Source organism: Trichosurus vulpecula, chromosome 5, assembly GCF_011100635.1.
Source record: "Trichosurus vulpecula isolate mTriVul1 chromosome 5, mTriVul1.pri, whole genome shotgun sequence".
Classification (NCBI taxonomy): Eukaryota; Metazoa; Chordata; class Mammalia; order Diprotodontia; family Phalangeridae; genus Trichosurus; species Trichosurus vulpecula.
Window position 1 is genome coordinate 7,234,421 of NC_050577.1, and position 144,179 is coordinate 7,378,599.

The 144,179-nt window shown below is 44.7% G+C and overlaps 1 protein-coding gene across 4 annotated transcripts; it reads right to left on the reverse strand.

Annotated features, from left to right (window-relative positions):
• Positions 1-27,349: 27,349 nt before the first annotated feature.
• On the reverse strand, positions 27,350-117,715 carry ETV1 (ETS variant transcription factor 1). Of its 4 annotated transcripts, none has more exons than XM_036762115.1 (13): positions 117,635-117,715; positions 117,005-117,181; positions 115,952-116,039; positions 114,169-114,216; positions 104,124-104,177; positions 71,235-71,364; positions 70,568-70,756; positions 65,999-66,246; positions 44,806-44,874; positions 42,913-42,981; positions 38,629-38,798; positions 29,090-29,191; positions 27,350-27,699 (listed from the first exon to the last, which is right to left on the reverse strand). In XM_036762115.1, the coding sequence occupies exons 2-13, from the start codon at positions 117,047-117,049 to the stop codon at positions 27,478-27,480; spliced, it is 1,434 nt and encodes a 477-aa protein (XP_036618010.1). In that variant the 5' UTR covers positions 117,050-117,181; positions 117,635-117,715; the 3' UTR covers positions 27,350-27,477. The 4 variants fall into 4 exon arrangements, with proteins under 4 accessions (XP_036618010.1, XP_036618011.1, XP_036618012.1 ...); XM_036762116.1 differs by lacking the exon at positions 117,635-117,715 and adding an exon at positions 117,380-117,479; XM_036762117.1 differs by lacking the exons at positions 114,169-114,216; positions 115,952-116,039; positions 117,005-117,181; positions 117,635-117,715 and adding an exon at positions 113,626-113,686.
• Positions 117,716-144,179: the final 26,464 nt, after the last annotated feature.

The following is a 144,179-nucleotide window of genomic DNA, read 5'->3' on the forward strand; positions in this document are numbered from 1 at the left end:
TCCTGGAGCCCAATGTCTTACATATGTTCTCAGTACCATGTGTTGCACTGTGGCTGGCTTCCAATGCCAAGGCAAACAGAACATTATGTAACTGACATGCTTGTGAGATTCTCACCCTGTTTCAGTAAATGATGAATCCAAGACCCTAAAAAATCCCAATGTGGCTTTTAAATCCTCCTGGGTTAAGTTGAAGATATGTGCCTAGAAAAAGAGGGCTGGACCAATAATTGAGTAAAGATGAGAGACACAAGCTAGACAGCCTGGAGACTTATTGGCAACCAGATTTGTCAGGAAACACAGGAGAGGGAGTCCTGTACTTGGTGTGTGTTCTATATGGAGTATTTACAGAAGGTCATAGCCAAGAGTGGTGCAGGATGACCCAGGAGGCACTGGGGTGCATCCCAAAAAGCAATAAATTTAGAATTGGAGGACTCAGTTTCCTCATTTATAAAATAAAGGGGTTGGGGGAGATGATCTCTAAGGTGCTTTTCAACTTTAAAGGCCAGGATCCTGGGACTTGGATTAAATCCTGACTCTGTTTATTTACTATCTATGAGCTCTTGAATCTTAAAGCCTGTGAAATCAGATCTATTGAGAAAAAGTGTGACAAGAGCTTTGTAAATGAGGAATTTGATGCACATGCTTTTTGAGTTATCCATGCCTCAGTTTCCTTGATTACAAAAGGAGGGATGTGAGATGATGTATATATGCTCTAGGTATGCTCTATATATGATTCTCAGTTGTGGAGGGGTTAAGCGCTCTAGCAGTGAATGGAGTCCATGCCCTGGGAAGATCAGGGATTCATCATGGTATCTTTGGAGGGGGGAAAGAGGACAACTTGACTTGGATTGCTGAAAGCATGAGCCTTGCCTTCAGACAGTACTATAGCAAATGCCCTCATGCATTCAGTGTGCCAGGAAAGAATGAGATGCTGGAAATCCAAAGAGTCAAACATTCCTTCCCCTCAAAGAGCTTACTTTGTATTGAGGGAGAACATGTAGGTAGAAAATTCACTGCACAACATATCCAATGTGATTTCTTGGGGGTAGTCATTATGTGTTAGGGAAATGAGGTAGGGGTATCTGAGCTGAGTTGGGAAGAAAACTAGGTATCCATTGAGACAATGGTGAGGATGACCTGCATTCCAGACATGGGCCAATTTGGGCAAAGGAATGAAGAGACCAAATGGAAAATCATTCTCAATTGGGCGGGGGGGGGGTGGTGGAGATAGGGCCCTTGACTGGGGGTAGGAAAATCCAAATTGGAATATTGTCTCCTACAGATATTTATCAACTATATGACCTTGGGCAAGTCAATTAACCTATCTCAGCCTTAGTTATCCCATCTGAAAAAAATAGGTATATGAGTAACCCCTACTGCATAAGGCTGTTGTTTGGCTCAAAAGAGTTTGCCTAAGTAGCGCTTTGGAAACCTGAAAGCACCATACATATCCATATAAATGTTGGCTATTTTATTATTACCAAGAGATAAAATTATCACAAGAGGAAAAACATTCACTGAAACAAAATTCAAAAACTTTTTAACAAGCAAAATCAATGAAATTAGAATTAAAAGGAAAGCCATTAATGAGGGGGAAAAAAAACATCTTTACAGAAAGTGTGTGTGATAAATCTCTGATATCCAAGATCAATTGAGAATTTATGCAAATAGAGTCTTAGTATTAATAATGAGCTTTAAAGCTTAAAACTAAGACTTTCAGGGCACCCTGTATGAGACTTAGAGCCATTCCCCAAGAGTGGTCTTTGTTATTATTGTTCAGCCATTTCACTTGTATCTATTCTCAGTGACCCCATTTGGGGTTTTCTGGGAAAAGATACTGCAGTAGTTTGCCATTTCCTTCTCCACCTCATTCTACGGATGAGGAAACTAAGGCAAACAAGGTGACTCTAAGCCTGGTGATATGTCCACTGTACCATCTAGTTGCTCTATTCCGCAAGTGATAAATGATCAAAGATAGGAATAGTCCATTCTTAAGGGAAGAAATTTGAGGTACTAACAATCAGATTGAAAAGAAACATGTTCCAATTCAGTGAAAAAAGAAATGCAAATTGGGGATGGAGCCAAGATGGGGGCTGGAAAACAGGGACTAGGCTAAAGCTCTTCCCTAGGACCCTCCAAACACCTATAAAAATGGCTCTGAGGGGCAGCTAGGAGGCACAGTGAGTAGAGCACCGGCCCTGGAGTCAGGAGGACTTGAGTTCAAATCCAGCCTCAGACACTTGACACACTTACTACCTGCGTGACCTTGGGCAAGTCACTTAACCCCAATTGCCCTAACTGCCACCCTTCAAAAATAAAAAAAATGTCTCTGAACAAATTCTAGAACTGCAGAACCCATGAAATAGCAGAGGGAAGCAGGGCTCCAGCCAAGGACGACCTGGATGGTCACTGGGTAAAGTCTATCCCACGGAACTGGGAGCAGAGAAAAGCAGAACCCAACATGGGCCATGCCAGGACCAACCAGAATGGGAGCCGGGCTGAACAGGCCCTAGCACCCTGAATCAGTGAGCTGTGGCAGTTACCAGACTTCTCAACCCACAAACACAAAAGACAACAGAGAAGGTTAGTGGGAAAAAACTGCAGGGACAGAGTGAAAGGAATTCGGGGTTCAGCCACCACCCCAGGGGCAGCAGAGGTTGTGCAGCTACAGAACAACAGCTGCAGTTGCTTCTGGCCCCATTCCCACCTGGTAGGAGGAATTAAGTGGCAGATCCCAGCAGGAGTGCAGAGCCTGCTCAGATCTGTGTCACGGTCCAGGTTGGCAGTTCTTGGGGGAGGGGGAGCGATGGTGTGGCAGAACTTGCTGTGTAGAAAAAGTTCTGAAAACAACAGCTCATCCCCTCAAGCTTGGGACAAAGTACTCTCTACTCTATGAGCAGTCATACCCCGACAAAAGACTCAAGGGTCAAGTAGTTTGCTATGAACATGGCCAGGCAGCGAAAACGGACTCAGATCCAGTCTCCGACTTTGGAATCTTTCTTTGGTGACAAAGAAGACCAAAACATACAGCCTGAAGAAGTCAACAAAGTCAAAGAGCCTACATCAAAAGCCTCCAAGAAAAACATGAACTGGTCTCAGGCCATGGAAGAGCTCAAAAAGGATTTGGAAAAGCAAGTTAGAGAAGTAGAGGAAAAATTGAGTAGAGAAATGAGAGTGATGGAAGAAAACCATGAAAAACAAGTCAATGACTTGCTAGAGGAGACCCAAAAAAATACTGAAGAATATAACACCTTAAAAAATAGACTAACTCAAATGGCAAAAGAGCTCCAAAAATCTAATGAGGAGAAGAATGCCTTGAAAGGCAGAATTAGACAAATGGAAAAGGAGGTCCAAAAGACCACTGAAGAAAATATTACTTTAAAAATTAGATTGGAGCAAGTGGAAGCTAGTAACTTTAAGAAAAATCAAGACATTATAAAACAGAACCAAAGGAATGAAAAAATGGAAGACAATGTGAAATATCTCATTGGAAAAACCAATGACCTGGAAAATAGATCCAGGAGAGATAATTTAAAAATTATTGGACTACCTGAAAACCATGATCAAAAAAAGAGCCTAGATATCATCTTTCAAGAAATTATCAAGGAGAACTGCCCCCATATTCCAGAGACAGAGGGTAAAATAGAAATTGAGAGAATCCACCAATTGCCTCCTGAAAAAGATCCCAAAAAGAAAACTCCTAGGAACATTGTTGCCAAATTCCAGAGCTCCCAGATCAAGGAGAAAATATTGCAAGCAGCCAGAAAGAAACAATTTGAATATTGTGGAAACACAATCATGATAATACAAGATCTAGAAGCTTCTACATTAAGGGATCGAAGGGCTTGGAATATGATATTCCACAGATCAATGGAGCTAGGATTAAAACAAAGAATTCCCTACCCAACAAAATTGAGTATTATGCTCCAAGGCAAAATATGGATTTTCAATAAAATAGAGGACTTTCAAGCTTTCTCAGTGAAAAGACCAGAGCTGAATAGAAAATCTGACTTTCAAACATAAGAATCAAGAGAAGCATGAGAAGTTGAACAAGAAAGAGAAATCATAAGGGACTTACTAAAGTTGAACTGTTTTGTTTACATTCCTACATGGAAAGATGATGTGTACAATTCATGAGACCTCAGTATTAGGCTCGCCAAAGGGAATATACATACATATACATATACATATACATATACATATACATATACATATACATATACATATACATATACATATACATATATATGTATGTATAAATATAGACTGAGGGCACAGGGTGAGTTGAATATGAAGGGATGATATCTAAATTAAAATCAAATTAAGGGATGAGAGAGGAATATATTGAGAGACAGAGAAAGGGAGAGATAGAACAGGGTAAATTATCTCACATAAAAGTGGCAAGAAAAATCAGTTCTGTTGGGAGGGAAGAGGGGGCAGGTGAGGGGGAATGAGTGAATCTTGTTCTCATTGGATTTGACCTGAGGAGGGAATAACATGCACACTCAATTGGGTATCTTACCCCACAGGAAAGAAGGAGAAAGGAGATAAAAAGGGGGCACAATAGAAGGGAGGGCAGATGGGAGAGGAGGTAATCAAAAGCAAACACTTTTGAAAAGGGACAGTGTCAAGGGAGAAAATTGAACTAAGGGGGATAGGATAGGAAGGAGCAAAATATAATTAGTCTTTCACAACATGAATATTGTGGAAGGGTTTTATATAATGATACACATGTGGCCTATGTGGAATTGCTTGCGTTCTTAGGGAGGGTGGTTGGGGAGGAAAGAGGGGAGAGAATTTGGAACTCAAAGGTTTAAAAGCAGATATTCAAAAAATAGTTTTTCATGCAACTAGGAAATAAGATATACAGGCAACGGGGCATAGAAATCTGTCTTGCCTACAAGAATGTAAGGGAAAAGGGGATGGGGGGGAGTGACAGAAGGGAGGGCTGACTTGGGAATAGGGCAACTAGAATATATGCCATCTTGGCATAGGGGGGAGGGTAGAAATGGGAAGAAAATTTGTAACTCAAATTCTTGTGAAAATCGATGCTGAAAACCAAAAATATTAAATAAATAAATAAAGAAATGCAAATTTAAATAACTTCAAGGTTCCCACTCATACCCATCAAATTGGCAAAGATGACAAAAGTGGAAAAAAAAGATCTTGGGTGGGCTGTGGGAAGACAGGCACAGCTATTCCCTGTTGGTGGAGCTGTGGAGCAGTGGAGCTGTGAGTTGACTGAACCATTCTGGAAAGTCATTTGGAACCCAAGAGGTCCCTATGCTTCACATACCTTTGTGTACATATGTCCCAAAGAGGGGAAAGAAAGAAGGAAAAGACCCACATGTAGAAATATTTTAATTAATATATTTTTAGTTTACAACATTCAGTTCCACAAGCTTTTGAGTTCCAAATTTTCTCCCCCTTTCCCCCTCCCCCTTCCCCAATTAGAGATAGACTCTACAAATACATTTACATATTTTCACATTAGTCATGTTGCAAAGAATTATAACCAATGGAATGATTCAGGAGAAAGAAGAAACAAAAATGATAGAGTAAATAGTTTGCTTCAATCTGCATGCAGATTCTGTAATTCTTCGTATGTGGAAGGCATTTTCCATTATGAGTCTTTTGGAGTTGGCTTAGAACCCTGCGGAGAAGAGCCAAATCTATCAAAGTCAGTTATCACATAATGTGTCTGTAACTGTATACAGTGTTGTCCTGGTTCTGCTCCCCTCACTCAACATCAATTCATAGAAATATTTCGAGGTTTTTCTGAAGCCCATCTGCTCATCATTCCTTATAGCACAATAGTATTTGATTACATTCATATACCACAACTTGTTCAGCCATTCCCTAATTGATGCTCATCCCATCAATTTCCAATTTTTTGCCACCACAAAAAGATGCAATAAATATTTTTGTCAGTTTGGGTCCTTTTCCCATTTTTATGATCTCTTTGGGATATAGCCCTAGAAGTGGTATTGCTGGATCAAAGGGTACGCATATTTTTATAGCCCTTTGGCCATAGTTACAAATTGCTCTCCAGAATGGCTGGATTAGTTCACAACTCCACCAACAATGCATTAGTGTTCCAGTTTTCCTACATCTTCTCTAGCATTTATAATTTTCTTGATTTGTCATATTAGCCAATCTGACAGGTGTGATGTGGTACCTAAGGATTGTTTTGATTTGCATTTCCTTAATTTATAGTGATTCAGAGCACTTTTTTCATATGACTGTAGATATCTTTAATTTCTTCCTATGAAAGCTACCTGTTCACATCCTTTGACCATTTATCAATTAGGGAATGACTTGTATGTGTATAAATTTGACTCACTTCTCTACATATTTTAGTTATGAAGCCTTTATCAGAGACACAGGTTGTAAAATTTTTTCCCAGTTTTCTGCCTCCCTTCTAATCTTGTTTGCATTGGCATTGTTTGTACAAAAACTTTTCAATTTAATGTAATCAAAATGACACATTTTGCATTTCATAACGTTCTCTATCTTTTGTTGGTCATAAATTCTTTTGTTCTCCATAAATCTGACAGGCAAATTATTCCTTGCTCTCCCAGATTGCTTATTGTATCAGCCTTTATATCTAAATTATAAACTCATTTTGACTTTATTTTGTTATGCAGTGTAAGATATTGGTCTATGCCCAATTTCTGCCATACTATTTTTCAGTTTTCCCAGAAGTTTTTGTCAAATAGCATGTTCTTATCCCAGAAGCTAGAGTCTTTGGGTTTATCAAACAGTAGATTACTATAGTCATTGACTACTGTGTCTTATGTACCTAACCTATACCACTGATCTACCACTCTATTTCTTAGCCGGTATGAACTGGTTTTGATGATTGCTGCTTTATAATACAGTGTAAGATCTGGTATGGCTAGGCCACCTTCCCTAGTATTTCTTTTCATTAATTCCCTTGATGTTCTGGAACTTTTGTTATTCCAGATGAATTGTTATTATTTTTTCTAGTTCTATAAAATAATTTTTGGTCGTTTGATTGTAATCAAGTAAATAAGTAAATTAGTTAAGGTAAAATTGTCATTTTCATTATATTAGCTCGGCCTACCCACAAACAACTGATGTTTTTCCAATTATTTAGATCTGACTTTATTTGTGTGAAAAATGTTTTGTAATTGTGTTTATATACTTCCTGGGTTTGTTTTGGCAGGTAGACTCCCAAATATTTTATAATGTCTAAAGTAACTTTAAATTGAATTTCTCCATCTCTTGCTTTTTGTCTTTCTTAGTAATACATAGGAATGCCAAGGATTTGTCTGGGTTTATTTTATATCCTGCAACTTTGCTAAAGTTATTTACTATTTCAAGTAGTTTTCTTTTACTTCATTCTCTAGAATTCTCTTAAGTATATTTTCATGTCATCTACAAAGAGTAATAACTTAGTTTCTTCTTCACCTATTCTAATTGCTTCAATTTTTTTTCTTCTCTTCTTGCTAATGGTAACATTTTTAATACCAATTGAACAACACGGGTGATAATGGACATCCTTGTTTCACCCCCAATCATATGGAAAATGCATCTAGCTTATCTGCATTACATATATAATTGCTGGTGGTTTTAGGAAGATGCTGCTTATCATTTTAAGAAAGACTCCATTTATTCCTATGCTCACTAGCTTTTTTAATAGGAATGGGTATTGTATGTTGTCGAAGTCTTTTTCTGCATCTATTGAGATAATCATTAGGTATTTGCTGGTTTTGTTGTTGACATGATCAATTATGCTGATAGTTTTTCTAATATTGAACCAGCCTTGCATTTATGAAATAAATCCTACCTGGTCATAGTGAATTACTCTCCTGATAAGTTACTGTAATCTTTTTGCTAATATTGTATTTAAAATTTTTGCATCTATATTCATTAGGGAAATTGGTCTATAATATTCTTTCTTTGTTTTTAGTCTTCCTGGTTTAGGTATCAGGACCATATTTGTGTCATAAAAATAATTTGCTAGGACTCCTTCTTCACCTATTTTCCCAATGTCTATATAGAATTAGAATTAGTTGTTCTTTAATTGTTTGATAGAATTCATTTGTAAATCCCTCCCCCCTGGAGATTTTTTTCCTAGGGAGTTCATTGATGGCTGTTCAATTTCTTTTTCTGAGATGGAATTATTTAGGTATTTTACTTCCTTTCCTATTAATCTGGGAAATTTATACTTTTGTAAGTATTCATCCATTTCACTACAATTGTCAAATTTGTGGACATGGAATTGGGCAAAATAGTTCCTAATTATTGTTTTAATTTCTTCTTCATTAGTTGTGAATTTCTCCTTTTCATTTTCGATACTGGTAATGTGGTTTTCTTCTTTCTTTTTTTAAGCAAATTAACCAAAGTTTTATCTCTTTTATAGGCTTTTTTTCATAAAACCAGCTCTCTATTTTCTACATTAGTTCAATAGTTTTCTTAATTTCGATTTTATTAATCTCTCCTTTGGTTTTCAAAATTTCTAATTTGGTATTTAATTGGAGATTTTTAATTTGTTCATTTTCTAGCTTTTTATTTGCATGCCCAATTAATTGATTTCTTTTTTCTCTATTTTATTCATGTAAGCATTTAGAGATATAAAACTTCCCCTAAGAACGGCTTTTGCTGCATCCTATAAATTTTGGTATGTTGTCTCATTGTTGTCATTCTCTTGGATGAAGTTATTGATTGTTTCTATGTTTTGTTGTTTGACCCACTCATTCTATAGGATTATATCATTTAGTTTCCAATTGATTTTTAGTCTCTCTTTCCATGGCCCTTTATTACATATAATTTTTTTGCATCATAATCCAAAAAGAATGTATTTAATATTTCTGCCTTTCTGCATTGGATTATGAGGTTTTTATGCCCTAATATATGGTCCATTTTTGTATGTACCATCTTTTTTTCTTAAAAGGTATATTCTTTTCTATCCCCATTCAGTTTTCTCCTGATATCTACCATATCTAACTTTTCTAAAATTCTATTCACCTCCTTAACTTCTTTCTTGTTTGTTTTGTGTTTAGGTTTATTTATTTCAGAGAGGGGGAGGGGGAGGTCCCCCACTAGTATAATTTTGCTGTCAATCTCTTCCTGTAACTCCCTTAACTTTTCTTCTAAGAAACTGGATGTTGTACTACTTGGTGCATATATGTTTAGTAATAGCATTGCTTCATTGTTTATGGTGCCTTTTAGCAGGATATAGTTTCCTTCCTTATCACTTTTATTTAGATCTAGTTCTGCTTTTGCTTTGTCTGAGATCAGGATTGCTACCCCTGTTTTTTTTAAACTTCAGCTGAAACATAAAATATTCTACTCCAGCCTTTTACCTTTACCCTCTGTTTCAAATGTATTTCTTATAAACAACATATTGTAGGATTATGATTTTGAATCCATTCTGCTATCCACTTCCATTTTATGGGAGAGTTCATCCCATTCACATTCACAATTATGATTACTATTTGTGTCTTTCCCTCCATCCTATCCCTCCACCCATTTATGCTTTTCTTTCTCCTTTCTTTCTTCCCATCCTCTCTAGAGATTTGCTTTTGACTGCCTCCTCCCTCAATCTTCCCTCCCTTCTATCAGTTGCCCTCCCTTTTCTTTCCCTTTTCTCTTACTATTTCTTCTCTTCCTTCTTTCCCTCCTGTATTGACAATCAAAATGGGCTATTAGCACTTAATTCAACCAAGTGCCCCTAAAGAGTTTGACCTTTATTTCCTTGGTTAAATTAGGAGTCCTTGATCACCTCCTTGCCTCAAGGTAAAGCCTAGTTTACATGGGTTTAAGTGACATGTTTGTGATATCAGAGGCTTTTAGATCACGTGGGTTTAAGTCACATTTTTGTGATGATTTTAGGTCACGTGGGTGAGTCGCATGTGTGACTCACCCCTGACCCTGAAAAAGACATAAAACCAGAGGTTGGCTTTCTTTTTTCAGAGCTCTGACCCACAGCAGGGGTATTGCATGACTCTGGGCCAGCCCTTCTCGAGCTCTCGGCTGAACTCAGATGTTGGTAACTATGAATTGTATTTGGTCTGTCTGTTGATGTTTGTAATTTGTCTGTATTTGGGCTGAAGTTTAGGATGCTCCCTCTTTCCCTTGAGCTAAGTGAATGATATTTGTATGCTGGATTAAAGTAAGATTGTTAACCCCTTAATGCTGCTTTCCTTAGTAAAGCAGGTCAAAAGAACCAGGTCTTGCAGCATTCTGTGAGCTGATTGTTGTTGGTTTTTCACCCCCAAAGTAGCTGCTAGCTGCATCGTTGAAACAATTCCCTCCCTTTTCTTTCCCCTTTCCCTTCCAACTGCCTATAGGGCAATTTAGATTTCTATATCTAACTGAGTATGTGATTCCCTTCAAGAGCCAAACACAGTAAGAGTTAAGTTCAAGTAATGCTCATCACCCTTTATTCTTTCCCTCTATTGTAATATGTCTTTGTGCCTCTTCATGTGATGTATTTTTTCCTTTTATTGCCACCTCCTTTTCTCTTCTCCCATTATGATCTTTTTTTCAGCACTTAATTAGGTTTTGTTTTTATCAACACATCATCAACTTAAATCCACCACCTCCGTCTATATATTTCCCTTCTATATGGTATAATAAAGATACAGTTCTCAGTTGTATAATCGTCCAATATAGAGATGTAAACAGTTTGTCCTTATTGACTAACATGTTGTTGCTTCCCACCCCACCCCCATTTCCTGTTTACCTTTTTATGCCTCTCTTGAGACTTGTATTTGAAGACAGTCTTTACCGTTAAATTCTGGTATTTTAATCAGGAAAGTCTGGAAGTTCCCTATTTCATTGAATGTCCATCTCCTCCCCTGAAAGATTATGCCCAATTTCACTGGGTTGTAATTGGTTGTAATCCAAGCTCCTTTGCCTCACAGAATATCATATTCTAAGCATTCTGATCATTTTCTTAATGGAGAAGCTGCAAGGTCCTGTGTATTCCTGACTGTAGTTCCACAATATTTGAATTGTTTATTTCTGATTGCTTGCAGTATTTTCTCCTTAATCTGATAAGTCTGGAATTTGGCTACAATATTCCTTGGAGTTTTCAATTTGGGATCTCTTTCAGGAGGTGATCAGTGGATTCTTTTGATGACTATTTTACCCTCTGGTTCTAGCAACTCAGGGTTGTTTTTCTTGATGATTTCTTGACAGATGCCATCCAGGCTCTTTTTTTCATCATGGCTCTCAGGTAGAGCAAAAATTCTTAAATTGTCTCCATGGATCTATTTTCCAGGTTAGTTGTTTTTCCAATGAGGAATTTTATATTTTCTTCTATTTTTTTCATTCTTTGGATTTTGTTTGATTGATTCTTTTTTTGTTTTGTTTTGTTTTTGAATGTCTGTTTTTAAAACTTTGAGTTCCAAATTCTCTCCCCTCTTCCCTCCCCACCCAGACTCCCTAAGAAGGCAATCAATTCAACATAGGCCACATGCTTATCATCATGTAAAACCTTTCCACAATACTCATGTTGTGAAAGAATAACTATGTTTTGCTCCTTACAAACCTATCCCACTTTATTGAATTTTCTCTCTTGACCCTGTCCCTTTTTAAAAGTGTTTGTTTTAGATTACCTCCTTCCCCTGTCTGCCCTCCCTTCTATTGTCCCCCCTTTTTATCTTCTTCCTCCTTCTTTCCTGTGGGGTAAGATACCCAATTGAGTGTCTATGGTATTCCCTCCTCAGGTCAAATCTGATAAGAGCAAGATTTACTCATTCTTCCTCACCTGCCCCCTCTTCCATTCCTAGAGAACTGCTTTTTCTTGCCACTTTTATGCAAGATAATTTACCCCATTCAATCTCTCCCTTTCTCTCTCTCTCAATATATTCCTCTCTTATCCAGGTGCCCTCTGTGTGTGTGTGTGTGTGTGTGTGTGTGTATATATATATATACATGTGTGTGTGTGTGTGTACACATATATACATATACATATATATACCTACACATATACATACATAGACACACACATATGCATATATATATATATATACATACACACACACACATATATATTATATATATACATACACACATATATATACAGGCATATTCCTTTCAGCTACTATGATACTGAGGTCTCATGAATCATATACATCATCTTTCCATGTAGGAATGTAAAAAAAAAAGTTCAACTTTAGTAAGTCCCTTATGATTTCTCTTTCTTGTTTACCTTTTCATGCTTCTCTTGATTCTTGTGTTTGAAAGTCAAATTTTCTATTCAGCTCTGGTCTTTCCACTGAGAAAGCTTGAAAATCCTCTATTTTGTTGAAAATCCATGTTTTGCCTTGGAGCATGATACTCAGTTTTGCTGGGTAGGTGATTCTTGGTTTTAATTCTAGCTCCATTGACCTCTGGAATATCGTATTCCAAGCCCTTCGGTCCCTTAATGTGGAAGCTGCTAGATCCTCTATTATCCTGATTGTTTTTCCACAATACTCAAATTGTTTCTTTTTGGCTGCTTGCAGTATTTTCTCCTTGACCTGCGAGCTCTGGAATTTGGTGACAATATTCCTAGGAGTTTTCTTTTTGGGATCTTTTTGAGGAGGTGATCTGTAGATTCTTCCAATTTCTATTTTGCCCTGTGACTCTAGAATATCAGGGCAGTTCTCCTTGATAATTTCTTGAAAGATGATATCTAGGTTCTTTTTTTGATCATGGCTTTCAGGTAGTCCAATAATTTTTAAATTATCTCTCCTGGATCTATTTTCCAGGTCATTGGTTTTTCCAATGAGATATTTCACATTGTCTTCCATTTTTTCATTCCTTTGGTTCTGTTTTATAATGTCTTGATTTATCAAAAAGTCACTAGCTTCCACTTGCTCCAATCTAATTTTTAAAGTAGTATTTTCTTCAGTGGTCTTTTGGACCTCCTTTTCCATTTGGCTAATTCTGCCTTTCAAGGCATTCTTCTCTTCATTGGCTTTTTGGAGTTAGTTTATTTGAGTTTGCCATTTGAGTTAGTTTATTTTTTAAGGTGTTGTTTTCTTCAATATTTTTTTCAGTATTTTTTGGGTCTCCTTTAGCAATTCATTGACTTGCTTTTAATGGTTTTCTCACATCATTCTCATTTCTCGTCCCAATTTTTCCTCTACTTCTCTAACTTGCTTTTCCAAATCCTTTTTGAGCTCTTCCATGGCCTGAGACCAGTTCATGTTTTTCTTGGAGGCTTCTAATGTAGGCTCTTTGACTTTGTTGACTTCTTCAGGCTGTATGTTTTGGTCTTCTTTGTCACCAAAGAAAGATTTCAAAGTCTAAGACTGAATCTGAGTCCATTTTCGCTGCCTGGCCATGTTCCCAGCAAACTTACTTGACCCTTGAGTTTTTCAGTAGGGTATGACTGCTTGTAGAGTAAAGAGTACTTTGTCCCAAGCTTGAGGGGATGCGCTGTTGATTTCAGAGCTATTTCTATACAGCCAGCTCTGCCACACCAGCACTCCTCCTTCCCCAAAATCACCAACCCGGACCTGAAGCAAATCTTAAGTAGGCTCTGCACTCCTGCTGGGATCTGCCACTTAATTCCTCCCACCAGGTGGGCCTGGGGCTGGAAGCAACTGCAGCTGTAGTTCTGTAGCTGCACCACCCCCACTGGCCCCAGGGCAGGTGGCAGAACTGTGAACTTTCACTCTGTCCCCCGCAGTTTTTCCCACTAACCTTCTCTGTTGTCTTTGGTGTTTGTGGGTTGAGAAGTCTGGTAACTGCCACAGCTCAGTGATTCAGGGTGCTAGGGCCTGTGCCGCCCAGCTTCTGGTCTGGTTGGTCCTGCAGCTCACACAAGTCCCTGCTTTCTAGCTGCCATCTTGACTCTGCCCATGTTTGATTGATTCTTGATGCCTCACAGAGTAATTAGCTTCCAGTTGTCCAGTTCTAATTTTTAACAAATTGTTTTCTCCAGTGTACTTTTTTCCATTTTGTCAATTGTATTTTTAAATTTTTCTTCTACCTCTCTTATTTGACTTTTAAAGTTCTTCTTGAGCTCTTCCAAGAAGGCTTTTTGGGCTTGAGACCAGTTCATATTCCTCTTCGAGGTTTTGGATGAGGGTATATTGACCTCTCCTGAATTTGTGTTTTAATCTTCCCTGTCACCAAGACATTTCTCTATGGCCATTGATTTTTTTTTATTCTTCTTGGTTATGTTGTTTTCCTTTTTTTTTGCTTTTAAATTTGATCTATGCTGCTGGGGGACTGTCCCAGACTTCTTATGCTGGGTGCTAGGGGCCTGGTTACTGTTTTTCTGTGCTGGTACCTTAGGTGCTTGCAGTTGTATATTGTAGTAGTCTGGAATTTTATGTGATACTGAGGTGGAGGTGGTGTGTGCCCGGTGTTGGCACTTGCCTGCTCCTCCACCTTGGGGCTCAGGATCTCCTGCTGGTCTGCTGAGGTGGGGCTTGCTTGTCCCTTGCTGGGACACCTCCAGTCCTGAACTGGTACCATTCAGCTACAGCAAGGAGAGCTATAATCCCCTATAATCCCCACCCCCAGCTAAAGCTAAAAGACTCTTTCTTCTGGCTCCACTATTCCAGGATTTTTCCCTGGGGCAATATTCTCTGGGTTTTTCAAGGTTAACAAAGGAGGGTGAAAGCAACTCACTGTTTACTCCACCTTCTTGGCTCCCAGAAGTTTAAGTAGGTGCTGGGCAAATATTTTTATAGAATGCATTTTGTTCTAGCAAAGAATTGAACCAAAGTGAGTCCCTATCCTTGGGAATGATTGAACAAATTGGGGTTCATGAACCTATTGGAATGAGGATAATAACAACTCCAAGTGTTGTTGTGAGGATCAAATGAAAGAATACATGCAAAAGGCTTTGGCCAATTTTCTTGCACTATGTAAATGCCGCCAGTGTTGTTGCAAGAAATGACATGAAGGATGGATTCAGAGAAACCTGAGAGGATATGTATGAATGGATTTAGAGGTAAATTGAAAGGACCAGGAAAGCAATTACAGAGATTACAGTAAAGCTAGGAAAACCATTTCAAAAGACTCTGGTTCTTGCAAAGACCAGTCCTTATTCCATGGGCCTAAGAGGAAAGAACATCTTCCCACACTTGGCAGAAAGCTGGTGGGCAAGTGAAGAAGGATTGATGCACCCATTTTTAGGCAAAGTCAACATGTAGATTTGCTTTGTTTGAATACTTATTTATTATAAACAAGAAGGAGATATTGAAATGCACAGCATTTTTGTTATTGTGTTAGTACTACATTCACTTTAAACACACACACACACACCACTAAAATAATACAAATTCAGTTTCTTATACAAGCCTTTTTGTTCTTTGTAGTTTCTAATGTTCATGACTGTTGTTATTTGTTAAATTCATAATTAAAAGGAACATTACAAAAACAGAATGGAATGCTGTTTATGTAGAATAGAAGGCAGGCCAGTTTTGCTGGAGCATCATGAACTAGCATTAGAGAAGCAGAGAAGAAAAAGAAGGCTTGGAGAAGATGGAGGGAGACAATCTTTTAAAAAAAAAAGCAAAAACAAGACAAAACATCCAGGTCATTTTGCTGGACAGGTTTTTTTGGTGTTTTCATTTTCCCCTCATTTGAATTGTTTCCAGTTGACTGGCCGTCATGGAATTCTCAGCCCTTCAGTAAACTTCCCTTTAGCTATGCTGAGATGGCCTATGAAGCCAGAGTTAAAACAGACAATGAAGGCACCATCTTCCAGCATCTTATTTTCACTATAAGCTTCCCAAGATGTCTCATCTCCACTGAGCCTCTCTCTTTTCTTTCCAATCTCTATCCTCATTTCCATTCCCTGATCTGAACTATTTGCATTCATTTCAGAGCTAAGATGCTGTATCAAATGTTTTACTAAAATCCAAATGCATCTCATCCACTGCCTCCCATTCACCACCAATCTCATAATTCAATAATAAAAAAAGCAGTCGGATCTGCTTGGCATGATTGGAGCTCACTCAAGAGGTCCCGGCTGCTTGTCTTGTCACTCAATGATGCTTCAAGGGTAAGTAGTGCTCCACATACACTGCCTTATCCACCTTCTCATTTGTGCTTTGAAAGCCAACTGCACATAATCTCCTATAGTTCTTCCTTTCCTCTTGCTTTGGAGGCATGAACTTAGTGCACAGCTGGCCTCCAATGCCTGGGATGGACTCACTTCTCACCTACACTTTTGGAATCCCTAGATTCCTTCAAAGCTCAGCTCAGACAACAACTTCTACATGAACACTTCAGTGTTTCCAGCTGTTAGTAGCTCCCCCAAATCATTTTATATTTACTTAAGATATACGTACATATATGACAACAAAATTTAATTGTAGCACCCCTCTGGGCTACAGTCCAGCCTACTCACAGGTTAGCCAGTGTGAGCACCCAGTGGAGGAAAAGGACGACTATTCCAAGACTCAAAGTAATCTATGGGATGGCATGCCTTAAAATATATGTAGTTCATGAGCCCCCGTCAGAGTGTTTACCTTTAGTAGTTAGCCATTAGAAACATTTACTTAAAAGCAATGACATTTACTAAGATGATATAGTAAAAACAGTAACTACAAGGCATTTTTCTATGAATCTAGGGTGTGCACTCTCCCAAATACACACAGAATTGGGGGAGAGGGGAAACTGGGCACAAACTTATAGTACACTTGAATTAAGTCACACACATAAGGAAAATGTGATCAAAGCAACTCATACCTTCTGTAATACAGGACTCTGATGATCTTTCTCTTCTCACATGTTGCTCTGCTCCTGCTTAAGGCACAACATCTCTGTCAGGTAGGTCTCCCTGGATCTGCATCTTCCAAGAGCTCAAAAACCAGGGATAATTCTCTCTTTAAAACAGTTCAGTCTCTTTTCTACCACCTGTAGTCATGTTCCTTCAAGCTGCTTCATACCCCAACTCTTTTGTCTATCTCTTTATTCCCTGATGGATGTGATGGGAGTAATTCTGTTTCAAAAAGTCATAACCCTGTGGGAAGTTGAGAGTAAAGAAAAAACAAAACAAAACAGAAAGATGCCTTTCACTCCTTGCTGTCCTCTAGTGAATCTCCTCTCTAATCTTGAATTTTTCCTCTACAATTGACTAACCTCTAGACTGCCAGAAATTATTCTACACAAAACTTTCTTACCTCAACTATGTCTAGTCACAGGAGTCAAGGCTGGAAAGTTTAGCTTTTCAAAGACCACTTGGGATGTGGCCAACCTCCAGCCAGTCAACATGCCCTTCCAATTATTTCAGGGAAATTTCTTCAATCTTTATAAAGGGTATAAACTAGTCTTTATACTAGATTGTACACATTAACACCCTGGTTCTTTTACTAATCTGCCCCTGACTTTTTATAATTGTATCACCTGGGCTTCTGGAAGTATCACCCACACACCCCCATAAAAATCTGGTACATGTTGCCTTATCCTTAATAGAATGTATGCTTATTAAGGACAGAGATCCTTCCTCTTCCCTTTCATTCTTTTCTTCCTTTACTACCTTCCTGTTTCCCTCCTTTCTGCTCTCTGATTTCTTCTTCTTCTCCTTCTCCTTCTCCTTCTCCTCCTCCTCCTCCTCCTCCTCCTCCTCCTTTTTCTTTTTCTTCTTCTTCTTCTTCTTCTTCTTCTTCTTCTTCTTCTTCTTCTTCTTCTTCTTCTTCTTCTTCTTCTTCTTCTTCTTCTTCTCTCTGTCTCTCTATCTCTGTCTGTCTCTCTGACTCTCGCTATCTCTCTCTCTGTCTCTCTCCCTCTCTGCATGTCTCTCTCTCTCTCTGTCTCTGTCTCTCTCTCTGTCTCGCTGTCTCTCTCTCTCTCTCTCTCTCTCTCTCTCTCTCTCTCTCTCTCTCTCTCTCTCTCTCCTGTGTGAGCCTGGGTGCAAATCACTTAACTTACCTCTCTCAGCCTCAGTTACCTCCTCTGCAGAACGGAAATAACAGTAGCACAATGTTTAACCACTCCATAAATGCCAGATCTTATCATTATGGCAGCTGGGAGTGCAATGCATGGCGCACTTACTGTGCCAAAGACTCAGAAGTCTCAAATCCTGCCTCATAAACCTGTGACTCAGGGAAAAATCACTTTCTCTCTGCTTCACTTTCCTTATCTTTGAAAGGGGAATAACAACATAATAATATGAAATAAAACGTTCATGATGATAGCGCTTCCCTCCCCAGGTTGTTGTCGGGATCCAGCAAGGTTTCGTAAAGTGCTAAATAAATGCAAGCTGTTAGTGACTTGGACCACAACTCACTTGGCCATTTCTCAAATGATGAGCTACTGGCCTGATGGCAGCTCTCTGCTACCACGGAAGTTGCTGATTATTTTGGTGTACCTGAGATCTTTCTTTTGGTCATTTCTTGCTATGGGTTCTTTGCCTAGTCTATCTTGATCAGATGGTGGGGATCATCTCAAAAGGGCTGGACCACTTCAAAGCTCCCCCTAAGATTCTTTACTTTGCCCATCTCTCCAAAGCCACTGTAGCACCCCAACATTAACTCTTCTGTCTTTGGCTACCTTTGCCAATCATTCGTAGTGAAGTTAAACCTGAGTTGCTTTGAGTTTCATTTCTCTTCTTTAAAATATGAAACAATCTTTCATAATGCTGTTAATAATTCTTTAAGGAACATATATATTTTTCCATATCTTATGAACTTACCTATTACGGAATGGGTCCTCTTATATATTTGTGTTAGTTCCTTGCGCATGCTTGATCTATTTTGCAAAGGGAGTTATAACACAACAATTTCAATTTTTCTTCAAATATGTTTTTTTATTTAATTCATGAAGTTCCTAATATTTGAATCTAAAAGTGAAAAACTAAACTTTTATTTTCTAACTAGTTGGTCTAATTTTAAATTTATATAATTACAAAACATAACATTTGCCTGTCTCTGAATATTTTGTTATCTCAGATTTTAGAGTTTATTCAAAAAAGTAAAAAAAAAAATTGATGCATGGTGTATGCCTCCTTTCCCACCCCTCACCTCCATGTTCTAGGTGGGAGAAGGGTGAGGGGAGGCTGTCTTATGTCTTATTCTTTGTAAAATGTCCCCTCCCTGGGAAGCAGAAAATTGGGAAAAAATCTTTATAACTAGTTACTCTGATAAAGGCCTCATATCTAAAATACACAGGGAGGGGCAGCTAGGTGGCTCTGTGGGTAGAGCAGCAGTCCTGGAGTCGAGAGGACCTGAGTACAAATCCAGCCTCAGACGCTTGACATATGTACTAGCTGTGTGACCTTGGGCAAGTCACTTAACCCCAATTGCCCTGCCAAAACTATATATATATATATATTTGTATATATATATATACACACATATATATATATATTTGTATATATATATATATATGTATGTGTATATATATATGTGTATGTGTATATATATATATATGTATATATATATACAGGGAACTGAACCAAATTTATAGGAATAAAAGTCATTCCCCAATTGAGATATGGTCAAATGATATGAACAGGTAGTTTTCAGAAGAAGAAATTAAAGATATCTGTAGGTATATGAGAAAATGCTCGAAATCACTATTGATTAGAAAAATGCAAACCAAATCAACTCTCAGGTACCACATCTCTCCTGTCAGATTGGCTAAAATGACAAAACAGGAAAATGATAAATGCTGGAGAGGATGTGGGAAAATTGGAACATTAATATATTGTTGGTGGAGTTGTGAACCGATCCAGCCATTCTGGAGAGCAATTTGGAACTATACCCAAAGGGCTATAAAAAAGTACATACCCTTTGACCCAGCAATACCACTTCTAGGGTTGTATCCCAAAGAGATCATAAGAGTGAGAAATGGACCAATATGTACAAAAATATTTATAGCAGCTCTTTTTGTGGTGGCAAAGAATTGGAAATCAAGGGGATGCCCATCAATCGGGGAGTGGCTAAACGAAATGTGGTATATGAACATGATGGAATACTATTGCGATATAAGAAATGAGGAGCAAACAGACTTCATTAAAACCTGGAAAGACTTATACGAACTGATGCTGAGTGAGGGGAGCAGAACCAGGAGATAATTATACACCATTATAGACACACGGTATCTGTAAGGACTAACTTTGATAGACTTGATCCCTCTCATTAATACAAGGTTCAAAGACAGCTTGAAAAGACTCATGATGGAAAGAGCTCGGCAGATCCAGAGAAAGAATTACAGAGTCTGAATATAGATTGAGAAAAAGTATTTGCTCTCTTTTTTTCTTTCCTTCTTTTTTGGTTTCATTTCTCCTTTCCCATGATTCATTATATTCATTTTAATTCTTCTTTACAACTGGACTGTCATGTAAATAAGCTCAATGCGAAGATAAATTTACAGCCTACATTGAATTGCATGCCATCTTGGCGGGGGGAGGAGAGCAGGGGAGAGAAAATTTGGAACCCAAAAAACTTGTGGAACTGAATGTTGTAAACTAAAAATTTTATATGCATATATATATACACACACATTAAAATATCCCCTCCCTGCTTCAGTCTCAATCAGGGGGTCAGTTCTGTCTTTTGACCCTCAAAAACCAAACAGCCCAAACAATTGGTTTTATCAGTTTTGTGATTTTTTTATAACTCCTTAATTTGGCAGAGGAGGCTAATATGATCTCCACATTCAGACAAATAAGCAGTTACTATAAAAGCAAACAGCACCATTAAAATGGAGATTTAGTTGAATTGATTTTTCTCCAGTCCAAACTATATTTGATTGTGTAGACAAGGACCATGCAAAGGAAACAGCCCTGAGAGCAGAGTCAGGAGGTCAGAATTTAAATGTTGGCTCTGCCACTTACTATCATAGCCCCGGGCAAGTTAAGAAACCTTTTGGCATTCATTTCCCCATCTGTAAAATAAGGGCAGCTAGGTGGTGCCACAGTGCCCAGAGCACTGGACCTGGAGTCAGGAAAACCAGAGTTCAAATTTGGCCTCAGGCACTTACTAACTCTGACCCTGGGCAAGTCACTTCACCCTGTTTGCTTCAGTTTCCTAATCTATAAAGTGAGCCAGAGAAGGAAATGGCCAACCAGTCCAGTATCTCTGCCAAGAAAACCTCAAATGGAGTCATGAAGAGTGAGACATGACTGAAAATGACTGAACAACAAGATGGGGTCATGGAACTAGATTCCTTCAGACTCCAAAGCTGGCATAGCATCAGATTGTCCATCATAATTTTACTTATGAATGTGTGCTTGGCACCTTGGGCTTTAGGAAGCATTCAGGAGCCTCACCAGACTGGGAAGAAAGTGGTTCCTTCATTCGACAGACATGAAAGCAGAAGTTCAGAGAAGAGCCCCAGGTCACCAAGGCAGAGATGAGATAAAAAACACAAGTGTTTTGGCCACGTTTAGTCTTCTTTCATTGGGCTACTGGCATCAGGGAAGAACCAAAGCCTCTGTAAAGGAAACATAATCCTAATTCTGATGGAATGGAAGTTCTTCGCATGCAGGCCCTACAGCTTCAGGGGATGGGATGGTGTCATTTAGGTTAGAAGTTCTGAATAAAAAAAAAGTAAGCCACTGTAAGTAATAGCTGAATCCAGTGGTAGGATGGAAAGACAGCTTCTGTCGAATTCTGAAAGAAATTCTTAAACAGCTGCCCCATATTAGACACTGTGCTGCGCAGTAAAAATACAATGAGGAACAGAAAAGAAAGAGGCCTATCCTCAAGGAACCTGTACTCTACTAGGGGATTGTACAATGCAAACAGATAAACACATAAAATAAATACAAAGTAATTTCAAAGGATGGGGACACTCACACCTGGGAGAATCAGGAAAGGTATCTGAGATACTTTATACTAGGACAATGCAGTAATAGCAATAATTAATAATAACCGGCAATTATATGGCATTTAAAGATCAACAGTGTTTAACATATTATCTCATTTCTTCCTTACAACAACCAAATAAGGTAGGTCCATTTCACAGATGAGGAAACCGAGGCTAAGGAGAAAGACTTGCCCAAGGTTACAAAGCGAACAAGTGTCTGAGGCAGGATTTGAATTCTAGTCCTCCCTACTCCAATTGGCAAATGGTATCCACTCACCACTGGGTCACCTAACTGCCCATACAGAGAATGGAAGGGAGCATTGTATTTAAGCAACCTGGAAGTGGAGGTTGGAAGGACCAAAGGGCTTGGAATGCCAGCAGCAGAGCTTTGGGTCCTGCCATCAAGGCAGTGAGGCACTTCTTGAGCAGGGCAGGGATGTGATGGGGCATGTACGAAAGCAGTATTAATTTGCCAGCTATGGGAGGAAGGAATTGAAAAGGGGAGAGACCGTCCCAAGGAAATCATCGCTGGGAGAAAAAGGTCCAAATTCTCTCCTTGTTTTAATTTTACATTCATCCACTGAAGTTATCAAATCTAACATTTGTTTCTGAAGGCTTGCTTCTAAAACCAGATGCTCTCCCTGACTTTCAAAAGCTTTTGTAATAGCCCAGGCAGGAGCTGATGAGGGACTGAATTAAGATACTTCTAATGAGAGAGAACTGGGCAGATTGACACACGATGTAAATGTCAACTCTCCAAAAGACTTGACAACAGCATGGCTAGGAGAGTGAAGGAGAGCAGGACGGGAGGTGGTGAGACTCACTGACGCTGGGGTGGGGCTGCTGCTGACTCCTCCCTTGACTCCTGCCCAGCAGCCTGGCCAGCCTTCTCTGAGATCAGAGTGCAAAGGGCTGCCCATTACTTCCTTCCAATTCAAATATGGGCTGGATTAAACCCAAAGGATAGTTATCAGGTCTCCTTAAGACCAAAGATGCTGGAACCTGGAATGTTAAGAGGAGTCATCATTTAATTACCCTGACAGCAAATTAGGATGGTTAAGGTAGCAGTTAGGAGTATAAACTTACTGAGCCAAGAGAGCATGAAGGCTTGCTTCCCAACTCACTGCTGCTCCGATTGGGCTGAGATGTAGTCAGAGTAAATAAGAAGAAGAATGAGCATTTCTGTAGCATTTTAAGGGTTGCAAAGTGTTTTACATATTATCTCATCTGTTCCTCACAACAACCGTACTTTCTGTTATTTTGAATTCCCTCATTTGATTTTTCCAATTTTGAGTATTATGAATATTTTATTAGGATTATTTTTGTTATGCCAATTTGTAAAAAAAAACCCTAAATCATAATTTCATTACATCTTGGAGTGACTCCCCCCCAAAAAAATCATGTAACATACAATTTTTGAATGGACATAATTTGGGAACTGAATTCCATAGATTTTCTTTTAAATCACTTTCTATGTCTTTGTCCGTAGATTTGTTTCATACATAGTGCAGAGTAATGTATAAATTTCACAATCATAATCATCCATGTGAAGTGACCCACAACTTTGTTTGCTATCAAAAGACCTCCTTCTCAGAACTCGACTTGCATTTTTGTGGTTGTTTTCATCCTTTTCCACAAAATTGGGGAAAAAATGACTTAGTACAACTTTGGTCAAAATGAAATGCATCAAAATATTCAGTTCTTCCACCTTGCCATGCTTCCTTGATCATGCTAGGTAGCCATGATCCACTAATAAGATGGTACTCTGTAAAGAACCAACCAAACATTCCCATCCAGTGTCCAATTCGATATATACGAGATATGTGTTCTAATAGCCTTGTTATAACCCCTGTTATCACTGCTTTACATTGGTGTCTCAAACGTTCCTCTAATCAATAACACCGACTTTAATTCCCTGCTTTTTCACATCAAGCTGCATCTGAAAGCAGTTTTGTTCTGTATTATCCCAGATAAATTGTTTTTATGGCCTAAGCCATGTTTGAATACCTATTGTCACCTTTAGCATTTCTCTGCTAAAAGCTTGTGAAAACGTCTCAGCGTGGACAATCAAATTCAAATCAATCCAACAACCATTTATTAAATTCTGCTTTGTGCAAAGCACTGGGCTCCAAAGGCTCATTTCTAGATGTCTTCTATCACTGGCTGGACAAAATGCCTCGTCTTACTAGAAAAACACCCAGAAAATCAGGTCCTGTCTGTCTCATCGGAGCAAACTAAAGATGAAGGCATTCAATTTTAGAAGTGTCTCTGTTGTCACTGGCATTTTGTCTAGGCAGATCTTACCCAATAACTAATTGCATAAACACCCCATTTCATACAATACTGTAATTCAATCAGCTAAGTTTTACACTTTAAGAAAAGAACCAAGCAACCATCATATGTCTTAGGGGAAAAAAAAGTGCCTGGGCTGATGCGCTGAGAAGGGCCAGGATCATTCCCTGTGGTAACCTAGTACTTCGTAAGGGGATGGATATTTAAAAATATCCCAAAACGATGCTGTAACCAAATGCTTCTACAGAGTGTAAGCACTGCAGAAGGGAGAAAAAGTGTTGCCTGGCACCTTTGTAGGAAGCGCAAGTGACATTGTAAGCAGCAATGTACAGAAGGAAGAATTAAAATGGAGAATTCAATGGACTATGCATGCCTCACTTGTAGTCCTGCAGTTTCCTGGAAGAAGGAAGAAGCCCTGCACTGGAAATCTGTGGAATGAGATCCAACATAATGTTTCTTCACTCACCGGCCAGTGACATCACACACATCACTAACCTGCCTGGCTGTTAGTCTTCTCATGCATAAAATAAAAGTATAATTTCCACACTTCAAATTCCAGGGTTGTCTTTTTGTTTCAGGAACAAGTTTGTGGCTCTTTAAGAACGTCTTTTTCACGCATTGGCAATAATTCAGTCCTCACAATTCTTTGAGAGTTAACCTTGCTTCGTGTGCCCCACCCTGCCTTTGAGTCATGTATGAGGGGGCAACAAAGCACCCACTGAAAACATATGGAGGCTTCCTTTCTCTAGGATGGCTCGGCAGCACTACCCATCATGACTTTCCATTTGTTAGGACCCAAAGTCAGTAAGAAATTCCAAACACCACAACCTTGCAGAAATCAGCTGCCAGGTTTATTAATCTACCCGAAAACAAAACCAAACCAAAGTGGAATAAAAACAAAACTTTAAATAAATCTTTAGGTACATTTTTCAAAAGAATTGAAAGTTCAATGAAGTATATATATATATCTATATATATATATATTTTTTTCCTTCTTTTGCTGGGAAATGACTTAACATTTGACTGGTGTCTCGTTTCATTCAGTGAGTCACTACCTTATACAGCATAACATATATTTTTTATCCTTAAATATTAATTACATAATGGATGCAGATACTTTGTTTGATCCCCTTATGCTCCAGATTAGAGATGCTCTCTACACTGACACATAGAACCCAAACTCGCCAAGAATTCTCGAGGCACACTTCTTTGGATGGACTTTTCAATGAAGCCCTTCCAAGTGTAATCCCTTTGTGGACCCAAATTTCCATCCCAACAAAATGCATGATGAGTCTTCTTTATTTATTTTATTTTAAGTTAATGGCCACAAAAGCTCAGGGTAGGAGGGACAAAAAATATACATATATATATATATATATAACTAATTTTCAAGATATCCCCATTAGCCCAGTATTCCAATTCACGTGCACATAAGAACACATGCCTATAATATGTTACTTATAGGATTGAACGTCCATTGTACAGAGTATGGGTCTCATTTATCGTATCTGGGGTCCTCCATCACTGCTATATTTGGAGTTAAATGGCCACCCAGAGTGGAGATGTGTGGGAGAAAATTCATGTCCCTCTGCTCTTCAGGGAGACTCCTTGGCATCACTCTGGTGGTGCAATCAGGAACATTCTTCTAAGAGCAAGTTACCAAGTACCAACTGGCTTCCTCAGAAGTACCCTGCTTTCCAATTTGCCCAAATTCCCCAAATCTCATGTTCTTTCTTTGAATTGAGAAAGGGAGCTTGGAGAAAGGTGATCATAAATAGCAACATATCTGATATCTCTTTTTTTTTCCCAATCCAAGTGGATAAAACATCCAGCTTTCATGATTCACCCAAAAGGAAAAAAAAAGGAAAAAGAAAGGGAAAAGAAAAAAGAACACCCTAAAAACTTTAAATCTTCTTCCAAACCCATTTCCATCGAGCATCCAAGACAAGTTGATTGATAACATCAGTGCCAGCACCACCACGTCTTACAGCGACTTCATCGTATTCTTGGACAGTCTGTGAATAAGTCCCCATTCCACCAAAAGTTACCAAAGTCCCCACAGAGTGTCCCTCAGCAAGCTGAAGCTCAGGATTCATGTGTTGATGCACAGAAAGCTGCCGAGAGTCCAGCTAGTGCGTAAGCTATTTTCTAAGCAATAAATGTTTCAAGTCATCTATTTTGTCCTGAAATGCTACCTGTAGTTAATGGCATTGCTTATCAATGGTCATTGTCAATTCAGCCTCAAAGAGAACATGACAGAAAAGGCAGCAGCAGAAGCGTTAGCATTATCTAGTGTTTATATATGTCATCAATGTAACACAGCAGAAAAAGGCTTAAATGCATATTCATGGGTACCGTGTCTAAAAATTACTAAAGTACCTAGTTCGTGTATTGGATAGTCTCTTCTCAAGGAGTGCACGCCGTGTCTATAACAGCAGAAGTAGATATGTGACTGAGTACAGGTAATTCCTATTGGCTAAATAACTTTTCTCTGTACTGTAGGAAAAAGACAACAGACAAACCTTCTCTCCCCTACCCCACCAAAATCCCAGACTTGACAGTGTTTTGAGCATCAAGGAGCTCCACGTCCTTTTTTCACTGTGATGGGCTTCCCCACACCTAATAGATATCCGATTGGCTGTGTCCAAACACACACATTTTGTTATTAATTAGTCTGTAGCTCCACTGGGGAGCCAGAGTCAGGAAGGAGCTGTGGTGGACATAATCAGCTTCAGAGAAAATTTCCCACTTTATAGATTTTCTGGGAGCCAGGTACAAAAACAAAGCCACAAAAAGAGAGAGAAGATGCTCATGACATCATTTAAATACATCTTGAAAAAGAGTAGGTGCAAAACCAGCCACGCCCAATAACCAAAGCCAGCCATGTACACAGGGAGCTTCTCCCTGACACCTGCAGATTCTTAGACGTGACAAGACAAATGCTCAAGGCATTTTCATTCCTCTGCCAAGATTCTCCCAGTGGTTATTTATACAATGAGAATTAACTGTACTGTGGATACTCAGAGAAAATGTACATTATCTTATGTTGATATGAAACAAAACAGACATGATATAGCTTCATTGTACTTCAAACCTGTATGACCCCTTCCCAAGCCTATGTAAAAAGTAATCCCCACCCTCCCACCCCTACCTTCTTCCTGTTACACCAAATCAATGCTTAGATTTCTCCCCTCCCCCCTCTAGTAAAGTGCTCTGTCCATGGCAGACCATAGGATGATGCAACAGGAAAAACCCCTGTGTGGTGTCTGTGTGTGTGTATGTGTGTGTGTGTCTGCGTGTGTGTGTGTGTGTGTGTGTGTGTGTGTGTGTGTGTGACTATTCTTTAAAAAAAACAAAATGAAGTGTTTTCCTCTTTTCTTCTCCATGTTTGGCAAAAGAGGAAAAGGCCTGGGAGGGGCCCATCTCCCAGCCACGCTGTCCCAGTAGCTAGTATACATAGCCTTCATTGTAGGGGTGGGGATCACAGCAGCCGCCTTCTTGCATGTAGGCCATGCTCTCATCAAAGTGGGAGAGAGGCACAGTGTCCTCTTCATTGATGTGACGCTCCATGTCTGTCTTCAGCAGTGGGCGCTGGTTATCTGGGAAGGCCATGGAGAAAAGTGCCTCGGGATCACAAACAAATTTGTAGACATATCTCTCTCCAGCCACCTGAAGAGAACATAGGAGAGAAATGCTCACCCCAACAACCCAGAGAAGAAGAGTTAGTTCACCAGAATGGAGAACCTGGCTCACCTCTGATTCAGCAGGTCAGTCTGCCTGAAGTTCAGAGTGCCCTGGTTCCCACAGTTCTCAATGTCAGAGGTGAAATGTGAACACAGATTTACCTGAGAGGCTCACGGTTCTAGGTTCTCTACCTTGCTGCCTTACAAGTTTGTACCAGTAGAAAAAAAAATTCTGGACAAGGGAATGATCAGTTAAGCCATTTTCCATGGATAGGTGTTGTCATAGATTGCCACATGTCTAGAGGGAGACTGAAATCCTGGGAAAATGGAAGGCCATGAAGAACCCCAGCCATCCATGTGGACATGAGCGCCAAAGGGTTTCCCATTGATAAAGCAGGAGCACTGTTTTCTCTGGCAATAGAGAATGCAGGTCTGAAAATTTAAATAATAGACAAACATCTTGGGAGCTGTGTGTAGAAATCGAGTGTGTGTGTGTGTGTGTGTGTGTGTGTGTGTGTGTGTGTAACACAGGCACTGATGCTACAATGGGGCAGGCCTTTAGGCCTTTACCAAATGCCTGTTGACTTGACGTGACTGTTATGAGTAAATGTTGTGTGCACCCATCCCCCTAACCCCTCCAAACCCCACACCCCAAACAGCCTTCTACAGCAATGGCACACTTTGGCCCTTGATTGCCTGGTACATACTAGCTCAGTGGACTAAGTGCTTGCTGGCTGACTGGGACTCACTCAGGGTCATCTAGCTGCTCTAGGTAAAGGAAAGGTCTTTTGGACTGCAGGTCTCAGCCTCTAGCCACCAAACCAAGATGCCTCTCAGCCTACCAGGACCCAGTTTAAAAAGGAACGTTCAAAGATCGTTTTAATAGCAATCTGATACCACTAATCCATGTGAAATGCTTCCTGAAAGTGGCCATTCCCACAGTACCCTCCAGTTAAGCTCATGAAAACAACAGGCAAGAATCCAAAGTGCACAGGAGGGCTTTTCAAAAATCTTCGTCAATACCAGGAAGAAGAGAGCACCAGTGATGCCCCAGCAGCCCTGACTCCCCCTTCTCTTCCACAGTTGCTCCCCAGAGTATTTCAGAGGCCCATGGTGACCAACTCACTGAAAACTCAATGCCACCTATCGATGGAGAAAGCAGCCTCTTGGGACTGCAGAAAGCCTGCATCTTGGATGTGAACATACACTGGGCTGCAGCAGACTTAAGACTATAAATAGACAGGCTTGAGCTAAGCATTTGTCCAAATTTGCCAAAGCCTCGCTTCAGCTAGGGTGTGACATGATGTGTTTCAGTCCTGACTCACATATTAAGGGACCACCTTTGGGGGCTCTTGTGGACAAATGGCATCACTGACCTTCTGCATGATACCCTTCTCGTAGTAATAGCGGAGGGAGCGGCTCAGCTTGTCGTAGTTCATGGCCGGTCTGTTTTTCTGAATGCCCCAGCGCCGGGCCACCTGCCATGGGAAGAAGAGAATCCTGAGAGACGCATGTTTCTCATAAGCTGCCTCCAAAGAGCTTTGCTTGCGCTCAGAGGCCACTTTGCAAAACACTTTGTGAAATAATAAAAATTGACATGGATGTGTTTGTTTTCTATCATTTATTGGCTTTGTCACCAATGTCACTTTTTTATTTTTTACTTTTATCATATAGTTAGCTTTACAGTTTGCAAGGTTCCTGCATAGAAATAAAAACACACTAGGAAGTATGCAAGGTGTTTCACCTGCACGATCATAGCACAGCCCTGGAAGAGCCGCCTGAGGCTGGGATCAGAGAGGAACTGACACGTCAGGAGCAGAATTTGAACCCATCTCCTTGCTTTAAGGTCTCAGTTGATCCTTATAACAGCGTTGTGCTCATTCGGATGAGGAGGAACTTCTGATCAGAGACTTAAGCCAGCTTCCCCAAGGTCACACAACTAACAAGGTAGAAACCCCCTAGGAACGCACTAATGGGACCCCCAGGACTCCAAAGGCTTGTGCTGTCACTTACCTCCCCACTTACCTCCCCACTTACCACCCCCCCAGCGGCTACCACTGCTAGGGAGGAAAGAGGTTCCAAAAAAAGAGCTATGTGACCTGGATTTCCTGGGTCTGGTACGTTCTTTAAACCAGGCATGCAGCCACCTCTCTGGGACTTTTCAATAGAGCCCTTTGTCAAGATGTTTTGGGTGCAAAATTTAATGGAAATAAGAGAAGGTTTTTTACAAAAGGAACAAAGTCTGTGATTCAGGAGGAGCACACATGCTTTTCCCTTGCTCCTTGGGGAGATGTTTGCTTTCCCTCCAATTCAATTACAGAAAGCATTTATTAAGGCCCTGTGCTGGGGCCTAAGAATATGAGATAACCATGAAACAATAACGTCTGACCTCTAGGAGCTTCTATTTTGCCAGGAGATGGTACAACCTGTACCTAATTAAAGACAAATTAAAGACAAAACATACCCCAGAGAAATGCATGTGTTAATTACTGATGAGATTAGGACAGTCTTCAGGCAGAAGGTGGCACCCGAGTGGGGCTCCCAAGGAATCTAGGAAAACTACAATCCAGGGGCATCAAAGAGGGTAGGACCCCATGTGCATAAGTACAGAGCCAGGAGATGGAAGAGCTAATGGGTCACTTTCAGTATATGGAGAGAGAGCACACAGAGGAGGGACAAGCCTGGGAAAGAGGGTAGATGGGAGATCCTGGGGGGATGTCTTTCTTTTGTTGGTGTCAAAGGCCTAACCTTTGCCATGCCCCCTAAGGATGTCTCCCATATTCATCCAAATTGTCTCATTCTTTGACCTATAAGTTCCTGGAGGGCAGGGCCTCAGAGCACCAGACCTAGAGTCAGGGAGATCTGAGTTCAAATCCTGTCTCAGATACTTACTAGCTGTGTGATCCTGAGCATATCACTTAAACTGTCTGCCTCAGTTTCCTCACCTATAAAACAGAGTTAATAATAGCACCTACCTCCCAGGGTTGCTATGAGGACCAAATGAGATAATATGTGTAAAGTACTCTGAAAACGATAAATTATTATAAAATGTTATTATTATTATTATTTTTTATATAAATACAAGATAGTCAAGAGAGATGTAAGGCAGGGGTTCTTAACCTTTTGAGTGTCGTGGGTCGCTTTGTAAATCTTGTGACACCTACAAACCCCTCCTTTTATGCATAAAATTAAATGCATGGGATTACAAAGGAAACCAATTCTATTGGCATGTGGTTATCAGACTGTATTTTTAAGGAGTTCAGGAAACCCCGATTCAGATGTGTTAATTACTGATGAGATTAGGACAGGGGCTAAGGCTCCCTACTAGAGGTGGCACCCACATTCTTCCATTCCTTCACATTCAACAAGAAGTTGTTGAGGCTTCACTGGAAACAGTATCTGTTTGTTTGCTTTCCAGATCAGAGGAAATAGTCTGTTTCTCTCCCTGTCACTGCTTGCACACTTACCAATGTTTTGTTAGATACTTTGTCTCTTACCAATGTGTCTTCCCCCACTAAAGAAACAATGGGGTTTGGGATCTACAAAATTGTAATTTTCCTCCACAGAGGCCTTATGATGTAGCAAAGAGGAGATTCTATTTCCAGGTGGAATGTCCCAGGAGGAAGCCCACCATAATATCATGGAAAAAAGTCAATTAAAAAGATCTTCTGTTTCAGGCTGACTTTCTCAACAACAGAAAAAGAGGGATCACGATGGCCAGGCAGCAACTTCCCCCTTAAATAAAATGCTATTCAACCATCCCCAATCACAGGACCCCAGTACATGGCTAGCGCCACCAGCAGCGAACACATGGGCAAGTTGCGTGTGGAAGCAAAAAGGAAATCCTAATAGCTCTTTAAATCACAATTTGGAATAATATATTCCTCCTAAATGTTTCTTTTTGGGGCTGCCAATGGGAAGCTTCTGGAATAGGAAATGCCTGCAAGAAAAGCCCCCCCCCCCAGACTGGGGAAAACCCTGAGGAAGACAAGGAGAGCCCATTGCCAAAGAGCAGAGACCCAAAATGGGTGGGCTGGGATGTCAGGCAATGTAGAGTCCTGCAGGCCCTAAAATTTGGTGTCTTAGAGAGACGTAACTCTCCTGAGATTAAGCAGCTACAGCAGTCACCATGGTTGCACCGATCAGACTAAGGAAAATAAGGGAGTATGCATGTGTGTGTGAGTGTGTGTGTGTGTGTGTTTGGGGGGTGGCTTGGGAGACAAGAAGAGGTGTGGGCAAGAGAGAACGTTCAAGATGGGGAGAGCTCAGAGGCTTCTCTTCCACCAGTAAGCTGAATGAGGATCCCCTCTGTAGAATGCCCAATAAATTGCCATCTGGCCTCTCCTGAAAGTGTCCCTCCAAAGAAAGACATCCACTATCTCCTGGAGCAGTCTGCTACACCCTGAGACAGATCTCACTGACAGATCTCACTGTTTTTACATTCTCCATACCTTAAACCTAAACATATGTCTGTGAAATGTCTATCCTTCCTTCCAGGGTCAAACGGAGCAAGGGTAATACTTTCATCATCTCATTTTATACTTACAAGACCCCTTTAAGGTAGGCAGGGCAGGCATTACTGCCCCATTTCATAGATGAGAAAGTTGAGGAACAGGGAGTTCAAATAGCCTGTCCAACATCACAGGGCCAGTAAATGGCAGAGCTGTGATGGAAGTGGAGTCTGTCTGATTGCACATGTTGTGTGGTTTCTGTTCCACAAAAAAAATCTGTCCACTGTAGACACCCATTGGGAAGGACTGGCTTGCGTTGCTAACTGGACAGAGCTGATGGTCATCAGCCACATCATACATCACCAAAATATGCCCTAAAGCCTGCACCAATATCTGGTGCAGTGGGGCACCAATATGGACCCATGCCTGCCTCAAGCCAAAGGGTGACAGAATGGATGGGTTGTGACCATATGCCTTGTATTGACAAAGCTAACTTGGAGTTCCACTGAAGTGCTGTGCTCTAATCCCTTGCCTCCAGATTGCCAGAATTCCTCAAACAATCATGAAGCCCACTGTAAACAAGAACCTTGGAGAAGTGGGGAGCAGCAGGAAGTCTATGGCATGGCCTCTGACCTCATGCAGTTTTGAACTGTGGTGGGCACTGTGTGCCCAAGGAATGATTCAGTGCACCCTAAGAGCTGGCCATATGCTGAGGGCCATGAGTGAAGAGGGCAGATAGCATCATGCAAAGGGTGGGATCCAAAGGGTGGGGTTGGACCCAAAGAACAGGCAGGTTTTTAGGAGTGAAAACGGTTGGAATGAGCACAGAAGACAGAGGGATTCATCTGGCTGCAGAAGAGGATAAAGGAGCTCAGGCTGGCTGAGATGGCAGGAGAAGCAAGCTGTCCCATCTGTGGGGCTGACTGATCTCCTGTGTACTTCTGCAGCAGCAGGACCACCGAAGGAGAGCTGGAAGCACCCAGAATGAGCAGCTAGTCCCAGCCTTCACTTTACAGATAAGGAAACAGGCTGCTGGCAGCAAGGATTCTCTTCAGACATAGGCTTCTTCTTAGCTGAGCTAGAAAAAACATCCCACAAATCTAACCCAAACTACACTGCCCTCTGCCATCCCTGACCAGGGTTATCTAGGCTGGGCTTGGCAACCTCCAATGAGAGCAAGCCACCTCCTGTCCAATCCTGGTGGAGTTCAACAACAAAGCCAACAGGCAAAGTCCAAGGGCCACTGGGATGCTCTGGGGGCTGGTGAGCACCTAGACCTTTTCCTCCTGTGGAATGGGAGGTAATGGGGCTACAGAGATGTCACCTTTGAGGCCTTGGTAGCCCATAAGAGCTGTTGGGAAGAGCTAAGGCAATGGGAACAAACAATTATTAATTACCTACTATGTGCTAGTAGTGAGCTAGGTGGCTCAATGGATAAAGTGCTAGACCTGGAATCAGAAGACCTGAATTCAAATCTGGCCTGAGACATGGACCAGCTGTGTGACCCTGGGCAAGTCATTTAACCTCAGTTTGCCTTAATCCACTAAAGAAGGAAATGGCAAACCACTCCACTATCTTTGTCAAGAAAACCCCAAACGGGATCACAAAGAGTCAGATACAACTGAACAATTAATATGGCAGAACACTGTACTAAACACTTTACTAACAACAACTCTGGGAGGTCAATACTATCAGTACCCCCATCTTACAGTTTAAGAAATTGAAGTAGACAGAGGCTAAGTCATTGACCTAAGACCATATACATACGAAGTGTCTGAGCTGCATTTCAATTGAGATCTTCCTGACTCCAGTGCTCTCTCCACTTCCCAACTCGCTGCCTCCTGCTGCTGGGGTCAGAACCCTCATCACTGCAGCCAAACAGGCCATTCTAATCTTTGGACAGCAGACACATATCACTGGCCCATGCTCACAGAATCTCACAGGGGCACCTCAGAGGTCATTTCCCCCAAGCCACGCCCTTAAAACAACATATTTGTACAATGCCACCTCTGCTTGGAGACCTGGACCACGAGTCATCAGAAGGGGGCAGCAGCAGCAGGGGATGTTGTGGGTGGTGCTGTTGGAAATAAAATGCTATTTGTAAAGTGCCTAGCACAGGGCCCAGCACATAGTAGGTACTTAATAAATGGTCATTTCCATCTCCCATGGGGAAGTCATTCCGGCTCTCTGCTATGGCTTTCTCACTTGTTGAGGATGAATTCTAACAACCCTCTGGCTGTAAGTAAATGATTATCCCAGTGATGATGATGATACTGATGCTGATATCACCCATCAAGAGATACCATCGAGGAGCAGATAGGACAGGGCTAGCAAAAAGAAGATCTGGATTGAAGCCTGGTCTGCTGCTCTCTAGCCATATGACTCAAACAAGACCCAAACTTTGTTAATTTTCTCACATGTAAACTGAAGGTGTGGTCCAGATCTAGAAAGGATGTCAGGGGCTGCCCAAACTCCTGGACCGACACAGAAGGAAACTGATGCTCAGAAAGGCCACAGGATCCTGTACCTAGAGCTGGATAGGACCGACCATTTCGCAGATAAGGTCATGGATGTCCAGGGAGGGAAATCACTTGTCCAGCATCCTATCAGATGAATGTAATGCCAAGGATTTTCTACTCTACGACACTTCCTGTCGGGATATTTGGGGTTCAGGCAGCATCATCTGTGAAAGGGAACACTCTGTCCTACGAAGCCCTGCTGTGACCTCTCAGAGTCACAATCACCTGTCACTAATCCATGCTGGCTGCTCCCAATTGGAAGCCATTGTGGTTACCCATCCTAAGGATGGCATTCCTCTCAACACTAGAGGTTGGTAGACACCATCCATGAATATGGACAGCCCAACTCAGCCCAGGAATCCTGCCTGATGCCTTCACAGCCGTTAACCACCTGAGTTCTCTTGCTGACCAATATGGCATTCAAGGCCACGGGACTCACCGGGCTGATACTGGGATTGCCTCTCTGTGGAGCAATTTAATAAGGAGAGGAGGACTGGATGCTCACAGAACTCTGAATCCCATGTCTGCCACTGGCTACTGCTCGGCCCCTGGAAAGCCCCTGGCCCTGATACCCCAGATTATAGAGGCTGGAGCAAGGAAGGACTGCATTTTCCAGCCTTCTGCTGCCTCGGACCCTGCCAGGAGTGCTGAGTTACGTGCCTGGGAGGCAACTCATGGATCTCCCTCTGCATCCTTGGGTAATCTAAAGTGAAGTCTTCTGAATCAGCCTGAAGAAAGTGCCAACTCTGCTAAGACTGTACAAAGTTCACATGACATCTGCTCAACTCATCAGGGCCGGGCTTTGCTGCCCCTGGAAACCAACAGATCCTGAAAAGCCGACAACTGCTTCTAGCAAGACTCAAAATAGAAATGGTCCTTCTTTATGGGAGTTCCAGACGTCATTACAAAATGTTATCCCGTGGCCCATCTCAAAGAGTTCACCCAAATCACCTGTCCTTCCCGGTCTCTACTGATTCCTTTTCAGCACCCAATACCTTCGCTTCTCAAGGAACATGGAACCACCACCAACAAGAACCACAAGAAACACAGTCCATTTCCACTAACTGCTTTGGCAAGACTCGGGTCATATCTTCACTTGCCAAATGAGAGACAAGACCACATGCTCACGTCCCGTTTGTCAGACACTAGTACGGAAATTGCTGCTCTACATGTGACTTTCCTAGATAACTGGACAGCAGAATGTGTATTCTAATAATAAAGGCTCTAATACAGAGAACAAGAATGGGCGTTAGCATTTGTTCTTTTATTATATTTAGCAAGTAGAGACATGGGCAACTAGGGGGCACAGTGCATATAGAGCACCTTGCCTGGAGTCAGGAAAACCCTAGTTCAAATTCGGCCTCAGACCTTTAATAGTTTTGTGACCATGGGCAATTCATTTAACTGTTTGCCTCAGTTTCCTCATCTGTAAAATGAGTTGGAGAAGGAAATGGCAAACCACTCCAGCATCTTTGCCAAGAAAACTCCAAATGGGGTCACAAAGAGTTGGACATGCCTGACATTTCTGAACAGCAACAATACATGCATATTTATGGACAATATAGTTATAAATATGTGTTTATCATTGCTGTTCAGAAATACATACTATAACCTTTTCCCTAAGGCAAATGATGACATCCTTAAAGAAAGCAGATGAGCCACGATGGACCATTTTTTAAAACAATGTAGGGTCAAAGAAATGAAGCTACAACATAATACGTGCTGTACAAATATATCCGCGTGTGCCCAGGTGCCCATCCACACGCACATCGCCTATCACACTCCTTCCTCAGAGCTTCAGTGTCTCAGGGCTCGTTCTTTCTACTTACTTGTTTTTTTTTCTGAATTCTTTCTCACAGTCATGCCAAATTCTATTTCCTGCTTTTTCTGAAGTGTCTGCCTCTGGCTACCTCTGCCCCTCCCCACAGCCTTGGGCCATCTGCTTGAAACAGCATTTGGCACACAGTGGGTGATTAATAAATGCTTACTTAGTGTTCTGTAACCTTAAAATGAGTCAGTACGTTGCCATGGCAGCCCAAACAGTGACTACATTAAGTGAGGCCCACAGGGCTTCCAGGCACAGAGAGATCATGGTTCCACTGCCCTCTGCCCTGGGCAGGCCACAGCTAGAGCTCTGTCCTCAGTTCCCGACCCCTTATTTTGAGAAGGACATAGAAGAAGTGCGGAGCATCAAAGTGGTGAAGGGGCTGAAGTCCACGACTTAGCAGGACCTGGTTGAAGAAACTGGTGGGTGTGTTGGAGAAAAAGGACTTAGGGATCATGAGCACTGTCTCTGGTGATGGACAGCCTGTCACACGCAGGAAGGACTGAACCTGATCTTGGGCAGAAGTGGCAGAAAGCAAACTTAGGCTTGATGGCAAAAGACACCTTCCCAAGAGAGTTAGTGCTGGCTCAAGGCAGAGGTGGCTACAAGGAGAGGGGATGGGCTCCCAGTCACATGGCTTTAGGGTGAGTGCTTGTCATCAGACATATCACATTGGGGATGCCTTTGTGTAAGGTGAAGACTAGATGGTCCCTAAGGTCTGTCCTCCCTTCTTCTCTCCCTTCCTTCCTTCCGTCCTTCCTTCCTTCCTTCCGTCCTTCCTTCCTTCCTCCCTCTCTCCCTCCCTTCCTTCCTCCTTTCTTTCCTCCTTTCCTTCCTTCCTTCTTTCCTTCCTTTCTTTTCCTTCCTTCCTTCCTTCCTGCCAGCTCTCTCTGCTTTTTATTTCTCACTCCTGTGAGCCAACCTGTAGTTCACTAACCTTTTCTGAACCACACCAAAGGCAAATCTAAGGGACTGATGTATCAGTGCAGATCCCAGAAAACAGATAACAAAGCAAAATTCCCCACTTTCAGATATTCACCTAGTCCTAAAAGAATCCCCTGAAATGTTTATGTAAAGAAGGAGAAATCTAGTCATCTGCAGTATACTTAGTAACCTTTGTCCTACCCCTAGCAGAAAGCTTTAGTTTTAGACTTTTCAAGCCACTGGCTGCCCCAATAAGCCTGTGCCCAATCTCAGCTGTGTCCCTCTTTACAAAGAGAGCAAAATTGTGAAGCACCCTAGAGGAAACCCACTTTGAGAAGTCTGCTGGTACCTGTTACTTTAGATGGAAATGTTTATTTCTAGCCTGGCCATGCAGACTTGGAATTGATTTGTGTGATTTGGTTTCTACGTGATTTGTTAAGCAAAAAGCTTTAGTTAAAAATGGGTGGCCTCACAAAAGGGTGAGCTGATAGCCTGCCCCCTGCCTCATCTGATTTTCATGCTTTCCCCAGGCATAGAACAGCATGCTAAGGCCCACCAGGGGGCCAAGGCCCAGCCAGTCAGGCCGCAAGCACTAAGAGCCCAGCTGAGAAGCCAGGGAAGTCTGCTATTGACACGAAGCTTGAAAGGAAGCTTCTGAGGCCCATTCTTGTGGCTCGGGGGTCTGCTGCCACCTGTTCTGTAGCCAGGCACCAACACCCTGTCAACATCTGCCTCTGGATGTGATGGAGCATATGGACCATGTGCTTCTACCTCTGGGCTTGTCTCCCCTTCCCCCGCCCTTCCCCTATTTAACCTCTTCCTCTGGGCACAGAGCAACCCAAATCCATTGTTGCAAGAAAGAAAATGGTGACTGAACATGCTAGGGATCAACTCAGTACCCCTGGGACTCCTCTACTTATCCTCTCTTCTATGTCATCTCCGCCCCACCCCCCACCCCTGAGTATCTAAACCTGGAGGAAAGTGGCTGTCTTACTCTTTGTGGCTCACAGTGACCAGCCATCGTGTGCGCCTAAGAAATTCTATGACGTTCATTTGTGTCTTTGCCACTTTAGGACAAGGTTTCCCCACAAGCATTGGGAAAAAAAACAACAAAAAGCCTTTCTCGCTGCCTTCAACAAAGCCTATTGACACCTTCTCCCTCCAACCCTCATTAATTAGGGTTTTCCAAAACTCACCTCTTCAGGCTCAATCAGTTTAAACTCCATGCCACGGCCAGTCCAAGCAATGAAATGGGAATTTGAGGGGTCGTCAAGGAGGGCCACCAAGAACTGCCACAGCTGCAGCGAACCCCGCCGTTGATATGTGGGTCCCTCACGGTACATCCCCGGCTCTTGCTTGATATCTCCTGATATGGGGCAAAAACAAGCCTCATTAAGCAAAAATCAGGAAGGAGGAAAATGGCCCCACCATTGCTTGTGGGCATCTGACTAGACCAGGATTGGCCGGCGGGAATGAGTGGGGGCTCTTAGCAATGGGAGGAGCATTGGTGGGGATGTTCTGCTCAGAACTATCATCATCCAGGCATCTGTACGGATGCCCTCACCAGAGTGGGCTCTGGGATGTTGCCTGGGACACTAGGGGAAGAAAGGAACATCCATTTTTGTTTTTGTTTTTTGCTTTTTGGCAGGGCATTGGGGTTAAGTGACTTGCCCAAGGTCACATAGCTAGTACATGTGTCAAGTGTCTGAGGCTGGATTTGAACTCAGGTCCTCCTGACTCCAGGGCCGGTGCTCTACTCACTGCACCACCTAGTTGCCCCGAGAAACACCCTTTCAGCATCATACTTCACTACTCCAGGGATTCATGATCTCACCAGTGTGGTTTCCCTCTACCAGAACAGATCAATCATTTGGTCAATTAGTCAGTAAGCATTTATTAATTGCCTACTATGTACATGCCAAGCACTATGCAAAGTGCTGGCTTAAAAGATTACAAAATCTTCTATGGCTGAGTTGACAGTTTGGCCGTTTGCTGTGACTCTAAATTTTATCTCCCCCCCTCCCCAGGCCACAATGTGGTAATTAGCCACTCCAATCTTAGCCAGCCAGGTCTATAGACACAATCCTTTGTGCAGCCTACACTAATAGCTTTCTTAGCCTACTAACACTGGCACACCTTTGCCTTTGAGGATCCCTCCCCATGCATCCAATCAGCACCACTTCCTCCTGCCAGGGTCAACCAGTCACTCAAAAAACCAATAAGCATTCATTAAATGCTTGTGTCTGGCACTATTCTGGGCACTTATGGTATATTGGACAAATGTCTGAATCAGGGGTTCTAAACTGTGTGTGTCTGCGTGCGTGTGCGTGTGCGTGTGCGTGTGCGTGTGCGTGTGTGTGTGTGTGTGTGTGTGTGTTATAGCCCCTTCAGCAGTAGGATCAAGGGTATGGACCTTTCTAGAAAAATGGTTTTAAATACATAAGATAAAATGCATAGGATTGAAAAGGAAATCAATTATATTAAATATAGCCATATATGTAAATATTCATACATATATATGCATATATGCATAGGGAATATATACATATGTGTGTACATTTGTTTGTTTTTCCAAGTAGCCAGCCTCTAGGTTAAGAAACTCTGGTCTAGAGAGTCAATGTACCCGGGACTTCGGGCCCTATGAATCAAGAGGACAATGTAGAAAGGCAAAAGAGGAGCATAAAGAGGCCAAAAATTCAAGACTAGGGAACTGGCCAATCCTGCCAATGTCTTCCATGTCCAGAGCCCCACCAGCCCACCCCCAGAGAGTCCCCTTCAGGTTGGGAAGCACATTTCAGAAAGCCACTGATCAACTGGAGACCTTCCAGAGGAAGGCAAGCAGTGCTTAGGAAGGGCCTCCAGGCTGTGCCTCACAGAGACCGGTGCCAAGGAACGGAGAATTTTTAGCCAAAAGGAGAGAAGATGAAGGAAGCCTGACTGTGATCCTCCATCCTCTAAGGAGCTGAAATACAGGAGATAAACCGGACTTGTTCTTCCTGGCCTCTGATGCCAGACATAGGAGCACTGATGGAAGGTGCACAGAAGCAAATTTAGGCTTCATTTAAGGGAGTCAACCTCCCTCTACCTAACAACACCAAGAGCCATCAAAAAGCAGGCTGCACTGGCTCAGGAGGGCACAGGATCCCCCTCCTGGCAAGAGAGATGACCACTTACAGAGCACATCACAGAGGGGCTTGTTTTTGAGTTATGTGGCCTTGTGCTACTCTGAGGGACCCTGATTCTGATTTGGAATGATATATATATATATATATATATATATATATATATATGTGTGTGTGTGTATGTGTGTGTGTGTGTGTGTGTGTGTGTACACATACACACACGCATATGCACACACACATATACCACCTCCTGGCTCTGTGTCTCATGCTGGTATCTCAGTTGATTGTGTGCCAAGTGCTGCCCCCAACCTACACCTGTCTTACAGCCTCACTGGGGAGAGAGAGAAGAGAGGCAGAGAGAAGACAGAGAGAAGAGAGAGAGAGAGAGAGAGAGACTGAGACAGAGAGAGACAGAGAGAGACAGAGACAGAGAGACAGGAGGGAAGGAAAGGAGAGGAGAGGAGACGAGAGGAGAGGAGAGGAGAGAAGAGGAGAGGAGACGAGAGGAGAGGAGAGGAGAGGAGAGGAGAGGAGAGGAGAGGAGACATAAAGACAGAGAGAGATAGATATGCTACAATGCTACAAGCTTGGCTATGGTATTTACCCCAAAGCTTCACCCCAGATGCCATCTGGGCATTTTTCACTGACTAACAGAAGACAAGACACATCGTAGGGACTTTTTTTTGCAGATGGTCAGGAGGCAAATTTGACCAAGAGCATGATTTGAGTCAAGTCACATGGGTTAATGCACAGGACACAAATCCTGTGGGCAGGAAAGTCCCTTGAGGGCCTCATGAATTATACACAGGAGATTCTTTTCCATTTCTACCCTTCTGTTTCAGTGGCAATGTTATCAATAGGCAGCAAATGACATTTCTCTGTATGTTCATCACCAAATTTGTTACGATTCTTTTTCAAAGTATACGGTCGCCAAATCTTCATGCTAATCACAATATGTGTTCAGTTGTGTTTATGGGCTCCCCACAAAGGAAGTACTGAAAGATGGGAATAAGGATGGCAGGATGAGGTTTGGGTGAATTAAGACCTGAACTAGGAGAGAAAGGACAGAGCAGGCATCAGCAAGCTCCCAGGACATACATCGGGCTATTTATAAAAACAAATTAATAGTAATAAAAAGCACTTGCTGCCCCCAACTCATCACAGCCCTGCCTCCTGAAGCCACTGCAATCAGCTAATCAGAGGGCTCCTGCTTGCCTCCTGTTGTTTGCCAATCAAGGGAAAATAGAGAGGCTGCTCCAGAGAAATGTGCTGTCCCTTGACTGGAACTCCTGTTCTCAGCTCACTCAGAGATTCTGACTGCTGCCCGGGCCATCGTGGCCCTGCCAGGATGGACCTGGGGCTCATCTGCCTGGAAGCCAGGGATCCTTGGGAGAGAATACCCACCCATCAGCACTCAGAGTCATGCTAACAGATCACATTTCCCCAGGCCCCCCAAGCCCTGGAAAAGTGAGTCTCCCCTGCTGTTGTGTGCTTCATAACTCATCTTTTCAGGGACAAGCAAGAACCTAGGAGAATTCTTCAGTCCCCATTAACACCAGAGGAACATGCCTTCAGCCTGGCCTTGTTAATTATGGGATCAGCTTCCAATAAATCTCAAATAACAAGCTGGATACAACCATCAGGTCCTCAGAAACTCTCCTTTCCACTGCTCCCCCTCTCAACAGGCCAGAAAGACCTTTCCTCTGCATGTCCCATGGACCTACAGGCAATGATAGAGACCAGACCTTCTGACTGGGGGCTTGTGGGACAGGATCCTGTTGGAAGACTTAGCGGTGAGCAATGGATGGGTACAGGTCAAAGATTATATTTGGAATCTGCCTGCCCTTATTCCACTAGCTGCTGATGCCTTCCTCCCCAAATAACTTAGCCTTTCTTTGGTATTTTTTTACAAATGCTCATATGATCACAACTAGCATTCATATCTGCCTTTAAGGCTAGCAAAATGTTTCACAACAACCCTATGAAGCAGGGTATATCATTATTCCCATTTCATAGTTCAGGAAACTGAGGCAAATAGAGTGAAGAGTCTTGCCAGGGTCATACAGCTAATCAGTATCCAAGACCAGATTTGAATGCAGGTCTTTGTGACCCCAGGGCCAAGGCCCTATCCACTGTGCCCTGCCCCAGCTGCCCTTATACCTGCATGCTGTTTCCCCCATTCAAATGGAAACTCATCGTGGGTAGGGGGTCTTGCTTTTTTGTTTCTGCATCCCTAGCACCTGGCAACAGCATCAGACATGCAACAGGCCTTGAATAATTCTTGTTGACTGACTATAGATTGCTATTGTCCCCATGCCCCGGGTTCTTGGGATGCCAATAAGGTAAAAAAGAACATACCATCAAACTTCTCTGGGACCACACAGGTGTCATCGTAAAATTGCCTGGGGCCCTTTTCAAACATGCAACCTGCAGGAGAAAAAGGAGATCAGTGAAGGACTCAGGAAGGAAAGGCTTTCATGAATAGCTTTCAAAAGCAAGGCAAGGCCCGCCATGTTGTCTGTGCATCCCCTCCAAAATGGCCTTGACTGAAGAGCATCAAACCCATCACAGTTCTGGCACTTCAGACCTGTAAGGCCAAGCCAGGGCCTCTTTCCTCACCTGTAACATGACCAGGTTGGGTAGGGGCAGCCTCCAAGGTGTTTTCTATGACTGCCTTGAAACAACCATCCCATCACTGTGATATCATCAACTCATTGAATCAATCAGCAAGCACTTATTAAGCCCCTAGGCATGGGACATAACAACAGTATGATTACTGATAACGATAATAACAACTAGGTAGCTATGGCTTTAAGGACTACAGAGTCCTTTACATAGATCATCTCACTTGATGCATACGATTAATGCAAAGCCTATAATCTACCTGAGAAACCTGTGTCCAGGTTTAGAAGCAAGTACATCTCTCCAGGGGTGGCCTGATGCCTAAAAGAAAGGTCCCTAGAAAACCCAGCCCTGAGAGAGCCTGATCCAAGGGCCTAATCCATCTGGGATCAGAGACTCAGAGCTAAACAAGACCTTGAAGGTCATGGAATCTACTCCCTCATCTGTCAAATGCAGAGACTGAGGCTCAAGGTCATTCAGTAACTAGCCCAGGGTGACCTCATCACTAAGTGGCAAAGCCTGGATGAGAACTTGGGGGCTAAGTCCCTGGCCGGTGCCCAGCCCTTCTTCCTAGCTTGGATAGAAAATAAAGCACATTTCTCACTTGGTAAGTGAGATCCCTATGGGAGTTTCAGACACCCGGTGGGAACACCTTCCCCAGTAGAGTCAGAAGGAGAATCAATAAGGACCCAGGCACACAGAGATCATTCTAATTAACTCCCTCTTGTTTTACAGATGAAGATGTGGGCAACCTGCCCAAGGTCACAAAGGCAGTGAGGGTTGGGAGCACAATTCTAACTCAGGGCTTCTGGCTTCAAGTTTAGTGATCTTTTTACCATATCAGATAGAAAATCCAAGAGAGAGAGAGAAGTGAGAGAAACAGAGGGGAGAGAGAGAAGAGAAAGAGAGAGGGAGGGAAGGAGAGAGATTGAGAGAGAGAGAGAGAGAGAGAGAGAGAGAGAGAGAGAGAGAATGAGGAGAGGAGAGGAGAGGAGAGGAGAGGAGAGGAGAGGAGAGGAGAGGAGAGGAGAGGAGAGGAGAGGAGAGGATGGGGAGGGGAGGGGAGGGGATAGGGAGGGGTGGGAAGAGCAGGGGAGGGGAGGGCAGGGGAGGGGAGAGGAGGGGATGGGGAGAGGAGGGGATAGGGAGGGGAGGGAAGGGCAGGGGAGGGGAGGGCAGGGGAGGGGAGAGGAGGGGAGGGGAGGGGAGAGGGGAGGGGTGAGGAGGAAAGGAGGAAACTTGTATACGTCAATCCAATGGCTATCTTGGGGGAAAGCAAAGGCTGGGAGTTGCCAGGTAAGATTCCTTAAAAATAGATCCTGATGGACAGAGGGTCAGGTGTGCCCACCATTCACTCACCACGCCATCAAAGGATGTGGATGCTGGCACGGCAAAAAGCCAAACATGCTGGTGGCCTCATACAAGCCCTGTGATACCACCAGCAATACCAGAGTCATAACTGAAAATGCCCATTTAACTTTCCCAGCTGAGAACTCTTTTTTTTTTTTTTTTGGTAAAACGGGCCCATGGGTGAGGTCCCATAATCCTGGAGCCATTCCTTGAAAATGGAGAAAATGCTCTATGTTCTCCTGGGGGCTAGAGGTTGGGTCAGAGAATGAGCAGACTCACCCTCTGTTCTGTTGGGGTGCACCAGGAAGCCCTCTTGCCGCATATAAATGGAGTGGCAGCTAGGCACTTCTGTAAGGGAACACAACATTAGTCAGAGGGCATCTGGAAGGGCAACGGGCACTAGTTTAGTGTCATAACCATAGCTAGAGAAGCAAAAGTGAACATGATGGATTCTCCATCCATGTACCATGATCATCACAGACACACTCAAAGCATGGAGGGCACCTTGGGTGGGAGGGATGCCAAGCTTCTAGAAGACATGTGGAATGTCAAACATTCATCAAAAAGCAACCATGCTACTGGCCAGCTCCCACGACCACTCAGCTATGATAATGGTGGCTGGGAAGTCATCACTGTATGGCACAATAGTGGTCTGTATCGTACAAGAGTAAAGTGAAACATCAGCACCCGACCATCTGGGCAAACCCCCATCCCAAAGATATCGCAGAGCTGGATGCAGTAGTCAACTAATAAATGCTTACTGATTGTAGTACAGTGTCTTCATTTTACAGTTCTCATAGGAAGGACAGCTAGAAAGGACTTTGGTCATAATCTAATCTGAGTCCTTCACTTTATAGGTGAGGAAAGAGAAGCCTAAGGAGGTCATAAGTAGTAGAGCCAAGATGAGAGCCCAGCTCTCCCAAGTCCTTGCACCATATTCTCTCCCAGACACCATTATCATCTTCTCTTGGAATGTCCAACCCAAACAAGATGATAGGAAGGATAACCAAGTAACAAGGCAGCAGTTAACCTTTTGAAGCCAATTTAATCACTAGGAGCCCCTTTAATTAATTAGTTTTCTCTATATGAATATATTGCACTGTCTTTTACATGTGGAAGCCTTCCTATGGCCCATGAACTGAGTTACCACACGTCCACCATCATGGCAGGTGTCTGCCGTGCTCATGATGAAATTGCTCCACGTTTTTACTCGTTCACAAAGCATTTATTAGTTACCTGTGTTAAAGAATTTTTAGAGAGGAAAATTCTACATCAATATATTAAATCATCGCCTTTCTTTTCAACATAGTTTATGGAAAGAACATTGGATTAGAAGCTGGGAATGTCTGGTCCCTGCTTTGACAGTCACTCTGTGTGACTTTGGACAAGTCACTAAACTTTCTGAATTTCATATTCCTCATCTGTAACACAGAGCTTGAATTCGATGGTCTTAGAGATACCACCCCCCCACCGGCATCAAATCCATAATTCCACGTAAAAATGTTTACTCACTTATCATATGGACTCCTCAGTTATATACAAGGAAATATCATTGAGATAATTCTAGCCTCTGCCTGACAACTCTTTAAGTAAGCAAAGAAAGGAAAACATAAATATTGCTATTAAAACATGAACATTTATCCATTTCCAAAAGAGCTGCCCTGCCCCACTCTCAATGAGCCACGTGGCTTCTCTCCAGGTCAATAGATGAATTTATACTTGTTAATGGGAGCTAAACTTCCATTAGCAATCAGACTCTTGCTAAGAGAATGTATTCCAATAGACCAGTTGGTTCCCAAATAACTCTATCTGGTTTTAAAAATCCTCTGTTCAGAAGTCTGCTCTGAATTTTTACTCCATTGATGTGGGTTCATAATAAAAGAAAAAATTAAAAAAAAACATGGACTACACCTACAGTTTCATAGGGAAATGGGACTCCCAGTGAATAAAGTCTCTCTACCAATGCAGGATGGCATCCACTATGTAAATGACCAACTGAGGGATCTGGGTAAGTTGCTTCCTCAAGGTCAAAAAGCAAGTCTATATGGAAGGTAGGATTTGAACCCTTGTCTTCCAGGCTCTGATGTCAGGTCTCCCTACACTCACTGTCCACTCTTCTTCAAGAATATGACCCATTTAATAGAACTTATGCCCATTTCAGGACAGGATTCTAATATTTTTTCCATGCAATCTGAAGCCTTTGTCTCCCTACTTTCAGTTTCATAAATTGATAACACGGATTCTTCACAGAGAGACAAAAAACAAGCAAAAGAAAATCCTCAAAATCAACTTATTGGCCACAAAAAGGCATCAGCCATTCTAATGAAAATCTGAGCCCCACCCTTCTCATGTGAGGTGATCAGTAAATAAATGGAATCTTCAGAAGAAGCTGCTTGTGCCCAGGTCTAGCGACCTTGTGGCTGCATCTCTCCTGGCATGAGAGTGACGACATCCCTTCTGGGCACAGTCTCTGCTCGCTGGCATTCCTGGCAAAACAGAATTCCTGGGGATTTGATTCTCTTTTGAGTCCCCAAAGAGCTGAGGTCAGTGATCTCCCAAAGACTGGATGGTGATGATCTCAGCGAGTTCCTCTGGCAAGCCCCTCTCGTGCCTAGCAGCATGAATGACTGTCATCTCTGCTGGCTTGCAAAGGTTTCATTTTACTCATTCTAACCCAATACCACAAAAATAATTATACCAACTGCCACCCAGCTGGAGTGAGGCTGGCTAAAACAGCTGCCCAGTTCTCTTGTCCAGTGCAAGAAGGATGCAGAATGTGTCTCTCACCGCCTGGGAGGACAAAGACCTCACCCTCCCATAGGAGAAAGCAGAAATCTTTTCACTCCACCCAGTCTAACAGATTTTTGAATTATTAAGACAAAACAAGGGAGCGCCTGCTCTCAGGACTCTAAAGGCTATTTACTGGGGTGGGGGGGAAGAATTCCTATAGATAAGATCTGATGAGGGTAACTTGTGCTAACAACACGGCATTTCAGTAAAGGCTGCCAGGATCAGGTGGCACCTAAGCTCAGCCTTCAAGGAAACCAGGGATTCTTAGAGAAGGAGATCAGAAACGAGTAGGCTCCAAGCATGGGGAGGAACCCTCTGAAAAGACACGGAGGTGGGGAAGAAATGCTGTGTCTGAGAAACAGTGAATGAGTCATCTTCCCTAGAATGTACAGAGTGATGGGGAGTCATAGGTAATAAGCCTGGAAAGGTAGGCTGAAGATCTATTGTGAAGGACTTTAAATGCCAGGGTGAGGATTTTTATTTGATCCCAGAGGAACTAGGGAACCACTGAAAATCCTTGAGCAAAGGTGTGACATGGCCAGACCTATATTTTAGAAAGATGATTCTGGCAGCCAGGCGGCAAGTGGGTGAACAAGGAAGAGTATGATATGGGGAGTCCAAAAAGACGGCTATGGCGAGAGTCTAGATGAGAGGTGACCAAATGGGGGGACGAGGGGTGGGGTTAGAATGAGGGATGTGTCAACACTGCCATCATTATTGTGTATGGGGTTGTCCCGGGGATGTTCAGGGGACCTACAGAGTACAAGCTGGCATGTGCGTCAGAGGGGGATGAAGGTGACATTAGCTTCAGAACATCTCTGAGATACCAAACCTCATCGAGAAGATTCATTTGAGAACCAGCCTTATTTGAAAAGAAATGGGCAGATGTCAAGAAGGCCAGAGATCTGAGATCTATGGCACAAAAGGATGTGTGTGTGTATATATTTTTTAACCTGAACAGATGCCATTTGGCTCAGTGAGACAGGGGAAACAGCTCCTCCCAGTGCCTGGCATAGAGGGCAGCCTTACTAAATGCCCCTCACATGTTTAGGGCGCTAGTTAGAGTACATCTTGTCTTTTCTATTTCCTTGGAGATTCTTCAGTGATGCATTCCGAGTGTTCCACAATGAAGAGAGCCCTGGTTACTGATATGCCAACGAATCTCAAAGGGCAAGGGGTCTGGAATCTCCTCCATTAGGCGCTCTCCCCCCCATTCCAGGTCACCCAGACCTTGGAGATGTGTGCTTGCCAAAGGGATGGGTCATAGATCAGGGGGAAAAGCAGCATCCTTGATACCAGGCTCTCAGTCAACAAGCATCTTAATCAATCAACAAACTCTTAATAGGACTTACTATGTCTTGGGCACTATGCTAAGAAGTAGGGATACAAAAAGAGCCACAAGATGGTCCCTGCTCTGCAGCTGGTGACCTGATGGGTCATCCCAATAACCTTCCCCTCTAAAGTCTACGTTCCTTCCCGTGGCGTGTATGGAGATTTGTCTTTGGAACTGGAGGTTCATCTGTGCTAACTATCATTTCTCTCCCTAACTTGGACCTTTGAACCAGCCCAGAGAGGACTGAAAAATAGACTGAAGGAGAGTTTATCTGTCACGAAGTAACTAGTCTTGTTATTCTAAAGTGCGATCAGTTAATTTATGACTCTCAGAGTGGGTCAGACTCTAATCAGATTGTAGAAACATTTCCAAAGTGATTATTCAATCAAATGACTAACATGGTTAATTAGGAGCCATAAACATTGCTCTGAAATTCATCAAAGTAATGACTTGCCCAGAAGAATTACGGCTAATTAAATTGCCTGCTGCTTTCAAGTCCACCTTATCGAATAAAAAATCCAGCCAATGAAATTTGGCCTGGCCGCTTGACGTTGGACTAAATGCTCGGCTATAACTCCCAAGTATTTTAACTGGTTCAGCAGCTGCTTCAAAAGCAAACCTTTGGTCGCACACGCTGAGGACAGGTATTTTCTTTTGATTAAGTCATAACAACACAGGAGAGGGGACTTGGATAGCCAGGTTGCCAAGGCGTTGCTTGAAACATGAATTTCACTGTCTCTTAGACACACACACACACACACACACACACACACACACACACACACACACACCATGTAACAAGAGTTTTTAAGAAGAATGGTTTCTAATTTTTAAAAAATGACAAAAATGACAAGGGCAAAGGCAACCTCAAAGTAAGATTAATTAAATCCGTAATTAATTCCTTGTTTTTTTCTTATTGATGCTGTCCTCAAATGACAAATATCCCCAATTTGCGTTGTCTCCCTTATTAGAATGTAAGCTTCTTGATATGGGGAATGGACTGTCTTTGGTTCTGTATTTGTATGCCAGATGGTATTCCTTAACAAAGGTTTTTTTTCTCATTCATTTATTCATCCATTCATTCACTGTCTTGATCCACATGTCCGATAGCTATACATCCTGATATCCGATTCAATTCACCAAACATCTCTTCATCTATCACCCTATCCAGCCATCTATCCAAATTAGATAATGGATGTGAAACATTTTTCAAGCCCTCAAGGTACCATGTAAATACCAGCAATCATCATAATTATTATTTGTCTATCCATCCATCCCCCCACTTCATCTAGTTACCTAAACTATGCATAATTTGATGTCTGGCCTGCAAAATGTGAAAAGCATTTGCACTGAATTTTAATTTTAAAGAAATATGAAAAATGTACGCCTGGGTCATGCCACCTGTTACATCAGAGACATCAAACATGTGGCCAGCAGCCCCCAACACTTCCAAGTGTGGCTGAACCAGAACAAAATGTAATTGGGAAATATTTAATTAAAGAAATGCAAATATAGTTGAACATAGACAATGTTAATGTGTGATTTTCTAAGTCAACATGAGGCCTACAGAGATCTTTATCCCCATTTCTATTTGAGTTGTACACCACTCTCACAGCAATAGGCCCTGACACAGGGTTGGGAAGGGGGCATCACTGTTCTAAAGTGAACGTGTGAGTAAGTGGTTCCATGTGTGGCTGTCACTTCCCTACCCACTGACCCGACCCTGGCTTCTTCCAGCCCCAACCCACAGAGGCTGTGTTGGGTTTCACAGAGCTATCACTGGTCACAGATGAGTTGGTCAGGAATGCACAGCTCTCTTACGTTACACAGAAATTCAAAGCAGTATGCTCTTCGGGCCCCCATTGGTGACGTCTTTCCAGTGTACTGAACATGCAAGGGAAGCTCCCACTGTCACTAGCCTGCTTTTCTGCCCTCCCAAACATGCTATTTTTACCAAACTTCATGCGTAAATGTGGAGAGGGAAAGGAGCACCAATAGATGAAGGCATAATGGTGTCTCCTCTTTCCTTGGCCTGTATTTTGTAGCTTTACAAGACAAAGCATGGAGGCTCTGGGATCTTCCTTTGGGGTTCATGTCTTTACTGGAGGCTCAGGTTTGTTCCCAAGGGCTTAGCAAGGAGAGAACAGATACTTTGCTTCATCAATGGAGGAACCCTTGAGCCCCCACTGGCCTGAAGTTTCTCAAAGGCCTGGTTTGGCTCAAGATTAACAAAAGCATCTTAACCTAAGAGTTAAGTCAACTACAGGCAGAGCTGAAAAAGCCCCTTCACTCTCCAGATGCAGTCATTGAGGGTTCAGCCCAGGGACGGTTCCCATGGCCTGACATCTCGAGCCCCAAACTCTCTGCTATGCTCATATCAGAGCTAAAATAGTTAGTCCATTAGGCCTGCCCCTTCTCTCCGAGGCGCTTTCATATGAACCACTGCCTAGCCTCATCATCCTCAGTTTCTCCTTGGACGTGGGATTTCTTTTTAAATGCAAGGGAAGGGCTTTGCAAATATTGATGCCTACAAGCCTCAGCTTCCCAATCTGTAAAATGATCTGGGAAAATGCACTCAGCTCACAGCATTGAGGGTATTGTTTTTTCTCTGTGCCTGAACAATAAGTCAGCCCAGCAAATGGTTCTGTCTAGAAATGAGGCAGTGATAGTTAAAGCACTTAACCTCAAATCAAGACCTGAGTTCAAACCCAGCTTCGGGCTCCAGCTAATGGAGTGACTGCAAATTAGCCACTTAATTTCTCTAGGCCTCAATTTCTTCATCAGTAAAATGGGGTAATCATACCCACTCTGTCTAGCTCACTGGGTTTGCTGTGAGGCTTAAAGGGGTGAATACAGAGCCCTGTCTAAATGCCAGGGACTAGCAGCACATCCCTTCAGCCTCTCCCACCTCCCTCCCATGGCTGCCCGGACTGACACAAATATTTATAAGAAAGGTACTGGTGCTGCTTCGGCTTTCCAAATGGACAGAGCATTCAGGAGCAGGATGACATCTCAGGATTGTCTCTGGCCCAGCCCGGATATCTACCACCCTGACGTCAACAGCCTTGTTGGCATCAGGCTGGTAAAGCCCATGGGGCACTTCTCTGAATCATGTATGTAAATGGATAACACAAATACACAGGACTATCAATGAAGCCAAGTGTACTCAAATAGATTATTAAGATATATTTTTAGGAGGCGGCTGGGTGGCGCAGTGGATAGAGCGTGAGACCTGGAGCCAAGAATACCGGATTTCAAATCTGGCCTCAGACATTCACTAGCTGTGTGACTCTGGGCAAGTCACTTAACCCTGCTTGCCTCAGTTTCCTCATCTGTAAAATGAGCTGGAGAAGGAAATGTCCAAAGTATCTTTGCCAAAATACAACAAAACAAATGGGGTCATGAAGAGTTGGACGTGACTGAACAAAATGACTGAATCACATTTTTTTCAAAAGTTTATAGACGCCAGGTTAGAAATCTATGCTATAGGAAGACCTGCCCTGTAGCTCAGCTCCCACTTGGGATGCCTGGCACAAGTCAAGAGGAAGGAGAGAGCTTTAAAGTCTAAAAAGCATTTCTCTGCATTCTCTCAGTGGAGTCAAGAATTGGTTTTACTGGTGATTATTCTAGCTTCCTAGATAAGGTAACCAGGGATCAGAGAGGTTAACTGAGTTGTCACAGCTGTTAATCAACAAAGGTGTGACTGGAACTCAAATCTCCCTGTGTCTTTCACTGCTGCACCCAAAACACCCTGTCTTCTACCTCGTACATCCCACGTGCCCCTTATCGGGAGCCTCTGGCTAGTGCTGGACAGCACTTGATGACCAGGAGCCGCAAAGTTGGTCTGGACCATCTCCCAGGTGCACGGGGTCATAAACCTCTGATGAGTCCAAAGTTAATCCAGTTGGAAGGATACAAACTGTATCCTGAAAAGGGAAACTCACTTTGTACATCTCACAAGGATTTGGATACAAGAAATGATTAACAGTCTGGACACTTTAACCAACAAAAGTCAGTTTATGAAAAACGGGGCCTGAGGAGTTGGTGCTTGTTTGTTTAGGGCCTGTTTTTTGCCCTTGCTGCTCCCAGGCTGCACTGGAGCCAGGATGGAGCCGGTCTGCAGCCGCCAGAGGTTTTGTTTGTTCAGTCACACCAAAAGCCTCAGGCCCTGTCTTCTCCTGCTTGCCTCCCTCCTTCCTTCAATCCCAACCACATTCATCTCCACCATACTATCTGCTTTCAACATTAATAACCCTAATAAACAGCTTCCCATAACTTTGTTATCTGTTGCAACAACATAATGCTTTCTCTGTGGAGAACGCCTCCTCCTATGCTAACCTAACAGCAGGATTATGGGGAGCCAGGACTCAGTAGGCCTGTTTTTTCTCCTTCGACCCTGTTGCCCCGCCCCACGTAGTGAGCAAAAGAGCTCGCGTCTGAGTGGTGCTTTACAAACCCTGACGTGTTATGTAAATCTGAACTATTTTGATTATCGGAGATTTTTACTATTGCCCACAGTGAGTTTTATCGAATTCATACCTCATGTGGACAAAGTGGTCGATAAACTAAGGGAAATAGACTCCCATGATCTCTTCACAAAGGGACAGAGAGCAGAATGGCCACTCGTCCCCTCTGAAACATTCTAGGGGAACAGAAATTGACCAGTGCAGGCCGGGGGACATCCCCCTGAGAGGGCAGCATGCTTGAGTAGCCCGGCTACCCAGCCTGGCCACCTGCTGCCCAGTCCAGGGGGGAAGGGGCTTCCCCAACAGAGCTCTCTCGCTCTTGGAGGGAAAGGGAAAGAGGAAAGGAGAGGAGTGTTTGTGTGCGTGTGTGTGTGTGGGTGCGTATGTAAGCACACACACGCACACATGTGAGGGTTTTGTGCTTGTTTGAGGCTTACCTTTCACCTTCATGAATATATGTGTGTATTTATGTATATATACATGCAAATGTTTTTCCTGATCTATATTACATGTAGTAACTGGTGTATATATGATCTGTATTACCCAGTGTATATATAATATATAATGTGTGTATATGTGTGTGTATAATCAAATATAAAAGGTATACGTACACACAGGAATTATGGGTGTATATATGTATATACTATCTTATATTACATATGCATTGCTGCTAACGTATGTATGATACATATTACAGACACTGTGTGCGTATACACATACACGTATATTATACATGGTACACAGGTGTACACATGTGTGTGAGTTTCTGGATGCTCAGTTTGATGTCTCTCCGCAATGAAATCCACACTGTAAGCTAGACACAATTAAGGTCACAGACATTCACCGTCCGGCTAGGATTCACACTCCGGTAAAAATTGATAATTAGCAATAATTATCCTCAACCTTGCTGGGCAAAAGCAGGCTCTTGGAAAATACCGCCATGAAGTCATTCTCACTTTCAGTGATGGTATTTTGAGATTTGCTCCAAAATTTGGTGAATCACCATAACCAAATGGTCTAGAGCTGGACAGGGTCTCGGAGCCACCTCATGCTACGTATAAGGACACTGAGGACACCGGCTGAGGCTGAGCCTGCCTCTCGGGCAGCTCTCCAGGACCAGAAGGCCCAGTAGAACCGTGCTGACAACTCAGCGGGGGGTCTGCCCCCCAAGGGGTGCTCCGCTCTGATGAGATGGCAGGCTGGCATCCAAAACCAAACCAAACCAAAACCCTCCAACACACATCACACTGGAAACTGAGGCTTGAGAGATAACCTTGCCTGGAGGTGCACAGCTAACCAGGACTGGGGACAGGATTGGAACCCAGTACCCTGACTCCCAGAGCTCCAGCCTCCATCCACTACACCAAGTCACTGGATACTCCCAAGAATCCTTTAAGGTTTGGGGAACCATCGCTGTTTTCTCCAACAGCCTATGATGAAGGGGTTTTCTGCTCAGTCGCAAGGCGCACAGGCAGACACGCAGCCTCTGGCCTCCTCTGCTGCCTCTCCCTGCTCCCCACCCCCTCTCCTGGCCCTAAGACCCATGTTGGCCCAACTCCTCGCTGAGGCTGGAGGGACATATTTGAATGGAATTCAGACCAACCAGTTCCTGTGGATGTTTCTCATCAGAGGAGGATTGCTCATTCACTATACACTGGGAGGCCAGCGAGGCGAGGCAAAGGCTCAGGTTACAGGCAGGCCTAGCCAATAAGAGCAGGCGACAGCTGAAGAAACAGGACACCCTCCAGCAGCTCCGGACAAATGGGCATTCCAGCTCCCTGGTGGCTTGGGTGTTGTTTTTCCCTTCCCTCTCAGACTCCATTTTATGAATGAACCTTCAGGCAGAGCTGCTCCCATTCATGGACAGCTGCGTTTCCAGGGCCGGGGGGAAGGAGGGGAGGGGGCTGAGATCAATCAGCCTTGGGAAAAGCGGCCGGGATTGGTTTAAGGCAGCCTTCAGCTGCCCATTACAGACTTAAAATGCAGCCGCTGTCCATCGGACCCGGGTTAATGCACCGAGAGTAAATCCAGACGGGCCTCCCAATCCTCAAATCGAATCACCAGGCTCAGCCACTTACTGTAACTGGAGATTTAGATGGTATTTAAGCATTTCTTAGAAAAACGGGAGATGGCCCATCCTAGCTCCATGGATCTTCTCTAGGGCAAACAGGGGGTGCACATGTGGCCCAGGAGACTGATAAAGCAGGCAGAGCACCTTTCAGAAAGGGATCTCAGCCAGGAAGCTGGTGCCTTCTCCTTTCCCAGCTGACCAGCAGAGGGGTACCCCTGATCTTGAGCTCCCTGTGCATGGCAGAGGGAGTGAGCCAGGAAGAGGGGGCTGAGCTGCTCTGGATGACCAGGGCTTTCTCCCCCAGTTGTCCTTACGCTACAGGGTTCCGATGGGGAGAGAAATGAGATGCCTGCCATGATCCTGGAAATGGGTGCCATCTGTACAAAGTGTTGCTGGGCCACGGAGAAGAGGAGCCAAGGCTGGACCTTGGAGAGGAATGGGTTAAATATAAGCTAGAGGGAGCTCAGGCAGGGTCAGGAAGAAGAGTCAACCTGCCTAGGGAAACCTTCACAGATAACCCACAAACAAAACATCCCTCTGGTTCTTTCTCCACAGACAAAATTGCTGTGTGTGGGCAGTGGCGGAATCAGGGCAAGAGACAGATCCAAGATGGCAAGATCTTGGGACAGAGCGATGTTGCCCTTGGGGACAGGCTCCAAGGATAGAAGTGCATTTCCTGACTTTCTGAGAAACAAAATCCTTGTTTTCCAGCCTCTCTCTTTAGACCTTCTTCCACACAGCTGCCCACAATCAACAGCCCTAAAGACCAGGGCTGTTCCTGAAGCTGCCACCCCCCCCCATACCTCCATTTGCCATTTAGAGCCTTTAATAGCCCAGCCCCAATGGCTCTTCCTAGCCCTGTGGCCCACTTCCATCCCTCATGCACTCCATATATTCCAGAAGGACTGGACCACTCACTGTTTCCTGCATACACCATCCCATCACCTTCCTGTGTCTTTGCATAGGCTGCCCTGCCTTGGGTACCATGCCCTCCCTCTTCATTGCCTCCCTGTGGAAGCCCCAGCTCCCCTGAAGACTCAGCTCAAGGGCCACACCCCACATGTGGCATTTCCTGGGTCCCTCCCCCATCCCTAGTAGTTAGAACCCCTCCCACCTGGACATTTACTTTTATTTACTTACCTGGGCACATGCTGCTCCACAAGGGCACAGCCATCATCATCTGAACATCTAGCCAGCATTAACAGAGCACTTTAAAGTTTTTATACCCTTTATAAACATTGTCTTTAAATGATCATCACAACCATCCTCCGAGGGAGGTGCTATTATGATCCTACTTTACAGATGCAGAATCTGAGGCAGAGAGACCTGTTAAATGATGTGCTCAAGGTAACACAGCTAGGAAGTATGTGAGGCAGCACTTGAACCCAGGCCTTCCTGCCTCTGGGGCTAGCGCTCTATGCACTGGGACACTGAGCTACCCGAGGGTTTAAGCTCCTTGAAGCAAAGAACTGTTTTGTTTTTCTTTTTGTATGCTTAGCCCCTAGAGCAAGACCTGTATATGGGTGGCACTTAATAAATGCTCATTAAATGGACTGGATTCAGTTTCCCTGTCTCTTCATTCCCCTTCTTCATTCCAACCACCCACAGCCTCCTGTAGCCTGGAGCTCTCAAGATACAACAACTACTGGCCGGTCTACATCTTTAAGTGTTTCTAACAAGGCCAGTCAGGTCAGTCAGTCAACAAACATTTATTAAGCTACTACTATGTGCCAAACACTGGGCTAAGTGCTGAGAAGATAAAGGAAGGCACAGACATGATTCTTGTCCTGAACGAGCTCACATTTGAAGAGGAAGTGTCCAACAGAAGACAGTCTGGGTGGGGCTGGGGGGATTGGTGGAGGTGGAGGTGAGGGCACACACAAAAGCAGGTTTGAGGAAAATGGTGGTTGTTTACTCAGTCCTATTCCATGCCCTTGCTCCTCCTCTTCTACCCCAGCCCCAACATGTGGAAAGTCAGGCAGGTTGAGAAAACAGAGGGAAATCAGCAGGGAAGGCCAGGAGACAGGGAGAAGTTTGCCAGAGAAGATAAGGAAGGTGGGAAATCCCATCCCCTCCCTGGCTCTTCATGATCTAAGCCAAGAAACCTTAAGGAAGGGAGTTTTTTTTTAAAAAATAATTTCAATAGAATTGGTTTCCTTTGTGATCCTCCACATTTTATTTTTAATCATAAGGGGGCCAGAGGCTTCCCCAGGCTGCCCCAGCAGTCTTTCCTGCAAACGAGGCTAAGGGCCCCTGTCCTAGAGGCTTAGAAGAGGGGACTAGGTCATTGTGGTGGGAGAAGGTGGGCAATCTGATGTTTGATAGCCATCAAAGTCCTAGGCTCAGAACTCCTACTTCCTCTCCAGTAAATCCATGAATCTCTCAGACTTCTCAGCTTAGTTGCAGGAATATCTGTAATTTTTTATGAAGGTTCAAGGAAGTCTGCATGGAAATGATGGAACCCAACTAAGCAAAGAGAATCCACCAAATATTCCTATGTGAAGTATTTCCTAATGGAAATCCAGAACAGCCTCTCCAAGGAGAATCCAGGACGGGAAGGAGAAAAACCTACTGACCCAAAAGACCCATTGGGCTTCCATCGCCCCAGCCAAAGGGGGTATCATCAAAATCTAGGAGATTTAGAAGAATGTCATGGTGAAAAACTCAGCCTTTAGAAGTACCCAGCAGCCCAGACAGGGCTCCATGGGGCCCAAGAGATCAGTCAATCAAATGTATAAAGTGCTTAATCTGTACCAGACGCATGCCAAGAACTGATGTGAGTCCGATGCGAGAGGAGGGCATTTCAGGAGCTCTGGCTGCCAGTTACAGGCAGGTAACGAGTAGAAACAGGTGTTTCCCTTGGCCAGAGAAGGGGATGGCAAAAGGGCACTGTCAGTGACCTAACCCTGACTGCTGCCCCCCTCTACCTGCTGCTGCAGTGAGCAGAGAAGTGAGGTGCTGCCCCAATTCTACAGGCACCCATAGGGTATTCAACTGCTCTGGGGGAGAGGAGAAGGCAACATGAGTATTCATCGTGCTGTGACCCAATTTAGAAGGGGCAGCCTCTTCTCTTCTTATTGCCTGGCCCCCACCTCTTGCCCCATGGAGTCAGTGAAGAATTGACTGGCCCCAGAAGAACAGTCACGATAAGAACCAGGGCGCAGTAAAGACCCCACTGAGGCACAGACTCTGTGACCACACTCTCTTCAACCCTAAATCCCATCTCTAATCAAGGCTCTTCCGGCAGGCCTAGGTTCATTCATCTCACTCTTGGGCTTCAGCATAAAGAAAGCCAGCTGAAGGTTGGCCAGAGGATCAAGGTCCACCTACCTTTGCCACTCACTGTCTGAGTGACCTTGGGCAGATCACTCCCTAGTTTGGGCCTCAATTTACCCATCTGTAAAATAAGGAGGCCAGACCAGAAGGCCCCTGAGGCACCTTCCTTAGTGGAAAGAACATAGCTTTGGGTGTCAGAGGACCGGGTTCAAATTACAAATCTTCCATTTACTACCTGTATGACTTTTACCTGAACCTCTCTCAGACTCAGTTTCTTCATCTGTAAAAAGAAGGGGCTGGACCATGTGGCCTATAAGGTGCCTCACAACTCTAAATCTACAGCCCTATAATGAAGAGCCAAGAGATTCCACAGAACTCTGCCAACTTGGGAATGAATTAGGTGGAGGATGCACCAGGTAAGGAGCCCAATACAGGAATGATGGATGAAGGGTGGAGGGCTCTCACGACTAGAATTTCTGGTGCAGAAAAAATAAATCTGTTTTGATTCAACAAAAAGTTCTCAGTGAAACCTCAGATTCCCATTACCATTGTCACTCATTTGCCACTGGGAAGTCCCTTCCGTGTGCAGATCTGCCTTCAAAGAGCTTATCCTTAAACTTCCAGAGGTGAATCTGGACTGGACCCAATGGTTCAGAATAGCATTTAAATGAAAATATGAACCCTATCAACCAAACAAGCAAGGGAAGATGTTTTTTAAAAATAACCACACATACAAAAAAAAAACACAACAAATTTTCTCACCAGACATAATGATGACAACCCACCCCCCCCCCTTCTGATGGCCAAGGATAACCTCCTAGCAGGGTTGCCATACTGCAGAGGAATAAGGAGGCTGAGGTAGAGGCTCACAGGGAAGCAGCAGCGTGAGCGCCTCTGATTGAGTCAGGACTGATGTGCAAACAAGGAAGGCATGTAGCTCTGCCATCCCTCCCCTCCGCTGACTCCCTTCGTCCATGGCATCTATTGGCAGTTTGCCAATGAAATCTCCAAGCTTCAACATATACCCATCATTGCTACTGAGAGGGATCATCTTCTCTTGGAACCAAGGAGCAAGCACAAGATTCCAAGGAGCCCAGGTGACATGGTGTAGAATGTTCTCATCAAAGATAACTGGGGATGGATTTGAGGACAGAGGCCTGGGTTTGAATCTTAGTCCTGCCACTCACAACTTGTGTGATTTAGGGAAGCCATGTCAGCACTGTGGGTCTCAGTAAAATAAGTCACCTGGACTCACAGAGTCCTTCCAGCTCTACCTCTCACCATTCTATGCCCTGATTATTTACCTAGGGCAGCTAGGGGGCACAGTGGACAGAGAGCTGGATCTGGAGTCAGGAAGACCCGAGTTCAAATTCGATCTCAGACTACTAGCTGCATGACCCTGGAAACATTAGTTAACCCTACTTGCCTCAATTGGAAAGTAAGCTGGAGAAAGAAATAGCAAACTACTCCAGCAGCTCTGACAAGAAAATCACAAAAGGGGTCACCAAAAGTCGCATATGGCTGAAAACAACTAAACAATGATTATTTACCTGATCGAAGCTGGCTTCAAGCTTCTAGATGTAGTGAGGGTTTTTTTTAACAATTTATGCAAACTCTAGAGATAATTTTAGTTGCCTGTTAGTCTGACTCATTGTCTATAAACACATAAATCACTCTCGTGTGCTATTCCATGGAAGGGCGGAAATAAATCTTGTTCTGGTCTCCACCCGTTATGTTCCAAGTGACAGGACGTGTTCTTACAGCTCCAAGGTTTGCAAAGCTCTTTCACGCTCATCAACCAGTCAATAAACTCACATTTGCTAAGCTCCTACTGTATGCCAGGCACCTAATACAGTGTCTTGTGGTCAGCTGATTAATGCAAATAGACCTGATGCTAGGCAAACAGGTTAAGGAAAATTTCCATCAGCACCCTCTGACCTGCTTCCCAACACCTGCCTCTCCTCTCATCGCCTCTCTCCATCTCACTCTCAGTCTACCTGGGGCCCCTGCTCTGATGACCCCCTCACCCCAGACCGTACGTCTTGGGCAGAGGGCTGGACCCTCCCCCCAACATAGAACCAATGCTCCCCCCTGCTACCCAGATGAGCCCGAGGCCACACGGCCTCAAACCAGGGAAGAGCACAGGGGGAGAAGAGGTATGGCTCCAGGAAAAGGCAGTAACACTGCAGAATAATGGCAGGTAAGGCTGGGCAGGTGCCACTGGGATGGGAGGGGCAGGCTGAGGAAAAGCAGAATGTGAGCTAAGCTGAGAGGCCACTGTGCATTGTGGGCAAGAGGGGCAAAGACTGGAGAGAAAATACTGTATGTGGGAAAAGCCCCAGAACACAAAGCCTGGCAAGGTAGGAGGGAGCCAGGTCACGAAGGGCATTGGAGGGAGACATGGGCATCTGACCCTAGAGGCAGCAGGGAGCAGTAGGTGTTTATGGGGCAGAGTATGTGCTAGGTCCACCCTCCAGAGACATTCTTTGACAGTAAAGCGGAAAAGGGAGTGGAGTTGGGTAGATATCTGAGGCAGGGAGACAATATCGCAGGCTGATACAGTGATCTAGGAGAAAGGTTATGCAGGTCAGTGCTTCTGTGAGAGACAGGGCCAGCCATTCGAGATGTTGGGGAGGAGGGAGGTAGATCCCAGAGAATATAACTGATTGGACGGACAGAGAGGTGGTATGGAGGTGGTCCACCTAGGGGACTGGGAGGACAGCAGTGCCCTCCATGGAGAGAGAGAAGTTTGCAAGAGGGGAAAAGATCCCGAATTCTGTTCTGGACATGCCAGTTTGACATCCCTATGGGACACCCAGTTGGAAATACTGAACAAGCATCTGATGATGGGACCGGAGCTCAGGAGACAGTCAAGGAATGGAGAGATGAAGAGCCCAGACTCATCAGCCCAGATGTGATCATTCGATCCATGGGAGCTGGTGGAGTTATCGAGACAGAATTTTCAAGAGAGAAGGCCGAGGGCAGAGTCTTGGCGTACGCACTGAGAGAAGCGGTGGATACAGAGGATGATGCAGTGAAGGAGACTGAGAATGAGCAGTTGGGCAGGGAGGGGGAGATCCCAGGAGCACAGGAATCAGTCCTAACATACCTCTCTCTGTGAACCAAAGGCACCAGCCTCCTTACGGTTCCTCACACACAGCACTCCATCTCCCAGCGTTGGCTGTTTCCCTCATCTCTTTCTTGTGGCTTCTCTGACGTCCTTCACATCTCACCAAAATCCCATCATCTGCAGGAAACCTTTCCAGTCCTCCTTTGTCTTAGGGCCACCTCTGTGAAGTTATCTCAGCTTCCCCTGACTCCATCCTGTTCACATGTAGCCAGCTGTATGCTATCTCCCTGTTAGACTGTAAGCTCACTGAGGACAGGAACTGCCCTTTTGTCTTTCTTCACATCTACAGTAATTAGTTAGCACAGTGCCTGGCACACAGCTGGTGCTTAATAAATGCTTACTGGTTTGCTGACTCAGCTTCGGTAACTGTGAAACCATGATTGTCCCTTTCCTATTGAGACCAAGCTTGCTGGCCATTAACATGGCCTTTTTCTCACTATTTTGAATATTTCACCTTTGAAACCGCATTCTTTTAGTAACCAAGTGAACTCATCAGGCTACCTGCCGTCTTTCCAAGCAGAGCAAAGGCCATGCTGTACCATACTTTGCTCTTTTCCTTTTCCCAAGTTTCTTATGTTTTCATGACATTCATGGACTTGGAAAACAGAGATACAAAGGGTTCTGGAGCTCCTTCCAGTGCCTGGCCATATACACAATGAGATCCTCCTTCTAAATTACTTATGAGGCCTTTTTGGCGTGGCCCTGAAACCCTCAGCATGAGATATTTTCCAGTGCTATTTGCTCAGCATCAATGGGTGAAAAAGAGAATTGTGCTTCTGTGAGGAATCCATCGGGCTTCCTAAGGGCTTATTTACTGTACTCTCAGGCAGGATGGAAAAAAAATGATTATTTCTAGAAAACAGATGGCAACAAGACAAAATATCTGTGGATCACAGTTGTTGACGGCAATTTTATGGCATATACAGATGTGTCAACTTAAATGCAGCAATTCTGTGACCGGTAAAATACATTTCGATACCCACAGATTAATTTTTCATAACACTTGGCTGCACCATTACTACACTTAAAAATTTTTGCCTTCAAAAGACATGACTTTATGATTATGATGCTAAAGGGAGTCTGTGTAATGTTCCTTTCAAGAGGCCAAGGGGAGTGTCCAGGGGTGTGGCCACAGCCCCTCCTTAGACGCTTGAGATAATCCAGAAGAAAGATCATCAGGGGTGCCTGAGCCGGGGTCAACGAACCTGGGTCGTTATCAATACTATTACTGTTGGTATTTGATAATTATACTTTACTATAATTGGTTTCCTTTGAAATCTAATTTTTAATGCATTTAAAAACATGCTTCTGAGGGCTTCACCACATCACTAAGAGGGTCCATCACAAACACACACACACACACACATATAGACACAGACACACACACACAGACACACAGACACACACACACACACACACAGTTAAAGGGGAAGATGCCTGGTTTAGAGCATAACCTACCCAGCTGCTCTGGAATCACCAAGCTCCCAAAGTTGAGTTCTTGAATTTACCGAGCAGGAGGCGATTCTCCCAAATCACTTCCCTACTTGAAGGAGTATGTGCCTGGGAGAGAATGTTGGGTTTGGAGTTGGAGGACCTGGATTGGAATCTTGGCTTTGTTTCTTACTGCTTGTGGGCAGCAAGAGGCTGCCCAGCTCTGGTTTCAAACTCCTCAAAGGTAAAATGAAGAATTGGGTTACATGCCCTAAAAGGTCCCACTCAGCCCTGAATCCTATAATTCTCTGCCATGCCTTCCTGGTCATGGAGGCCAACATTTAAGGACTCTTTTTCTTTGATCCTGACCACAGACTTCACAGGTCCAATGTGTCTAACAATGAGAAAGTAGAATGAGATCCCAAAGGCAATGGTGTTCCCTCTCCTGGAATGTCTGCAAGAACAGGTCAGATGGCCATTGATTTGGAGACCTTGTTTGGATATTGGTTAATTAAGGAAATCACTGAGGTCCCTTCTGAATCTAACCCACAATGTATGAGTCCATGGGACATAAGCAACTAGAGATCTAGGAGGCATTCAAGTAAACTGAAAATCCTCTAGAAATTCCACATACAAAGGCTAATACAACTTTATTTTTCTTTCCCATGAAAGAAACCCAAGGGATTGCTTCTACTTTCTCTCTCCCTCTGTGTCTCTCTGTCTCTGTCTCTCTGCCTCTCTGTCTCTGTCTCTGTCTCTCTCTCTCTCTGTCTCTCTCTCTCTCTCTCTCTCTCTCTCTCTGTGTGTGTGGGTCTCCCCTAATTAGATGATCTATAGTAAGGTCAGGTAATCCTGGAAAAAGGAAGTTGTGTTTTTCCAGGAACAACTATCATCATCCTGACACTAGCAAGCCACCCTCACTGCAGGCACAGCAGACGGGCAGCATTTTTGCTAATATTATTCATTTCAAACCGTCTCATATTTAATGACTTCACATAGACTTGTATTGGATAACTGCATCTACATTTTGCTATATACGTATGTCTATGTATGTGTAGAAATAAAGCCTCGCCAGCCATCAGAATGAAATCCCATCGTGGTTGGGGGCTGTTTCATTCTTGGCACTCCCTGATCCCCAGTACCTTGCTTGGGACATAATAAGTACATGAACACTTTCTAATTGACCCGATGATTGATTTTAGAGATGGGGCCTGACCAGGTTAAGTGATTCTCCAAAGGTGTACAGTCAGTTTGGAGACAAAAGCTGACCTAGAGCTGGCATAGAGAACCACGCACTTTCAGAGGCCAGCTAGGCTAAGCCTTGCCTTTACCAAGAAGGAAACTGAACCTTCCTCACTGAGTCTCATGCTGTCCAATTCAATGGAATTCCACAGGCACTTTGAAGTACCTACACTGTGTGCAGTAACACCCCATGGTAGGTACAGGTTCTGGCCAAATAATGCCAACTCCCTCAGGAAGCTTCTATTCAGTGGGAGGCTAGGAAATGAGGTTCCTCCCGTGAGATGAGGGAGACTGCTGCCCTTGAGAGGGGAGGCTTAAAGGCTTCCTGGAGGAACGGACATTTGAGCAAAGCTGAAGGAAGAGAAGGCCACTAAGGGGGAGAAATCAGGAGGAAGTACACTCCAAGAGGGTGGACCAGGGCAGGAAAGTCAACAAACCTTCAACCAGGCAATATTTATTAAATACTGTACAAGACCGTGTGGTCTGGGTAGGGCATACAAATACAGAACCAGAGACCTACTAGCATGCTCTAGGGCCAGAACCTCGAAGATGTGATATATACACACATACATACATATATGCACATGCATATATACATATACATGCTAGCCACGTATATGCATATACATACACATGTACACATGTGTGTGTGCACGCATACATTCTCATCGACATGATTCTTTACCATCTCTAAAAGTAGTTTTTTTTTTTGCCATTGATAAGGATTACTTACTTTTCTTTCCAGACACTATTTCAAGCATGAGCAAAGAACACAACTTTCATGCATCAGACACACTCAAGAGTTCTGGGAAAGAAGTCTAGGACACTCCCAAGAGCCCCCGGCTGCATCCAATACTAAACCACGCCAATGGGAAGCCAGGAGAAGTTCCCAGAACAACTCACAATGACAAAAATTGCCCTTTAGGCCTCACTTTTGGATCATTCTTCCCTTTCGTCACATCAGTGCAAGACAGGTAAAATTACCTCCACTTTACAGGTGAGCAAAGGGAGGCTTTCAAAGTGGAAATGACTTATTCAAGGTCATACTTTTAGTAAGGAGCTGGTCATACTAACTGATAGCTTCTGACTTCAATCCCAGCGCCCTCTGACCCAAGGAACTGCTCCAATGCCTCAGCATGGCCTAGAGGTGACTTCAGGTTCTCTGTCAGTGGAGTGTCCATTTTGGAAGGTGTCACCAAGTTCAAAGAGGACCCATTGACACCTGGAGTGTTGCTCATCGGATGATCTGCTGAGCTATATTCCAAGAGGGAGATTAGCAGAACTGGCTATCAAGAGAAGAATTGGGGGCCATTTTGTATCAAGGAGTTGAGGGGTCACAGTCTTCATTGGTGGAAGGAACACCCTACAGTGATAAAGCCATGGGTCTCCTGAAGTATGAGAAGCAGAGGGGCATTGCAAAGACCAAGAGATTGGATGCTAGGGACCAGGTTTCGAATCCTGCAGCTGCCACTTCCTACCTCTGTGACCTTGGGAAAGTCACACATCTCTCGGCCTCAATTTCTTCAAATGTCCAAAGTGTTAGACTGGCCAATCTTGAAAGTTCCTTGTGATTCTACAATCCCATGGCCTATAAAGTGCAAAGCTGGGAAGAACATTTTATATACCACCTATATACATAGGAAAAACACAGTAATCCAACCTAGGCCATGACGAATGGCCTTGATTCAAGGGATGTTCATACGTGAGCCATCAAGGTAAAAACAGCAGCTTACCTGAGTCGTAGGCAAAGTCTCTAGGTTCCTGTTTAATCATCAGAGGTGGGGGGAAGCTGGGGTTGGCTGCATTGCCCACCAGGGTGGTATGTTCATAAACCGGATCATGGTACTCCTGCTTAAAACCTTGGGGCGGGAAGGGGATGTTTGGCTCAGACATCTGGCGTTGGTACATTGGACGTCCTTCCCTTGGCATCGTAGGCAAAGGTGGAAAGGAATTACAAGGCTCAGAAAGCTGGCGTCGAAATCTAGGGCAAAAGGCAGAGTACACTGAGACCACTGGGCACTGAATTCAGGTGTGCATTTGGCCAAGATGGTACTGGGAGACTTAGGATCAACCCCATAAACATCGTGCCTCTCACCAAAGGAGAGACAGGAAGTAACCAAGTCACGGGAAACTGACCAATGAACAAATTCCAGTCCAGTGGAGTGCTTTGTTAAGCACCTACTAGGGGTCAGGCAATGTGCTAGACACTGGGGATAGAAAAGCCCCTCTAACAGCTTCCATTTAACTGGGAGAAACAACATGCATGGAGAAAAATCAAACAATATGTATAAATTCAAGATAATCATGCCCTTCACCATACATGACATTCTGCTTACCAATTCTACATTGGGAAGTTGTGCAGGCTGGGTCCCATGCCTGGAATGCTTTCCCTCCTCACCTCTGCTTCTTGGAATCCCTAGGCCTAGCCCAGACTCAACTCGAGTATGTTCTGATAAGACATCCTTCCTTCCTGACTTTGGCAAGCCTTAGCAAGAGCTTCCTCTATCTGCTGTATTTATTTATCCATGCATGGGCTGCTTCCCACAGCAGAGACAATGCTCCTGGAAGGCAGGGCCTATTTATTTTATTCCCTATCATCTAACACAGCGGCAGTCACATAGTAGGTGTTTAATAAAGGTTCATTAACTTGGGCTGGAAAGACTAGCAATAAGAAATGGAAAGATTAGGAAGCACCTTGGGGTATAAACAAATGGCCTTCTAGAGACCATTGATGAAGGAAGTAAGTTACCCAAACCCTGCTGACCAAGAGGTAAGGGCCTCAGAGTGCCCTGAGACACTTCTATTTTAGACATGGCCCCTGCGAGAATTTGTTTGCTTGACTTTACTCATATTTGTTACAAAGATTTTGTTCTTATTTTGTTCTGTTTTGTTTTCCTTCCAATAATGGGGAAAGGTGAAAAGGAGAGAAAACACATTTTTATTAATTTGGAAAAAATAAATTAAATTATGTTTAAAAAGAAGGCAAATTCTTAAGCATAGGGACAGCTTCATTTATTATATTTCATGACAGTGGCTGGAATACAGCAGGTGTTTAATAAATGTTTCTTTCAGAATAACCCACAAGTATTTGAAAACATTACCAAGCAGTTCAAATAAACAGGCCCCCACATTTGAATAAAGACATTTAAATTGAATAAACCTCTACTAAAACACATCTGAGACTATTCATTTCAGAAGCTAGCATGGCCACCCCAGTGAGTCAAATGGAAATCTGAGGAAAGGCAAAAAAGGGCCACGCTAGAGAATCCATGTTTCAAGGGGAACTCTGCCCTGTCAGAACAGTGTCCTGCCAGAAGGGCCTCCAAATTCTATGGACACCTAGCAAAGCAGCTTCAGCAGTTCCATGATGTCCCCCACAGCTGGGCTCAGTGACACACCCTGACCTTCCCTGATCTCCTCTATTTTGCCGGCCCCCCATAGAGGATGAAATTGTAAATTGTCGAGGAGGGAATGAGACAATTGCAATAGTTAGTTAAAGGAGAGCCCCGAATCAGTGGTGAAGGCTCAAAGGGAGGGTAGAGTCCTGATTTTTACAGAACTGAGCTGTCAGTGTTTTGCAAGAGCCGACTGATGTTGGTGCTATGGGGATCATCCACTTCTCCACCTGAAACACACATACACTGGTAAAGACGAAGCTTTGGCCTCTCGGGGACGCTTTCTCCGGAGACATGAATGTGAGCAGAAAAGGACACAGGCCCTCAAGCTCTCTGACCAAGACTGACAGTGTAAGCAAAGCACAGGCATGTGCTGACACTCCTGAGCTCTAGCTGGGGGAGTCCAAAGCAGGCCAGGAAGGGCTCCAGCTCTGGCCAGCACCACAGGGCTAGGGAAATGTGCCAGGGGGTTGGCCAAAGGAAAGGAGGCAGGGTGCTGGCTGGCAGGCCACTGAGCATTCCCAGAGCTGGGTGGGGGGCCAGCTTGGGGACAGAGCTTCTCAGAGAGGGGCTGCTTCCAGAGCATCTTTGCCATGTACAACCGAGAGATTGTTGCTTTCTGGCCCCAGCTCTCCCAAGAGCTCCTCCAAGTAGACATCCGGCCTCAGAGATTGGCAGCTGGTGCCGGCCTCCACACGCAGGGAGGGGGCCGAGGGAAAGGACCCCGCGCCTGCCCTGGTGGTTCCGGGCCGGCTGTTCCCAGTCTCAAATACTCAATTTCAAGTAGAGATACTAAAATGAACTTGGCGAAGAGGCTGTCGCTGAGGTAACTTAAATATTAACTAGAAGCCTGCTCAGCAAACCATATAATAAGGAGGTTCTCCTGTGGTGCAGGGCATACTCAGCGCTCATCTTTCCATCACATTTTATGGCTTATAACAGTTTCAGGGGCAGTTAATGCAACTATCATAATGCCCATTTTAGAGATGGAGAAAGGGGGAAAACAGAGTGAAGGTACTTGTCTGAGGTAAGAAAGACAGTGAACATCATCACTGTGATAAAACGGAAGCGCCCTGGAAACGGAGTCACAGGCTACGGCTTCCAATGCCTGGGCTTCTGGTGTGACCTAGGCCACCTCACTGACCCCTCTAGGCCCCGGCGGACTCCTCTATAAGGTGAAGAGCTATGATCTCAAGGGCGCTGTCAGTTGTAGAACTCAAGAGTCCCTGATAAGAATCCATGCTCACAGTGGCTCGCTTGGTCCTCACAACAACCCTAAGAGTTAAGGGTTATTGTTACCCCCATCTTTTAGATAAGGAAACTGAGGCACACAGAGGTTAAGGAACTTGCCCAGGGTCATTCATACAGGTTACACATGGAAGAGCTGAGATTGGAATCCACATTATCCCACAAACTCCAGGGCACTTTGTAGTCTGGGAAGTCTCTGAAGCAGGACTGAATTCTGGTCTTCCTGACACGCAGTCTAGTGCTCTATCTTCCCAAAGCCTGTCCTATCTAACCAAGCTAGAACCCCTCCTAGGATGGGCCAGCCTGGAGGCAGGCAGCATGGAGACTGTCCAAGAGTCATCACGCTCCATTCAGAGAAGCTAATTATGGGACTAGATGGACTGAAGGCTGAGGGATTTCTTGACCAGAGATTCTGGCCAACCTGTCCTGGGCTTGCTCTCCCCATTGGTGGAAGAAATAAAGAGGGCAGTGACCACCAAGAGACAAGATGGACGGCAGAGACCACAGGTACACCGTTCATTTCTGTATCGCTCTGCTCCTCCACCATGATGTACTGGAGAGAGCGAAGGCTTCTCAAGGGCAGGGCTGGGTTGTTCTCAGTCTTTGTGTCCCCAGCACAGTGTCTGGCACGTAGGGAGAACTTAATAACATTACCAAATTGAGGTGAGTTGATGGCACTGGGGCTGAGCAAGTAAGCAATCAGTAAGCCCTAATTAAGGGCTAATCAGGAACCAGGCCCTGGAGATGAAATAAGGCCTCCTGGCCTCCAGAAACTTACATTCCAAGGACAGAGACTACGTTCCAGCAACTTTGTACAGACAACACCCATGCAGAGGAGCCCAGAGGTGACTGCAGAGGGGCCAGTACTAACGCTGGAGGGGGAGAGGGCACATCAGGAAAGCTTTCCTAAAGAACAGGGAGTTTGAACTGAATCTTAAAGGAAGAGGTAAGAAGAGGAGAGAGTGTATTTCAGGAACAGAGGACTGCTCGGGCAAAAGCCTGGAGGTGAGAGATGGATTTCTGTGTGGAAGGGAGCCCTGTATTCCAATTCTGCCTTTATTTACCAGCTATGTGCACTTGTCATTAACTGCCCTGAACCTCAATCTTTCCTCTAAGATGAGAGATGGATGATATGGTGTTCACAGGATATAATCTCAGCCCTGTGATGTGCTGAGATTCAGATATAGACCTAATGCTGCACGTATACCTGCGGGCACAGAAGAAGAGAGGTGTAGACACACATTAAACAGTTTAATAAGATAATCTAAAGGATAGATAAGGTCATTCAATTTCAGAGCAGGGAAAAACCTACTTTTAAAAATACTTTTCACTTGAAAATTTTGTATATACATAGAATGTGAGTGCTAAAAAAAGGAAAGGAAATTAAGTAAATTTACTAGAATCAGAAGTAATTCCTTCACAAGAAACCTGTGACTATGGTACAGCAAGGTCATTTTTGAAGACACACTCACCTGCCTATGGCTAACAAATAACTCATCTTCTTGGCTAGTATGCAGTATTAGGAGAGCTGGGGTGGGAAGCCCGCTGATGAGCCCTTCCCCTCTTCCTTCTCCCTCCACCTCCCACCCACCCCTAGCCACCAAACAAGGCTATCAATGGTGAGAACTTCTGTGTGTGAAGCCTCCAAGCCACAGTTACCTGTGGTCCATTGGGTAGGTGTTGTCCTGGATGGGTTGGGATGGTGGGAGATGAGCAGGGAAGGCCCGATCGGGCTTAGGAGTGTGAGCTGCATTCGGAGAAGCATGATGCAGGGGAGACACAGGAGTGCTGGACGGCGTTGGGGGGTTGGAGGGCCTCATTCCCACTTGCGGCTTCTGATCATAGGCACTAGCAGGGAACAAACAAGAGCAAGACTTGGTTTCTCTGCATCGAGAGAGGAAATGCTTCCTACCGGAAAGGGAAAATCAGTCTTCCTAATGCTAAGGACACAATGAAGAGGGCAGAAGGGACCTTTCTGTGTGGGACACGCTCCCCCACCACCCTCTTCCCCACCCTCCTTGGCATCAAGAACAAAACTTAGCAATAAATAAATAAAATATCTCTATCATGATCATGTACCATATTCTGCTGAGGTGTACTGTGCGCAGTATATAATGTGGGCTGGAGATTATTTGACATTATCTTATAAAGTGTGTGTGTGTGTGTGTGTGTGTGTGTGTGTGTGTGTGTGCACGAATATGGGGTCTTCTTAGTGCTCTGTTCAATGCATTCCCCTTGCACCCAAAGGTTCTGTGCTGACCTTGGCCTTGGCTAAGCCTCTCAGGGCTCCAGAGGTGACCCCAGCCTGGCCGGCTGTGCCCCTTACCTGACATTGTAGAGGCACTTTTCTCCATAGCTGAATTTAAAGGGCTGCTCTTGACTGCAGGCCGAGCCCAGCTCTGAGCATGGGCTGTGGGGCTCTTTCTTGATTTTCAAGGGGAGGCCATGAAAAGCCACTGGGGAAAAAGACAACAAACAGACAGACACAGAAAGAAGGCAGATGTCATTAAGTTGGGCTCCAAACCATAGCACTCAGTGCATGTCTCCACTGGCGTGAGGTATCACCAATGTGGGGAAGGTAATGCTCAGCCAGTAGAATATACCACAGCAAAAATGGAGAGAGACAGGAGGGAGGGAGGGGGTAAGAGAGGGGGAAGAGAAAAGGAGGGACGGAGAGAGCGAGGAGAGAGAGAGACAGACAGAAAGACAAACAGAGAGTCAGACAGAGACACAAGAGAGAGACAGAGACAAGAGAGAGAGGAAGGAAGGGAGAGAGGAAGAGAGAGAATGAGAGAGAGAGAGAGAGAGAGAGGAGAGAGAGAGAGAGAAGAGAGAGGGAGAGAGAGAGAAACAAAAGAGGGAGAGAGATAAAGAGAGGAGAGAGGAGACAGAGACAGAGATAGAGAAGGAGGGATAAGGAAAGGGAGGGAGGGAAAGGAAAGTAGGAGAAAGGAAGGGAGAGAGGCATGGAAGAATAAAGAAAGGGAGGAAGCAAGCAAGGGAGAGAAGGAGGGAGGGTGGGAGAGGGAGAGATTTCTTTGGAAGTTAAGGGAAGAAATGAGCCCTTGTTCAATGCAGTCTAATCTATCATCACTTTTCTAGTTCAAATGAATGATACCCTGAGCCCCATCCCATCATCCCTGAGAAGGCAGCAGCCCTCACAGAGGTGTTGGCATCCCCACAGTAAACAACATTACAAGCTGGTGACTCCACTTACTTTCCAGGAAGAAAAACTCTCCTAGTAAATGCCACAAGTAACTTGTGGTTGACAACATGACAATTCATTTCAGACATTACAATTTTAAGTATAAGTAATTAATTTCTTAAATAGGATCAAAGTTGAACATGTTCAAACTGTTGTCTTCGGTGGATATAAAATCATAAACTTTTAATAAAGTCTGAGAGCATTTCATAGTAACAAGAAGCCTAATGGTTGATGTGGCTCGCATTCGAGAGGTGGAAACTACTTTATAGACACTGTTTCATTGGATCCCATGCTTAGGGAGGGAAGGGCCAATTGCCATTTCCAAAGGGGGGACCTTTGGAAGGCAACATTCCTTGTTCAGAGTGCCACAGTTGGTCAGTGCCTGAAGCAGGATTAGAACCTGGGTCTTTCTGCCTTCATGTGCGGCCCCCTCTTTCCTAAGCAAGCCCACCTTAACAACACCATACCTACTGTCACTCTGTAGGGATCTGCTGTGAGCATCAACCTCCTTTCAAAGAAAATGAAGCATTTATCCAGGATGACTATGGTGCACAAGGAATTCCCTTATGCCTAGCAAGGAATGAGCAAGTTCTATTATGTGTCTGTTAGATGAAATCTAATTTATGGACGTGTTCATTAAGAAGTTCTCAGGCTCTGTTAAATTTCCAATATGGCCCTGAGGGCACCATTTTTATCCAAGCCTAAGCACAAGTTAAACATTTTAAGACACTAATTGAATAAAGTATCAAGATTCTCTTTAACTTAGTGGTACACCAGTGAACGGTTTCCACAGAAAGGACGGGTGTACAGAACACAGACGCTGGAAACTGTGGGCACGGCAGGCCCCAGGCTTCTTGGGATGCTCCAGGGCAACCCAGAGGAAATCAGAACAATCAGTTTACCCATTCAGATTTATTAAATGCCTACTATGTGCCAGGCACTGTACAAAGTGCTGAGCACACAAAAGAAGAAAAAGACAGACCTTGGCCTCAGGGAGCTTACAATTGACTGGGGAAAACAAGAAGCAAACAATTATATGCAAAGTGAGTAATAAACCAGATAAATAAAAAATAATTAAAGAAAGCAAGGCCTTGGAATGAAGAGGAGCTGGGGCAGGGGGACTTTAGCTGGGACCTGAAGGAGAGGAGAGGAAGAAGCAGCACATTCCAGGCCTGGGGACAGCCAGAGAGAATGGCCAGAGGTAAGAGATGGAAGGTCCTGTTGGTACAACAGCCAGGAGGCACCCAAGCTAGGAAACATTCTTCCTGACCCATGGCTGGAGGATTAGCCTGTATCAGTCCCTTCCACGCACACTCAGAAGTCTAAACATGCTAGACTCCCTTCTTCTAAACTAAAATGAGACTAATTTATCAAAAGTCTACTGCAGGCCGAGCCGTGTGTGGGAATCCTCATGCCTATAGAAACTGGGCCTAGGCCCAGAAATGTCCACTTAATCACACGCGTACTCCGTTGGTATGTCCAGTCTGACGATCATTCCCTGGAGCAGCTATTTAGCATCATTAGCCAAATCAGGAATGCAAATGAGTCTGAGTTGGCTCATTTATTTATATTATATATATAATATGTATTTAAGTATATATATATATGTATTTAAGTATATATATAGTTATATGTATGTGTGCAGTCACATATACACACATATATACACAAATATATATACATATACATATGCATACGTGTGTGTGTGTGTGTGTGTGTGTGTGTGTATACACACACATTCTGTGAGTGGGAGAAAGGGCAAAGAATTCATAAGAATTCTTAATGATACACAGTACAATTTTAATGTTTCCAGATAGCTTTTCTCTCTTCCTTGGTACCAATTCTCTAGAACGAGAATTTTTTAATTTAAGTTTTTGGGGGAACTTTAGAGTCAACAATGAACCCAAACATTTCATCATCACATTGGAATTCTCTCTGGCACTTAGTCTTCAGTGGAAGATGGTCATGGGAAAGGCACCACCTTCACAGCCTAGGTTGAGGCCAGGGTGGATAGGGTGGCACAATGAGTGAGCAAATACTGGATGTGGAGGACCTAGGTGCAAATCTCAGCCCTATCACTTTCAATACAATGGATGCATGTAAAACATTTCAAAAACCTTAAAGCATTAGTTACATCAGCCTTTGGTGTAGTTTTTCTTATCACTATGGTTTACCAATGTGACCTTGGGTACCTACAGGAAACATGGCACAGTAGAGAAAGAGGAGGAAGGAGAAGAGAGAAAGAAGGGGAAGAGTAGGAAGAGGAGAGAAAGAAGAGAAGGGAAAGAGGAGAGAAGAGAGAGAGAAGGGGAAGAGGAGGAAGAGGAGAGAAAGAAGAGAAGGGAGGGAGGAGAGAGGAGAGAAGAGAGAGAGGACAAGAGGAGGAAGAGGAGACAGAAGAGAAGAGAAGGAGGAAAGAGGAGAGAGAGAACTGCTGGATTGGAAGAGGACATGGGTTCAAGTGTGCAGCTCACCCTTGGCTGCCACGTCTTCTGAGGTAGAAGGAGAAGACTGGACTACACAGTCTCTGAGTGCATAAAGGGCTGAATTACTTGGCCCTGGAAGGCCCAACCAGCTCTCATCCTCTACCCTCTCTAGCCTCACATTCCCTGTGTGTGTGAGGAGGGGGTCAGACAGACTCTGAAGTTTGGTCTCCTTCTCCATAGTGGGCCCTCTAACGTCTTTGGGCCTCAGTTTCCTCGTTTAGAGAAAGAAGGGTTTTTAACAGAGGCCCCTGAAGTCCCAAATACTCCACTCCTCTGATCTTATGAATTTCAAGACTGGGTCAGGTTCTCCACCTCTCAGTCTCTGCCCCTTTGGCTTCATTTGAAGGAGGGCAGGTTTGGCCTCTCAGTTCCCATCCGGCAATCCCGCCCTGGGCCTGGGATCTCAGAGGTCTTGGCCAGCCCCGCTGCCCCACTCTCCCTCCACCAGGGCTAAGCAGCAGCTGACAACAGACACTTTTCCAGCTTGTGAGCAGGACTATGAGTGAGAGCGGCACATTCATTTTCAACAATTTGCTTTACCTTCCCACATGGAGTTGGTGCATGTAAAAGGCTGTTAAGTACTAAATTATTCCTTATCAAATCACCATCATTTGGAGTCATGATCAACACTAATTAAATTCCTTCTCGGAGCCGGCTCCAGCCTGCTGCTGCGGGGCTGCGAGGGATGCCTGCCTCTCCACTCTCGATGCCTGGTGAAAGGCCACAGGCCCCAGTCCTTGGGCCTCAGGGGCTTCCTCTGCAGGACAGCCTTTCCTTTCCCTTCTCAGTGGGCAGGGGGGTCAAGCGGGCAAACGCTCCCATTTCCTGTGGCCAGAGAGATCCTCGTCTCTGCCTTCGGCAGCTGCCACTCACCGAGCAGATCCCCACCCTCGTCTCAGACACATTTTCCAAGCCGACTTTTGTCACCCGTAAGGCCTCCACAAAGGCATATTTTAGGGAAGGGGAGTCAAGGAACATCCCTGAAGCCGTCGCAAGGCCTTTTTCCTCTGATGCCTGCTTGACCTTTCTAGCCGCATCTTAGAGTAGACTAATGATTACTGAGTTGTTCTAATCGTCAGCTGGAGGACTTCAAAATGCCAAGCCATAAAAAAGTCACACTTCCCCTCCAACGAGCCACATCTACCTTCTGAGTTCACCCTGGGTTACAGCTTTCCTTTTTAAAGCATTTTTCTAAAGCGTTGTAATTGTTCGCATACCCCCATTTTTACATTTTAAAATGAAGCCTGTGCAAGGCTCCCTTCTTCCTGGAACACTGAGATCTGCTCTGCTTCTCAAGTTAAAATAACCTAGCACCCAACCCCAAACCCAGCTGATAGGAGAAACATCAGAAAAAAGCCCACTTAAGGCCAGACGACACATAAAGCTACTGAATAGAGAATGAACCCCACAGAAGATACAATCTTAGCCAACGTTGGCAGTTAGATGCTGCTTCTATCTGCAAAGGGAAGCCAGGCAGTGCAGGTTAGATTGGATTGTCTAATTCTGGTATTGGGGAACGATAATGAGCAAACCTATGAACCAACATTTTGGTTCTCTTATGCTGTGAAAAAAAATAATTTAATTAAAGACGAAACAGCAACAAAAAGTGTTGCCTGAGTCTAGGTCCCTGCTGTGAACACAAGGTATGAAATTCAAACATACTGGGGCTCTTTCCCTTACTCCTGAGCACCTGGGACAGGAAATGCCTCCTATCTAATCAAGGGACCACTGCGGATGGCCGAAGCCTTTCCCCTATAGCAGACTCTAGCCAGGGCTCAGAGTAATGTGATCATCTTTGGATTTCTGGGGGGTGTAGGAAGTCCCTTCCTTAGTGCAGGTTGTGCCCCATTTATACCTTAGACTCTTTCGTGCAGCTCAGGGATGGGAAATGCTTGGACTGTGGACCTGCCCCCACGGCCATCAAATCCAGCATTTATCTAATGCTTTCCATGTGTGACTTCACTTGCTCCTCAGAAGCACCCTGAAAGGCAGGATGCTAAGTGATTTGATCAGTCATGCAGCTAGTGACTAAGGCAGCATTTGAATTCAGACCTTCCAAGGCCAGTGATCTTCCTACTCTCCACATTAGATGACTGTAACACCAATCTTCACCCAGTATGACACTGTCCTGCAAACTAGGGTTGGAGGCAGAGCTGTAGATAGCCAAGATCAGAAAATCCCTGGTCTATTTCCAAGGCTCCTGCCTCCTAGGTTCAGGAGCATGGGCAACTCACTGTCCTTCTAATCTCAGCTTCTTCATCTGTGATACGGGAATCCTGCTTCCAGTCTTCCTATCGACAGGTCTGTTTTCAGAACCCAAGGGCATATGTCAGGTGCACAGTCCCGGTCACCTCTGGTGTGCTGGAGATAGGGAGGCTAGGGCTAAGCATGGAGTCAGCCCGTGTACCTGCAAGGCATTCTGGGTACATACACTCAAGACGCTAACTGATGAGAAATCTGATTGTTCCTCTTGGTCCTTTTTTTCTCCTCTTTCTGCACAACTTTGTTTTCCTTAAGTATTTTCCAATAATGCGTTTGATCATTAAAAGCATTTTAAAATTATCCTTACTATATTACACTAATGGGTGAAGTCTAGTTTGGGAGAGGAATAAAAGGAAGCAAAATCCCTTTTTAGGAAAGTGTTTCTATTAGCTTAAAAGCTCACATATCTATAGAGCTTTAGAGATTACAAGAACTTTACCTTGGGACAACCCTGAGGCAGGCAGCACACAGATTATTTGCAATTTACACATAAGAAAACTGGGTCCCAAAGAAGAGAATAACCCGCCAAAGGGCAGACAGTGAGACAGTGGCACTGTCATGGCTTGAACCCAGTGCCCTAGGTGGGAAACACCATCCAGATTCTGTTCAGCAGAATGGGAGCTCAGACCTAAAGACCCCAGTGTCTCCTTGGCCAAGTGGATGGAAATCTGCTCCTCAGTTGTCTCTGCTCTGATCTCTCCCTCTGGGTTCCTCAGAGCTCCCTTAACTGAGTTCAACAAAGTGGTCAGCTTTGGGGTATACAGAACAGAGCAATGGAATGGGAAGCCATTCAGGACGACCGCATCTCTGGAGGATTCTTCCTAGGACATGGGGCCTTCAAATTACCACTTGAGGAGTAAAAAAAAGAAAAGGAGATTTCTAAAACCCTTTCTAGACTATCCACTTCAGAGTTGGGGAGGGTGAGGTAGGGTGGGTGTGGAGAATAGAATCCCTCCATCCCCTACCAGGGAACGATTCTAGGAATCTTCTAGGTACAGGTGAGAGCTGAGCTTGGTCTGCTTCTAAGCATCAATTGACTCCAAGGGCCAAGGGAACACCCCCTTACTTCCCAAGAGCCTTTCTTTCAAATAGGTTTCTTATAGGAACCTGCACTACAACCATACTAACAAAAGGCCCTGGAAATACAACATCATGTCCTTTGAGTGTCCTATATACTTTGGGGTTTCTGGGTCAAGATCTGGCCCTTCCACTGCCGAGCTATCTGACCTTGAACGAGTCACTCAACTAACTTCTCTGGGCTTCAGCTGGGGTCAGACTCCCTGGTCTCTAAGAGACCTTCCAGCTGAAGGGCCCTTGAGGGGTTCAAATGGCCTGGAATCAGGGCTGATGGTTATTTTTCCCCCTGTTTTTTTCAGCCATCTGAGAGAAAATGAAGGAGAGGTCCAACTGAACCCTAACCTGGATGCTACAGTAAGTTTGTTACTTTGGCCAGGGTTTTTGAAATATTTATTTAAAAACAGTGTGCACTAATAAGCCAATTTTGAAGATGAGATATACAGCAGGTTCCTGGCTTGAAAAAGGCCCAGAGAATGGAGCTGTTAGACAAATAGCCAGTCTACGTAGGAGGAATACATCCAGATTAAAGGGGAAAAAGCCTTCCCCTTAAGCCAATATCACTTCAATTCAAGGTGATGAATGGATTGAAATGCCCTCAATTAGTGTTCACTTAGATGGCAGAAGCAGAGGCAAAGGCCTGTGGACTGATAAAGAGGACAGTGTCAGAAGCCCCTTCAATCTATCTTCCAATGGAACCTGAGATAAAGCAGGCACCCTTCAGAGGCATCGAAGCCTCTCTGCACAGAGATCCCATTCCAGTCCATTTACCTCTGTCAAGCCCTCCCCTCCCCCACCACACACACACACACACACACACACACACACACACACACACACACACACCCATTACTGAAGGGTCTAATCTAAGCGATCAACCCAGAATGCCTTTATGGAACCATTAAAGCATCGCTCTTGTTTACAGTGCCTGGAGAAAGATGTGAATTATGTCTCTGACAAAATGGGCGATAAGTTTCTAAACTGCTCTCAAAATGCAAACTGAAACACATTGGTGGGGTGGGGGAGAATCCAGATTTGGGTTTTCATGATTTTCCATCACTTGTCAGCATCTGGCAAAGCTTTCCCATCATGTTTCCAGGAAAGGATTAACACTGCTACACAACAAGGAGGCTTGTTTCTTCCCCAAAGGGTCTCACTTGGTGAATGTGGTGGTTCCTGAGGGTGGCCCAGACAAAGGGAGGGGGTGAGCCTGCTGGGGAGTATGGATGGGGCCAGGGAGCAAGCCCACCCTTGCCTGATCCTCAGCTCGGACACAAATGCCAAAGGGAGCAGGAGGACACTGAATTTTCTCTGCTGTAGCTCCACGGGGATGGGTCTGCTCCTGCACCCTGTACAGCCTCATACTGAAGCCATCACACATGTGATGGCACAAACACAAGCGGACAGGGCTTTCTTTCATCTCCATGAAGAACAGTGGTGAGTAGAAGGCACCCTAGCCGAGAAGAGGAACAGCCCTGGGCCCAGAGGCAGAATCCAAATTGAGCATCCTCCTCAGACAATCATGGTGGTCTCACATAACCTGAGGCGCAGGAGTTCTTACCCTTGCCTGGACCCCTCCACACTCTGGGGAAGCCTGTGGACCCCTTCTTGGAATCTGGGGTTAAATGAAGAAAATCCAGCACACTCCATGGCAAGGGCAGACAAATAAAGTGAAATGAAGTTTGCTGTTATACAGATCACTTTGCTGTATACATACACATACAACTGCATATACACACGAGTGTAATTTTTTGTTTTTCTCCAAGGTATTCTATCCATTTGTTAATCTGGAGGTTGCAGCCTTGAATCCAGGGAACATATCTGAGAACTAGTAAGAAAGAAAGGTATTCTTCGGGACCACAAAGAGTATGTTCTTTACTACCGGGAGACGTGCCCCACAATTCCCCCCATTCCCATCCCTCTCCATTGGCTCAGGAGGCAGCGATAGTGAACATGGGCACTGAAAGGCTGGGCTAGCAGAGTGCTGCGTGTGCCTCCCCTGCAGCCTCAGCCCATCCCAAAGATCAAGCCAGCAATCAACAGCATTTATTAAGCACCTGCTGTGTGTAAAGAACTAACTGCTGTCAGTGCTGGGGATAAAAAATCCAATGGGCCAGGCCCTGACCTTGAGGGGGTCCCATAATGGATGGGCTCCCATAATGTAGGGGCCAGGAGCTTCCTCCTCCCTATAATGTGGAGTCAGCCCCAGGATAAGGGAAGGAGGAGGGGAAGAGGGAAGATGTACATTCCATGTCAGAAGAGTGTCCATCAAATTAATGCTAAAGCAGGAGTTCTTAGAAGGTGAGGCAGTGTGTCCCAGTGGAAAGGAAAGGCCACAGGACACCAGTTGCTCACATCCTCTGTAATCACAGGCTGGTGATTTCATCACCCTGGGACTGTTTCCTCACCTGAGAAAAGAGTGATTTAGGCTAGACGCCTCCTCAGCTCCCTACCAGGTCTAGATACATGTTCCTGTGAGTGATCAGCACATGTACACGGATGATCTGGTTCCCTGATCAAGTCAGATTAATGATGTGTTATTGTATCAAACAAATGAGAATCAGGACTGGAGACTGGGGAACCCTCTCTGTTCTACGGAGCATCCCAAGTATCACTAATTGCAAAGGGTGGAAGAAACACTGAATTCAGAGCCTGTCCATTCTTAGAAGGTATCATGTTATTTCCTCAACTTTCCCATCCTCCAGAAAGTGCGAAAAAATCAAACCTAATGAAACCGTGTCCTTGCAGACATTAAGGCTAAATGACACTCCATTTGGCTGTCTATGTGCCAGGAGAAAGAAAACACAGAAAATCCTCTGGGAGGCAAACAGCTCTGTCGCCCATCTGAAGAGGGAGAACAGGGCAGGGGAAGCCTCCAAGACCCATGAACAACCTAGGTCTGAGCGTCTCGCCTTGGCTTCTCACCCTCTTCCTGCTCCAGCACTTGGATAACTAGAAAGAAGCACAATGTTCTATTTTTGGAAATTGATTCTTCCCAAGAAGCCTAAACGTCCAGTAGGATGCCATGGCCAAGTGGCAAAAGGGGACCCACAGGCAAGATGCAGAAATCTGAGAAACAGATCTAATAGATGGAAACAGCATTTGGCATCAAGAAAGGGCCAACCTTGCTACCATCGACGAGTGATTCAGTGTCCACAGCAATTAGAACAGAACAGCTCTGAGCACACCGACTCCTCCCGGCTCTCTGAGTCCCAATCGCCTTCAGCTCAGCTCTCTGGTTTCTCAAGAAGCTCTTCCCATTTCTCCCTTCTCCATCCTCCCCAGATTCTCTGTCGAGCCATGCACTGGACTAGGTTGGATTGGGTGCAGATCCGAGGTACTCCATGACAGTGCTTCCTATGGACTCACGCATCTTGTTGCAGAATAGATAGAGGGTTTAGCAACATGACTGACCCCTGAGGAAACCCTAAGGGTTCTGAAGGTTTGGTTGCATTGGGACCATGGAGAGAAGCCAAACTGGGGGGAAGTGGGTGGGGGACAGACCAGAGTCACTTAAAGGTTTCTTCCTCTTTCCTGTTTTACCTAACATACAAGTGTACAAATCTCTGATAATTCATGGGGCCTAGTCTCCCTCTAAGGGGTTAGAAAATCATTCAATATATGGTTAAAAAGTTCCCTGCAGCCCAGCATTAACAACAAAAAAACAAGGCTGCATATATGAGATCATTTACTAAAATTTACTTTTTAAAACGTGATCTTTATTTAAAAAAAAAATTAAAAGGGCTGAGCCTTTACGTACTGACATTAATTGTTCCATGGCCAAGAGAGAAAGTCTATAAAGGAAGTCATCATGGAATTGCAAGACTGAAAAATGACAATGGCTGGTCATGGAGCATCAGTGGGGGGATAAGTGGAGCCTGGCACACCCAGACCATTGGTATCCTTGCAATGTCAAGGAAGGCCTCTAGCACATTGGGTGGACCCCCTCTGATAAACCATGGGAGAACCCAGATGAGGGCCCATGTGGATAGAAGGAATAAATGCTTTTCATTCAATCAATTACTTATGCATGCATTCCGGGAGGGATTCCTCACTTTGAAGAGCTCCCAGATAATCCACTGGGGTTCCTGAGTATGTGGGCAGAAAGTATTCAGAAGGGCCAGCTAGGTGTCATACACTTTGAAAATAACTGGAGCAAGTCTGGCCCAAGAGGCTGAGATGCCAGGGTATTGACACAGTGAGCTTGAGTTCTTGTTATTTTTGTCCTCACGATAAAAATAAAATTGCTTAAAAGGTCGTATTTTGGAGCCTTATCATGTTAGAGAGAATTAAAATCCAGAAGATGCATTTGCTCAGGACAAACTGAACAAATGCACATGAGTCCAGAAATAGGAGTTACTTCAGAAGCACTCTCTCTGGCCATCAGAATAATCATTATTATGAGATGAGTGGCGGGCACTTCGGATATCACACAGGCTTGGCCGCCAGACCTTCACCGTCTGGAGCTCCAAGACCCCATTCCTCAGAGCAAGAATTCAATAGCCACTGGACAGGGAGAATCAAGACAAAACAAGTTGACATTAACACAAAAGGGAATGTCAAATACAAGCCATGGGGCTACTTCGGAAAAAAATGCCTCTGATATCTGCTTCTTTGGATCACACCCTCAGGTTCCATTCACTGGGGTTACCTGGTCAGGGCAAAGAGCATGATTAATTTTATAATTTTTGCTGTGTGCCACCAGAATGCTAGCCAGTATAATTCTACAAGTCCCAGTTGTACCATTAAGGAATAAATATACCTGTGTTTGGGTTTTTTTTTTTTGTTTTAAAAAAATAACACACAGAGTTTCTTTGCTATTAGCTATTTTTGCCAATTTGATGGGTGCAAGATGCTTCCCTGAAGATATTTTAATTTTCATTGCTTTGATTATTAATGAGATTGGGCATTAATTTAAATGTTCCTTGTTATTAGGCAAAAGGTTGTTGGTTTTGATGATTGTTTAAGGAAACCTTGAGTTTAAAGAAAAATGAGGATTTGTTGCCCCAAAACAGCTTGAGGCACTCATTAAAAGGTTTAAGTGCGCTGGACTGGTAATCATTGCCAAACACGTGACCCACAAATCAATGGACTTTACCTATCTTTGCTTCACGGTCTTTAACTAGCTATTGTTTACTTCCTTATTTAACAGAGCACTTTCCTAAAAGAAGAACCCTCTATTTTCTTTCTAGGGCTCCATCTCCTAGAATTGTTATTCTCTGAGATCAGAACCCTGGGGTCCGCACACTCCTCTGAACCCATCACAAGAGCAGCTAGGTTAACTAATCGTGTGGGAAGTGCTGGAGAGGGGAGGGAGGCCAGTGGAAAGAGTAGCACCACACCTCCAGCGCTCTGACGTCATCCCACTGGGGGAGGATTGAGGCCGATCCAGACATCATTAGCCACTTGTTCAGAAAGACCCCGCCAGTCTCCAATCAGAGGTGCAAATATGTTCTGAATATCCAAACTACAAAGGCTGGCAGAAGGGAGGGAGCCAGCAGGCTAAAGGGGAAGAAGAAAGGAGAAGGAAGCGTTCAGTCAATGCCAACAGATGCCAAAACAACAAAGATGGAGGAATACAAAGAAAATGCTGTAAGAGCCTTGGCAGTAAAGACCTTTTTGGAGAGATCACCTGGGTCACCCAGACTCCATTTCTCAAGCCCTTGATCCCACCAGGAGAAAGTCTATCAACACTCTTCTCTTTCCCCTTCTTTTAAAGCCAATCACTAATCTGACACATGGTTTCTCTTATCTGCTACATTAAAAAGATCAGGTAAATCCATCTTGATATCCTTTGGGATTTGTAATCCTATGCTATGGCTGCGCTACCAGCTACTGGGAGGCATAGCTAGCCTCACAGAAAACCCATGACTGCAAGAATAGACCCCATCTCATGGAGCTGCTGTTTGGTCATCTACTCTGACTTGTCTGGATCAGACAAAGAAGCAGCAATGCAGATGGGACGAGCAGAAAAGCTGAAGGTGGTAACTACGATTTAGCAAGAAAACCTTTGGCAATCAACGCTGACCCGTTATTGATACAGAGAGCAAGAGCGAAGAAGCTTCGTTCTTCACTTCTCCGGATGGGAGGAGAAAGCGAGAAAGTCAGCAAAGGATGGAGACTCACTCTCCCGTTTCCCTTCCTTCTACTAAGACCTGTGATGTCCTGGAGAAAGGCACCTGGGCTAGCACTGGCTGCGCCACTGGTTCCTTCAGTGCTCCCAAAGGGAATGATTCTGGAGCTGTTGAGTTCTTCAAGGCTTTCTGGAGCCTCTTCAACATTCCACATATACCAACCTGGAAGAAACTGGCTTCAAAGACAGCTACAGAAGAGAAATAGGGACTTAGCAGTAACTGTGATGGCAGAAAGATGGCCAGCCTTCACCAGAGAGACCCTCCGAAGGATACCCACCATTCATGGAGTGACTGCCCCTCCCCCAAATCTTAACACCTTCTCAGCTGCTACCATACATTTTATAGTGTCCAATTTTCAGAAGAAAAGACTGAGGCTAGGAAGCCACTCAGCAGTCCAGAGCTTAGGAGGTGGCAGAGTCAGGATTCAAATTCAGTTCTCTACTGACACTAGCCCCAGAGCTCCTTCTATGAGCTCCCACTTTTTCACTATAACTTAACAATCAGAGAAAGGCCGCCCTCCAGAGATGCCCAATGAATAATTAAGAGCATTACAACAGAAGCTTGTACGCTATTGTTGTAGTTCAGTCCCCTGACTCTCTGAGATCCCCTTTTAGGGTTTTCTTGGCAAAGATACTAGAGGGGTTTGTCATTACCTTCTCTAGCTCATTTTACAGATGAGGAAACTGAGGCAAACAGGGTTAAGTGACTTGCTTAGGGTCACCCAGCTAGTAAGTGTCTGAGGTGGCATTTGAACTCAGGTCTTCCTGACTCCAGGCCCAGTGCTCTATCCACTGCAGCACCACCTAGCTGCCCTTTGTACTCTATAGGAGTACAGGAAGGACCTTCCTACAGGAAGGACCTTCCTACAGGAAGGACCACATAAGATCTTTAAGGTAATATAAGAAAGTATTAACCTTGAGATGCCCTTGAAAATGTGAAAAGCATAAGGCACATTTCCATGGTACAGGCAGCTCATTCCTGGCACGAAGCCATTTCAATGGTTAAGATTGGGCACGGAAGGAATAGGAGAAAAAGTCCCCTACTGGTAGTATCTCAGCGCCGCACTCACGACCTCTGCTTCCAAAAGCAATTCATACCAGCTCGCTGGACCTCAGTCCCCTCATTTGTAAAAGGGGGTGACCAGGCTAACTGCCCTCTCCAAGGTCCCTTCCAGGTCTTCATCTACTGGCCTAGGATCCCAATGCTTCAGCAGAAAATTACCATTAAAATAATAAGACCCGATATGTACATTGGCTTCATAGCTTGGCGGAGTACCATCTCGCTTTCACCTCCTTTGAATCTCATGGCGGCCTGGGAATAGGGGCTCTAGATGCAGGTCGACACCTTTTATGAAAAGGATAGTCCAGGGTGTCTAGGTGGTGCAGTGGTGAGAGCACCAGCCCCGGAGTCAGGAGGACCCAAGGTCAAGTCCAGTTTCAGACATTTGCTAGCTGTACGACCCTGGGCAAGTCACTCAGACCAACTGCCTCTAAAAATAAAAGTACAATCTTAGAAAAGCGCCCAGAGCAGCAAGCAGTTATTTTTCTCCTGAGAATCAAACAGTCAGTATAATGTCAGAGGTAAAACTTGAACCCACATCTGACTAGTTCCCAGACCGGCTCTCTCTCCCGGCATCGCACTGCCCCTCTCTTAGTAACTGAAGAGACAGAAAACTGAGCCTCACACATCTGCCTCAGAGGAGCCCCCAACAACAGCTGTATACACCAGATGAGGACTCACCAACATCAGCCAGAAGGTTACACCCTCGGGAGGGCACGAATCAATCATTCCCCCTTGGCCAGGCACGGCTTTGGAGGCTGGTTCCTTCACCATACACACATTCTCTGTGTGCATTGTACCAGGAAAAGAGCACTGAATAGGATTTTATTTTGAATCAGACTCAACCTTAGATAAATAATAAGTTCAAGGATGTTGTCTTTGTTTTTCAAGCTTTTAAATCAGCCTGTAGGTAAGGCTTACCAGAGACATCTCTGCAGTGAGATCTTTGGTGAATCAAAGAATTCAGTTCAGTAACCATGTAGTAAGCACCCACTCTGTGTAATTACATGCAAGCACCTTAAGGGCAGGGACTAGTTCGTTCTGTCTTTGTCCAGCACTTAGTGGGTGCTTCTTGAAAGAACCCATTCAAACCACTGGCCTTGGTAAGGAAGATACAGTGAGAAAAAACAACAGTCTGGCTCTCAAAGAACTACCTTTGAGGGTGCTACATGAGCATAAGGAGCAGGAGGATGGAGAGCAAGGGGGACTAAGAGAGAAGGGGCCAAACCCTAGGAATACTTGGGAGAGAAGAGAGCACTCAGAGCCAGAGGCTTCTGGGAAAAGAAGAAAGACCAGAGGGAGGCCTTGAAAAAAGAGGATTGTGAAGGGTCAATGGAGGGAAAGACCAAAGATGGTGGCATATCCAAGTCTCCACAGTGCTCCCTGGTCTTTATTGGTGTTATTGAAATAAATAGAGATGATCATAAAATTAGCACCCTCCTTATGTGTGCCCAACTTGATGCCTGCTATTCTAAGTACACTTATCTAACAATAACCAGGGTTATTGTGAAAAATTGTGACTTAATTTCTAAATTAATGTATTTCTCTCACAGAAAATCTGAACATTTACCAACACAGATAATTTGGGTAGAAACCCAAGTGATTGTATCCTGATACTATCAGATGTCAAATGCTGACTCTAAACTTCCCATTCCTGCCTACCCAGGATACCAACTAGGGGCTCTAGAGTTATGTATATGTATGTGTGAATGCTCTCCCCTCCCTCCCTCTCTTTCTCTATCTGTCAGTCTCTCTGTCTCTGTCTGCCTCTCTTTCTGTCTCTCTCTCTCTTTCTGTCTCTTTCTTTCCCTCCCTCCCTCTCTCCCCCCCTCCCCCCCCAACCCTCTTCCTTTGCTTGCTTTTTTAACAATCACAGTGGCCTATCCCCAATCACCACAGTTCATACCTTTGCCGAGGCTGTGACCTATGGCTGGAATTCTCTCCCTCCTCACTTCTACCTTTAGGAATCCCAAGCTACATTCAAAGCACTACTCAGGTGTCTTCTCCTCTTCAAGACTTTCCCTGATCTCTCTGGTTCCTAGCACCATGCCAAATTTGCTCTGTACCTAATTTATGCATTTTGTGTTAACTCAGTGGTGCGAGAGTCTAAGACACTTGCACCCAAGGCCCACTTAGCCTTGTACCTAGCTCCAGCCCTGCTACACAACAGATGCTTAATGGATTGAATGTGGTTCTGGATATTACTGTTAGTGGCCTCTCAGAAGCCAAGAGCAGAAGCAAGAGTATCGTGGCTAAGGTAGTCCAGGCTGAGGGGCAAACACCAGGGTCTTAAATGAATCAGAGGGGAGGATTAACCAAGATTCTTGGCCTGGTTATAAACAGCTAGTCCCAAGAGAAACATCATCCAAAATTGAGCCTCTTGGAGCACTGTTTTGTTAAGGAAACAGTATGATTGCTGTCTTTGTCCTTCGTGCTCAAAGAGGACCAAAACAGCATCACTATGTCAGGGTCAAGGTACAGCGTGTCTGACCATGGCTGATCAGATCCCTTTGAGTTCAGCTCGGAAGGCGCTACCACATCGCCCATGACAACACCTGAATTGGAGAAGTCTCTAAATTTGGGTATCTCATATCGCTTTTGAGCTATCAAACAGTCAGGATTTTTGATACTCTGGGCCAATGTGAAAAGAGTCCTTCCCCATCTCCTCCCATGGACAGCTGGAGATGAGAACCTTCATAAACTCACAAGTCCCGATTCTATCTCTCCTTGCTTTCTGAAGATCCACACTGGATAGGACAAAACACCGTGAGGATGTTAAAAATGACTTTTTTTTAAATTGACCTACATCTAATAAAGATAATTATCTGACTCATTTTCTAACAATTTCTCTCCGTGTTATTTTCTGTAAATGTTCCATCACCTTACCTCCCTACTGATACAACATCCATGTACATGTCACATAAATACATTTTTTCCTAATTCATACATTTATTCATGGGAGTGAGCATGGCCCACCTCTGACACCTACCAGCTGTGTGACCTCAGGAAAATCACTGAATTGAGTTCCACAGGCCACATTTAAGACTATAAATTAGAGGCAAGTTGTTACTCTGAATCAGTAGAGGGAGTTTTCAGATCAGGAATTCAATATATCCAACCAAACATGTATGTTTGTTGTATGTATGTATATATGCATGTCTGTTCACAAATACCTGAGATTTTCTAGAAAGGAACATAACATTCCATGAATTTTGCTAATTTTGCATTATTAGAGCTATATGACCAACCCTCTAAGCCAATGAACTGTAGAGTCGGTGCCCACTGACATCAGCAGAAGGGTTCCCTCACTAGGAATACCCTTTACTGATGAAATCACAGGTTAGTTAGAAAAAGAAAAAGAAATTTAGCCAAACTGATATTTCATGTTTTACAAAAATGCACAAGAACAATAAATTTAATCTCTATATGTATTGTATACATTTCTACTTAAATTGATATAAGAAAATAAATTCAAACTGTTTTCTGATCATAGTAGGATTATCCATTAAAACAAAGTTCTACCTTTGATGAACATTCATTATGCCCTCCTAATGCCCAACACCACCGGGCTCAGCACTGAGGAGATGCCATTTTAAAATGATGCAGTCCCAAAGGGTGGAGGGGTATTGGCAGCAGGGCAGAGGCAGGGACAGAATTGAGGGGTGAGAAGAATGCTGTCTTGGAAAATAAAGCTATCTAGGGGCATTAACAACACAAATGATACAGTGGATAATACTTAAATTTATGGAATCTAGTTATGTTTATATTCACATTTGTAAAGACAGTGGTCCAACCCTCATTACAGTAAGCTAGAAACCCAGGATTCCCTGTCCATAGGGGTAGGGTAGCCTCCCTACCCTTCCACATGTGTCTATAGGGGTATAATTGTAAATGATAATTACTTCTCATGAGAACTCAACTCAACTCTCTTAAAACTCACGAAATCCATGTGGACTAATAGAAGGGTATGTGCATGTGCCCACACGGGCCTGCTTGTCAATATAGTATGCCTAGGTGTGTCATTGGTGCTCATGGAAATAAATATAAATAAAAATCTGGACACGTACATTTTTTAAAAATGTCTCAAACCTGATCCTACCATCAGCCTGCTAAAATGACCATTTTGAAGCTTCAGTCCCAAAGATTTTCCCTTTGATCAACAGGAGGACGGTTTTATCACAAGACGGGCTAACTGAAGTCTATCGATTGGTTGATGAGCCTGAGAGGCAGCCCAGCCTTTAATCTGCCTTTTCACAGCCCATGAGAGCTGAGCTCTCAGGAAGAAGAATTGTGGCAGACCAGCCTATGTAACAGAAGCAGCAGGAAGGGCTGGAGAGAGGAAAAATTGTCAAGGAAGGGGTCAAGTCACCAAGGCTTCCTAACAGATGAGGGAAAAGCCGCAGTCTGGATACCTTTCCTCCAAGGACCCTGTCCTACATAATGTGCAGTGGTCTCAGCAAGGGGTATATAGATATATAGATATAGATACAGATATAGATAGATAGATATAGATATAGATATCGATATAGATATAGATATAGATACAGATATAGATATAGATACAGATACAGATATAGATATATACTTCTTCATGTCCCTGAAAAAGACCTTGGAATAACAATTCAAGATCAGACTGGGCAGGTAGGTGGGGACACCAAAGGAGCAGGAGGGGGAAAAGGGTTTTTAAAACTCAAATCAAACCCCCAATTGCCCAGCTGTTATCTTGGGTCTGCATGAGCTGATCACATCAGAAAGGTAACTCAACCCAGACATTCCCTCCCTATTCAGAAATCAGTGAAGACAGGTACATACAGGAAGTGTTCCCTTCAGAATGAGCCTTGGGGGTTCACAGCCTTGTCTAGCTCAGGCTAGAATCTCACAAATAGAAAATGTGGCTGAGTTAATAGTTACTAATAAAAAACTAAATGGAAGCCTTACAGTGCCCAGTCTTCATCCTCTAGCTTTCTGCTCTCTCCCCAAGGTCCAAGAACACTCCCAGCATCCTTCCTTGAGAAGAACCCACCATATACACCAGCAGCACACAAAATCAAACCTTGGGTGCTGGTGAAATGGGGAGGGGAGGGAGTGGAGTGTACTAATTAACACAGTCACTGAAACACTGGTCCAGCCAAAGCCATCCCTCTTTGTCTTCTTTTTCTTTTCCAGTCCTGCAAGCCAAGGAAAGACAAGCGGCTCCATACCTTCCCATTATCCACAAGGCCAACGTACTGTAGTGGAGACATTGATGATCCTATGTAATTGCACACGAGTATCATCAGAAGAATGACCTGAGGAGCTAGACCAAAGAATTAGAACCACAGGGATCTCAGCAGTCAACCAGCCCTACTCAAGTAGGACCAAAAATCCTCTCCACGAAGAGGTCCAACAAGGGAGAGCCCACCGCCTTCCAAGGCAAGCCATTTTGGAGAGCTCTAATCACTGGGAAATAGTTCCTTGAGTTTAGCCTAAATACGTCTCTTTGACACTTCCCCCATTACTGTTCATTCTAGACTTGAGGGCCAGTCAGTGCATCTTAGCCCTCTACATGCGGGAGTGCTTTCAAACGCCTCATGGTGGCTGTCCTTTATGCCTAAGTCTTCTCTTTTTTTCCAGCTTATTTATGCTCAGCTCCTTTGACTGATCTCATACGGCACGGACCCAAGGCACTTCACTATCCTGGCTGCCTTCGTCGAGAAGCCTTCCAACTTGTCAATATCCCTTCTAAACTGTGGTGCCCAAAATGGAAAACTCCAGATGCGGTCTGACCAGGGTGGAAAGCAGGGACCCTCATCTCCCTTGTTGTGGGTACCACCTCTCTTAAGGCTGCCTAAAGGTGTTTTGGGCTTCTTGGCTGCCACGATATATTGAGCTGATAAATCACAAAAACCCTCCCTCATGATGGCTTCATGCCTTACCCATTCTGCATTTGCAAAGTTAATCTTTGGAATCCTACTATTGGAACACTATTAAATGTTATCTAGTTAAAAATTTGGCCCAATATTCAAATCTGTCAGGAACTTTTTGGAGGATTACCTTTGTTTCATGTCATCTTGCATATTAACTACACCACCTAAGATCACCTATAAACCTGACAAGCATGACAGCAAAAAGGTAAATAGCTTTTGGACCAAGTGCTGACCCCTGGGACATGACTAGAGACTTTCTCAGTCACCACCACACTATTTGTGATGTCTCCTTGGGCCATTTAAAGGGCCCAACCCCTCTGTTCAAATTCGCAAGGCTACTGGTAGACTTAAGCCCTGCCTCCAAGAGCCATAAAGATGTCAAGTAGGTCCACAGAGGAATGATCTAAATATGCACTGGAAAGGAGGGAACGTCTGATGGAGGGAAATGTAAGTTCATGTTGGATGAGTCTGGCTTAGTGGACATAACCAATTTAGGTCAATCCCATCCACACAGCAATCAGCTTCTATGGAATCTTCTGAGATTTCCTGAGGACAAATATTGACTAGGGTTTCTATTGTGCCCCATTCACTGAAGTCACTCGTACCCAGAGGCTCCCAAAGGCAGCTGGCTTCTTCCATGATGCAAGGGTGGCTTTCCAGGCTGACAAGTGATAATTTCTCTATAGGTTATGAGAGTTAATCATCATTTTCAGGCTTTGTGTTTTGTGTCAGAGAGCAGATAGCCTACTCCCAAATTAGAGTTCATTAGGGGTCTGATGGGTGAGAGTTAAGGATCTGATAGGTTGGTGTTTGTTGATGTTAGAGTTAAATATCAGTTAGGGGTCTGACTGGCCCAAGTGCCTACATTCTGGATTCAAGGGATGCCTGTGACTACAGGTGTCCATACCAGGCAAGCCCAGAGGTCATAAAGCCCAGCCTGAACAGGAATCTCTTCTAAAGCATCTCCGATAAGGTCATGACCACAACCATGAACAGAAGAAGCAGTTTCCAATCTTCTCTTCTCCAGGATACACATGGGCCAGGATGACTTTACCACTCCACACCCTCCACTCCTACACCCTTCAAATAAAAAGCAACAGAGACTTCAGGAAACTAATATGCCAATGATTAAATTCATAAAAGTTATTGTGGGTATGAAGACTACAAAGTAATTACAGGAGAACCAGTAAAGGGCTCTGTCCTTAACCCTAAGGTCACACAGAAGAGCAAAACAGGAAAATCAAAGCATGGCTGAGCCTAGCGGCCCCACCTACATCACTTCACATGAACCCCGGACCCACCATAGAGAGAAGCAGTGATATACAATGGGTGGAACCCTAGATGTGGAGTCAGGGAGACCTATCCCAGACACTTCACTGGCTGTATGACCCTAGGGACGTCACAACATCTCTGGTCTGCAATTTGCTCACCCGTAAAATGGAGGGATGAATTCAGTGACCTCCTCTAAACTCCAGAACCCCTCTAAATCTGTCATCCTAGGAGCCTCTAAAGTCACATAATGAGAGCAGTGGCGGCCAGCTCCTTGTGAATCTGCAGCAGGCCATGCCAGCCAGGGTGGAAAGGGTTCCTGCGGCTACTGGAAGAAAGGCTCAGTTCAGTGTCCACATGAGGACCACTGGTCAAGGATGGCATGGAAAAGATTCCTCTTCTATTCCTTTTCCAGTTTCCCCATCTGTAAAGTGGTGCAATAGTAGCACCCGCCTTCCAGGACTGTTGTGGGATAATATTTGTAAAGTGCTCTTAGCACAGTTTCTGACACACAGCAGGCACTTAATAAATGTTTGTTCTCTTCCCCTTCCTTTTCAGGTATCGTTTGAGATCGTTTTGGAGACCCCTTCTGACTCAGAGATTCTGTATTTGGGAGACAGAAACGATCATTCATCTCCTCCAAAAGTCAGTGGACAACACCCTTAGGCAGATTATCCTTGGGCACCCCCCACTGAGAAAGGGTCCAAGGGATGCAAACAGGAAGTGTCCAAAGGAAGAAATCCAAGTTCTCAATAAACATACTTTAAAAATCCTCCAAAATCACTAATAATTAGAGAAATGCAAATTGAAACAACTCTGAAGTTCCACACCTCACCTGCTAGATCAGCAAAGCTGACAGAAAGGTAAAATGGCTGCGGCTGTAAGGGCCACACTGAAACAAAGACATTGGCATGTTGTGGGTGGAGAGGTGACACAGTCCTGCCATTTTGGAAAGGAGTCTAGACCTCTGTCCACAACGTTGCTACACAGTGCACACGTTTTGAGCCAGTGATGGTCTGTTTATGATGTCTAGAGCCAAGCAAGGTCTGAGAATGAGGTAAAGGATCCGGAAATACAAAAATATGTATAGTGGCTCTTTTTGTGGTGATGAAGAACTGGAAACTAACAAACCATGTCACATAGATCTGACAGAATACCACTGAAATAATAAAAGGGATTGTTTCAGAAAAACCCGGGATGACTTTTATGAACTAATGCAGAGTAAAGTGAGTAGAACCAGCAGAATAATTTATACAATGACAATGATGTAAAGACAAAGAGCTCTGAAAGAGTTAAGAAATTTAATGAGTGAAAGGCCAGCCATCATTCCTAGGGATGGCTGAGGAAGCATGCTGACCACTTCGTTCAAGAGAGGTGAGGGATTCAAAATGAGAATGAAATATGCTTTTTCCAGAGATGGTCAATGTGGGGATTTGTTTTGTCTGGTTATGTACAGTTTTTTAGACAGAGGCAAGAGACAGAGAGAGAGCCAGAGTTAGATAGAGACAGGGGTACAGAGTCAGAGAGAAAGAATGAGAAACAGAGCTAGAGAGATAAAACAAGTGGAAGGAATAGGAAGGAGGGAAGAAAATGATAAAGGGGTAAGGAAGGAAAGAAAAGAAGGAAGGTAGGAAAGAAATAAAAAGAGAAAGAAAGAGTAAAAAAGAAAGAGAGGAGGAAGAAAGGAAGGAGGAAAGAAAGAAAGAAAAAAAAGAAAGAAAGAAAGAAAGAAAGAAAGAAAGAAAGAAAGAAAGAAAGAAAGAAAGAAAAAGAGGAAGAAAGAGAGGAAGGAAGGAAGAAGGAAAGAAAGAAAGGAGGAAAGAAAGAAGGAAAGAAAGAAAGAAAGAAAGAAAGAAAGAAAGAAAGAAAGAAAGAAAGAAAGAAAGAAAGAAAGAAAGAAAGAAAAGACTTGGAAATGATCCAGGAGTAAATTTTATGATGAATGACCCCAAACCAAAGAAGCAGAATCAGTGTAGCTCAAGCAGGCCAGGGCATCATCAGGTATTCACCTTTTAATCACTGCACAGAAGAAAATGGACAGAGCTCTCATTTGTGGTTTTTTAAAAATCCAATTTTGCAAATAATCAATTTAAACACAGCATTATGAAGTTTTTCTTACTTTGCTCTCATTCCATCAGTCTTCAAAGGACCAAGCCCAGTTACCTGAAAGTCATCTAAAGAATCTAAACCATCTTTTAACTGGCTTTGAAGGGCTTTTGCCAGGCCTCAGACTCTGCACTCATGGAACGCATCTCCTGCATAATTTAAGAAGCTTCTACAGTGGTGACAAAAACTTCTTTGCTAAATCAAGTATTTTAAAAAAAAAATAAAAATAAATAAAAGGACCGATCACATGAAAATAAATCCTGAGAAGAATTTTTCTCATCATCCTTTTATCAGACGACCTTGTGCAAATAGGATTTTGCAAGCAGGCATTCCCCCCAGCTGAGGTCTTGCATTAACATTTAGCTGAGCCACTATCAAAGGAAAGTGGCAAATGGTAAAAAATAATAAAATTAAAAATAAAACAAGACAGAACCAATCCCAAGCAAAGCTGTGAGAAATCTTCTTCTACCTAGTAAAACATAGCACGAATTCTCATCTAGTCAAGATTCAGTAACAGACTGAAAGAAACATACATTGTACATCTCCAGGAAGGGATATTCATTCTAAAGGAAAGATGTAGCAAAAAAAATAATAATGATGCTAGCATTCCAACACTTTCATTCGATTAAGAAACCATGCCACCTACACAGCAGCTCGCCGCCCAGGAAAAGTTAATAGCAGACCTTCCAGGACCATCTCTACCCAAGCCCCACTGGACGTGCAGATCCACAACAACGAATAACACAGCAATGTCAGTAAGAAGCCAGAAGCTCGGGAAGTCCGCTTAGGGAACTGCCACCCCACACCTGCAGAGACATTCCTCGGGCCTTCTCGGCCCCAAGCTCCACCCGAGGACCTGACTCGGAGACTCGCCTAGAAACGTGGCCTCTCATTCCTTGAGGCCTCGTGGGCTGAATTCGGAGCCTGTCATGACATCTGGGCTGAGCAAGGAGAGATTAGAAAACCTGGTTTGCTGCAGGATCAGGTGCGCTCTGCCAGGGACCAGGGCAGCTGCTTATTTGGCCTTCGTGCCCCCAGCACAGGACCTCACACAGGCACTAAATAAGCTAGTGCTGGTCAGACAGCCAAAGAAACCTCACGTGTATGCATGGGCAGAGAGGAGTGAGCCAACATAGGATCAGGAGAGTCCTGGGTTTGAGTCCTACCTCAGCTGGACCTGACCTCGGGCATCACTGACTCAGCTCTCTACGGCTCACCTCCCTCATATGTAGAACAGGGAGAAGGACACCTGCAGTGTGCTCCCTGCACGGCTGCAGAAGGATGGGATCACATCTTGGATAAAACTCTGAGCAAGCTTTGATGCACTAGAGAAATGCATGTTATTATTATCTGTCAGGATCTGTAATTTCTTTTCTTTTTCTTTTCTTTTTTTTTTTTTTTTTTGGTCTAAGCCATTCCTGGGGAAGAAGGTTCTTCGGCACATACAGATCAGCCGGTAATTCTTTCTTGTAGAGATGCCCCAGGGCTTCCTCTGCCAGTAGGAATATCAGTGCAGGACTTGAATCCTAGTCCTCCCACCCCCAAGGCAGGCTCTCTCTATCTACTATGCCACACTGATTATTAATAAATTGTTACTGAATGAATTTATGGCACTTCCTGACTGGAAGGGACTATAAGGCTCATCTAGACCAACATCCTCATCTTCCCAAGGAAACTGAGCCCCAAGGCAGTTACGACATGCCCACCATCACCAGGCTTCTGGGAGAGCGCTACGTAGGAGCGCCACACTTAATGAAATAGATGCATTCCTGTGAAGCTGTCTGTAAAAGACACTTTTGCTAAAGCATCCTGTTTTCCCACTGACATTTATTTTTATTTCAGAAATACAGCCCGAGAGGACTCATTCGAGCCATCAGAAAACAACTGCAGGATCTGCCAAAAAGGGCCTATGGTGCCTGCTGGTCCTGGGATGTCTGTCTTCGCACTTGCCGTATATGGAGCATTGGTCCCCACTGAGGCAGGAGGCACAGGGCATGTGGGCAGTGTGAACACTCCAGGCAGGCCTCCTTTCACAGAATCCCAGCTCTAGAGCTTGGAGAGACCCCAAAGGGCATCTGCCTAAATTCCCTCATCTTACAGAGGAGGAATCAAAAGTCTAGAAGGGACAAGTGACTTCCCCAAGGTCATACAGAGCAAGGAACAGAGTCAGGCTCAGACCCAGGTCCTTTCAATCCAAATCCAGTGTCCTTTCTCAGCACCCAGAATGGGCAGAAAGCATGCTCACAAGCCCTCATGGATTGGAGGAGTGAAGTCCTATTAGGGAAACCCTTGGGGGCCCTCACAGATGTGTAACTAAGGACACTGGTCCTGCCCAGTCATGCACAGTCAGATCTGCTACAGGAATGTGCATATCTCCTGCAAATGTTACATACATACACACACACACACACACACACACACACACACACACACACACACAAAATATACATATGTATCTGTATTCAAACAAAAAACTAAGGAATGGCCCCTTACATGATAAATAGATTCATCCCTTGGAAAGTGAGTTTCTCTGGCCCATTTGAAATGATTCCATTTACACCTCCTTCCAAAACAAAATGCCAATTGATATACAAATTAACTCTTTGAAGGAATTACAGCCTGAGCTGCACCCAGGAAAGCAATGCCCTCTACCCCAGCTGGGCTGCCAAGTCTGCTCCCATCACAGAGCAAAGGTGGCTGCTGAATGTTTCCCCACATGCATTTCAAGGGTTGGGAATCGCAATTTGCCACAGTTCTGCTGATTCTTGACAGCATCACACCTCCACCACAAAGAAGGGGTCCATGTGTGCCTGCATTCTTAAAGCCCCACTGCCTCTCAGAGATAAGGACAGGAAGGCATCATGTGGGGGGAGGGGCTGGAGAGAGGAATGTCCCAATGAAAGCCCAGCCCCCGGCCTGGCCCTCCTCCCAGCCCTTCACTCCCCCTGAGACCCACTCCCTCCTTGTTTACTGAGCAAGCAAAGACCCAGGACAGAAACGAGTTATGTATGCCAGGCTTCTTAAATACTCCACAAACCAAAGTGAAAGCTGAAATTGCCCTGATCCAGTCCTAACAAAACCATGGCCAGGCCTCCCAGCTCCCTCAGCTGCACCTATTCCTCAACTGAGATCAGGATGGAGATGAGAGGCCCACCAATGCGGGTCAACAGGACATGGAGCTGAACAGCCATCAGCATGGTCAGAGACTTAACTAAGTTAATTAAGCTTTGAAAGGCAAACCCCACCTCTACCACCTTGGCTGGGCAGATGACTCGACTTCCTTTTTTATTATGATGCAGCATCTGCCTGTTTCCCCCATTGCCTCCCTCTGCTTTTCAACTGGAGGGGTCCACATTTCCAGGGCCAGCACACTCCTTCCCCTGACTCCCATTTCCCCTGGGACCTGACTCCATCAAGCATTTCTCCTCTCTCAGCTCCTATCTTTCTCTACTCACTCCTTCCCATTATCCCCCCTTGAGACTTCTTATTCTTTTGGCCTTCCCAGCAGGCCCCACCCCCGCAAGACAATCACAGGTCAAGGCCTGACAATCCTATCAGGACAATAATCTAACCGTGCAAATTCATCTCCTCACCTCTGCGGCTAGGGACCCTCCCCCACATTATCCTGAACTGACTTCCCTGGCATCCAGGTATGCAGGTATGTGCCGCCTACCACTCCAAGTTCTGAGAGCAGAGAGGTCTTTTTAAAATCTCAATATCCTCTTTTCCCGACTCACTGGAAATGCTTAAGAAATGTTTGGTCAATTGAGCCAGCATCAATTTTGCATCTATTTATATCAGCCACTGTATGAGACACTAAGAATATGACCCAAATTATACACCCCTCAAGAAGCTTACAATCTTCTTCCTGGGCTAACGCTAAGTCAAGATGCTGAAATCTCCTCTTCTCTACCTCCTGCCTCATCATATCACAGCCTCAGAAATATCTCTACACCACTGTGTTGCTCTCCCACCTTCAAGAGCTCCCTAGTGCACAAGAAACTCAAGCTCCGCCTCAAGTCTCCTCTGACACACACTGGCCCTCCAAGCTCGCTGGCAAGTTGCTCCAGCCTGACTTTTGTGGACTTACTTTCCTCACATCCCTTTGGTCACTGACTGTTCCCCAGTCTCACTTGGCCCTCTCCACCTCTGGGGGCCTTTTTACATGGCCCCCCACCCCACCACTCTGAAATGGCCTCTCCATGTCCACTGGCTGAGGCTCTCCCCTGCTCCCTCCATCCATGCCTCCCTTCTCCCTCCATCCATGCCTCCCTTCTCCCATCAACACCTTCCTCCTCCTCCTCCCTCCTCCTCCCATCCACACCTCCCTCCTCCCCCTATCCACACCTCCCTCCTCCCCCATCCACACCTCCCTCCTCCTCCCATCCACTCCATCCTCCTTCTCCCATCCACACCTCCCTCCTCCTCCAATCCACACCTCCCTCCTCCTCCCATCCACACCTCCTTCCTCCTCCCATCCACACCTCCCTCCTCCTCCAACCCAAACCTCCCTCCTCCTCCCATCCACATCTCCTTCCTCTTCCCATCCACATTTCCTTCTTCCCATCCATACCTCCCACCTCCTTCTATCCACACCTTCTTCTTACCATCCATACCTCCCTCCTCCTCCCATCCACACCTCTCTCCTGCCATCCATACCTCCCTCCTCCTCCAATCCACACCTCCCTCCTCCTCCAATCCACACCTCCCTCCTCCTCCCATCCACATCTCCTTCCTCTTCCCATCCACATTTCCTTCTTCCCATCCATACCTCCCACCTCCTTCTATCCACACCTTCTTCTTACCATCCATACCTCCCTCCTCCTCCCATCCACACCTCTCTCCTGCCATCCATACCTCCCTCCTCCTCCAATCCACACCTCCCTCCTCCTCCTATCCATACCTCCCTCCTCCTCCCAACCACATCTCACTCCTCCTCCTGCTGCTGCAGCCCTCTGCCTGCCCTATCCCTCAGGAAAGACAAGTTCAGCCCAGGGGCCAGCAGAGACCCCTTCTTCCCAGCTTGTCCCAATGAGCCATGACACCTAAAGATGTACCGAACATGGGAGGAGATCAGAAGGAGCCTCCACCGGAGTGCCCACACCTCCCTTTCCACATTCCTGCTCAGGCTGTCCTGATCCACAAACAGCAGATCCCCCCATGCATTGGATGCAATTCCACACTCTGTGACCTCAGCCTTGAGGGGAGTCACTTGGCCAGAAGTTTTAGCATCATGTAGGGAAAGAGCCAAGTGCAAACAATGAGGGTGACGATGTGGGTGACAATAATAGTTGTCAGTTACACAGACCTTCAATATTTTCCAAAGAGCAGTGGGATAAGGGCCTGGCCTTCAGTGTGGCAAGTCTTGGGTTCAAATCTTGCCTCTCGGACACACTGGCTGGGGGACCCGAAGTAGTCGGGTAACCACTGATTTCTAAGAGCAGAAGCGGTGAAGGCGCTGAAGACTGACGCTGGTAAAGACGTGTCTGCACCGGGGTTTGCCTTCACTGATGCAATCACAGGGCTGGACCTCCTGCTCCCCACGCCTTCGGATCCACGGATGCAGGCGTGCACACATGTATGCAGATATGCATGTACACACACGTATGCAGATATGCATGCATACACACACGTATGCAGATATGCATATACACACACGTATGCAGATGTGCATGTACACACACGTATGCAGATATGCATGCAAACACGTATGCAGATATGCACATACACACGTGTATGCACACATGCATGTACACATGTATGCGGATGTGCATGTATGCACATATGCATGTACACACGTATGCAGATATGCATGTGCACACACACACACGCACACGCCATGTGACCGCATCTGTTTCTTACAACAAACCACCAAAATGAGGTGCTAGGATGATCTCCACTTAACAAGCAAAGAAACCAAGTCTCAGGCTCAAGCAGCTGGTACCGCAGCAGACAGAGCCCTGGGTCTGGAGTCAAGAGGACCCGAGTGCAAATCCAGCCTCAGACGCTTCTTAGCTGTGTGACCCTGGGTCAGTCACTTCACCCTGTCTGCCTCAGTTTCCTCATCCTTAAAGCGGGAATAATAGCAGCACAGCCAAACCCACTTCTCTGTCTCCATGGACAGGCTCCTACAATGAGAGCCAGCAGAGTGCCCCACCCCCACCATGTGACAGAGGAGGAGACTGAGGGCCACAGAGGCCAGCGAGCGTGCCCAACGTTGCATCAGCAGAACCGGGCTCTAACCCCAGGGTCGCGGAGGCCCGGCCCAGCCCACTGAACCACACTGCCTTTCCCCCACCAGCAGCCGTACCACGCTGACAAGCTGCCAGACAAATGGCCCTGTTACTTCCCAAACTGCGCAATTCCAACTAGCAGGAAATGACCTTTCTGAGTATAAACTGAGCCCGCCTTCTCCATTTCCAAGAGTCCCCAAGAATGGCCGGTCACCCCAGACCGCAGAGAAAGCCCTGGTTAACACTTGGCTCCTCTTCTCCGGGTTAAAGAACCGGGCTTCCTTTTCCCTCTCCTCACAGATCTTTCTTTTATATTAATGCGACAAGCCGTCGACCCCCTGAGTGCCTCCCTTCCCCCACGGAGGCCCTGGCCTGGCTTACAGATTCCTCTTGTCAGTACCCGAGGGTCCTCAGAGAACCCCCCCCCCCCCGTCCCTGCCCAGGATACCAGACCGTTAGATCAGACCCCTGCATCTGAGCAACGTCCTCCTCATCAGCAGCAACATTTAGACGGCTGGTCCTTGAAGGTTTGCAAAGAGCTTGACAGATCCTGCGTCGCTGTAACCACCCTGGGAGAGGTTGTTTTTAAAGCTCCTTTTACAGACAAGGAAACTGAGGCTGAGAGCGGTTACAACGGCTTACCTGGGATCACACAACTAGTAAGTCTCCAAGGCTGGATTTGAATCCAGATCCTCCTGACTCCGAGTTCAACAATCTGCTCAGATTTATCAAGCTAGACGTAGGATTTCTTTTCCCCAAAAACAACTAAACATATGGTTGTTGCTTTAAGGTGTAAACATCAAATATTTTCCAAGTCAAAAGAGAAGACTCTAAATAATATTTTAAATATGTTTTGTTGGGAGAAAAGAAAAACTGAAAAGTAGCTGTACCTTGCCCGGCAACTGGGACTAAGTCCCAGGCTTCACTAATTAGGCACAATGGGTAGAGATTGGGTGTCGGGCATGAAGTCCTCGGTTCAAGTCCTGCGCTCTGAGACAACCTGGCTGTGTGGCCCTGAGCAAGCCTCATGATCTCTGAGTGCTTTGCAGGATGCTAGGGAAGGGGGTCAGTTGGGCATGGGGAAGGAGTGTCCTCATGCAGGACTTCCCCCAAGTCTAGGTCCTATCCCCTGCGGGATGGTATTATAATACATGAAGCAAATCTAATATAAGGTAACATAAAGGAATGACCTATTAAAGCAAGCCATTCAGTAGGAGGCAGAAAAAATGCAGTGGACAGAGCCTTGGACTTCAGATCCCTGCAACTGAGGAACCCTGGGAAAGTCACTGTGCCCCAAGCCTCAGTTTCTCCATTTGTAAAATGGAGGTGACATTTGTAACACCTATTTCACCTTGGTGACGCCCAAAGCAGATGAAGTACACCAAGAACCAAGAACCCTGACTCGGTCTACCAGACTCCCTTATCATTGGCTCTACACTGAGCAAGCTGGCTCATTTCCCCATTTCTTCATCAGCATAATGGAGGTAATGAGTTCGATTTCCATAGGAAAGTCATCCAGCAAGGCAGCTGCTGACATGCAAAAGGAGTAAGAGAAGTTCTTAGGCCCCTTGGACAGAACAGAAAGTCTCCCCAATCCCTCCTGCTAGAGGGTCGGACTGGGCTCCTCCTCCATGAGTCAGTGTGAAAGGGAGCATGCCCTGGCAGCTGGAAGGAGAGTAGCATTTCTGCTTAGCTTCTTCCTTCCTTCCTTCCTTTTCTCTTCTCTCACTCTCTCTCTCTCTCTTTCTCTCTCTCTCTCTCTCTCCCTCCCTCTCTCCTTCCTTCCCTCCCTCCCCTCCTGGCATCTTTTCTTGTCCCTTACCAAGGTACCCATGAAAGCTCTGGGTTGAGGGGCTGGCTATGCACGGGGCACACCAAATATGCCAGTCTCTTCCCCAAACTATCAATAGCCAATGTGACTCCAGGGCTTGTAGTCAGATCTCCCCTTCCCCAACTTGTCTGCTCTGGAATAATAATCAATCCCATCCACCCTACTCACAGTCGTTCTGCTAGACCATTCCCCATCTTGGTAACCTTCCAAACCAAAATATCCACCCTCCTATTAGACTGCAAACTCCCTGAGGGCAGGGACCATCTTTGAAGTCCTTTCTACATCCCTAGAACTTAGTAATGCTTGTCACGCACTGAGTGCTTGGAAAATGATTTTTAATTCATTCCTTCAGAAGACATGAGCTTATAAACAGGCTCTGCCATTTACAATGAGTGGCCTTACCCTAGCCTTGCCCCCATTTACTATTCTGAAAACTGCAAGTTTCTAAGGTCTCTTAGTGTAACAAAAATTACAGCTGCACTTCATGTTTCCATAGCTTTTTAAGTTTTACAAAGCCCTTAGCCAATATTCTCTCATTTGATCCCAGGAACCAACAATCCTGGGAAGTCTGGCTTCAGTGGTCCAAACTGATAGGGATGAGTTGTGTGGTCTGGCACATAGGTTGGGGGCAGGGGGTGGGGGGGAAACCATCCTTGCTAACATTCAATGTTCCTTGGCTTTGCCACATATCAAGAGTCTGGGCGTGATGCATAACTGAAAAGTACTGAACACACCTGGGTGCCACTGTCCTCATCCTCTCGGCGCTGGCCCAGCCTAGCGACCCAACTGACCATTTCTGATAAACAGAGGAAAGGCTTTCTGTGCTCTCTTTCCCAAACAAGGTATCAGCACGAGCTAGTCTGTCTGTTGCTGCTGCCAAATAAGACCTTACTCTAAGTCAGGTGCTTGGTGATAGAAGAAAGAGACCCTGACAGGAGCCATATTAGTAAAGGGACCCAGGCGAGGAGGCACCCGAGGCCTCCCTTGGAGCTACTCCCTAGAGCCAGGCCCAGGAAAGGATCACCAAGCTGACAGCCGGGGGCTGCTCATGTGCTATCTCGTGGCACCTCCAGAACTTGGGGTCAATGATGAAGTTTCAAAGAGCTGCTGAGTTCCTGAGCTGGGGACTGAGTACAAGAGATCCAGACAAATTCATAGGTCCTGAAGCAGGGGACACCAAGGTCATTAACAGGAATAGGGGTAGATGTTTACTAGTGACTCCAGTAGAACACCGGCACTGACATTCTGGGACCCCACAGACCTTCTGTGCATTTTGTACAACACTCTGTCTCCTCCCTGGAGCCACGGCTACAGCCTCTCTTCCCCTCACCGGGCACTCTCCCAGGTACATGATGAACTGCCTCGGAGTGTACACACACCTGACCCTCTCTACCACCTCTTAAAGAAGCAGATGCCCACCGAGCAGGTGGGATGCTCACTGACTGCTGGGCAGGGCAGGGGTCCTTCATCCTGGCAGCCTTCTGCTGGGCCACCCCACCAAACAAAATCACCATCAAACTGGAGGGGAGGAAGGATCTGGCAAAATGTGTAAGTCAACAGGAGGAAAACGGGAGCCAACCACAAAAGCAAAGGAAAGAGAGAAGGAAAAGAAAGGAGGGGCATCCAAGAGGTGAGTCACACTGTACTTACAACTTTCAGCCTGATAGTCTGGGACAAACTGCTCATCATTGTCAGGCACCTGAGCTGAAGAAAGAAAAAAAAGAAAAGAAAAGAAAAAAAAATGAGCCAAACGACCAAAGCATAATGGAGAAATAAGGTCGGGGGATGGGATGGGGGTAGGGGAAGGGCAGGGAAGCCCAGCTACAGCCTTGGCATTGACACCTCGGGAGGCACCAGTGGGTCTGGACCCAAGGAGGGGACCCTCGGCAAGCCCAGAATCCTGGAGGCCACTGCCCATTCTCAGAACTCGATATATATCCCCAGGGCTCTGGATCCCACCCATGGGCAATCTGCCTTTAGCTGTGTCTTACAGAGTACAGCCTGCTTCTAAAGGCTGCTGGCCCACAGACACTCAAAGACCGATTCCAATGTGAAATAAAAGCTGCATCTATCTACAGGACACCATCAACTTCATCTTCTCATGCAAGTCTCTTCTGCCCAGTCTGCCGGGTCATAACAGAAATACCCACAGCAGCCTGTCTGGGTTCGAATTCTGTCCATGCCGAGGGAGGGAGAGGAGGAATGCTGGGGATTAGGGATTTGTCAAAAACAGTAATAATGAGTATCTTTCCATAGGGCCAACCACATGCAGACACTGCCCTGAGTGCTTTACAAAGACGATCTTGTGCGCTCTGTGCCCTGACTCTTCCTGGGCATCCATCAAATTCTAGACCATTGTTCTCTCTGCCCTGGAAATGCTTCAGCTCTGCCACAGCAAGCCAGATTAAGCCCCAATTCCCCAAAGAGAGGAGACTCATTTCCCTATGGCCTCCACCTCCCACCAGAGCCCAACAAAATGCCCCCAGACATGATGGCGAGTCACTGCCCAGACCTCTTCTCAGTCAATTGTGCCTCCATCAGGATCTGGTTTCAAGATTAAATAGCAATGATCACTTCCCCCAGTGCACCCCAAACCATCCCGTCCTAGAAAACACGTCAGAAGTTAAAGGCACCCTCTCCCCACTCCCACTGCTGCCTTCCCAGGACTCCCAAGAGAGCAGAGCTGAAGGGATCTTTGGTCTTCTGTGCACTGACTCAGCTCTCTAATTTGTTTTGCTTTCCTAGGCCTAAGAATTGGGCCCGAGGACTTGGTTCAAGCGATGTCTGGTTAAGTGGGCTCTTCACCACTCAGCTTGAAAACAGGCTTTTTCTTGCGGCCAGATCATAGATATGATGAGACCTTGTCCAAATTTCTTAATGTTTGGTAAATAACAGCAAAATGGACTTGAAATCAGGAAGAGCTGGATTCAAACTCAGCTCCAAAACTTACTGGCTGTTTGACCATGGGCCAATCACCCAAGATGAGGGGTTTGGACTAGATGGGCGACAGATGAAGCATTTAATAACTGTTTACCATGTGCCAGGCACTGTGCTGAGTGCTGGGGGTGTAAATACAAGCAAACAGGCAAACCCCCTCCCCTCAAAAAGCTTTCATTCTAATGGAGAAAGATAACAGATAACGGCCATCAGGAAAGTGGGGTGAGGGGACAGGGAAGAGTGCCCAGAAAGGGGCAAAGCTGTTGGCAAAGAGGTGGACAAGTCCAGAAGAATGAGACTAGTTAGGAGTAAAATAATCACAAAATGGTGGTCTGGGCTAGGGACTGGACAATCAAGAAGGCAGGCCTCAGGGTGGCACCATCTCCTAGGCGGGCGGGCTGATGGGGAAGGGTTGGAAGAGTCCAGAGAGTGAAGTAGGCCAAGAATGGCCTTGAAGGTCTCTTTCAGCTCTAAATCTGCTACCCTCCATGGTCTCTCTACTCAGAGGAGAAAGAAAGGATACTTGGAGATTCCTGCCGCTTTCTAACACATGTGTCTGTTTAATGATTAATCTTCCCTTCTACCATCTCAGATTCCGACTGTCCACGACATTCCCTCCCCATGAAGTTAACCCAATGAGGACTTCTCTGTCAGACTCTATCCCTGTATCCCTGCCCAATTAAGCATCTTGTCATGAGATTTTGTGTTTTTTCCTCTTCTGTGCCAACAACGGGACACGGCCCAATTTGAGAATATCTACATCCAACCAAGCCAAGGGCATCTCCTCCTGAATCATCCTTGAAAGTAAGGGCTGTCATTCCAATTTAGCATCATCCTCCCAGCTCCTCAAAACATTTCAAACTAGAAACCAAGCAGATTCCCATCAACTAGAGACCAGCTAAACAAACCATGGTACAGGAATACAGCAAACTATTTATTACCGCACTAGAAGAAATGGCCAGTGTGACAAATACAGGGAAGTCTGGAGAGATCTCCGTGAACTGATCCACAATAAAGCAAGTAGAACTAAGAAAACAACAGATACCACAATAAGAATGCCGCCTCCCACCCCCACCGAAGAAAATGTCAAACATGAACACTGCAAAATTGTGAAGACCAAGCCTGGCCGCAAAGAGTTATGGATGTGAGATTCCCCTGCTTTGCTAAGGTGGGAGGTCCACAGGGCTTGTGCATTGATTGAATGGATTTTCAGACTTTTTCAATGTATTGATCACTTATACTGATTTTTTCCTCTTCTTTTTCTGCCTTTAAAAATATTACTTGTGTTATGGGATTGCTCTCCAGGAGGGGGAGGAGAAAGGAGGAATATGGTAATGTTAAAAAAATACATCAATAAAACCTGATTTTAAAATGTGTTGCTTCTTCCCTCCATATTACCTAGATTTATGAATTGTGAATGGGGTATTAAAAATCACGCCCCAAACATAAGTTTTTTTTAATAAAAATATGGTAACACCTCATAAAGCAAAGTCAAATGGTGACTTTATGAAAATAAAGTCTCTTGAGCGTCAGAGTGCCTCTGATAAGGAGTAAGAAGGGGGGAGTCATCTGTAGCAGTTCCACCCCCAGCCTTGCTTTATAACAGATGGCTTTTACAGGAACCTGGTAAACATGCAAATCCCTCTACAAGAAGAGTTAGAAATGACCAGTGAGTAATAGATTGAGAAGTCTCGTATAGGAGACTGCATGCGTTGGTATGTACCGACTGAAAGAATCTCCCGTCCAAGTCTTCGCCATCCTTTGGATGACATCTGCAATACTGCACGCAGAGTATCGAATGTTGGTGCGTGGGCGTGCTGGGGGACGGGGCAGGCATGTACACGTGAGCCAGGGAAGAGGTGTGTGCGAGAATGACAGAAATTAGGGGCCTGGGGAAAAAAATGAGTCTAAGCCTTACATTCTACCCTCCCATTGAAGTCCTTGGATAATAGCTGCTTACGCACAGTTTGTAAAAGGAGTAAGGAGAATTGATGGTGGCGTACTGACTCTTTTTTTGAGGATACCAAATAAATAGGCCTCACACTTACGCCTGAGCACATTACAGAACTCTAACAAAAAAACATATGACTCACATTTTCACAGGAGCTAATCTTAAGAAAGTGAATAGAGCTAGGGAATGAGCACTCTCCTGAAATAGTCAAGGGCTGTGTGTATCTGTCTGTCTGTCTCCAGTTCTGAGTGAGATTAGAAGGAAGCAGTTAACCAAAAACACAACTTGGATGCAAGCAAGGAAAATGTGATGTCTTAGGGCAAGAAAGCACGAACTTCCTCCCCATTCTTCAATGGGTCCCAGACTGCGCTCTTCGGCTAGGTCCAAAACGCAGCTTTCTTAGGCCAATAAGACCTGGAAACTGACCCAGGCAGGGCAGCATCGGGGGAATGGACGCCAGACGGTCCTCGCTATGGGATGATGGAGCTTTCTCACAAAGATCCTGCAGAAGATGAAGATGTTTCTCCTCACATCTTAATTAAGAGAAGAAGAGAAAGAGAAAGGGGAAAAGCGAGACCAAAGGACCAATAAAAGGCTTTCAAGGAGACTGAGCCTGTGGATTTTATTGGCAATAGCTCGGCGCTTCTATCAGTACGTTCCACATTAAGACACAAGTAGCCACCCAGTCTGAAAACCTCTTCCTTGAAATGGTCAAAATTTGCACTCTCAGCTATTTGCTTCGGCCTCAATGATCATTTTTCCTAAAAGCCAACATCTCCCCGCCTTTTCAGCACTATGTGGGGAGGGAGGGGGGAGGTGCAACACGTGGAAATATTAATTAGAATTTGCATACCACAGAAGCAGCAGCAAACCCCATTTTCTGTAGTAATGCTTCCTTAATGCCCCTTTGCAAAAAGAAAAATACAAAACAGTTATGTGAAGCATGATCTATTTCCAAATGGAATAGAAATTAGTGCTTAAGAAAGAAGTTGGCATTTAAGTATCTTACACAATCAGCTGTTTATCGAAGAAGACAAGAGCCTGCTTTGCCTTTTTAAACAGGAACCCATGAATTTTTTTTCTTTTTTTTGGAGGGGGGGAAAGGGCACAATCACCAAACCTCAGAGCCCACAGCCCTGCCCCACCAGTGCGAAGTAGCAAAGGGGTTAATGTTTAATTAAAACCAGCTCCAAGCATTGAAACAATGACCCGGAGCCAAACAAGGCAGAAGATGTATGAGTCACTCTTTCTGCTAGTGAATGAGACAGCTGATCTCCCAACCATTCCTCAAGACAAGCAGTCAGGGCTGGAGGCCGGTCTCCATTCACAAAAACCCAGCCAGGCCAGGCTCAGCCCTGTGGGCCGGCCGCAAGCGTCTCCTGTCAGACCCTGCCAGAGGGCTGAAGTCAGGGAACTTGAACTCTGGGCAGTACAAACACCCTGGGCTGACGGCTTTGTCTCCCCACAGAGCCCAGGCCAGCCCAGGAGGGAGCACGTCTGAGAGAAGGGAACAGGCGGAAAGCACGGAGGCTTAACCCCTTCTGGCCAGAGCCAGTTCCATCCCGGAAGCCAGACTCCTAGAGACCCCGGGGGACCAGGAGAGTTCCCTGTACAGTGGTCAAGCTGCCTTTTGCAGGCCAGCTCCACTTACGGTAGCCTTCTTCACACACTGGAACGATGTGACTCTGAACAAGGGGTTAGAAGACATCAGGCTGGTGGAGAAACTTTTCTCCTTAAACTTCATCATGAAACCCAAGAACAATTATCCCCTCCCCAGATCCACTGAGCGGGGTTTTGGCTAATCCCCAAATCGAGCTTTGGGCCATGGAACAAAATCGTCATGAGTCCACTGAGCCTGGTTCAGGGCTACATCCGCTGGTAACATTTAAAATGACTGCACAAAAACACAAGCATTAATTAATGTTCTAGCATAAACACGGGGAGGGAGACAAAAGGGAAGTGGCTTCCCCCACTGGAGAAGCTTTAAGACTCTTTAAACACATCCCTTCTTTCTACGCCTGGCCTTGGGTCTCAAAACAACCTCCACTCTCATCTTCAAGCTGATCTGCTGTGACTTGTAAAAGCAACTCAGCTTAAGTTAAAAGAAGGCCTAGAGATCTCTTCCTTTCTTCTCTTCTTCCTGACACCCCCTCCCACTTTTAAAAACTCTGTTAGGTTTTCCTGACCCTAGTAAAAGGTTGCAAGACTTTACCTACCTCACTATCGAAGACCATCCAAAAAACAACAAATTATCTAATTCTTGTCAATGGCCCACTCGGACCATCAAGGATGTCCAGTGGCCTTGAACCTAGATAGGTTTCAAAAACTTCCCCAGGTCCAGTTTAATTCCCTCTCTCTATTTTTGTGGGAGTATCTCAATCCCAGGAAACAGCCTGCCGGGATGCTCTTGAGGCCCTGGAGCTGTAAGACACCTCCCCTCCCAAGCTGGCCTAACACAGTAATTTCCTGATTTTCATGATGCCCAAATGGAAAATGTCTCCAAATGAGTCCAAGAGTACCTCTGAATTCTAGAAAATCTCCACTCAAAGTGAAACCTCTTTTGTTCAACGCCGAGCAACCAGTCACTCAGGTATTTGGATGCTGTGGTTTTGTTTTTTCCCTAACTATACAAAATGTTAGTTTTTTTTTTTAATTATAAGGCATTTCTTTCTTACTGTGTGACATGCATAAATAACACACACTCATCAACCCGATTCTTGGTTTGACTGAAATTGCAACAGTGTCATTTTGAACCCCATATAAATCAAGATGTATGCCATCTTTGGACATCCGTGTATTACATGTCCAGAATATACAGAATTTTTTATTTGTTTTAATATCGCCAAATCATTTCTCTATACAAGTTCAGGAACAAGTATAAAGTCTTAGGAACAGCACCTGAATGTTCAAGGCAAAACTGACTTATTTAGTGAAGGGGCAAGTAAAAAAAAATGTAAAATCAGCCCAAGGTGTGGCCTGTGGCCCATGGCCCATGGCCTTCCTTTGCAGATAAGACATCCTTAGTGAGACCACAGGCGTTAAAGAAAAGTTATAGTGCCTGATGGCCAAGAAAACTACCCTTGGGAGAGAATTCCACCAAAGTTCTCCATTCATATTAGGGAAGCCTTTTCACCAGCTCCCCCATTTTCGGTGCCAAAAGGGCACTTGCGAGTCACCCCACTAACTGTCAATGGGCTGTACTTCGTGGTGTTTTAAAGGCATTTTTTTTTCCTTTTCAGGTTGACCTCAGGTGATAAAATCTGTAAACAAATTTCTAGTCAATGCCGTACTTTGTTCAAACCCCGTCGGTCATGTTTCCTCCGGTCCCTGCCCCCTGCACACTGCTCCAAATCCGTGCACATTCACCTGGCGTCAGTGACAACACGGCCACGGTCAAGAAGCCAATTTTTTCCCCACCCTCTAGATCTGTTCCAAAATCAAGGGATTTCACCAAGACAGACTGACAGGACACTGAGTTAATATTTGAACCAATTATTTCAAGTCACTGAATAACTGCCATCTGCCAACAGCAATCTAATACCAAAATACACACAATCAATAAAAGCATTTTGCATATGAAAATGCCAAGAGGAAATAGCAGTGGCATAAATAGAACATTGGTACATGGGGGGGATGTTTAGAATCATTGTCATATGCCTCTCGACAATGGAGAACCTGATATAAACTATCTTCTACTTCAGGACTGGACAAAACCTGTCACAAACCTGCTATCCAGAGATTATTCCCACAACACTTTTCAGTGATTCAGATCATGGAAGCAGTACAAGCCTGGAATTAGTACAAGCCTGGAATTGCTCTGCCCTAAAATGTTTCTATTCTGCTTACCTAAAAGAGGAAGTGAATTTTCATAAAATCCCCATGGGTTTGAAATCCTCTCCCAACCTTTAAAAACTGTATAGTTATTTGCTTCAATCTCCCCCGGTCATATTAACTATATAGTTCGTAAACTATTTTAATTATCACAATGACCAATTAATAAACAGACTGTACTCTGCATTTCACTTATAAAAATTCTTACAGGAAATAGCAAATAAAAGTTTGCAAGGCTAGAGAAGGCAAAAGCCTTCAGAGGACTTTCTTCCAGTTACGTTTTTTTTTTGTCACTCATTCTTTATGAATAATTGGCTGCAGATATGTTTAATAAATAGATTTTCTAACCTGATAACTACCCCCACAGTGTTCTCAGCTTGAGGGAGAAGCCTGGTTAATTGCCAAAAAATTTATATTTTGTTTTGTTTTTTAAAGAAGGTCAAGATGGCTCGAGACTTTCTTGGTCACTTTCCTGGCTATAGAGCATCATGAAAAGAAATATGTAAACATGAAAAAGTCATCCAATTTGGCAAGATCCAGAAGGACATAAATGGATAAATCCACCCTTGGATAAACAAGACGAATCTGAAGATCTGTTCTTGGCTAGAATGGTCCAAACAGTCAAGTAAGTGAAGCTAGCGTATGCCATCCTGACACCATCGTATGACAAATATGCCTGCACACCCACAATCTTGCATTCAACTGTTAGTATAAAGAAATCATACAAAAGGTGGACCAAATAAGCAAATGATGAAGAAACAAATCCTCATTATTAAAGGATAATTAAACACCTCTTTCAAAGCAGCTCATCAACTTTTATAGTTTCATTAAGACATATTAGAAGGAGCAATACAGTTCACCTCAAAATAAGAGAATGTCCTTATTTTGAAAAAAAAATAAAGCACCATAGGCATTAGGGTCAAGGATTCTCTGTCGGCATAGCTGACCTAAAGTACCAGGATGGGAGGATTTCTTTACCAGAGGTCTCCCGGCATTCATAAAGGTGTTAGGATTCACAGCACAAATATTCATGCTTTCAGAATTAAAATGCTTCTGCATAAAACCCCATTTTATTTCAAAAATAGCAACCATACCCTCAGCCTGGGCTTATAGAGCTGGGTCTTTTTTTTTTAATTCCTGGGTAAGAATTTATAGAACCAACTTTAAGAGCATAAGGGAAAACTTGGATGGATCATTCAAATCACTCATTCATTTAGCCACAGGAAACAAGCTCAAAACTATAAAAATGCACCAAAGCTGATTATATATCTATAAAAATATTTATAAGTCAATTATAGATGCCACATTTTTTAAATTCCAGGAACAGGGTTGCTATGCACACCCAAAAATCTGCCAGCAATTATTTTTACTTGGAATCAGTGAGCATTAAACACTGTAAGAAGTAACAAAATGTTCCAACGCAATGAAGAGAATATTCAGTTATAATCTATGCACCAATAAATTATCTCATAAATTTGATAAGTTTTCTGATACATTTTCAACTTTACAAAACCAGTAGCTAGAGGTCAATAACATAATATCAGGGGAAAAGAGATAAAGAAAAGTCACCTCTGGGTTTATGGTGATGGGTGATGCGTTACAAGAAATTCTATTCAGTGACCTTCCAAATCAGGCTTCTAAATCCCATCTCCCTTCTTATTGCCTAACTTTTATTAGTGTCTCAACAGAATCCCTTTGCTACAAGATGGTGAAGAGAGCTTTAGGGGCACAAACATTTACAAAAAATAGCTAAATCAAATATTCAAGCTTGGAGAATTGAAATGTCAACAAAACAAAGAAACTCACTTTACATGTTCCAGCAACTTGACCAGGCACAACTCTCAGGGGGGAAATGCCCTCTGTCTCAAAGCAGTTTAGGGTAAGAAAGCCTGCGCCCAACACCCTTAGAAAATCCCATCCAGCCAATGCCACAACTTGCAATAAAATGGGCTTGAGTTGAAAGACCACCGAAACTCTAACTTTTCCTCTCAAGTCCTCGAACAAAATCCATTCCAACAGGATAACACAAGCCACTTCTATCTAATGCCTCATGCTCATCAGATAAAATGCCAAAGGATTTTTCCCCATCCCCAAAGAAAACAAACACCCTTCAACAGCAGGAACTTCTGCACTTTTACAGAAACACTACCTCATTGTCCCTATGAAATACAGCCAGCATCACCCAGTGAAGGAGAGATCCCAATGGATCCCAATATTGCTTCACCTAATCAAAATTAAAGGGAAAAAGCCTCTAGAAGTCTCCCTGTCTTGCAAGGGGAATTCCAAGAAAGGCACTAGCCAAGCCCCATCCCCATCCAACACTTGCTTGCCTGATGTACAATAAGGAAGGAGAAGGTAGGTATGGAAAAGCCCGAGTCAGTTCCCCAAGGCTTCCTCAGCAAGCCCTTCATAGCTGATGCACTCGATACACACCCAAGGCTCTGTGTTGGGCACAAGGTGGAAAGAAGACACTCGCACTCAAATCTTGAAGCATCCCGTCCCGATGAACCCAGAGCCACTAATTTCTGCCATCAGAAAAAGTACTCCAAGAGGACAACGGGGGACTAAGTGTGCGCTGCCGCCGCTCGGCTTCTGAGGAAACAGCCAGCCCCGCGCTGACTCGAGGAGGTCTCCTGAGGTACAATCATATAAGCCTGATCAATGGCAATTAAAATCTGAGTCGAGGCTCGGAGCTGGAAGTCTTGGTGCATTAGTTCTTGCCCAAAGCAGATGTGACTGGGAGCTGGAAGCAGTTTCTCCTGGTAATTTGTGAGGACACAGGCTGGAGCAGCCCCAGAGTCCCCAAAGACAAACTCATCAGAAGCTCTAATGTATGCATGACACATGAGGTGGCTCTTTTAGAGCTCAATTAATTGGTCTGAACATTAAGACAGCAAGTTCAGGACTTTTTTTTTCCTCTGGAGTTTCATTCCTCCCTCCCCCCCACAACCTTTTTACAAGCATTTCCCCCCTTACCTTCTGCAAGCCATGTTTCCTGTAATTGGCTCAGATCTTGAAAGAGTTCTGGAAAAAAAAGGTGAAGACATAAAATAATATGGCAACTCAACCTTTAATCTTATCCTTCATGAAATGAAAATGTTATCTGATTTTTTTCTCTGACACACATGTATATTATATATGGAATAGTATTAAAAGAAATCTCTTAGAAAGGGGGATTCTTTCTCATTTTGATCATGCCAATACCTGATATTTGCTTTGTGAGGACAGGGGGGCCATCCACTCAAGTCATTAACCCTTGCATAAAAAACAGAATCCTTCAATGCATCCAGCTCGTACCCCAGACACAGACAGACCATCACTAGGGACTGTCCCAGCCACCCATTCTTTCTCTCTCCCTTGTAATATACACCTTTCAATCAATCCATCTCTCCCTCAGAGAACGTGAAGGTAAAATCGAGGGAGGGGTAAATGTAAAAACCCTTCTTATATCAACCCTTGTGGCTTCAGAGAGACTTGGCCCCTGTCATGGTGAGGGGCCCATAGAAATGTCTGTCCTAGCAAGGACCGGGATGATAGAGACTAACTCTGTGTGATAACTGGCTGGGGGATGCAGCATCACTCCCTAGCATTCTAGTTATCGTATCTACAAGTGTTGATTCAGTGGTCAGGGGTCTGTCAAGGCACCATAATCAGAAGTAAACTGTTGTTTATTTCCAGTGTCTATTAAAATTAGGAGCAGAGAAGCATAAACGTGGCTTTTCTCTGAGAATTAAAAACAATCCAAAGCAGACTGTCCTCTGAATGGCTACGTGGGCTGATTCAGGAGGGTATTTTGAGAAACTTTGGAACTGAAAATTCTAACTTCAGTCAGCCAAGAATAGCAAACTTTTCCTAAGTAGCTGTGGCAAGCGAGCCAGCAGGAGAGATTTCCTAGGAGGTGATTCACCTGGATGAAAAGTTTGCCTTTCAGTTCATATTCTTAAAATTTCAGGAGAGACACTAAAGGGTTAATATTTAGCCTCTGCCCCCTGGGGGCCCAAGGAAGCTTCAGGGACATAAATTAACATCGACTAAAGACTTAAATAGGGTTTACTAGGAACTCAAAGCTCTGAAACCAATCTAATGCACTAAGAACTTGGTCGGCTTTCAGTGTTTTTATGTACTTTTTAAACTGCATCAAGGTATACATAAAAGGGGTAGTGTGAGACCCTATTATGCTGCTCCACCTTAATCATATATTAAATAATTTCTCACAAGTGCTCATGAAAATGTGTCAACATCTGAATGACCGACCTCTCACTGGCTTCTACAACTGAGTTGGACATCTTCAAATTTTTTTCTCCCTCCTTTCACAGTTTTATTGATACACCATATGGGCTGTAATACTGAAAAGTACAGCCATGGCTGGAGAAAAGGATGGATGAGTCACGGAGGGATGGCACATTGAACTCTACCTTTCACTCTTTGATTAATCTCTGACACAACAAGGAAAAGGTATTGAAGCACAGATTGTCACAATACACAAAGAGCTCCAAGTAACAAAGTCCTATTCTGGGCCAAAATAGTTTCTCTCTCTGTCTCTCAGCCTCTCTGTCTCTGTGTCTCTCTCTTTGTGTCTCTGTCTCTCTGTCTCTGTGTGTCTCTGCCTCTGTCTTTCACACACACACACACACACACACACACACACACACACACGCTTTTGGGGAGGGATAGGTTTTTTGTTTGTTTCTTAAAAGGCATCAAAAAGATAGTTCTGCTTTTTTTGGGGGGTGGGGATCAGAATAAGACAAAACCTCACCTTCTGAGTCATGAGCCAAGTCTCTGTTAATGAATTTTCTTTTCCTGACATTTGCTGGTTTTTCATTACAGCTTCTCCCACGCTGACTCTACAAATGTGAAAGATTAAATACTTTAATTTTTTTTTGGAACCTCTGATTGTCACATGCAACAGTCACTTGCAAAACCGAGGGGGTGAAGATGAGTCTAGGGTGCCCTCTCCCCCTCTCCTGCCAAGGGACACCCTTTGGAATCCTCTTTTCCTGGATCCAGCTGACAGTCAAAGCTGGTGATGGGCTTTCTTTGGGCAGCCGAGCCAGTAAAGACTGAGGCTGCTGCTGCTGCTCCGGCTCCGGCTGCTGCTGTGGCCTGAGGCTGCTGCCATCCCACAGCTTTTTATCCTGACGCATCTTGATGGAGAGAGATGCATATGGAAGGCTCCCTACCCAGCATCCAGCCAAGGGGAAGACATGCATTTAGCAGTCAGCTGGGCTGGGCTGAACTATATCCATTTTCCTCTATTTATTTTAAAGGACAGTGAATGCAACAGAAGTTATTTCATCTCAACCCGCCCCCGTCCCCATCCCCCCCCCATACAAACACACGCAAAACAAAAACAAAATCCTGAAAACAGAAAGTGTCAACACTGGTCTCAACTTCATTCTGTTCAATGTGGCAGACAAACCCAGCCAGAAACTTTGACTGCAGCTGCTGCTGCTGCTGCCTTCCTCCTCCTCCTCCTCCTCCTCCTCCTCCTCCTCCTCCTCCTCTTCCTCCTCCTCCTCCTCCTCCTCTCATCGTGCGCACTTTAACTATCCAAAAAGAAGTCTTAAAAATAAAACGATGCCTTATCCCAGTCCCTGGAAGGAGGTACGCTCATTCTGAAGCCTCGGCTCCTACAGGGAGAGTCGCCCTACAGAGGCAAGGAACCAAGCGCTCGAGCGGGGACGAGCCCAGCAACTCCCTCCCGGCGCCCCCTCCCCCTCCCCCCCCCCCGGCGCAGCCCTCCCCCCTCCCGGGGAGAAATAAGTCGGAGTCAAGTTTATAAACAGCCACTTGGGCGCTGCTCACTCACGTTGCTGACCAAGTAAGGCACTTGCTGGTCATAGAAGCCGTCCATCCTGAGGCGGCGGCTGGGGCCGGGGCCGGGCCGGGCCGGGCCGGACCGGGGCTGCTCGGGCTACGCGGAGCTGCAGAGCGCTCACCTTCTCAGCATCGGGGAGGTTTCCTAGCGATCCGAGCGGCTAGCGACCTAGAAAGGGGCGCAAGGCTGCTTTTAGGCTCTGGCAAAGCCCGTGAATGAAGCGCCGGCATTTGCATAGCTAATTACCCGGCTCCAGACCCATTCACAAAACGCACCCTCCCCGCGCAGCCTCCTTCACCTGGAGCCCCAGCCCGCCCCACAGCCCGAGCTCGCTACTTTGTAGCAGCCGAGACCCACAGCCCGAACCTAGACAAAGCGCCCCGGCAGGGCCCTAGGCGCTTCGCTCCTGGGGGCCGCCCGTGCTCTCTGGGCCGGGGGTCCGGGCGTGCGCCCCCCTCGGCGTGGCCAGCCTCGTAATGGCGATCAACAGGAGTTGCTTTGCACCTAACGGGAGGCAGGAGAGGCGGCCCGATATGGCCACCCCCCTTTTTGGGGGGCCGCCTTGCACCCCCGACCGCACAGGGGCCTGGAGAGACGGGCAAAGTTGTGGGCGAGACCCACCTGAAGGCCGTGCCAGGCGCTGGGCTGCCAACACTCCCCTCCCAATTTAATCCAAACATGAATCCTTGCCCAGCACCTCCCCCTCGGAAGCCGAGAGCGCCTCTGCCAGAGCTGGCTTTGGCGGTTCTTCCCCCACTTCTCCTCCAGGGGCCTCCGAGCCAAACTGATGGATCCCTGCCTCCCATTGGCTCTCGGGCTCTTTCACCAGATCAGATTTCGGGCTGTCAATCAGGCGGCGCTCCCCGGCCTGCTCCCCGCTCCCCGGCTCCTCATTCCCCAGCTCCCTAGCTCTCGCCCTCTCCCCTGGCCCGGCCCAGGTCCTTCCCAATGCGCCCGGGGATAAGTCGCCCACGGGGGCCGTCCAACCTTAGCTGCCTTCCTCCAGGGCTTCCCGAACCGGGGGCCCCTCCTATCTCCCTCTCTCCTTCCCATCTTCCATGCCCAGGCTCTGGACTCAGTTTCCCATCAGTGGATGGTGTATCTATCCCCTAACATATTGTGAGCTCCTTGAAGGCAGGAGTTGCTTTTACCCTTCTTTTCATCCCCGATGTTTGTGTTTGACACATGGAAGGCGCCTAATAAAAAAGCTTGTTGTGGCCGGGACTCATGCATTCCTGCATATTCGAATCTGGGGATTTGTTTTGTTGCTCCTTTGGCTGCAGACATCATTCCCTGCATCCCTCTGACTCGGTGGCTGGTTCCTAGAGGGAGGGCCCCAGACCGGCATCCTCAAAGTGCTGACCCCGAGCGAGGCAGAGGAGTGCCTGAGGAGGGAGACCTGGAAGGGCTAAAGGAGCTTGGACAACTCGGGGTGATGGGAAGTTGGGGGGCTGGAGAAGGAAGTAGAAAGATGAAAGGGGTGCGGGGCAAAGGAAGTGTGAAGTACCAAGCTGCCTCCAACTCTGTTGGGTTAAAACACGCGCATCAAGAGGAAAGAGAGATGGAGGAGGGGCCGGAGAGGTGGAGGAGGAGAAGAGGGGGGTCGGATACTCTCAGAAACTGCCCATTTCCTGCGCTTTGTTATGGATACTCCAAAGGGAAGGGGGGGCACCTCCAGAGAATTTAACCCCTTTGGGTCTCCGCCCCATCCCCACCTCTCTGGTCCGCGGGGTCACTCCTGGCTTGTCCCTGAAGGCAGTTTTAGAACTCGGGCTGCCCCTTCCCCTCCATCATCTCCAGTCGGAAAGTTTGCTTGGAGGGGGTGAGGCTGGGGGGCTCCCCCCACCCCCAGTAGGCACACTGCCTACTTAGGACTAGGGCAGCAACGGACCTTTCAGCCGTCGGTGCCAGAGGCCGATCGGCGGCGCTCGCAGGCTGCCTGTCCCAGCTCTGGATCCAGGAGGCCCAGGGGCTGGAGGGAGGGACGCCGGGAAAGCAAGAGCTGGGCAGGTTTCCGAGGAAACCCAGAGGAGGGGGGCGCCCCGCCTCGGGGGGCGGGGGCTGCTCCGGGCCTCCCCGCCGCGCGCCGCACCCCCATTGGCAGCCTCCGGCCGGGGGCGGGGCAGACCCCATTCACAAAATCCCGGTCTGGCGAGGTCACGTGCCTCGGAGGAGGCGGGGCGGGGGGGGTCACTGGTGTGCCTAAGTATCCGCAGGCTGCGGAGTGAGGCCCCCATCTTCCCCCGCCCCCCCATCTTCTATCGGGGCCACGCGGCCTCCTGGAGAGTGGGGGCTAAGATCTTACTCCGGCAAGGACTGGGGGCGGGAGGAGGGTGTAAGAAGTTGTCTACACTGCCCCTTTCTGTTCCCCGCGTGAGCGCGCACGGCCCTGGCCCCTCGGTAGCATTTTCGCCCCCTTGCACACTGAAGCGCGGGTCCCCAGGATGCAGAGAAGGGCTGCCCTGGCGTTTAAAGAAAGTAGAGTCCCACGGGGGCCTGTCCCCAGCGCATTTGGAAAGGACCGGGAGGCCCCAAAGTTCCCATCGGGGTCCGGGGCAAGGGACGGGGCCCGCCTGAGGTCTGTTCTTGCCTCGGGCACTTCCCCTCCTGTTAGTAGCCGGGGAGCCGGCCCATCAGGAGCCTGGCCTTTGTGTCGTCCCTTCTCTGGCACTGAGGGGACCAAGGCGCCGAGCTAGGGGGTTGTTTTTCAGAAAATGTTGCCATTGTGAGAAAGGCTCCCACAGGCAGCTGTTGTGGCCACGCAGAGGGACAGCACGACTGGCCCAAAGTTTCCACTTTTGAAAACGAGCCTTTAAAAAATCAGTTCAGCAAATGCCCGTCCTTGTGAATGGGAATTTTCCGTTTGGCAGGCTTTCCGTCGCAGGGCCATGCAAAGACTGATTTGCTTGGGTTTTAAAATCACATTTGGGTTGAGAAATACTGGAACGAAGACACTTTTAAGACGAAAAATAAAATAGCAGGAAAGGGTCATTTCTGGGCTTGGAGTCATCGGTGTCGCTTTAGGCTCCAAGGAATCCCGGCAGGACTTTTCTGCTCCTTCACAAAGGAGTGAACTTTCTCTGCTGCTGCTTTGTTTTGGTTCTTTTGGCTTTGCTTGTACGGGATCATTGCAGGGATTCACTAGAAAACCACATAGCATTAGCAAAAAGAAAAGTGGAATGCTGAGATTTGTTTTACATTTAGAGCCGTGTTATATCAATTATTTTTAATGACTAATGAAGATAAAATACCTGTTATTTTGTTCAAAATGGCACAGATCAATAAATGAAGTAAAGGATTTTCATTTTTAAAAATTCATTGAGTCAGACAAAGAGTTCGTTTGCTTTATCTCTTACAGACACCGGAGCTCAGGGCTCAGGGCCCCTCTCAAGGATGTTGTGACCAGTGCCGGTCAGAGTGTGTGTGTCCGTGTGTGAGCCAGGGGGTACCCTCCTGCTGACTGAGAAAGCTCTTCCAGTCTAGTCCCTTGTCCAGAGGCTCTATTCTGATCCATAAATAAGGTAAGTATTACAGGCCTCTGACCCAAGAAGCGTGTAAAGTTGTTTAAAAACGGAAAGAGCTCATTTGAAATAATAGCAATGACCATCATTCAGAGAAATTTTACAAACCTTTTTATTCTAAATGTGGAGAATTCAATTCCACAAGTATCTGTGAATTATCTTCTATTTTCTAGGCACTACTGATAGAAAGACAAAATCATGGAACAAAGAGGAGCATGAAGTGGAGTCTGAGGACCTGGGTTCGAATCTGGCCTCTGACATTTATTAAACAAGCAACTTAGCATGGCCTTTGGAAAAATGAGTCTCATTTTTCTTCAAACGTAAAATCCTATGAGGGAGTTAGGACAGATGTCCTGTGAGACTTCTTCCATCTCTAGATCTACAATCCAAGGAGATGATGCTTCAGTCACGTGGAAAAGCAGGATGAACACATTGCCCTAAAAGCACATTTTAAGAAAATAAATATCTCATACGAATAACATGAAAAAATACATCTCTGCAAGTTTCCCATTTGAAAGAGCAGACCTGTGTCTTCGCATAGAAAGCTCAATGGTCAGAGAACCCTCTCAGAAATATTGCCCCATCACAAGCAGAGTCAAGGTTAAAAAATAGTCCCAAAACTTATTGAAACTTGTCTCAGCCGCATTTCATCCATTCTGCAAAGAAATCTGAGTGTTGGAATCAAGATTTTTCTCTGTCCCTTCAGAAAACACTTTTGCCCAAACACTTATGATGAAAGTCCCTATCCTAGGGTGATTATACGATAGTTAGCTCCAACATCATACACACAAATGGTTATACAATTAGCTGGCCTTGGACAGCCAAGTCAATAAGCATTTACTAAGTATCTTCTAGGAGCCAGGCATTATGAGAAGTGCTGGGGATGGGAAGAAATGTATAAAAACAAGCCCTGCCCTGAACTCCACTCTAGGGGGCGTTTCCACCTCCTACTCAGACCAGTAGGCCAGCTCCCAAGAAGGTAACTTTTCCCCTTGGGATTCTAGGAACTACCCTGAGGAATGAAGGATTTCTCTTCTGCTGCTCATGACCTCCCATCTGGTGATCCTCCAGGGCTGATTAACCAAACTGATATCAAGGATAGAAGTGAACGGGCCTTTATTCAATGCTTACTATGGGCCAGGTACTCTGCTAAGCACTTGCATAGATTTAAACAGTCAGTGTTCATTGGCTCTTAGAAAAGAGTATTTATTAATGTGATAGTAAGAACAGTCAGGACAATTTTTTTTTTAAATCCCCTCAAATGTATAAAATACTCTTATAAAACCATAAAGATTTCAGGAGAAAGAGAGCTCAAGCTTACAGTTAGGCAGCATGTGTGAAGGGGGATAAGGTAAAATAAATCTGGACAGGCCTGCCAGAGCCAGGATTGGAAGGCCTTTAAACTCCAAACTGGTCAGTTTGTGCTTTATTACAGAAGAGATAAAGGGCAAGCCCAGGCTGTGGGAGGGGGAGAATGTTGGGGTCAGATGTACTTTAGGAGGAGTATTTGGCCACTGGGTGTGTGGAGGGGAGAGACCAGTAAACGAAGACATGGATTTTAAATGATCAAATTAGAAGCCAAGAGTTCCAGTAGATGACTGTGTGGGCTAGGGTCATGGTCAAAGAGGAGAAAGACTGGAGACATTCTATGGCCAGGGGAATGACAAGATTTGGCACCTGATTGGATTCCGAGAAGTGATCAGTAACAAGCTTCTATCACATGACCTCAATGATCCTGAGGCATGATAGATACTAGCATAGGGTCATCGGGCAGCTCCTACGGCTTTCCATAACATACAAGATACTCCTAAGATTGAACCTTCGAAAAGCACTCTCTTGTCCAGTCCTTACATTGAGCTGAATGCACCCCAGGAGGATTCACTTCTCCAGAGGGAAAGGAGATCACCCAAGGTCCCTAGGCCTTCTCTGTCACACTGCCTCACTAAAGCAGAGGCCTGACCTGCTCCTTGGCTTTCTCTTGGATTTCTTGGGGGGCCAACCTAGGTTTTCCTACATTCAGGCCTGACCAGGATGGAAATGCTATTGTCCTGCCTACTAGGGCTGTGTCCCCGAACTTCAATTGTTCTGCCTTCCCTCTTACATTAGAAGACACAGGGACCCCCTTCCAATGGCATCAGACCCAGAATTCACACCTCTCTCCTCCTCTTAGGTTCCTGAGTGTCAATGATACCACGATTAATGCTTCTTGTGCAACCATATCCCTTTGGGCTTCTGGCTGTCTTCTAGGGTGACTGCTCCCTGGTTCTTCTCCTTAACCTCGGAGAGAGGGCACCAACAGCTGAGGAAGGATGGAGAGCTTGTAACAAGTCTCTTTTCATTCAGGACCTTTCATGGTCTTCTCACCCAGCCATATAGTGCAGACTCAGAGGTGATCTCTCAATAAATCTAACCTAACCTGCTTTTGTAAAATGTATTTTTTTTTAGCTTACAACACTCAGTTCTACAAGTTTTTGAGCTCCAAATTTTCTCCCCCTCCCTCTCCTCCCCCCTCCTCCCCCTAAGACAGCATGGAATCCGATATAAGTTCTTCATATAACTTTACATTAAACTTCTTTTCACAATAGGTTGTAAAGAAGAATTCTAACCAATGGAATGAACCATGAGAAACAAGAAACAAAACCGAAAAAGAAAGAAAAAAATAGAGCAAATAGTTTGCCCCAATCTGCGTGCAGACTCCGTAATTCTTTCTCTGGATGTGCAGAGCTTTTTCCATCATGAGACTTGGAGTTGTCTTTGAAACTTGCATTTCTGAGAAGAGCCAAGTCTACCAAAGTTAGTCATCACAGATACTGCATGTCTGTAACCATGTATGATGTTCTCCTGGTTCTGCCCCCCCCCCACTCAGCATCAGATTATACAAGTCTCTCGAGGTTATTATAAAGTCTGTCTGCTCCTCATTTCTTATAGCACAGTAGCATTCCATTACATCCATATACCACAACTTGTTTAGCCATTCCCCAATTGATGGGCATCCTCTTGATTTCCAATTCTTTGCCACCACAAAAAGAGCTGCTATAAATATTTTTGTACATATGGGTCCTTTTCCCCCTTGTATGTTCTCTTTGGGATACAGTCTTAGAAGTGGTATTCCTGGGTCAAAGGGTATGAACATTTTTATAGCCCTTTGGGCATAGTTGCAAATTGCTTTCCAGAATGGTTGGACCAGTTCACAAGTCCACCAACAGTGCAATAGTGTTCCAATTTTCCCACATCTTCTGCAGCATTTTTCATTTTCATGTTTTGTCGTGTTAATCTGACAGGAGAGATGTGGTGCCTAAGAGTTATTTTGATTTGCAGTTCTCCAATCAATAGTGATTTAAAGCATTTTTTCATATGCCTATAGATATCTTTAATTTCTTCCTCTGAAAACTGCCTGTTCATATCCTTTGACTATTTATCAATTGAGGAGTGACTTGTATTCTTATAAATTTGACTCAGTTCCTGAGCATTTCAGAAATGAAGCCTTTGTCAGAGACAGTGGTTGTAAAAATTCTTTCCCAATTTTTTGCTTCCCTCCTAATCTTGGCTGCATTGGCTTTGTTTGTACAAAAACTTTTCAATTTAAAGTAATCAAACTTAGCTATTTTACATTTCATAATCCTCTCTGTCTCTTGTTTGGTCATAAATTCTTCCCGTCTCCATAAATCTGACAGGTAAACTATTCTTTGCTCTCCCAAATTATTTACAGTATCGGCCTTTATATCTAAATCATGAACCCATTTTGACTTTATGTTGGTATACGGTGTAAGATAATGGTCTATGCCCAGTTTCTGCCATACCAATTTTCCACTTTTCCCAGCAGTTTTTGTGGAACAGTGAGTTCTTACCCCAGAAGCTGGACAATTTGGGTTTATCAAACAGTAGATTACTATAGTCATTGACTACTGGGTCTTGTGTGCCAAACCTATTCGACTGATCCACCAGTCTATTCTTAGCCAGTACCAAATAGTTTGGATGATAGCTGCTTTATAATACCTTCCCTAGCATTTCTTTTCATGAATTCCCTGGATATTCTGGACCTTTTGTTCTTCCAGATGAATTTCGTTACTATTTCATCTCACTCTATAAACTACTTTTTGGTGGTCTGACCTGCTCATCAGTATATTATCTGATGTTCATGTTGTACTTCAAGGTCTGCAAAGTCTTAGACAAATTATCTTCCTTGAGCCTGAGATAAGCATTCAGAGAGGTTAATGAACTTGCACTATGTTGCACAGCATTTTATAGATGAGGAAGCCGAGGATGAGGGAGGACAAGTTACTTTTCCAGGTAGTTAATAAGGGCCTGAGGCGCTGTTTGAACTAAGTTCTTTCTGGTTCCCAATTCAGAGCTCTATCTGCTATACGATTCTATGATATAAATGTTGCTGCTGTTTGGTTGTGTCCAATTCTTTGGGACCCCACTGGGGGTTTTCTTGGCAAAGATAATGAAGTGCTTTGCCATTTTCTTCTCTGGCTCATTTTACAGATGAGGAAACTGAGGGAAACGGGGTGAAGTGACTTGCCCAGGGTCACACAGCTAATAAGTGACTGAGGGCAGATTTGAACTCAGGACGATGAGTCTTCCTGATTCCAGGCCCAGCTCTCTATCCACTGCACCACCTAGCTGCCCTGATATAAATGTCATAAATATTACCTACAAATTCCATTTAAAACTATTATTGACATAAGAATTAGCCCTGATTTATCTGCCTGTGTTCAGTCAGATCATCAACCAGTCAGTTCTGAGATAAGAATTCATAATAAATGAGAAAGAAGAAGAAGAAGAAGAAGATACGGCGGACAGGCGGACAATTAAGGACATCGAACTCTTGAGTTATTTAAGTAAGCTATTGAAAATCATAAATGGGAAATGGACTAGGGAGACAATGTCAGTTTTGAATATGATCGTTTCGTCCAGAGGTGATATAAATTTATTTCTACAAGGGCCCCAAAATTTCCTTAGTCAACAAACATCTGGCTTACTTATCAAACAAACAACAATGTTTGCCAAAGGCAACACTAGCTTAAAATATCAACTCATCTGTAAGCTATTACTAAAGACAATGGATAATCATAAGAAGTATCCACTAGAAAAGCAGAACAATGCAGTGGTGGATAAAATCCGTCTAAAGAAAGATTGCCATGAAGGGTGAAAATGGAAAGAGGAGGACAAACAGAAGAAAAATAGAAAAGATTTGCAAAAATCTCTTTTAATACACTTCCTCCTTCAAGGATAGTGGAACCATTATCACCCTGAACCCTGATGACACAAGCCCTGAGATGCGAATAGAGGAAGTAGGAATGGCACTGAAGGAGAACAAAGAAAAAGCAGCCAGATCACACCCAGTATTTACAAAGGAAGTTTGGGATGAAGGCGCTATCATTCCAAGGGCAGGGGAGAACCAACATGAAAGGTATCCAAAGGAGGAAAGATACTGAAGGCATGGAAAAACCTTAAACTTTATTAAAGCCAAGAAAAGAGGCTGAGAACATTAACAATGACCAGCTTACATGCCCACTCAGCCATTTCTACAAAATTCCTTATGAGGAAGGGAGGGGGGAGGAGGGGAGGGGAGAGGAGGAGAGGGAAAAGGAGGGAAGAGGAGGGAAAGGGAAAGGAAGGGAGGGAAAAGGGAGGAGGGGAGAGGAGGGGAGGGGGGAGAAGGGGAGGGGAGTAGAGGGGGAAGAAAGAGGAGGGGAGAGGAGGGGAGATGGTTTGGAACCCTGGTTGAGATTCTATCAGTCATAGACTTGCCCAGAATCACTCAGCTAGGATACCTGAAAAGGTAGGAATTGAGTCCACACTGTCCTATGTCTAAAGCTGTGTTTGTCTATGGGTTATACCATGTTGCTTAACATATGATGTATGTCTCTACACCCAGCCATATATAAAGTGTATGTTTTGCATACACGTGGATCTCTATGTATGCACACGGAGGCAATAGCATCGCATCACTATGGTCCCATGTACAATCCTCTCTGATGTTTGCTGACCTTGGATTTTAGATTTCTCTGGCCTGGGCCACTCAGACTGTCACTTGAATTTAAAAGACTCCTTTTGTCCTGGGTTCCCTCCCCACGGTAAAGACGCCTGCATGCACATACTTCAAAGAAGCCAGCAGCCACTCTCCTCCCCGTTGTGGAGTGCTGATTGTTTAGTTCTCTAAAAAAAAACCAGCTTTGGTTCTTAGACTATATTAAAATGATTCCCCATTTCTATTGTGTCACACACCTCTTCAGGTTCCCGGCAGCAGTCTGGAGGTGAGCAGCCTCTGTAGGGGGAGGGGAGTGGATAAGCCAGTCACTCCTTCCTCTGGGAAGCTCAGAAGCAGGTTGCCTAAGGTCAGTCACAGAACATAGACTCCCAACAGTTGCTGGTCATTCACCAAAGGGTTACTCAGTCATTCCAGGCTGGAAAAGGCCTTCTTCTTGGTCTGTGGTTGCCGTTGCCAGGTGATGTAGGTTCCAATTAATTTCCATGTTGCCAGACAGTAGTGCTGGGATTCTGGGCCAGAAGGGCACCTGGGGATGCATCATCAGGGCCACTGGAGAAGCAGGGCCCATCTGAGCCTGGAGAGGCTCATTCTTTAAGCTTAGCATTTGCCCATTGTCCATTTCACTCTATAAAGAAAGGAGCAGGAGGAGGATGAGAAACAGCCCTCCCTGACCCAGAGTGGATGCAGATATCTACTGGGAGGTCTAACTAGGGAAATGGCCTTTTTTTCTTCATTAGCGTTTCATTGATGCTGTTTTCTCCTAACTCAGTCAATTCTGAGGCCTTCAGCCCTTACAACAAAGGACAGGAAGTAGACCAAGCAACGCATTCACCCCATGTGACCAATACATACCTCTTTCTGAGGCCATAGCCCACCACTTCTCTGCTGAGAGAAGGGAGGGGAGCTGCACTGCAATTCTCAGGCCTCAAGGCCTCCAATATGTCATTGAAATCCAGGAGAAATTGTTCTACTTTGTTGTGAAAATCCCCATGTCATCCTGTGGCACCACCACCTGAAGATCGGGTACGTTACATTTCAGCCTTCCCCAGGGTGCTCTGGTTCCCTAAAAGGGATTTTCCGGGCAGGGGCAGAGTTCTGGGCTCTGCAGTTGGGCCCGGCTCTCATCGATGGGTTCCCCAGTTGTAGGGAACGGTGCCCTGCACCCTGCTCTATCTAACTGCTAATAGGCAGGTGAGCTTTTACAAGGAATCTTTACTTCGTAGGTAGAATTGCCAATATACAAACTTATTCTATGCCACATCATACACTAGGAAAGGGAAGGGGCTTAGGTTCATAGTTTAGTCAATTCTTCTAGAGCTCAGTACTGAGTTCAAGTCTACCCCCCTCCCTTAGGCTTGAGTCCCAGGTACCCTCATTTCTCAACTTTCCTTTGCTGAGCTGGCTGGCTTAAATATTCTGCCTGGAGTCCTAACTCCACGGTCTCCTTAGCTTGAGCCCTCTGATCAGGCAGGGATTACTGTCTGCACCTGAAACTGAGAAGAACAAACATGGAGACCCTAAACCCATTTGGAGCCATCGGATAAAAATGGCAGGGGAAGGAGGAAGTTCCTCCCCATCTCTTGATTCAGTTCATGGCAGCCATGCTGTGGGTGGATGAACTGTGTGTGACCATCGCTCTGGGTGGGGGAGGCAGGAGAGACAGACAGAGACACAGAGACAGACAGAGGAGAGGTAGATTGTCCCCTGTCCCCAGGCTGGTAGTTTTTAAAGAAGCCTGGTCTAGCTATAAAACCAAATGAGAGAGGCTATCCCCAATAGCTGGAAGGAGAACACAGGATGTAGGATGCTTCCATGTCAGGAAATCTGGACATACACCAAGTCCTATCACACTCATATTCTCCATTTCTTACAGTTTGCTAATATTCCATTATATTCAAATGCCACAATTGATTCAGCCATTCTCTAAACTGATGAACACCCACTTTGTTTCCAGTTCTTGCTGCCACAAAAAGGGCTGTTATAAATGCTTTCATATAGATGGGACCTCTGGCTCTTTGCTTAGACACAGTTGTTTTAAACAAGAAGTCTGTCCACTCCATGGAAAGGAGCTACTGCAATTCTGCAAAGCTCTCAGCCAGAGGCTCTCAGCCTGGGGCCTGGGAACTTGTTTTATAAATATTCTGATCACTATATTTCAATATAGTTGTTTTCCTTTGTAATCCCATGTATTTTATTTGTTGCATTTAGGAAGAGATCTTCGGAGAAGATCTTGATAAACCTTGCCAGACCGCCAAAGGGCGTCAGAAATCCTGCTGAAGGGATGAGGTTCACTGCCTTTGGCTTCTTTCTGGAGGCAGCATGGGGGTATTCAAAAAGCATTGGATGGGAAGTCAGGAAATATAGATTCTAGCCTAGCAATGAAAAGTATTTCTGGAAGGTGTACATACCAAGCAAATCACCCCACCTCCTCCCCATGGCCTCACAAAGACACTATCTAAATCTCTCCTATTTAATTTAAAGGTCTACAGAGAAGAGGATTCCATAACTTCTCTTTGTACCTCACCCCAGTCCCACACCCCACCATTTTGGCGGATAACAGTCCTTCCATAGTCGAACAAGGTCTCTTTTGTAGGAGGGGCCTGATTTGGGCTGGTCTCCTGGTTGAGACCTCCAACGGGTTTAAAATCAGAGTGAAATGATATGCTTTAAAACCAAACCCAAGCTAAATGAAGTTTGTTCAGGGAAGAGATCCTCAGCAAGAACACAGCATGTATCCAGTGTCGGAGTAGTCCAGCCTATAGAGAACCACTGCTGCCTTTACCTGGGCTGTGTCAACAGCCTGAGCCTTAGTTCATGAAGTTAAGCCAATTAAGGCACTTTCAATATCTTTTTATGGGAAATCTAGCCTAGATTACAAGGCACATTTGGCTCCTAGCAAAGCTTCCTTCAGACAGATTGAAATCCCCCAAGCTTCCACTTGTGAGGATGGTTTAGATTGATCTGCTCCATCAAGTCACCTCACTCCGGTGACAAAATGCCCTGGTATATTTACGAGGTGAAAACAATCAATTTCAGCCATAGGATTTAATTCAAAACAATCACAGGATTTAGACAAAGTATAAAAGTACTCAGAACTAGAGTGAAGGTTTAGATACACTGTGGAAACTTGATCCGGACTCCCCAAGGCAGGGTCCATTTAATTATCTAGCAGTTTGAGAAGGTAGTCATCCTAGAGGTTGGGACAAGAGTAGAATTTCAGTGAAACCAATGAGAAGGAAATGGCTGGGGCAAGGGCACAGGAGAACAGACCTCAACATTGACCTCAGACTTGGAGAAGGGCTCCTTCTCCCTCCCTTGCCTCTTAGTCAGAGGAGGACATGGTGAGCTTCCTAGGGTCCAGAAGATGTTGGACATCTCATCTTCCCATTGGTGTCCCTGAGTCATCCCTGGATTATCTGTCAGGAATGTCTATAATTAGAGTCAAAAACAAATTTGGTGTAGATTCAAGACCTCCACAAGGAGACAAGCAAAGAAACTACAGTCAACCTAAGGGGCCTCCTTGAGTGCCCTCCAAGTGAGAGAATAGGCCTTCTAGGCACCAGGAGAAGCCAGTCACCCCTTTGCCAGAGTTTATATGGACTATACTTATATCCAAACCTGTAGAGGCGCAAGACTCCTCGTCAGGAAGACATGGGATGAAATTTGTCCTTTGATACTCATTTCCTAGGTGTGTTTTTTACTCCCTGGGTCTTAGGTCACCCATCTCGGACAAGAGAGTACTAGACTAGGTGAGCATTGAAGCTCCTTCCAGGTCTGAATCTCTGAGCAGCAAGGAAATTCCAACTTGTCTATTTGATTTCCCATGGTCTTGTTTCCAGCCTCTTACTACCTTTGTGGCTCCTCTGTATGCCTACTCTCCTCTTCCTCTGGGACTTCCAGTGCTTCTGGGCCATTGAGTCCAACACAGTATTTGATCAGAAAATTAGCTTGGGCACTGATGTTACCTTATCGAGTTTAGTTCGAAGTGACGCCAATGGGAGCATTGCACGAATAGGGGCTGCATATGAAACTGTCCAAATTAAATGGAAATTAAAGAGGTATTTCCAAGGCAATGTATGACATGCAGAGAGAAGTGTAATTACAAGATAATGGGAGGGCAGAGAGTCATGAACTGCTCTGGGGAACAGGGACAGCTTCCTTAGGCTAAGACCTGAAGGAAGCTAAGAATTCTGAGAGCTGGAGGTGAGGCTCCAGCCTCTGCTTTGGCACATAGCTGGAGACTGAACACAGAGGTCTAGAATAGCAAGTCACCCAGTTTGGCTGGATCTTCACACACAATCAGTCTAGAAAGGCAATCTGGAGCCAGACCATGAAAGGCTTCCTGGGTGACCCCAAGGAATTTGGATTTTAGCCTAAGCAACAGGGAGCCACCAGAGAGCAGGGGAGTGATTTGATCCCCCATGAGATTTATCAAGATTATTTTTGGCATCTGTGTGGGTGGTGAGTTGGAGAAGGGACAAAGTAGAAAGACAGAAAGCAGTTGGGAGGCTGTGGGTCAGTCATCTATCAGAGAGGTGAGGAGGGCTGGAACCAGTGTGGGGGAGGTATGAGGATCAGGATGGAGATGGATGAGGGAGATTTGGAGACAGCACAGATAGCAGAGCCTGGCTCCAGATTAAACATGTGGAGTGAGGGAGAGGAGAATTGAGGGTGACTCCAACGTGCTCCCAACATAAGGAGGGAAGTCTGGAAGAGGTGCAGGATGATGCTTTCTGTATTGGCTGGGCCATGTTTGAGCTGTTCCTGAACTGTTAGGGTCGGAATCTCCAGCATGCAGTTGGAGATGAGGACCCAGAGTTCAGGGGGAAATCTAAGGCTGGATAAGTCAAAATGGGAGGCAATTGAACTCACAAGAGCTGATGATATGGAGGGAGGGTAGAGGAAGGGGGAAAGGAGAAAGAGAGGAAAGACTCAAGACATAGCCTTAGGAGAACACTATTGGTTAGGCAATGGGTTCTGAATGCTGATTCAGAAAAGGAAAGTCATGGAAGCTGAGGGTGGAGAGAGTGTTCAGGAGAAGGTGGTAGTCTACAATGTGCAAAGTTGCAGAGAGGTCGGTTTGATGAGGACCAAGAAAAGGTCAAGTAGTTCAGATCCTTGGGTGAGTTTAGAGAGGAGAAATTCAACTGAATGGTAAGGATGGAAGCTAGATGACTGGGGGTGGGAAATAAGCAGAAGCAACTTTTTCTAGGAGTTTGTCTGAGAAAATGAGAAATATTAGGTAACGTGCAGGATATCATGACCAAGTGTTGTCCCTTAGGGAGAGATGAGACCTGGACACATTTGGAGGCAACATGCAAGAAGCCAGTAGATAGACATTGACATTTAGAGAGAAGGGATGGCCAAAGGGATGGCCCAGGGTATAATGGAAATGGAATCGAGAGCATCATCAGAGAAGCGTCACTTCTTCCACAGAGAATGGAGCAAATGAGAATGGTGGTGCTGTTGAGGGGTTTTGTAGTGCAGAAGAGAGAGCTCTTGGCAGAAGAGCCTGGTTCTCCCAGTGAAGTAGGAAGCAAAGTCTTCTGCCATGAGGAAAGAGGGAAGGTGGTGGCTGGGACTAGAGAAGAGGATTAGTGATGGATGGATGAAAATGTTCATGAGCAAGCTCCCTTTCTAGGACATGGGTTACAGGATTCCTGGCCAAATGTGCTAGTTACTTACTCATTCTTCAGGTCTCATATTTCCTACTCTTTCCACATTATTTTGGGTATTGCCACATCATAATATCCAGCTCTCTCCACCCTCCCCCCCCTTTATTTGTTTGCTTGTTTTCCTGTGTTTCCAGGAAGATTCCCAAAGAGAAATGAATTATCCTTGCCAAGACAAAGTATTAAATTAAAGGACCTGCTCATCCCTTGCTGGGGTGGGAGAGGAAAGGGATGGGGAACATTCCTCAACCCCCTTTCATCTGCCTCTCACTTTCCTCCCTCAGTGTCTCCATTCTGTTATCTCTGGCCTGGGAATGCAAGAATTTCTCTCACCCCCCAATACCTCAATTGTGCAAGGAGAGTGACAATTGAGCTGGGATTTCAACACTTTCCTGGTCCTTCTTCCAGTTCTATAGAACAAAACATAAATATCACATCAACATCACTTGTAAGTCACCTTCCTCTTCATGTTGTCATGTCTTACACAAAGCCTTTAGTGCTGAAGGAGTGGTATCAGTGAGCACACAGAATCATATACATGTCACATACATGTACAAACACACAGATATACATACACATGTGCACACACATACATACTGGCTAGTACAGGCTGCACAGACAATGCCCCCCTCAGTTGTATAGGTTTGCTGATGAGGAGTCATTGGAAAAGGGGTTATGTCTTTAGGGGAAAGGACGAAGCATGGAGGAAGGATGACAAGTGGAAGGTCCTACTGGCTTCATACTCTCTGATTTTGATGAATTGGATGAAAGACAGATGGACAGGGACACAAGACTGCTAATTGTGTATGGAGCTTATGTCCTGTGGCAGTTTTTGCTTCTCAATAGGAATTGTATAGCTTGGCATAATTATCTGTGTTTATAAAGAAAACAACCCAGATTTTTGCAAACTCACGGTAGAGGCCTGCGTATAGAAAGGTGGCACGTTTATCTGGTATTTAATATATTTATTGATGTCAAACTTTCCTACTGTGAGGACACAGCACACCAGACAGAACTGTGTACCCAGATTGGAAACCCACTCGTACTGAATGTGTGACCTTTGACCAGTCTCATGCCTTCCCTGAACCTTAACTTCTCCCCCTCCACCAATCTGTAAAGTGCAAATGACAGTGCTTGTAGTACTGTGGTAGTTTTGAGTCCCTCTGGTTTTCTGGGGCCAGCTTTGCCTGTGCTAGGATGCCATCAACAACTCCTCCTCTGTAGTTTACCTTCCCTTCGCTGGAATCTTCTACAAATGAAATCTTTCCTGCTGAGAACTTCCAGCCGCACTTTGGCTGGGGGTGGGGAGTGAGGAGAGGTATTAATCCATACTTATTGCCTTTTTTAAATTCAAAGGTGGGAAAAGATCTGCCTGCCTGAGACCATGGCTCTCTCCCCTCACCCCAAACCCTGGCCTTCATCCACCTCCTGGAGCAGCCCTGCACCTGCCCCAAGCATGTATTGAGAGTAGTGAGAATATGGCTGCCAGCCAATGGATTAGCCTGGAGGATCATCTCACAGTAGGCTAGTAGTTGCCCCTTGCTCTATTAGGCATCTGAATGTCCGTATGTCTCTCCAGTGACTAGAATCCAGAGAGTTCCTTGTCCCATCTTTCCTTGTCCCTTTATTTATGCACAGAAGAGACAGGATCACATAATAAGCCATTCTGGGATGAGTTAAGGGCAGCTAGGTGGTGCAGTGGATAGAGTGCTACCTAAGCTCCTTAAGTAAGTCCTTGTTGTCATATATCTCATTGGCTCTGGGATACCATAGTTGTTGGGACCAGCTTTAACATGCAAGAGATATTGTGGAAGAAAAAATGGAGAAATGTGGCAAATGATTGGATATATGAGTTGAGAGAGAGTGAGACACTGAAAATAACACTGAGAGTATGAACCTGGAAGGTTAGAACAATGAGGGAGTCTTTATAAGAAACAGGAAAGGCTGAAAGAGGGGAGGACCTGAGGAGGAAAGAGAAAGAGTTCAGTGTGTGAGATATCACATTTGAGATGTTTATGGGACATCTAAGTGGAAATGTCCAACAGGCAGTTGGTATATAGAGCTGGAGCTCCAGAGAGAAGCTAGATCTGGGGAGTCATAGACATAAAGATGATCATTTAACCCATGGGAGCATATAAGGTCATGGAGACAACATAAGAGAAAAGAAGAAGAACTCGGGGAAAGCCTTGGTGAACACGTGCAAGAATCCCAGCTTGGTCCTACTTCATGCTAGTGTCTTCTCTCTGAGATCCCATGCACATTGTCCTGTATTTATCTTGGATAACTGTCTGTATATATGTCTATAGTTGGTTACATGGTGTATCCCCTTTAGAATGTGAGCTCCTTGAGCTCAGGGATGGTCCTGCCTTTCTTCGTGTCTCCGGTCTTTCACACTTAGCAGGCATTTATCAATACCTGTTGATTGACTGAACAACCACAGATTTTGGAACTGGTAGAGACTTCACATGCCATCTTAGTCCAAGCTCTTCATATGAGAATTATGATATTGAGTTCTAGGGAGGTTAAAAAGCTTGGTCACAAAGGCAGTAAGAATCAGAGAAAGTATTTGAACCTGCATCCTCTGATTTCACAGCCCTTATGCTTTCCATTGTCCTGTTGGCTTCTCCCATGAGTTGCTCAGGTACAGAGTTGTCATTAGGATATGAAAACAGTACTTATTCCCAGAATACTGAACCTGGGATAAGGGGGCATATTTCCTCTCAGAGGGAAGTGTGCTTCTAACACACAATGACCGGCATCCCCATGCGGAACACTTAGATCTTGGTCAATCATTGAAGACACCAAGGTCATCCACTGCATCCTGGGCCATCACCAGTCCTCTTGAGTTTTATCAAGGAAGTGGACCCCTATATCTGGAATCAGGAAGACTTGTGTTGAAATGCCACCTTAGACCCTTTCAGGTTGTGAGACTAGGCAGATCTCGTAAACTTTCTGAACCTCAGTTTCCTCATCTGTAAAATGGGGGGCAATAACCCCTACTTCACCGAGTTGTTGGGGGATTGTACATGTAAAGTGCCATGCAAACTTCAAAGAACTGTATCAACGTGAGCTTTATCCAAGGCATTCATGACCCTCCATGCATCTGTTGTGCGGTAGACTACAGAGGATTCACTTTGTAACCAACAAATTTTTTAAAATGACCAAAAAAGGAATAGTCCGTGCTGGAGGGGCTGTGAAAAGAGAGGCACATTGGTACATTACTGTGCCCTGGTGAATCATAGCTCTGAACTGTGAATCACTACAAAGCAATTTGGAGTTAGGAAAAAAAAAAGTTATCGAAATGTCCATAACTAGACCTTTCCCTACTAGGTTGATTCCCAAGGAGGTCATTGATCAGAAGAGGCCCCCATATATACCAAAATATTGATAATAACACTTTTTGTGGTAGCAAAAAAAGAGAAACAAAGTAGATGCCCACAGATTGGAGAATGGCTAAACAAAATGTGGTACATGAATGTCATGTAATTTTACTCTGCTGTAAGAAATGACAAATGTGATGAATACAGAAAAGCCTGGAACAATCTATACAGTCTGATGCATAGTGAAGTGAGAGCCAAGAAAACAATGTAAACTACATCAAAAAGCACTTTAAATAGAAAGAGAGAGCGATGATCAACAAACAATTCAAATTGAATGTTGTGAAAATATAAAGAAAAGCCAGGATCCCAAGAAGAGAAATCACAACCTACTCCTAACATATATATATATATATATATAGTATAGTTGAGGGCTCCATGGGGTGGCATGGTGCATTTATTTTTCCAGACCTTTTCTATATATTGATTGGTTTTACTGATTTTTTTTCTTTCTTCTCTCTTTCCCCCCTCTTTTTTTCTCCTGCTAAAATATTACTTGTTATATTGGCTAGTTTTCTGAAAGGAGGGAGAGAAAGGAATGCTGGGAGAAATTATGGTGTATAAAAAGCAGTATATTAATTAATTAATATATATAATATGTATGTATTTGGGGAGAGAGAGAGAGAGAGAAAGAGACAGACAGACAGAGAGAAGAGGAGAGGAGGGGGAGGGGGGAATGAGGAAAGAATCAAAGGTGATTCCATGGTTAGGAACTTCAAGGCCTGGAAGGATGACGGTTCCATCAACAGAAATGAGGGTGGAGGTTGGAAGAGGAATGGTTTGGGAGATCATTAGGAATCTTAAGGAGAGGGTTCAGACCCTGGTAAGAAGATGGTTAAAAATATCTATTTGGAAAAGGGATCATGCAGCTTTTTCCATGTCATTGCAGAGGCAGCCATACAGTTTGCCAACACAGTTTGCCTAAAGATCTAAAAGATAAAAGGCTCAGGGAAGAAATTGGAAAAAAAAAGCAAATAATGTGTATGAACTTCTGATGGAAAAGCTCAAGTAAAGTCCATGATTCAGATATAGGCAAATCAGAAAAGAGAAGGACAATTAGGGGACATATTTTATTTCTGAACAGGATAATTCTCTCAGAATATCTGAGAATTGGCGAACTAACAGTACACATTACTCACTTACAGCAGAGGGAATCATTCTGCCAAACTTTCTAACCTCCTCTCAGTAAAGGCCCAACAAGCTAAAGGTAAATAAGGTCATAGATAGCATTTCAGCCTCTGTAAGGGCAAACATTATTACTTTCTCTAGAATTCATAGAAGCTGGTAGAAATTGTGGAAGGCAGAGCACAAGTATATTAAATATAGTTATGAGAATCTTCAGACCTGTTCTCTACCCCAGCCTGCCCCCTTCCCCACAAAGAGAGCAAATTACAAGCCCCACCTTTTCCATTCTCACAATAAAATGGAAAACATTCCATGGGTTGGCTCTCCTGTCACTTCTATTTGGTGGTTTGGCTCCCCGATATCTATTTACATTCAACAAATGAACTTGGATTTGTAAATAAAATTTAAGCACTTTGAAAGTTACTTGGTTCTGTGAGTAAATTTCTCTGGGCATCTTTTGATGAGTTCACACTATATACATCTGTGGTGTCTAGGGATTAAAGTCAGCTGGCTAACTTGCAATTTCTCACACATGGCACCCCATTTCCCACTCATGGGCCTTTGTATAAAGTTTGGCCCCCATGCCTGGAACACTCACTTCTACCTCTTAGAAATCCTTGTTTCTTTCAGAACTCAACTCCACTTCTTCCTATATAAAGCCTTCTCCCACCATCACCACCTCTACCTCCCACCACTCCTACTCCTTGGCTAGTTCTTCCAAAAAAAAAAAGACTTTGTTTTTGTGTTTTTACTGTAAATATTGATTTGCATATATGTACATGCATATGTATGCATAATATATGTACACATAACAAGAAAAGTTTATTGTCTCACCTACCTCATTAGACTCTAACAGGATCAAAAGGGCATGATTTGCTTTTGTCAATACTCCCCTGAAATGAGAGACACCCCTGTGGAAGCCATGTTGTGTTTTGCGATGGGAAATTACCAACTTCTTTGTGTGTTGGTCCACTCTAAATTGGTCAACACAAACATGCCTGGGTGTAATAGAAATATAAATATGGAGTAAATTGTGCTTACATTCCTAGAACAAGATTCTTGTAGAAACAACTCTGCTCACCATACTCTCAATCAGAGTCATTGGATTCTATCTTTGTGGGGTTTTCTTCAAGGACGGGGTATAGAGGTATTTTGTTTTCACTTAAAAAATAAATTAGACCATAAATGAGTTGACATTTAAAAATGCCTGTGATATGATCTCAGGGTGGCCATGGCAGTTAGCCACATGAGTGACAATGCCCTTCCCATCTTGGCTGAGGGTTACTATGAGCCACTTCAGCCAGAGTTTTGGAGACTGGATGAAATAGAAATTCGTTCTCAAACAATACTGCTGTGTAATCCGTTATACCTAGAGCCATTCATACCAGAAGGGAAGTCATTTACCATATTTTTGTTAAAAAGGCAAAATAGATGACCACATGCTTATTCTGCTGAAGGCTTGAAATGGCACTTGCTATTGTGGGGTCTCTTTGAAGGCTTTTATTTTGTGGAGTGTTTGTGTTGGGGGAGAGTTACTATTATCCAAGCTGGGGGATGATGCCTCTCGAGCACAGAGTTTATAATCTCAGGCAGGTTTTGGATCTTTAAAGAGCTGTGCCTGCATTCAAAGAAAATGCATGATTTAGATTGGGGTGATTTCATGCCGGCTTTGTGGGTGTCCATTTGTTGGTCAGCAGTTGGTTTCCTGCCTCCAATACTTTTTGCTGAGAATGGGATGCATAACAAATTATCCTGAATTTATAGCAGCGTGCCTGATGGAAAGTAGCCCGAGAGTCCTACTAGGAAGGCTTTGTGAACTTGGAGGCTCTGTTGCTCAGCTACAATTTACTAACAGGTTGGTGATGTTTTTCTGAGTACCTCATGGCTGGCTCATTAATGTGCAAAAGAAAATCATGGCGGCAAGAATACTCAGGCTGGTCCAAGGGGAAGTGTTGAGCAGGAAGAAAATATACACCATCAAAGAAGAAAAGCATTCAGAATGAACTGAACATGACAGACACAAATGACAAATAAAAGGCTAGCAGATGGGATCTCCCAGGGATGCAAAAAGTAGGTTGGAAGAAGTATAGGGAATTTCTAGAAAGGAAGCCAGAAACCTGGAATGATGGGATATGTATGAGTCCACCATTATTTGATAAAGCAAGACCAGGACAGCAGGACTAAGCTGTGCTTAGATAAATGAAGCTGACTGTTCTTGCATTTTGAATTGTTTATAAAGAATTGTCAATGGGCAGGAAAAGATGGTGGGGCAAAAAAAATTGTATATTAGTTGCACGAGTTCCATGACATGTTCTGAAATAAACTTTCCTTTGAAAGTTTCCAATCAAATTTAAAATGTCCGTATTGGTTGGTTGGTGGTTGTCTTTCATGCTTGAAGAGGGCCAAAATGGCATCATTATGTCGGTGTCAAGTTATAATATGTCCCATTGTAGCTGATCAGACTGATATAAGTTTGTAAGGATCTACCACAGAGTGGGCACAAAATAGTCCACATGAGCATTTGGAGAGGAGATGTCTCTAAATTTGAGCATCTCACATTGGAGTTGTTGCAATTCTGCTTTGGTTATGGATGATGCCTTCTTATGATGAAGGCACACCATGCTGGGTTGTCCTGTGTCAGTATATCCTATGTCTCACAACTCATTCCAAAGTTCTTCAGAGAAACCTTGAGAGTGTCCTTGTATTTCTTCTTCTGACCACCATGTGAGCACCTGAGAACATGAATTCTCCATAAAATAGTCTTTTAGGCAAGCATATGTTTGCCACTTGAACAATGTGGCCAGCCCGTTGAAGTTGCACTTTCTTCAATAGATTTTGAATGCTTGGCAGTTCAGCTCAAAAAAGGACCTCAATGTAAAGTACTTTATCCTGCCAGGTGATCTTCAGAATCTTCCCTAAGGCAATTCAAAGGGAAGTGATTCAGTTTACTGGCATGGCACTGGTATACTGTCCAGGTTTCACAGCCATACAGCAATGAGATCAGACCAATGACTCTGTAGACCTTCCCTCCCTGCCCCGCCCCCACCAAATAAGCCTACAGCACCCAATATGCCCAGGCAGTCTCCTCTCCAAGTACTGCTCAGACCCAATCCTGCTCAGCTTTCAAGTTCAGAAAATATTGGGCCCATTTATTGTGAAATGGTTTTAAACAATATTAAATGGCTGCAGATACATTAAACACCTACTGTGTTCCAGAGATTCAAAGATAAAATGAAAATGGTCCCAGCTTTCAAGGAATATGCATTGTGTTGGGGGTGGGGGAGGTTGGAACAACATAGACAAACATGAGTATATACAAAATGGATATATGGGGGTGCCTTATGACATGCCTCTAATGGTGTGCTCCACCTGTGAAGGAGGACTTCTCACTAAATAAAGAAAGGCATACAATATCACCATTTGGGACAATCCCATGGAATTGGCCATAAGGGTGTGACATTCCATTTAAATTTCACCCTGTTGCTATTCATGGGAGGGCACTAAACGCTGAGAGGCAACAGGAAAATCCTCCTATTGAAGGTGACATTTGAATTACATCTTATAAAAACAAATACCCAAATGAAGGCTGCTAAGAGGTAACAGTGAGGAGAGAGTATATGCCAGGTGTGGGGGCTGGCCAATGCAAAGAAAAGGATTCAGGGAATGTGGTATCATGTATAGGAAGAAGAAAGAAGGTCAGTTTGCGTAGACTGTGGAGTTAATGAAATAGAGTATGTGTAATAAGGGGTGGGCTGAGGTCATGTTGTGAAGGGGTTTAAGTGCAAACAAGTCATGAACAACGTTGTAATTCTCCCAAAAGACCCATCTGTGTTCTCAGGAATCCTTCAGATGTGGTAGATTGCAATCTTCCACATTTTCTCAGCTTGTGATCTTCTTGTCCATGTCCTCTTCTCCTTTCCCCAGAGAAGAATTGCCAACTTGCTGGCAGCTCTTCTCCAAGTCTTTTTACAAACTACATGAGCAGGGCTCAGGCAGCTGCCTTCTGAACCCTTGTGCTCTACACAAGTCTGATCAAACATCTTGAGTACATTCACTTCCTCTCCACTCACATGGTTCTCTCCACCACCCAAATAAAGACCTTCCTGCCTTCTCAGGTCGACTTTTGCAATGGCCTCCTCTGTAATCTAAGCTCCACACAGTGGCCAAAAAGATTTTCCTAAAATGTAGTTCTAGCCATGTGAAGAAGCTTTTGTGACCGTGCATTGCCTCTGTAATAAGATACTAATTCCTTTTCGTCGGGCATTGAAAGTTCTTCACAGGGCTCTTTCCAGACCAATTGTACATCACAACCCACTTACATTCTGTACAGTCTAGCCCAGTAGTACAGAATGTAAATAGAAACAGGGGTCCCTAAACCGTAGGCCAGGCAGCACATTGGGTTGGAAAACCACATATCAATGTTTTCTATGTTCTATTGCACCTTGATCTCTTTTGTTCACTATCTCCCAATAATATTTTACTCTGGTTCCTGGTGCAACGTGGCCTGTCATTAGTCTCCTATGGTGTTCAACTTCCCATCTCTACAACTTTGGGTGGATTGGCTCCTCCTGCTCCCCTGCCCCTGGGAGAGTCTCCCACCTAAGTCTCCATGGTCCTTCAAAGCTAAGCTCAAGGAGTACTTCCTTCAAGGAGCCTTTCCTCTCACAGCTCCTCCTTCACTCAGCTTCTAATGACTCCTCACAGAAATGACCTTGTCTAGCCACACTGTGTGCACATGTATGTGGGAATAAGTGCGCACACTTGCTTATATACCTAGGTGTTGATGTGTACATGTTGTTTTTCCGATGCGATTTAAGTGGTTTGAGAGCAGAAATGGCTTTATTCTTGCCTTTGTGTTTCTAATGCTGTGTATGGTTTCTGACATATGGTACAGATTCTTAATAAATGCCTCCTCTCTTGCTTGATAGGGATAAATGTAGTCTTACACTTGGGTTCAAAAATTATCTTTACAAATGCAAAATGGTGAAGCATAGCTCAACAGCAGTGTATCTAAAAAAGAGAGTTGGGGTGGGGGATGAGTGGATTGTGAGAGAAACTGAAGCCAATAGAGATATGGCAGCAAGACAAACACCAAGAAGCCCTAAGTTGATTTAAGGCTGCATCAACAGAGGCAGAGTGCCCGAGTAGAGTCTTGTCCTCTTTCCTGTGTCTTAGACAGACAACAATTGGACTATTGTCTTCACTTCTGGGCACCGCCTTTTAGGAAGGACCACAAAATTCTGGAGAGGGTCCAAAAGAGGGCACCCGAAATGGGGAAGGGACTTGTGAAAACTGGTAGAAGGACCTATGGAAGTTTAGAAGGGAGAAAGGAAGACTTGCGGCAGATCATTGGACTGATTCCCATGAACCACAGGGGGCAGAACCAGATGCAAGGGATGGAAGTTTTCAAAAAGGAAAAAAAAAGGCTTTATGTAAATAAGGAAGCTCTCGGTAACTATTGAGCTGAGCAGTAAAACAGGCTGCTTTGTGACCTAGCCAGAGGCCAATTTTGTCCCTGGAGCTCTATGTTCTAGGGGAGGCTGGAGGAAGCTTTGTTGGGTCCGTGTTAAGGGGGACTGTTTCTCAAGCCACTGGTTAGAATAAATAATGGTTATTCCCTGGTGACTTCAGGTGAGAAATTTAAAGAGAATGACACAATGTCAAACCAGATGATTAAAATGTCTCAGATCCAACCTTCGTACTTGCTGGCTCTGCATAGCGGGAAGTGAGAGGAGATTGCAAATGAGGTTGAAAATGTCTATTCTTTAGATCGGTAGCACCCATGCACCCATGCACCACATTCTGAGTCCTGCCCACTAGATCTTGTTTACCTGATTTTGCAGGTGCCTTACAGGACTGGCCTCCCCTGCTTTGCTCCACCTGCAGCACTTCTCATTGGGTATAGGGTACACAGTGTTGTCCTCAGGGACAGTTCCATGGAACCAGCTGGCCATGAGGATGATATACCATTCAAATTTCTCTCCCATTACTATTCATGAAGCAACATTTCTCCACTGGGAAACCTCACACTGATATTACATGGTAGCATTATCTCAGAAGACTTGTCTACAGTGCAGAATATCTCATTTTCTCCACACATAAATACAGACTATGCAAAATTTAACATTAATTTGCAAGCAATATTCAAGGTTTTAAAGGGTTCTGCCCTGTACTATTTTTAAAAATTCTGTGATCGCAGAATTTATATTTCTGAAGAATTGGTATTTATGTCACCCCTTTCTTCCAGGCACATCCCAATGTCTTTGCAGAATGGAACAGTGATTTTGGAAGAATTAAAGTTGCCTGCATTTCTGGTTGAGAGAAAAAGGAAAGTGAAGTAAAGATGCTACGAGTGATTTCTCTAAGGCTGGAAATGAAGAGCAGATGAGCACATACATGAGTTTCTCTATTCCCCCACCAACTGGACTATTAAAAAATTACTAGGGATAACTATAATGAGAATGATGTTTTTATCATCCTATAAGCTTTGCAAAGTGCTTTAGATTTAGAGTGGGTTTGGAGGATCAAACAATTTCGAGCAGGAAAGGTTCTTTGAGGTAATCTAGGCCATTTTACAGTTGAGGAGCTGAGGACCAGAGTGGGAAAATAACCAAGGTTATTCAAGGAATAAGTTGGTGGAGTCAGCATTTGAACTCAAGTTCTCTGGCTCCAAATATCAGCTTTTTCCATTGCATCAAGAAAGAATGTGGCTCCTACATGTAAATGGAAAACACCAGGAAGGTGAACAGATGCCAAACTCACCCTGGGGACTTAGGATGGTTTTCTCACCTTTCCTCCTACCATTCCTTTGAATGGAGGAGCAAAAGGAATTTCACTCTTTCTCCTCAGGTGCCTATATTTCTGGGAAAGTTTGTGAGAAAAAATATGTTGTTGATAATTTTATCACACCATATCATTAAGTTTCTTTGCTTTCGACTAAATGTATCTTCCGCTTCACAGAGAAAGTGGAACCTGGGTTGACTTTATTTGTGACCTTATTTGATCCTTACCTTGGCCCTGTGAAATGGGTAAGCACTTATTACAGTGACCATTTTGCAGACAAGGAAATTAAGAATGATTAAGGCTGAGAATAAAGGTTACTGGCTAAAGGTCACCTAGTTATTCATTGTCTATAGTGGGATTCTGTAGCACAGTGGGAAAGGTACTACATGTGGTGGATGTCCCAAACCCCTCTGTCTATAGTCTGTTGAATACTATGGACCAATCTCTTCTTATAATCAAGCTTATAAATATGAACAACCACAACCACCACAACTACAATCACAATGACAACAACAGCTAGAATTTGGATGCTGCTTAAAGGTTTGTTTTCCATATGCTAACTCATCTGATCCTTATAGAGACTATTAAGATTGTGCAAATGAGGAAACTGAGTCACAGAGAAGTTAAGGGACTTACTTGGAGTCACACAGCTAGTATGTGATTGAAGCAGGATTTGAATCTAGTTCTTCC

Bases quoted from the DNA above. Each gene is read 5' to 3' on its own strand.
- ETV1 (XM_036762115.1), bottom strand. From the start codon at position 117,049: ATGGACGGCTTCTATGACCAGCAAGTGCCTTACTTGGTCAGCAAC. The intron at 116,040-117,004 runs GTGAGTGAGCAG...TCACATTTGTAG, and splicing joins TGCCTTACTTGGTCAGCAAC to AGTCAGCGTGGGAGAAGCTG. The intron at 71,365-104,123 runs GTAAGTACAGTG...CTTTTTCCCCAG, and splicing joins AGACTATCAGGCTGAAAGTT to TGGCTTTTCATGGCCTCCCC.